Source organism: Sorghum bicolor, chromosome 9, assembly GCF_000003195.3.
Source record: "Sorghum bicolor cultivar BTx623 chromosome 9, Sorghum_bicolor_NCBIv3, whole genome shotgun sequence".
Lineage (NCBI taxonomy): Eukaryota > Viridiplantae > Streptophyta > Magnoliopsida > Poales > Poaceae > Sorghum > Sorghum bicolor.
Genome location: NC_012878.2, coordinates 50,153,515 through 50,292,948, shown reverse-complemented (window position 1 = coordinate 50,292,948; position 139,434 = coordinate 50,153,515). Strand labels below are relative to the sequence as shown.

General features: G+C 45.1%; 12 protein-coding genes, 2 long non-coding RNA genes, 1 other non-coding gene and 1 pseudogene across 33 annotated transcripts; 7 read left to right on the top strand and 9 right to left on the bottom strand.

Annotated features, from left to right (window-relative positions):
* LOC8077141 lies at positions 4,270 to 5,340 on the bottom strand. Its single transcript, XM_002439796.2, has one exon. The coding sequence runs from the start codon at positions 5,005 to 5,007 to the stop codon at positions 4,411 to 4,413; it is 597 nt and encodes a 198-aa protein (XP_002439841.1). The 5' UTR covers positions 5,008 to 5,340; the 3' UTR covers positions 4,270 to 4,410.
* LOC110430591 lies at positions 12,187 to 14,639 on the top strand. Of its 3 annotated transcripts, none has more exons than XR_002447953.1 (5): positions 12,187 to 12,221; positions 12,468 to 12,624; positions 12,843 to 13,001; positions 13,468 to 13,511; positions 14,058 to 14,639. It is a non-coding gene; the product is annotated as an uncharacterized LOC110430591 (long non-coding RNA). The 3 variants fall into 3 exon arrangements; XR_002447955.1 differs by having other exon boundaries at positions 12,191 to 12,204; XR_002447954.1 differs by having other exon boundaries at positions 12,192 to 12,357.
* On the bottom strand, positions 16,921 to 18,565 carry LOC8058486 (peroxidase 2). Its single transcript, XM_002439795.2, has 4 exons — positions 18,180 to 18,565; positions 17,879 to 18,073; positions 17,605 to 17,767; positions 16,921 to 17,480 (listed from the first exon to the last, which is right to left on the bottom strand). The coding sequence occupies exons 1-4, from the start codon at positions 18,426 to 18,428 to the stop codon at positions 17,125 to 17,127; spliced, it is 963 nt and encodes a 320-aa protein (XP_002439840.1). The 5' UTR covers positions 18,429 to 18,565; the 3' UTR covers positions 16,921 to 17,124.
* Positions 37,601 to 39,444, top strand: LOC8058485 (peroxidase 2). The gene is made up of 4 exons (XM_002441089.2): positions 37,601 to 38,011; positions 38,116 to 38,310; positions 38,423 to 38,585; positions 38,710 to 39,444. The coding sequence occupies exons 1-4, from the start codon at positions 37,754 to 37,756 to the stop codon at positions 39,063 to 39,065; spliced, it is 972 nt and encodes a 323-aa protein (XP_002441134.1). The 5' UTR covers positions 37,601 to 37,753; the 3' UTR covers positions 39,066 to 39,444.
* On the top strand, positions 42,610 to 44,255 carry LOC8058484 (peroxidase 2). The gene is made up of 4 exons (XM_002441088.2): positions 42,610 to 43,003; positions 43,110 to 43,304; positions 43,411 to 43,573; positions 43,691 to 44,255. Exons 1-4 carry the CDS (start codon positions 42,755 to 42,757, stop codon positions 44,041 to 44,043), a joined length of 960 nt encoding a protein of 319 aa, XP_002441133.1. The 5' UTR covers positions 42,610 to 42,754; the 3' UTR covers positions 44,044 to 44,255.
* LOC8058483 lies at positions 45,438 to 51,102 on the top strand (annotated as a pseudogene).
* LOC110430299 lies at positions 53,003 to 59,359 on the bottom strand. 15 transcript variants are annotated; one of them, XR_002447641.1, is made up of 8 exons: positions 59,149 to 59,359; positions 58,943 to 59,057; positions 57,516 to 57,739; positions 56,652 to 56,781; positions 55,803 to 55,888; positions 55,521 to 55,661; positions 55,278 to 55,385; positions 53,005 to 53,616 (listed from the first exon to the last, which is right to left on the bottom strand). XR_002447641.1 is itself a non-coding variant. In XM_021447757.1 (7 exons), the coding sequence occupies exons 4-7, from the start codon at positions 55,840 to 55,842 to the stop codon at positions 53,067 to 53,069; spliced, it is 516 nt and encodes a 171-aa protein (XP_021303432.1). In that variant the 5' UTR covers positions 55,843 to 55,888; positions 56,652 to 56,781; positions 57,516 to 57,752; positions 58,943 to 59,059; the 3' UTR covers positions 53,003 to 53,066. The 15 variants fall into 15 exon arrangements, 8 of the variants coding, with proteins under 8 accessions (XP_021303432.1, XP_021303433.1, XP_021303431.1 ...); XM_021447757.1 differs by lacking the exons at positions 55,278 to 55,385; positions 59,149 to 59,359 and having other exon boundaries at positions 53,003 to 53,146; positions 53,362 to 53,616; positions 57,516 to 57,752; positions 58,943 to 59,059; XM_021447758.1 differs by lacking the exons at positions 55,278 to 55,385; positions 59,149 to 59,359 and having other exon boundaries at positions 53,003 to 53,146; positions 53,362 to 53,616; positions 57,516 to 57,733.
* LOC8077140 (CSC1-like protein At4g02900) lies at positions 64,925 to 71,297 on the top strand. The gene is made up of 12 exons (XM_002441085.2): positions 64,925 to 65,570; positions 66,254 to 66,637; positions 66,853 to 67,002; positions 67,470 to 67,605; positions 67,774 to 67,875; positions 68,140 to 68,259; positions 68,377 to 68,457; positions 68,643 to 68,983; positions 69,619 to 69,864; positions 69,979 to 70,303; positions 70,487 to 70,720; positions 70,850 to 71,297. The coding sequence occupies exons 2-12, from the start codon at positions 66,324 to 66,326 to the stop codon at positions 71,105 to 71,107; spliced, it is 2,307 nt and encodes a 768-aa protein (XP_002441130.1). The 5' UTR covers positions 64,925 to 65,570; positions 66,254 to 66,323; the 3' UTR covers positions 71,108 to 71,297.
* Positions 73,905 to 75,645, bottom strand: LOC8058481 (peroxidase 2). Its single transcript, XM_002439794.2, has 4 exons — positions 75,218 to 75,645; positions 74,912 to 75,106; positions 74,588 to 74,750; positions 73,905 to 74,478 (listed from the first exon to the last, which is right to left on the bottom strand). The coding sequence occupies exons 1-4, from the start codon at positions 75,485 to 75,487 to the stop codon at positions 74,126 to 74,128; spliced, it is 981 nt and encodes a 326-aa protein (XP_002439839.1). The 5' UTR covers positions 75,488 to 75,645; the 3' UTR covers positions 73,905 to 74,125.
* LOC8077138 (peroxidase 2) lies at positions 85,410 to 87,114 on the bottom strand. Its single transcript, XM_002439793.2, has 4 exons — positions 86,691 to 87,114; positions 86,351 to 86,545; positions 86,033 to 86,195; positions 85,410 to 85,933 (listed from the first exon to the last, which is right to left on the bottom strand). Exons 1-4 carry the CDS (start codon positions 86,955 to 86,957, stop codon positions 85,578 to 85,580), a joined length of 981 nt encoding a protein of 326 aa, XP_002439838.1. The 5' UTR covers positions 86,958 to 87,114; the 3' UTR covers positions 85,410 to 85,577.
* LOC8077137 (peroxidase 2) lies at positions 90,337 to 91,887 on the bottom strand. Its single transcript, XM_002439792.2, has 4 exons — positions 91,539 to 91,887; positions 91,242 to 91,436; positions 90,962 to 91,124; positions 90,337 to 90,846 (listed from the first exon to the last, which is right to left on the bottom strand). Exons 1-4 carry the CDS (start codon positions 91,794 to 91,796, stop codon positions 90,494 to 90,496), a joined length of 969 nt encoding a protein of 322 aa, XP_002439837.1. The 5' UTR covers positions 91,797 to 91,887; the 3' UTR covers positions 90,337 to 90,493.
* On the bottom strand, positions 95,258 to 96,862 carry LOC8077136 (peroxidase 2). Its single transcript, XM_002439791.2, has 4 exons — positions 96,480 to 96,862; positions 96,183 to 96,377; positions 95,902 to 96,064; positions 95,258 to 95,777 (listed from the first exon to the last, which is right to left on the bottom strand). The coding sequence occupies exons 1-4, from the start codon at positions 96,735 to 96,737 to the stop codon at positions 95,425 to 95,427; spliced, it is 969 nt and encodes a 322-aa protein (XP_002439836.1). The 5' UTR covers positions 96,738 to 96,862; the 3' UTR covers positions 95,258 to 95,424.
* On the top strand, positions 101,094 to 101,507 carry LOC110430068. The gene is made up of 3 exons (XR_002447273.1): positions 101,094 to 101,135; positions 101,209 to 101,282; positions 101,360 to 101,507. It is a non-coding gene; the product is annotated as an uncharacterized LOC110430068 (long non-coding RNA).
* Positions 111,902 to 114,073, bottom strand: LOC8077135. 3 transcript variants are annotated; one of them, XM_021447318.1, is made up of 3 exons: positions 113,622 to 114,073; positions 112,607 to 113,497; positions 111,902 to 112,372 (listed from the first exon to the last, which is right to left on the bottom strand). In XM_021447318.1, the coding sequence occupies exons 2-3, from the start codon at positions 112,991 to 112,993 to the stop codon at positions 112,211 to 112,213; spliced, it is 549 nt and encodes a 182-aa protein (XP_021302993.1). In that variant the 5' UTR covers positions 112,994 to 113,497; positions 113,622 to 114,073; the 3' UTR covers positions 111,902 to 112,210. The 3 variants fall into 3 exon arrangements, with proteins under 3 accessions (XP_021302993.1, XP_021302994.1, XP_002439835.2); XM_021447319.1 differs by having other exon boundaries at positions 112,607 to 113,068; positions 113,622 to 114,072; XM_002439790.2 differs by having other exon boundaries at positions 112,607 to 113,064; positions 113,622 to 114,070.
* TRNAS-CGA lies at positions 116,889 to 116,970 on the top strand. The gene has a single exon. It is a non-coding gene; the product is annotated as a tRNA-Ser (tRNA).
* On the bottom strand, positions 118,067 to 120,149 carry LOC8077134 (40S ribosomal protein S12). Its single transcript, XM_002439789.2, has 5 exons — positions 120,041 to 120,149; positions 119,897 to 119,941; positions 118,917 to 119,208; positions 118,554 to 118,619; positions 118,067 to 118,454 (listed from the first exon to the last, which is right to left on the bottom strand). The coding sequence occupies exons 2-5, from the start codon at positions 119,899 to 119,901 to the stop codon at positions 118,395 to 118,397; spliced, it is 423 nt and encodes a 140-aa protein (XP_002439834.1). The 5' UTR covers positions 119,902 to 119,941; positions 120,041 to 120,149; the 3' UTR covers positions 118,067 to 118,394.

Sequence of the window (139,434 nt, the reverse complement as noted above, 5' to 3'; positions counted from 1 at the left end):
ATCTATTATTTTATTATACACTCCCTCCATTCTAAGTAAATCGTTTTTTTCATGTGTGTAGAGACAAGATTCGATGCTTCATGGTTACATTTTTATTATGTATAGAGACATAGCCTCTATATAGATATATATAGAAAAATAATATACCTGGAAAAACTAAAACGATATAAACAGTGTTAAAAGAAATGGTCAGAATCGCCAAAAGCCGAAAGGTCTAGAAGTTATGAAATTAATAAAAAAAAGAATGTGCACTGTTTGTTTTAGTGATCATCTAATGGTCTAGATTTAACTAAATAGTCCACATTAGAAGTAATTCACTCATAAGAAAATTTAGAATTTCAAAATTAGATTTTGTAATTTGATTTTCATACTAATTGAAAAAATGTAAATAAAGAGTCCATATCAAGCGTCAATGATAAATAACTAACTTACAAAATAATGAAATACTAATGGGTTTGGTGAGCTTTTGGATAGGTTTTCATTACACTAAACTCATGAAAAGACAAGCATATTGATAAATATGTGTTTTGTTTGCTTATTCCTATGTTTTTTTGACCAAATTGACTTTTGGAGATTTGCTGCCCCGATCTACTTGTTCTTGTTTGTGGTTGTAGATTTTGGACGAATCAACTTAGGTTTTATTTGGTTCAGTTGTGAAAAAAATGTTTGTGAGCTATGTGTTTTGAAAACGATTTTGTGATTTCTACTAGGATTTAAATTAAAAACATCTATAAACAACAAATTGAAAATTTAACTAATTAATAGATAAGATTTGGAATTTGAATTAGGAAAAATAGTACTTAACAGTGATAGATCTTAGTTTCTCATTTGAACCCCTCTAGGTTGATCAGACCAAAATAATATACACTTGTTTTATTGATTATAAAATGATTTAGATATAATCAAAGAGTCTTTCCAAAAAAAGAGATATAATCAAACTATCAAAGAGTCTATGCCAAATATGATTAATATAGAGATTAATTGAGAATTAAAATGTTAAAAATAGTAAATTTTATATACATACAAATTAAGAAGCAAGGTACAGCAATGAAGAGTTCATGTCAAGCTTAATAAATAGCTAAATCTGTAACAAAAAATAATAAAATACTTTCCATGTTTCCATTTAGATTGGAAAGGAAAATATACATCTAAATATCATCCTTGTAAATAATTTAATTTGTGGATCTGACATCCATCCATCCATGCAAGTTGGCAGGTGGAGCTCAATTCTAAACAAATTCGAGGTGATTTATTTGATGCAAGTTAGCTATAGCAATAGGAGAGACATAGAAGTAGATTAGATGGAGGCTACAAGCCATCTGTGATGCGCTTATTTAGTCGATGTCATGGAAATGCATGGTATATTGCATCAACAAGAACTCTTCATTGAGCAATAAGGGCTGATAGTGAAGTAGCAACCAGCGTTATCAAGAAGCTACCATATTATGTCATGGATCAAAATATGGTAATTCATGTCTTGTTTGGATCCATTAGATGCCAATAGTTAGCTACACCCTCAGTCCTACGACACATTTACCCATAGATTATTCTAATTATAGAGTTTCACCTTAAATCATGGCTTCCTTTTTAACAAACCTTGTCAAATCAAAACATAGTCATTATGTAAAATACATTGTATTTTAACATAAATTTTAGAAGTCACAGTACACTCTATTTCAGGACGGAGGGAGTAGCTAATAATTCATAGCTACTTGGTCCAACTAGCAGTAAATTAATATTAACTACTAGTCCCTGTGTCCTCCAATACAATATGTTCTACAAATTTTGAGACAACTTAAGAGAACATTTACATGACTCATGTGCCCATAGATCATTTCAATTATAGAGTTTCTCGTCAAATCATGGTTTCCCTTTTAACAAATCTTGCTAAATCAAAATATAGTCATTATGTAGAACGTATTGTATTTCAACACAAATTTTAGAAGTCGCAATACACTCTATTTCATGACGGAGGGAGTATTAGCTAATTACTGCTTATTTAGTAATACTAACTAATAACTATTTTACTGTTATGCAGTAATATTTTACTGCTTATTTAGTAATATTTTAGTTATATTAACTAGTATTAGTTAATTTTGTATTCAACTAACAATTAGCTAAACTGTTAGCTAGATCTGTTTAGATCTTAAAGAGGTAATCATCAGCTAACTACTATCTTTAGGATCCAAACAGAACCTTAAACACGCCTATATATATATGGCCGTTGATTAATTGTGTTCAATATATGATTGCACAATACCGACAAGGTTAACAAGGAGAGCATGGACACCGTTGTACAAGCTGAGTTTGCATTGCTCAATGTCTCTAAGTTTCGTATGAACAAGGCAAGAGGCAACGCGTAGGGCTATCTATTGTGAACTGTGAAGTAGCAACATACGCCTCATTGATAAATAAATTAAAATAATGGACAAACAGTGAGACGTTGACATAAGGCATCAACATATTAAAGGCTAAGTCTGGGTATTCGGGTTACCCGATTTTTTTGGGTCGGGTAATTCGGGTAATAAAAATTGTTACTCGATATTAGTCCCGAAAAAACACTACCCGTAATTTTGGGTACCCAATAATTCGGGTTTCGGGTTCGGGTATTCCCGATTTATCTGAATTTTCAAAAAACAACACACTATACAAATTTTCAATAGCAATTTATATATAATTTCAGCAGGAATTTGTATAGAATTTCAATAGCATTTTGTAGAGAATAATATATTACTATCACTTGTTCAAACAAAGAGAATTATGTTCTAATAAATTGATAAGTTCTAATATTTAACTAACAACACATGATAAATACAAAGATATAGATAAATATTTGGGTAATTCGGGTAGTTCGGGTACCGGGGAATATTATCCGAATTACCCAAACTAATTTCGGATAATCACAATCGCTATCCAAATTTAGGATTGGGTACCTCGGGTTCGGGTAATTCGGGTCCGGGTTCAGGTAATTCGGGTACGGTTAATGGGTACCGTGTAATTTGCCCAGGCTTGTTAAAGGCATTGTTAAGAGTCTGTTTGGATAAGTTAAGGTCAGCTATTAATTGAGCTAAAATTTAGCTAAGGTTGGCTAATAACTAGTTAAGAGACTCGTCTAAAAAAGTTTCCACCAAAATGTAGTAGAGCTATTTCGTCTAATTTTTATCTATCTAATGATCAGCCCTTATATCCCAATAGGAGTAAGTCTAGCGGCCACACTATTTACCTGAGCCACCTTGCTAGTTGGCATTCCAGAAAAGGGTTAGTCATGATCTCAAAAGAGATACCTTTGAAAGTGCTACTATTATTAAATTTTTATTTTAAGATTCAGAAAGGCTAAAAACCCACAAACAGCTAAACAGGCCTTCTATTCAGCCTTTCCGTTACATTTAGGCCTTGTTTAGTTCCAAAAAATTTTGCAAAATTTTTCAGATTCCCCGTCACATCGAATCTTTAGACGCATGCATGGAGTATTAAATATAGACGAAAATAAAAACTAATTGCATAGTTTGGTCGAAATTGATGAGACGAATCTTTTGAGCCTAGTTAGTCCATAATTGGACAATATTTGTCACAAACAAACGCTACAGTATCTGTTTTGCAAAAAATTTTGGAACTAAACAAGGCCTTAGCTGGGCTTTGGTCTATCTATGCATAGCCCAGCACAGAGAACCGGCCCGGCGTCGAAGGGATTGCACTTGGGCTGCGAGTCCGATGGAATGGAAGGAGCATTCGGCCTTCAGGGATGCATTTTTACTTTTTTTAGACTATCTCCAACAATCGTCACCCAAAATACAAGACTCATTTGTCTTTTGGGTAGCGCTACAGGTAAAAGGTTCCATACCTATTTTTAGTCTTCTCCAACAACAAGACCTAAAAGACAACACTCTCTGCAAATGGGTCTCGAGGAGAGAGGATACCCAAATTTGGGTTATGCCTCTCCTGATACCCAAAATAGGTCTTTTGTATGGGTACTCTGTTGGAGGCTATAGGTATTGTGTTGGAGACCCATTTTAGATTTGGGTCGTCTCCCTGTTGGAGATAGCTTTAGCTTGCTATGCGAGGGCGACTGGCGAGGATCGCGATTCACGAACGACAACACCCCAACAAGCGTCAAAGCGTGGACCGTCGTGCCCGCCCCGACAGTAAGATTGCGCACGAACTCCCAGGACCTCGTTTGACCCCCCGTGTCGTGATGGCATCTTCTTGTCAAGATCTGACCTAACTCACCCAAGCTTCAGTCGCACAGGCGTACAGCAATGGCGTACTATGTATGTATATGATCATCTCGTTCGTTTTCATCTTTCCAATACATAATTAATCAAAGAAGAAAAATAAGGATCCGTAGCAGTAACACCCCGACATTTCGTTACAGCAGCAGCTGATGCGTGATGCCATTATTATTACACTATTTTACAACCGGAAAAGCTTCTTGCACGCCTTCAAGATGCCACCCCGCTGCTTCTTCTGCTTGTTCCTGCACTCGGCGGCTCCCTCCTTCTCCTTCCCTGCCGCCGCAGCGTTTCCAGCAGCGGCATCTTCGTCTCGCTGCTCCGTCGTCTTCTTGTTCTCCACCGCCTCCTCGGCGGCAGCTGCGGCTTCCTCCTCCTCGCCGCGCTCCTCGACCGTGCCATCATCGCCGCGGTCGTCGCTGTCCCCATCCATGTCGTGGATCCTCCAGTACCCGTCCCCGGCGCCGCCGAGGCGGCCCGCGGCGTGGCGCCGCATGGAGAAGGCCCGCCTCAGCGCGCCCGGCAGGCCGCTCCGGCTCCCGCTCCGGCTCCGGCTCCTCCTCATGCTGCTCGTCCTCTCGCTGCCGGACCTGCAGAACCTGTGTGAGCCCGTGGAGAAGGTCCGGGCCAGCGTGACCGCGCCGATGGCCAGGCCCTCCCACGCCTTGGTCTCCTTCGTGTTGGTCAGCTCCATCGACGGCCTCGCCGCCCTGGCGGAACCGCCGCTCGCCGTCGCCGTCGGAGGGGAGAACGCGAGGTTGCTGTAGCCACCATCCATCTCGCACGCAGCGCTCTCTCTCCACCTCTGTTGTTGGTCGGATGGATCTGGTTATAGAAGGAAGGAAGGCCTGGTATGGCTAATCTGGGAGTTGTTCGGGGTTTGTAGGTTCGCAAATGGAGCCGGTGCGAGCGAAACTCAAGTGCTCCGCATGCAGGACACCGCCATGGACAATGGAGTAGGTGGACGCTGTGGAAGCATCCAAGATTTGGCCAGAAATATGTTTATTCTGCTCGTGTCCTCTGATGGCCTGATGCACATATATATACATATATATAATATATAATATATGTCTGCTGGTGATCCGATTTGTTGCGTAATTACATACGATACCATGGTTATGTAACTTGTCTTAGCTTAAATATGGAGGCAATGAGTGGACGGTGGAGGGGGTTAGGTTAATTTAGGGTGGCTTCTACGACTACGAGAGAAGTGACCTCTGCTCTGCTCTCCGTTTGTTATTTCTGGAACGCAGAGATGTCTGTTGGATGGTGGAACGGATTAGTGCGATCGTACTGTGCTCGTCAATCCTCGCTATTTTCTAGTTGCAAAGCACATGGTGCTAGAGGATTTCAATAATTTCCTGCTCATAGTGTCTTTGACTCCAGGCAGTGGTGCAGCCAGTACTCCCATGTGTAGGGAAGTGGTGGTGGGGGGTGACATGTACTACTCATGTCAGAGAGAGAGAGAAAGCAGATGCAATGAACAAAGGCATGCGGAAACACTTGAAGGCAGATTACGGCCGTGGATGAAAAATTTTGAATACAACGACGTTACAACCTTACTGCCTGTTTATTTAGTTTGAAGCGATAAAGTTTACCGTCATGTTTGAATACATGCATAAAATACTAAATATAGATTATTTACGAAACTAAAAACATGACTAGAAAGTAATTTGCGAGACGAATCTTTTGTGACTAATTAATCTATGAATACTAATTGCCAAATAAAACAAAAATGCTACACTCTTAAACTTTAATAACACTAACCAAACACCCTTTACAGGACAGAATTCAAACAATTACTGATACAGTGACTTCTCTGACGTTTCGTAGAAATTTGACTTACATTGATGCTTATGCTATTTTTTTGCAAGACGAAGCAATATTTATTTACTGAAAAGTATTGTTAAAGTTTTATCTATGATATTCATGAAACAACTGATCATATTCTTTTCCAATGCTCTTTGGCTATTTATCTATAGTCATTCCTTCGGGATTTGTCTAGGCTGGCCACGGTCGCCAACTAGCTGCTCATCCATCTCTACTGGAGAACTATGAGGTAAGAAACAAATGGTAACCTTATTTATCTGTGCAGGAGTTTTGTGGTCGATCTCGAATTCTAAGGCCTTGTTTAAGTTCCAAAAGTTTTTAATTTTGGGTACTGTAGCACTTTCGTTTTTATTTTGGTAATTATTGTCCAATCATAGACTAGCTGTGCAAACTGTGCAATTAATTTTTATTTTTGTCTATATTTAGTGCTTCATGCATTTGTCGCAAGATTCGTTGTGACAGAGAATTTTAAAAAGTTTTTAATTTTTGGGTGAACTAAACAAGGCCTAGAAACAAGATGGCGTTCAACAAGAAGGTCTTATCATCGCCGGTGACGCTTGTCTACAAGACTCATGATGATCAATATTTGGCGCCCAATCATAAAACCAAAACTGTACCCTATGGCGGAAGCATAGAAGGCCAAACGGGCCGCCCGGGCACGACACGACACTGGCACGCCGTGGCACGGCACGCCGCGGCATGGCACTACTAGGCACGGCGGCACTGCTGTGCCGTGCCATATCGTGTCACCGTACTGCGGTCGCAGCCCAGGCATGGCACTACAAGCCATTAGCCGTGTCGTGCCGTGCCGCCGAGCACGCGGGTCGTCGTGCCGCCGTGCTTCTTTGTCGTCGCCAGCCGCTCGTTGCCGCCATGGTTCGCCACCGCAAGGAAAAGCTCCAGCTGTGCGGTTGCGCCTACGCCACCGACGCCGCCGCAGGACGCGACGTTGCCTCAAGGACGCGTCGTAGACACGCCGCTGCTGCGGGACGCGGTGTCGCCTCGAGGACGTGCCGTAGACACGATGCCGCAGCAGGGACACGACCTGGGCCGCACCTCGTCGCCCGTGCACTAGCACCTGCGTGAGGACATGCCCATGAACTCGCCTCGTGGCCGCCGAGAGGAAGCACACTAGCCATGCACACCGTCACAACCACAGTCAAGTGCTCCTACTCTACTCTGCTGTTCGTATGGTGTTGAGGGAGTGAAAAAAATGACGGCTGAGAGGGAGGAGAACGAGAGAGAATGAGGTGGGAAGTTGCTTATATATATGTAGGTTTTCAAGATCTAACGGTGAAAAATCCTCTAAATGAATCAAATGGCTGAGAACAACCGAGTCGCTATCGTGCCAGCCCAATTTCTGTGCCGTGCCGGCACTACAGGCCAGACGGCCCAGGCATGGCCCTACACCGTGCCCGTGCCGGCACTGGCACTATAGATCCCGTGCTCGTGCCGTGCTAGTGCCGTGTTTTTTTGGACCGGGCTTGTGTCGGCCCAGCGGGCCTGGCCTATTTGGAAAACTATAGACGGAAGACATGATATGTCTGATGATTTCGGCTTAGGCTGCAGCAGCGCCGTAGTCAACCTCTGTGGTTTACTCTTGGAGGGTTTATGTGTCCGAAAGTTTGTACTTTGCCCCTTAGAAATCTTCTGCCTAAGTTTCTTTGAGTTCTTCTGAGTTGTTAGTTTAGAGCTAAACTCTGTTCAGTTGAGAGTAAAGTGACGAATTAAGGCACTGTATATGCAAGAGGAATGGACTAAACATTATGATATGGTCAAATGGCAGAAGGGTATGGTATCGCTTAACAAAAATGCTTGTAGTGGATTCTAAATAAGTCACACGCCATGCATAGAGCACACATGACAACATGCAGCGAAGGTAGATTGAAGCGGCAAGATCGACCAAGGGGTCAGCGAGGTCGGCTTGATGCTAGTTCTTCGCTCAAAAAATCCTCGAACACCTCCCGGAAAGATCTATTGAGGAGACGTAAGTTAGAGTACTCTAGGGTCGACAAGGTAATCTAGGATGTTTATAAATCCCATAGAGAGATACAAAATAGCAAGGGATTGGAAGAAATTGAGGTAGAGACAGTACACACCTCCTGGCTGTTTCGACAAAATCGAGCCCTCCTCTCTGTGATGCAAAAAAAAAATCCCCATCTTCCGCGTCGCGTCGGTACTCATACCTGTTTGGTTTCCCTTGCTAAACTTTAGCTAGATAAAATTATTTTAGCTACTTTTGGGTGACTAATGAAACTAAACTATTTTAGCTCATTTTAGTCAAGTTTGGAACTTTAGCTACTAAAATGACTAAAATTTAGCTAACTAAAATTTAGCAAGGACAACCAAACAGAGCCTCATACTGGGTGCTTTCCAATTTGGCAACCTGAGCACGCGCGGTGTCATAGTGCTCATTTGTCGCCTTCGTGCTTCGTTGCCGATGGTGGTGACTCATCTGGCCATGCCCCAGTGAACGTGCATAAGCTAAATTTGATTCAGTTATGTGAGTGTTCTTTCCCTGCGACACTGGTGATGGAGGTGTTATGGTGTTGTGCTGCTGCTGGTTCTGACCAGCATCGTTGTGTGGGTTAGGGGTGGAAATTTTTACTGGATACAAATATGGATTCGAATATTCTCGAATACAAATACAAACGAATAAGTCAGATTTAGATTGTCATTTTGATATCTAGTCAATTTAATTAACATCAAGTATTTTTTATCAATAGGTTTTGAAGCACGTAAGATTAAAGTAAAAGTTTACAACACATGTAACACAAGCTATTCATCACCTAATATTTTAGTTATTAAATATATAAAAATGAAAATCTATAAATAAATAGTTTTTAAAATTATATATAAAAAATATATAAGGAAATTAACTAAAGTATAAAAAACATTACTCCTCTGTGCTTGAAAGCTTCAATTCCTAGAATCTATGCCAGTCAAACTTTTTAAACTTTAACCAACTTTATAGAAAAGAGCTTCAATAACTATGACATAAAAAGAGTATCTTATAAAAATATATTCTATGATAATCTAATGGTACTAATTTGGTATTATAAATCTTAGCAATTTTTCTAGAAATTCAGTCAAAGTTTAAAAGGTTTCACTTAACTCTAGGAATTGAATCTTTCAGAACATAGGGAGTATTCGACAATAATAAATAAAATAACACATTAAAATACAACTTATAGCAACAAATGTATAAAACTAAAATCAAATTAGACAATATTAAATTAAAATTAATAACTACATTTAATTATCATATTTTATATCATGTTCATAATCGATTTTTACGAAAAATATATGGAATCGGTTAGAAAAAAGTTACAAGAGTGGATTCAAATACATTCATTTTAGCATCCATATCAAACACATGTGAATATGGATATAGATATTTATGTTTTATTGGATACACATTCGAATAAAACGGTTACTACACTAAGGCATACTGTTCTCTGATTTATTGTGAGACAAAAATATTGTTGGCTAGTATAAAAAGTATGGTTTATAAGACAAGTGAACGGATCTCCCATTTCACACTACGTGGGGCTCTGATTTGTATGAACAAGGCCAAGAAATCCATCTTGCTGATTTTTGTTGTCACCAGCACTAGCACCTTCCTGTTCCTTATGCTTTTTCATAGGAGGTTTTGCTTGGTTCCCACCCCACCAGCCTATAAGACTTGATAGTGATCTTGATGTCCTCCTGAACATCAGTGGACCTCTTGAGCACAACTTCGTGGCCTGAAATCTTCTTATTCTTTCAATCTTCCCTGGGATAACCAATTATCACAGTTTTTCTAGTACTAGATTCAGCTTGATCAGTCTGAACTAAGACAACGGGATTGGTCAACATCAGGGTATTAATCAGGAACGACATCCTGTGAACCTACATCCTAGATAGACTCAATTGATCCTCACTAATGGTCGACCGGACTTATCTACGGAAGACATTGCAATCATTAATTGCATGGAAAACAAAATTATGAAACTTACAATGTGCATGATGTTTCAACTCAGCGAGTGGCATCAAAAATATGATTGCACTTGGATACATCAAAAGTAAACTTCTTCTATATTTCCTAATTGTTGTGAATTGGCTTGACGGAAAAGCAAAAAACCGATTTAGCTTGTGCTAGCCATACCAATTGAGCAACAAAATAATCTTTACTTGTATGGTTCGACCTATCTAAATAATATTCAATAGCATGCATGTTTGGATGATATGAGTTATGAGATTCTCAGTATCTCGACTTCTGTTTCAACTGTCATTTTTTTGCATCAATTGATCAAAGGTGAGAAACTCGAAGTGTTCCAAGCATTTCTTTAATACGAGAGTATAGGCCAACAAAAATCAAATCAACAAAATCTATTTTCTACAGAATTGCTATATTGTGCCCGTGTGTTTTATTGTTTTACAACACAGGGATTTTTTGACCATCGGATCTGGCCCCTTCTTTTTTTACACTGTGTTTCCGTTTGTCGTTTGCTCTCTGCCCAGCTTGACCCACATGTCAGCTCATTTTGGGGAAACGCACACATTTATCTCTTTTGAACTGTTCACCATATTTCCTATCCCAATCGTCTTTCTCGTTCGGTGCCGATAGCTGAGGCGGAGCCCTATGCGGAGGGACGCGGCAGTAACGTTCCTCAACGAAGTCACGACGTAACTTTCGCTTGTAAATCCACCATTCAAGAGAGATCCAATGGCTCACAATGCTTGCAAGCAATCCAGGCATATAATCTCTATTTCTTTTGTGAAGGGCAGCGAAGGGAAGAGTCGTCCATGGAGGCACACCAGTCCGAGGAGTTCTCCTAACCGCCCCAACTGTTGCTGCTGGAGAAGCGCCAGTCGGCTCCGGGACAAGATCTCCGCTCCCCATCCTCTTCCTTGCACTCTGCATCGGCTCCGCCATGCTGCTGCACGCGGAGCAGCTTGTTGCCGTCGCCGCTCAACATCTCTGTCCGGTCGTTGTCGCCGTCTCCATCGTCTTCTCAGTCACGGTGTTCTTCAAGCTGGCCATCTTCTCGCTAAACTTTCTTCTCGCTCAACTTTCTGGTCGCACGTGGGCAAGCTGCTTCAACCTGGCCATCTTCGCGCTCAACTTTCTGGGTCGCATGCGGGCGAGCTGCCGGTGGAGCAAGGCTGCTGCTCCTCCCAACCGCGGGAGCCGGAGCAGCGCTTGCTGTCTCTGCATCGAAATCTCTCCATCGAGTCAGGACATCTCTGTTTGGACCGTGCTGGCTCTCGCCATGTCATTCAATATCGCACACTGATGGGCGGTGGCGGCGTGCGCGGTTGAGTCTGTATCCTACGCGCTCACGGCTCATCGAGATCGTGTTGGCCGCCTCTCGTCACGCCGCCCTACGCCCCGGCCGCACACACTCGCGGTGCTGGCCGTGAGCTCGCTGCGCCGCCCTCTGTCCCGACCGCGCTCTGCGCATGCCGGTCGCAAGCTCGCCGCGTCAGTATCCTTGTCGACCGCTCTCTTGTCGCGCCGCCCTCCACCTCGGCCTTGCACGCTCCCCGCGCTGGGAGCGAGGGCAGCGAGCTCGCCTCGTCACTCTCCGCGCTGGTCTCCGCACAGTCTGCGCTCGCTCGCAGCACTCATCGATCGTCGCACCGCCCTCCACGGCGCTCCGCCCTGGTTTTGCACACACTCGTGGCGCTGGCCGAGAGCACATCGCGCCACCCTCTGTGCCAGCAGCTCTCAGCGCACACTCGGCCACGCTGACCCCAAGCTCTCTGCGTCGGCCGCTTGTTTGTCATGCCGCCTTCTACATGGGTCGTGCTGGATGCGAGCTCGCCGACGGCCCTATGCTCTTGCCTGCGTCCTCTCATGGCTGTTGTTTCTCGCGTGTTGTGCCGAGCAGCAGCGGCAGCCCGCTGCACAGAGGAGTTGAGGCGTCCTGCCCTGTCGTCCTGCGCCGTCCCAGTGCTCCTGTGCCTTGCCGTGCGGCGGCGAATGCTTCTGCTCCCTTCTCTGCTCCTGCTTAACTCCCGCACGTGATGTTGTTTTTGCTTTGTATGGATAAGAGCCCTTGGATCGGTGTTGGACGCACATGATGAAACGAAAGTTACGTCGTGACTTGACGAAAGAAAGTCACTCAATCCGCGCTGTATGCGGAGGGGCTCTTCACCGGTGATTTATCATGTTTTGTGAGTTTTGGTTGTAGTTTTTGATCTGAGGTTGTAGATCTCCGTGTTCTCTACCTGTTTTTGACTAGATTTTATCGGTGTTTCAGCGATTCGCCCTCTCTTTGAATAATCGCATCAGATTTGTTTGCCATCGTTGGTGACTACTTTTTGCGATTTGTTAATGATTTAGATGTTGGCCTGCTCAATTAGTTTCCCCCTGTTATTTGTTCTTACTTTTTTGGATTTTTTTCTATTATATGCATATAGGCAGAGGCGCTGGCTGAAATCGAAGTGTAGCCAGGAGGTCGACCCCATGGCAGATCCTGAGTTACTCATGCCTGATTCAGAGGCGGAGGCAGGCGGAGGCTGAGTTTGGGCCTGAGTTGGAGTCGTATTTCTTCTGCATTACTCATTAGTTTGTGTGGTGAGTTGTTTATTCAGTATTTTTTCAATTTTTTGCAGATCTAGTTTAAGTTTAGCCATTCATTGCTCTCGTCTGCCATTGTTGGATTTCTGCCATTGTTTTGTTGGTTTGGAGACTCGAGCTCCCGGCTGAGCAGGCCAAGCGCCGTGGATTTGTTCATGGATCTATGGATTTTGCGTTAATGGCCCTTTGTTTAGATGTGGATTTGGTTCTGGCAGGGGTTGGGGATATGGATTTGGTTCTGGCAGGGGTGGCTGCTGGGGTTGCGTGGCGTATCAGCTCCCTAATTTGGAGTGCATCAATGGCTAGAGTGGGTGCATCAAGCATTGTTTTTGCCCAGCTGCTCCCTAATTCGTAGACATATATTGCAAAACAAGGTATGTGCACTAATTTTTCTTCTGACCGGTGTCTGGTGGTACAGCTCGATTTCATCAGATCTGTTGACAGGCAGGCACAGGTTCCTCTGTGGTCGTGCTTGTTGGCACATTAAGTTCATATGTGTCTCAACTAATAGTAGTTGTTTGCTCTTTGAATATTTAGGTCTAGAAATGTGTGTCTATTTTCTGACCATTTTGTTGCATGAAATATCATAGCATTGCTTTGTTGAGGAAGCTAATTGTAAGTTAAACTTGGAAGGGAAAGACCTATGGAGCAGAAGTATTTAGGAGGTCTTGCATTTTCTGCATTAAAGATTGAATTGCTGATAGAGTGATAGGACATCAGGTTGCTCACGGATGCGTGTTTGTTCATGGCCTACTGCATGTGAAGTAATTATCTAAAGAAGATTGTGTGCTTGTTTATGGTTAGTTGACATCCTGATTTTTTAACTAAATTCACGTGTAGAGATGAGGCTTGGAGGAGGGTACCCACTGAAGGCTGTCAGCAAGGTAACAATATTGTTAAGCCTACGTACATGTTGTGTGCTTGAGTGAGCAAGTTGAGGTCTGTACTACATGACTTGAACATAATTATCTTTTGAAACTGGAAAAGGAAAGACATAATCGTTTTTCTATTTTCTTCGTTTATAGGGAATTTTTTAGATTATGTTATTGTTTGGCTGATCATGATTTCAGAAATGGAATGGCAAAAATATAGTTGGTAGCTATATTTTTTGGTTGCTACTTTCTAGCAAGATTCATTTACTTAGGATTAGGAGAAATGTCATGAACTGGACTGCATCAGTTTGTTTTGCTTGTAGATTGCATAGAGTTCATTCCAACAGGTCACACTTCAAGTTCTCTGTATGTGGTTTCATTTGTTAGTGGTCATTGGTGGTTACTGCATAGTATTTTTATCTATGTGTATATGTTGGTCAAACCTTCGCAATCAAAGTGTAGCACTGAACTCCCCCTTGTAGTATCTGGGTATTTTTTTCTTATTGCCATAATTGTCTTTGAGTTGTGCTAATTTCCTTTTTTTGTTGGCTTTTGCAGTGCCTTAAGATTTTGACAGACATGCACCACGAAATGGAGGTTCGCCTTGGTTTGTCCAAAGGACCTATCTGCGCTAGCTTCAATTGAGGCAGTGAATGTAGTTCTGTTGCACGTTCAGCTTTCAGTCTAGTTACTTCGGTCAATAGACCATATATTAAGATGGTGAAATATGAAAACAGGTAGCTTGCATCTGTTCAGTGTCTGATCAACACCATTCTTCTTCTTTTCTTTTGTTTTTTTTCTGTTGTGTCAAGCAGATTTTGCTCCATAAACACAAAATCATTTCTTTGTGAATATGATGTTATTGTGTAGTATAGTTGTATTATTTTTTAACCTAATAATCTTTTGTGTTCATGAACACAAGATTTAGGATAATATGCTTCCTTTATTTATAATTATATTGTGAAGCAGAGGGGCTCTTGTGTTTTTACTTTTCTGTCACATGACCTCTCCTGTTTTATTTTATGCGAAATTAGTTTAGGTACCTCCTCTCATGTAAGCAGCAGGCATTAGTTTTGAAGATATCATCCTGCATACATGAAGAATCATGGAATGATTCATGTACAACCTCATTGATTAATGCCACCCTTCTTCAAGCTTGTACTCAGATGCTTTTTTTCGTTTGTCCCCTATCATATTAGGCTTTATCTTCTAATCTTCTTGTGGCCTCGTAGGTTGTTTGGATCTTCACTATTGTTTTGAACATCCAAGGGAGCATGTAATTTATAGATTTTAGTTGTTTGATTGACTGATCTATAGGTTTGTCTAGTTAAGTATCGAGCATCTGCATATTGTTTTATCATGTTGTCCATCCGCATATTGTTACACAATTGCAATCACTAAAAATATAAATTACAACTACTAGGAACCGCAATTTTAGTTCTCAACATAGGCAATTTTTGTTAAAAGTTTTTAACTCCGCCTACGGTGGGCTGTCTATGGTGCCCCATCGTAGCAGGTCCCAAGCCCTGGTAAAGGAGGAGGGTTGAAACTGTTCTTGTTTAAACTATTCTTTTTGTTCTTCTGTTTCTGTTTTGCTATGCAGGCTTGATGACCAAATAAAAGGAATAGCAATGGGGGAAGCTGATAGAGACCATGTCCTGAGTCACCTCCACATTGTTAGTTAGTGCATTGGTAATTTAGTTTTTGTCGACCCTAATAGGTATTTTTGTTCTTACTCTACACTTGACCAGGATTTCTGATGCTCATGACCATAGTAAGTTTACAATATTATCTTATAGAGAAACTTTCATCCATCAACATTATCATATTTGAGAGGTCAACATTATCTGTTTATTTGCGATAACATGTCAATGAAGAACTCTGCTTCAAGCATGCTTAGTGGAAAGAAGCCTGTACATGCAGCTGTTTATTTGGTTGGATGCATATTTAACAATTAAGTTTCTAGTATTTGAATTTGTTTATCAGGATCACAACATTTCTTTATTCTGATGAGGCAGTTGTGTGTATATCACATGCGTGTCATATATACACAACTTATTCAACTTATTCTCTTTATAGTACTATACTTGGGAAGTCTATTATTGTGTTAGGATGAAGAAAAAATGTGTAAATTGTCCTTCTTTAGAAAAAAATTATCCCTTGTCTTTTATTGTGCTAGTCCTCTCCCCCTCTCTCTGTGATTGTGTTATGATGAACAAACTTTTTTTTTGTAAATTGTCTTTAGAAAAAAGTTGTCCCTTGTCTTTTGTGATTGTGCTGGTCGTCCCCCCTCTTTCAGTGATTGTGTTAGGATGAACAAACAAAATTTGTAAATTGTCCTTCCATAGAAAAAATATTTCTCTTGTATTTTGTGTTTGTGCCGGTCCTTCCCCCTCTCTATGTGATTATTTTAGGATGAAAAAAAAATATGATTTGTCCTTCCTTAGTAAAAAATTGTCCTTGTCTTTTGTGATTTTGTTAGTCCTCAAGCATGAAGAAATTGTTTTTTTTGTAAATTGTTCTTCCATAGAAAAAATTGTCTCTTGTAATCTTGTTTTTGTGCTTATGTTGTGCTAAGACATATCCTTAAATTTGTTAACTATGATTTGTACCGGTTAGTATCTATTTTTAGATTGCACATTTATTAGTAGACAATTGCACATTTGAATTAGTGCAATTATGGTATTTACCATGTGCAATATCTATTCTTGTGACCTATAAGTTTCAATTTTGTTTTACTATTTCCCATTTGACGGTGTTAAGGATTCGTCCCTTTTGTTCCTGTAGTGGTAGAGGAAGATAGGGTACAACAAAATTGAAACTTTAGGAAAAAACAGAAGATAATTACAACAGATTGCAGATACAGCAGAATCTGTGTGCTACTTTAGAAAAAACACATGATTTTTCCTTTCTCTGGTGGGAATCTTATGTTGCCTAGGCTGTACAAAATCGTGTGTTAGGTTTTAAAAAAACACATGATTTTTGAGTTCCTAAAATTCATGTGTTTTATTGGCACAAAACACCCATGTGCTGGTTGCCTTCAAAACACATGAGTATCAACTAGACAGACTCTTCTTTTTCTAATATTATAAAATGGAAAAAAATTATGCTGTTCATGTCAGCAAGATTCACAATCATTATGTTGTCCACATCAACACACTAGCATTAGTTTATAATAGTTTATTCCTTATATATTATCTAATTTCATTTTGAATCATCTGAAATTTCTGCAGCAATGCGCAGGTTATGCTTCTAGTATAATATATGTGTGTGAGATCCAAATATATAGATCAAGTTGTATGATTTAATTGCTACCTTTCATCAAATCGACAGAATTTCCTGCTGTAGAAATTGGATTTATCAGTAGCTGAACAGAGACCATTAAATAAAAGTTGAGAGAAACTCTTGGTCACACCTGACATTATTTACAACATACAAAAAATATATTTTTTTAGAGATGCATTTACAAGTGGTGTAAAAACACTTTTCACATTTGCTTTCCAACAATGGGAAAAAGAGTCGATACATTCTCACAATTTCAAAGAATGACACAAGAATGATTTGCGTGAACATCATAATAACAGGTTAAGAAAAGAAAATCAATCAAACTGGATGAGAGTCTTCATCAATTGCCTTTTCTATTGACCCTCCGGCAGTTCTTTCTGATCTCTCCATCCTTCCCTGTCAGCGGGCTGATGTTCCCCATCTTAATCATGGATGTCACAAAGTTCGTGAAAAAATCCTTTTGGTTGCTCGCGAACCGGTGAACAACAGGTGCAGTGGTTCTCGGTGCCGTAGGGTCGGATAGCATAACCTGGTCGGACGGCAACTGCGCTTGGCCGTGCAAGAGGTTGCCATAATACTTGTTGTCAAACACGGTGGGTGTAACTTGGTCTAGGTCCTCTAGTGCGCCCTGTGGTTGCCCCGCCGAGCAGTTGTGACGCGTGAACTGGCACTGGACTTTGCCGAATGTGTGCGCTCCTGTAGTAGAAATTTGTTGTTGATATCATCAGTGTGCACCCGTATAAAAACTTCGCAAGTTTCAACTGTTCGTACTATAAATTTATATTGCTACTATCAATTATTCAGTATTACGTGCAATTACCTTGGAGGGCAACGAGATCAGTGTCGTCCAGGTTGACGTTTCTGAACTTCTCCTGGAGCTTGGCAAGGGAGTCGAAAGGGCTGGGAAGGTTCTTGGCGCTCTGGACGTTGGTCGTGGTGCCGTCTCGCCGGCCAAGAAGCACCCTCCACCGTGGTCCTCCAGCCTACAGTTACGTGCACGATTCTTTTCCGTCAGTGTCGTCCCCTCTCTTCAGGCGAGAAGCTATAGGCAGAGTTTGAATGCAACAGGATATATATATACAGGAGACGCTTACGAGTTCAACTGAGATCTCTGCTGCGAGGGCAAGGATATCAGCGCAGGAGACGATGCCCGGGCACGCTTCCTCCAGCGCGCGCTTGATGCCGTCGACTACCGGGAAACCGCGCGCCGAGTTGTTGTTGGCTGGCACGTTCTTCTCGGTCTGGATCGCCGGGAGATCGTCATCCAGAAGAAGAGAGCCATCGCAGCCCTGAAACATTATTCAACGTTCGTTCATGTCAGATGATGAAAGGCATGCACTGCCGCGTACATGCATGCTACACGAGCACAATTGCATTGATCAGCAGCTCACGTACGTTGACGAAGCAGTCATGGAAGTGGAGGCGGATGAGACTGGCCGGGATGCGCGGGTCGGAGACGCGCGCGCTCTGGATGACGCGACGGACGACGTTGTAGGCGCCGGGGCACGACTGGTCATAGAACGCGGAGCTCAGCGCCGCGCCGGCGTGGCCACGGGCGGCTCCAGCCAGCAGGAGGGCGAGCAGGAGAGCGCAGTGCGCGGCTAACAGCCACCCAGGAGACGAGACGCGAGAGGAAGCCGCCATGCCCGCGCACTAGCTTGCACGACGCTGATTGAGCTTCTACGATGTCACTGGAGAGGGGCTAGCAGGTCGCTACTGACAGCGTCGTGGACTGGTTGGATGGATGGATGTGAGAGGACTGGTTGGATGTGCAGAATATAATGGAGTAAGTACGTATTTATAGAGTGTCTCGACAGATAAGCTCGCGGACGTCTCTGGCATGGGCTGGGATTTGGGTGCTCTGGTTTGACCGGAGCATGTCAATTTGAATGGTTTTAGTTTAGCACTGGTGCCTGGGCCACACTGTCTATGGCTGCTGCCGCCTGCGTGCACCCTCCATTCGGCACGCGGTTGCGATGCTAAAATACTGTTACATGATTTTGATACATGCCTGATGGAGGCACTAGAAAAGCGATCATGTTGAGTTGAATGATGATTGCGTGCTTGCGTCGGGTTGCAATTGTGTCGGGTTCACGGGTGCTTTTGCCATCCCTGCCGGCTGCTGGCGACGAACCATGGGCCGTTGGTTTGCAGCTGCCAGGAAACAGCCGATCGTATGGAGTTGCCCGCATTCAGCCCGTGCTTATTTAGGGAGAATAAGTATATAATATCTTGTTAATCAGTGGTCGTAGGTTGCTGCAAATACAGTTTTCAATCTTTCTTTATTATACTTAAGTAAAATGAACAGTATATATGGGTCATGCTAAGGTACACCTTTTACCTTATGAGGAAATAATATCTCAAACTAATCTGAACCATTAATTTTTACAATTTAATAAACTACTAAATAAATTAATAAATTCCGAAAAAACAAAAATAAAACCCCTACAACCCACTAATGATGGGAAGGGAAATCTCGCATGCGGATTCCCCTAATAAAATAACGTGGAGATGTGTTTTAAATTTAAATATACACAATTATTTATTCTAATAAAATAAAACAACAATTATTTATTCTAATAAAATAAAACAAAATATCACTAAATTAATATATAAAATAGAAATTTTTATCAAATCATAAAGTTACAAAGATATTTTTTTCAAACTATAAAGTTACAAATAAAATTACATTACATGCACTAACATGTTACCCACTCTCTAACACTATGCATGCATGTCACGTATCAACTCATTTAAAATGCATACACAAGCACGCGCATGCAAACCACATAAAACTTTAATCTGTCGTGCTATAAAATTTGCACGTATAAAATCATGTCATGCATGAGTTACCCATGCATATATGTCAGTTACCCAAGTCATGCATCATGTCACGCTATACATTTTAATCATATTGCACACAATCAGGTATAAAATAAAAGATTTACCCATGCATGCATCAATTAATTAGAGATCACGTATAAAATAAAAAATTTAATATGTCCAAAGTCATAAAATAAAAAGATTTATCATATCACTTAGAGATCACGCATGCATCAATCAAATCTAGAATAAGGATTTTTATATCTAAAACTTTCCTTATTTAACCTATTTTATAAAATAAAATATTATACTGAATATACATTTCATCTATTACCTTCTAGGAGGTAATAGTTCATCGTAAACGTCCGATCTTGAATGACTCACGGTCATTTAAGAGTACCGCAACAAAGCTCAGTATATATTGTTAATCAGTGGTAGGTTATATCAAACGCATCACACAGAAGCTTTCAGATTCGAGAATTTCTAGGTGCGCCTACCACGCTTCCAAGAGGGACCCGGATAATGTCTTCCTCCTTCATGCGACCTCCCCTCTAATCTTATTCTTCCTCCTCACAGATGCCAGTGGCTCCCGCCGCCTCGTCGTGCCACCCGCCTCCCGCCCATCAACCCCGCCCACTCCTAAACACAAGGCACTGATGAAGCTCCACCACAACATCCTTGACTCTAGCCATGCCCAGCCGTCGTCTTTGGCAGCCCCACCCCACCGTCATCTCGCCCGCCACCACTGTCGTGTCACGGCCATCGTCCGCCAAACCATTCTAAGACTGCTAGGGAATAGATCTCTTTACCTTGAAACCCTAACACCGACGAGCTCTTCATCTCCGACGCTAGTGAGCTCCTCGCCACAGCCCTAGCCGCCACCATCTTCTTCTTTTGTCGATGCGGGTGCGGGCGCGTGGGCTGGTCCACATAGCGCGCTTGTCCACGGGTGTGAGCGATCGTATGTTAGATTTTGTGTTCCAAGGGTTGGTTAAGGAGGCTTAGAATAAGCCAACGCGCCACACATAAGCTTTCCACAGGCTTGGGCATAATCGCTACCATTCTCCGAGCTAGGAGCGAATTCATCATTTTGCACGCTAGAATGAAATTCCATATGGCCCAGAAAATTACACTCGAGCTTGACTCCACTAAGAAAAAAATATAGAGTGCTTTCAAACGAGGAGTTCCATAAGTAAAAAGCTTACAAGCGCCTCATGTTTTATTTATTAAGCCTAAGTATCTATGGGCATTGAAAGGATCAAGATGCCCAAGAGGGGGGGGGGGGTGAATTGGGCTTCTCTAAAAATTTAAGCAACCTATAAGCTCCAATTCAACCCCTTGTGCCTAGTGTGACTTAGAGAGCTACCGGATAAAAGTTTTGCAGCCTAGTTCCAATCCAATTCTAGCATGGCAATTCTAAGAATGTAAAAACACAAAGTAAATGCTAGAAAGTAAAGGAGTAGTGGAAGAAAATGCTCGGCGATGTTTTGCCGAGGTATCGGAGAGTCGCCACTCTCCACTAGTCCTCGTTGGAGCACCCGCGCAAGGGTCTTGCTCCCCCTTGGTCCGCGCAAGGACCAAGTGCTCTCTACGGGCTGATTCTTCGACACTCCGTCGCGGTGAATCGCCAAAAACCGCTCACAAGCTTGACACGAGCCACCCACAAGAACTCCGGGTGATCTTCGTGCCTCCAATCACCACCGAACCGTCTAGGTGATGGCGATCACCAAGAGTAACAAGCAAAGAACTCTCACTTGACCCAAACAAGGCACTAGAGAGTGGTGGATGCACACTTGACTCTTGGAACTCACTAGAGGAGGATTCTCTCAAGAATTCACTCAAAACTCAATCCTCTCTAAGCTCTTTGCAACTCTCTTGCTCCACAACAAGTTTCTCTGATGTTCAAATGGGCAAGAGAGGTCTCATGGACGAGGTGGAGAAGTATAAATACTATCCACGAAGTCCAAAGGTCGGCCAACCGTTTTCCACTGAAAACGGGGTCACCGGACGCACATAATGTTGCACCGGACGCACTGCACCGAGCGTCCGGTGCTTCATAACAGCTACCTGCTCTTTTCTCTGACAGGTCACCGGACGCTAACTTTCAGCGTCCGGTGCACCGTCTGGTGCTCGGGGAAACTTTACATGCTCCCTGCGCATGGGACCGGACGCTACCCGGTGCGTCCGGTGCTAGCGTCCGGTGCTCAGGGGAACTTTGCAAGCTCCCTGGGTAAGGGACCGGACGCTGCCCGGTGCGTCCGGTGTCAGCGTCCGGTGCCTAACCCTAAGCACTGGCCTGTTCTAACGGCTAAGGACCTCACCGGACGCACTCACAGAGCGTCCGGTGCAGCGTCCGGTGCCCCTTTGGGCACCCAAACTTCGTCAAAATGCGAACGCTCCAAAACGAAGTTGGTTCCTCTCGATCTAAGGACTATCTCTGAGCTGCCTAGTGCTAGGTTTACCAAGTGTGCACCACACCTAAACCTAAAGCCTTTGTTAAGTCAAGCTACTAGATCAAAGCCCCTCTTAATAGTACGGTCAAAGGAAAACAAAGTCCTAAAATACTCTAAGTGCCCTTCTTCACCATATGGCACTTAGACCTAGTCTAGTCTTGACGATGTCCATCCATCCTTTGAAAACCGAAACGATTTCCACTATTAAGTAGGCATGTACGTCCCTGTCCATCGAGTACCTATATACCATGACCTTACCTATGACTTTGCCTCTGCAAAACACACGTTAGTCATAGTAATCAATAATGTCATTAATCACCGAAATCACTAGGGGCCTAGATGCTCTTTCAATCTCCCCCGTTTTGGTGATTGATGACAACCTCGAGTATGAAAAGAGTTGAGGTTTTCAAAGTGACTTGGTTTCAATAAGCATATTACAATAAGAATAAAAGGATTAGTAATGCTTATATCAACCAAGTCCAATACCCTGCATCCAAATATGTGAGTGGTATACGACAGGATATTAACATAGGGCTCATAGTTACATCGGAGTAGAAACGCGGAAGCAAAGAGGAATATGAGCCAAAACACATGACATTAAGATATCACAAAAAACACAAATCATGTCTCACAACCATAGTATCTCACACAAGTGCAATGCATAAAAGTAAACGTGATGCATGATGAAGTAGCACACATAAAGAGTATCTCAAAAGAATAAACTCCCTCTCTAGCTCCCCCTAAGAATAAGCTCCCCCTAAGAATAAGCTCCCCCTAACTCCCTAACTCTCTCATACGCACTCTCTCTCCCCCTTTGGCATCAAGCGCCAAAAAACCTAAGAAGACGGTGGAGGAGGCGGAGCAGTAGAGTCCCTCGGCGCGGCCACGAAGCGAGCTGCATCATCTGAAGTGTCGGCCGTCGAGGCAGAGGAAGTGGAGTGACCCTCTGAAGCTGCAGGTGCTGGAGAAGCGGTCCGGATCTGCTCTGGCGCTGTCACAGGCTGTGCTGGCTGCTCAAGTCCGGCTGACGAAGCTGGCACGGACTCGGTCGCTGTAGCTGTCGTCTCTAGAACGGTAGTAGATGGTGCAAGCTGCTCGGACGACGCTACGGACGACGACAGAAGCTCTGTAGTGGTAACTGGCGCCGTAAAGACTGCAGGAGCCTGCAGAGGAGGAGGCGTAGGGTCACCAGTCAGAGCACTGTAGGTGAAGCTGAGGTGCGGATCTGTCTGCGAGTCCCACACAAGCTGTGACGCTGAAGCTGACTGAGGGGTGAAGCCTGAGCGGAGAGGGGTAAACTGCGGTACCTGCTCAAAGCCTGAAGAGATAGCACCCTGAGAGACCTGGTGCTGTGGCGTCGAGAACGGCTGACTCTGAGCTGGTAGCTGGAGCGGCTGCTGTGACGGGCTCTGAGTCTGGGGCGCAGGAGTAGGGGGCCTGACGGACGACGTGCCTAGGAGCTGTATCTGCGGTAGCTGAATCCCAGAGGCGGCCATGAGAGCGGCCATCATCGCTGTCTGCTGGGCCTGGAAAGCAAGCTGCTGCTCCTGAAAGGTAAGAAGCTGACGCTGGAGCTCATCCTGCCTGGCCTGCATGGCTGCATTGATGGCAGCCTGATCCCTGTCTCGCCTTGCCTGCTCCTCAGCTGCACGTCGCTGGTCTGCCCTCATACCCTCTAGTATAGCAAGCAGAGCGGGGTCTGAAGCACTCGAAGAACCGCCTGCCTCGTGGTCGTGAGCTCTAGGAGGAAGATCAGTCACTGGCGGCTGATAGTCGTCATCTGAGCTGTCTGAGGCGAAGTCAAACTCTCCCTCAGCCTCTGCATCGGCGAAAGCCCCAATGGCTATGTCCTGCTGCTCCTCTGTCTCTGCAACAGCTGCTGTACTGCGGGTGCCCCTAGGAGAAGGCGGGGGCACCGGTCCACGTGGAGCACGAGGAGGAGGGGCACCGCGAAGGTCGTGGTGCGCTCTCAACATATGCCGGGGGTCGTAGTGGGGGAAGACGGTGTCGCTCTCTGTCAACTCCCTCTGCAAGTGAGCTGGCAGGGGCAGTGGCCTAGCACGAAGTATAAGTAGAGTGATCCAATGTGCATACGGCAACTGACGCCGTCCCCTGAAGCTCTCTGAAATGGTGTCCTCAATCTCGGAGACGATCAGATCCCACAAATCAAACTGCGTCTGGGAGATAAGGTGAGCGACGAGCCACTGCTGCATACGAGTGAATCCGTCTCTGTAGCCTGTCCTGGGAAGAAGAGCCTTCCTCAACACAAAGTCGAGGATCCTGGCTGGGCGTGTCAAGTCTGCCACTGTCCTGCTGGAGCCCTCCCCAAAAGGTGCACGGAAACAGGGAGCCACGAAGTTAACTGGTGGGATCTCACCACCGTGAGGACAACGAGGGGGATCCACGTTCCCGTAGCACAGCTGGTGAATCCTGGTGGGAGAGGCTCGCAGTCCAAGCACCTCTCTGGCCCTCTGAGCTGTCACTCTGTAGTCTGTCCCTGCGAGTGCGTAGTGGATATAGCTGTGATCTGGAGAAATCCACACTGACGCGTAGAACTCTCTGACCCACTGCTCACAGTAAGTGCCGGGGAGTGCTAGTAACTCTGGAAGTCCGTGGAGGTAGGTAAAGTATTGACGAATATTAGCTCCAACCACGTTCCCGAGTATCTCCAGGTCTATCACTCTGTGCTCCCTGAACTGAGCCTGAGAGCGAACCAGTGCCTCGTAGATGTCCTCCTAGACGACTGTGTAGAACTTGGCACCGGCTCTGGGATCCCTGGCAGCTGGAAACCAGGTGGGAAACGGAACGAACCTCAGCTGCTGGATCTCTCTGGCTGACACAAGAGAGAGATCCCTGTGGATCCTGACTGGCCTCTGGCGGGAAGCTGGAGTGCCTCTAGCCGGAGTGGCACGAGCTGTGGAGGTGGACTGACCCTGCGTACCAGTCCGGGGAGTAGCCTGAGTACGAGCACGAGTCGACCTCCGCAGTGTCTGCTCCTGCTCCTGTCCCTCTGCTGGACCCTCTGCCTAGGTCTCTGTCTCAGTGTCCGGACCCTCCTGAGCCGGATCCCTAACCACTAGCCTGACCCTCTGTCCTCCAATCGTCACGGTGCCTGGAGGGGATCCATGAAATGCCTCTGCCTCAAGCACTGCACGCCTCTGACGTGGCGTAAGATCATCCCCAATCCTCAAGGCACCTGCTCGACCACCTCTCTCTGCGGCCTCTGCTGCTGCTGCTGCCACTGCCTCTGCGACCTCTGCATCTCTGTCACTGGCCTTGCGCTTCTTGGTGGCCAGCTTCTTTCCCTTGCCTTTCTCTGCCGCTGATAGGCGATGAGGAGGATCACCTCCACCATCGCCTCCTGGGGAACCTCCTGAGCTAGCTGTCGGACCACTGACGTTCTTGGTACGAGCCATTGCCAAACAAGCGTCCGACAGACAACCGACTGACAATGGAGATTAGCGCGCTGCAGAGAATCGACAAGATAGGATATATAAGGAATCATATCGACTAGAGATGAGATAAACCTATGGATCGCAAGAAAAGATAAGAGACGGGCGCGAACGGCTTACGATCCAAGACGGGACGCGTTCCGGAGGAGATATCTCGATCGGGAACTGCCGGAGAGCGCGAAACTTCTCTTTAAGGTGCTGCACAGGGTTAACGAAGAAGATCGGAGTCAAAAACCCTTTTCTAATCCGTTGAGACAAAAACTCAAACACATTAAGGGCAGGGAATAGAAACTCACCCAAACCCTAACCCTTGGCAGGTAAGAGAGCTCAGCACGAGGAGAAGGAAGAAGAGGTCTCGAGAGCGGATCTGAGCGCCGGGAGGAAACCAATGATGCCGGGATCTTGCCCTTTGGCGGCGGCGGCGGCTCGATGAAATAGGGCAAGGCGCGGGCGCGGCTCGGTGAGATCGAAGAAAGAAAAGAGAGAAACCGGCCGCGCGAAGGCCCTGGGCGCGGGCTTTATGCGCCCGCCGCGGGGTCACCGGACGCACTTTATGTGGCACCGGACGCGTCCGGTGACCACCGGACTCATGCGCAGAGAGGTTTGCATTTTGGTTTTGCACCGGACGATGGGCACCGGACGCTGGCTTTAGCGTCCGGTGCTTTGAGTTACGCCTGGTGAGCACCGGACGCATCACACCGGACGCTGCAGGAATACTGTTCCTGCGTCCGGTGCGTGCAATCTGGCACACTTACCGCACCGGACGCTCAGAGGCAGCGTCCGGTGCTCCTCTGAGCACTTTTCCAACTAAGCACCACGTCCGACTTTGACCCAACCAAGTTCCATCTTCAAAAGCACACAAATAAACACCAAATGGAACTGGTATGAGTGACATCTCTCAAACCCTCAAATTTTCACAAATATTTAGCCATAGGCTTAGTAGTTTTTATGAAGGTAGTTCGAGAAAATCACCAAGGAGCATCGTATGGCCATAAAGCTAGGGGTTTAAATCATAATGAGCTTTGAATGCGCCCCCTATCTATGGACGAACACAGCGGATGCTCAACGAATAATCGAAAAGAAACGATCAACTAACAAGCATGCACATGATATGAGTTGTAATGCAATACTTGAAAGAAAACTAATGCTTGTCAAGTTTGATCCAAGGTTAAGCTTTTTCACACACACAAGGGGGTTATCTTAACCATGTTAGACAAGCCCTACATGCAAGTTATATTTTTAGTTTTAATATGCATGATGTGCAAAGCAACAGTTATTTACAAGATTCAACACACAACTTTTATCTTTTAGTGAAGTTGGACATGTCAAGCACATTAAGTTCATTTCTCAACATACAAAACCTAGCTTCATCTAGGGGTTTTGTGAAGATATCCGCCAATTGATTTTCCGTTCCCACATTCTCTAGGGATATGTCACCTTTAGCAACGTGATCCCTAAGGAAGTGGTGACGGATGTCAATATGTTTTGTGCGGGTGTGTTGAACCGGGTTGTTTGCAAGTTTTACGGCACTTTCGTTGTCACACAACAAAGGTACTTTGTCTAGTACTACTCCATAGTCTAGCAAAGTTTGTTTCATGTAGAGTATTTGTGCACAACAAGCACCGGCGGCTATGTATTCCGCCTCGGCCGTTGACAAGGCAACACTATTTTGTTTCTTTGACATCCAAGAGACAAGTGATCTACCTAGGAAATGGCACCCTCCGGATGTGCTTTTTCTATCAATCCGGCACCCGGCATAATCCGAATCAGAATAGCCTACAAGTTGGAATCTTGCACCTTTGGGATACCACAAGCCTAGGCAAGGTGTGTATTTTAGATACCTAAGAATTCTCTTGACCGCAATCAAGTGAGATTCCATAGGCATTGCTTGATATCTTGCACACATACACACACTAAACATTATATCGGGCCTAGATGCGGTGAGGTAGAGTAGACTTCCTATCATGGAGCGATAAAGAGTTTTGTCAATAGGGTTACCTCCCTCATCCAAGTCGAGATGCCCATTTGATGCCATGGGAGTCTTGATTGGCTTGCAATCCATCATCTTGAACCTCTTGAGAAGATCTTGAGTGTACTTCTCTTGAGAGATGAAGACCCCTTCCTTCATTTGCTTGACTTGAAATCCAAGGAAGAAGGACAGCTCGCCAATCATGGACATCTCAAACTCCTTGGACATCAAATCACCAAATTCCTTGCAAAAATCTTCATTAGTAGAGCCAAAAATAATATCATCAACATAAACTTGGCAAATGAAGATTTCCCCATTCATTTTCTTGGTGAAGAGTGTTGTGTCAACTTTCCCAATCTTGAAGCCCTTCTCAATGAGGAAGTCCCTAAGCCTCTCATACCAAGCTCTAGGAGCTTGCTTGAGACCATAGAGAGCCTTGGACAACCGGTAGACATGCTTGGGGTACCTAGGGTCTTCAAAACCGGGGGGTTGCTCAACATAGACAAGCTCATTAATATAACCATTTAAAAAGGCACTTTTCACATCCATTTGAAATAACTTGATGTTATGACTAGATGCATATGCAAGTAGGATACGGATTGCTTCAAGTCTTTCTACCGGTGCAAAGGTTTCACCGAAGTCAAGACCTTCCACTTGTGAAAAGCCTTTTGCCACAAGTCTTGCCTTGTTGCGCACCACTTTGCCTTGATCATCCTTCTTGTTCCGGAAAACCCACTTTGTTCCAATCACTCTTGCATCTTTGGGTCGCTCTTCAAGTGTCCATACTTGGTTGCGAGTGAAGTTATTCAACTCCTCTTGCATGGCCATGATCCAATCCACATCACGAAGAGCTTCCTCTATAGTCTTTGGTTCATCTTCAAGAGACACAAAAGCGTGATGTTCAATAAATAAAGCATGTCTAGAACGAGTAGTTACACCACGTGATGGACTCCCGATGATGAGATCTTGAGAGTGATCTTGGAGGAGATGTGATGTTCTTCTTGGTGCCACTTGAGGGGTTGGTTGGGGAGCATCAACATCTTGTGCTTGTGCCACCGCTTGCTCATGAGTGACTTGGGTGTCTTCATGAGCATCTCTCACATCCTTGTCTTCATCTTGTGGACCTTGTGAGGTGGATGGTGGCTCAATGACTTGCACATCATCATCATCTTCTTTAGGCTTGATGTCTCCCACGGGCATGTTCTTTATGGCATCCCTCAATGGTTCACCACCTACATCATCAAGATTATCACTTGCTCCTTGGGAGCCATTAGTTTCATCAAATTCAACATCAAATGTTTCTTCGACCATGTTTGTGGCATGGTTAAAGACCCTATATGCTTTGGACTTTGATGAGTAGCCAACCAAGTAGCCAATGTCACATCTTCTTTGGAACTTTCCCAAGTGTTGGCGCTTCTTGTAGATGTAGCACTTGCACCCAAACACTCTAAAGAATGAGACATCGGGCTTCTTCCCATTGAGCAACTCATATGGTGTCTTCTCTAGGAACTTGTGTGGAAAGAGCCGGTTTGAAGCATAGCATGCCGTATTGATTGCCTCGGCCCACATCTTCTCCGAAGTGTTGTACTCATCTAGCATTGTTCTTGCCAAGGTGATCAATGTCCGGTTCTTTCTTTCTACAACCCCATTTTGATGTGGTGTGTATGTTGAGGAGAACTCATGCTTGATTCCCACTTCATCACAATATTCTTCAATGTTGGTGTTGTCAAACTCTTTGCCATTATCACTTCTAATTTTCTTGATCTTCACATCAAATTGATTTTGGGCATTCTTTGCAAACTTCTTGAATATTGATGCAACTTCGGCCTTGTCTTGCAAGAAGAATGTCCAAGTGTACCGGGAGAAATCATCAACTATGACCAAACAATATTTGTTGCCTCCAAGACTAGCGTATGTGGTTGGTCCAAACAAATCCATGTGAAGTAGCTCAAGCACTCTTGAAGTAGAGAGATAGGCTTTGGTTGGATGAGTGTTTGCAACTTGTTTGCCCGCTTGACATGCACTACAAAGCTTGTCCTTTTCAAATGTCACATCCTTCAAGCCTCTAATCAATTCTTTCTTCATCAACTTCTTGAGTGTGCCCATTCCAACATGTGCTAACCTTCTATGCCACAACCACCCAAGAGAAGTCTTGGTGAATAAGCAAGTCTTGACATTAACTTCATTGGATGAGAAGTCAACCACATATAAGTTGTTGTGCCAGAAGCCTTTGAATATCACTTCATTGTCAACTTCCTTGGTCACAATTACTTCCTTCTTCTTGAATAGGCATTCAAATCCAAGGTCACATAATTGTCCAACCGAGAGCAAATTGAAACTCAAAGATTGCACATAGAGCACATTGGTGATGGAGTTGTCATTTGCTATAGCAACCTTTCCTAGTCCCTTGACTTTCCCTTTTGAATTGTCACCAAATGTGATCTTCTCTTGGTTGTCAACATCTTCATCAAGAGAGGTGAACATCCGGGGATCTCCGGTCATATGTTGAGTGCAACCACTATCAATTACCCAATGTGATCCACCGGTCTTGTAGTTCACCTACACACAAGAGATCAAGCTTGAGATTTAGGGACCCACATTTGCTTAGGGCCCTTGACCTTCTCTACTAGTTGCTTTGGCACCCAAATCTTCTTTGGCCATTGCTTGTTTGGTGGCCCCATGAAGCTAACCTTGACCTTGCCACACTTGTCTTTCCTTACAATGTAATGAGCATTGAAGGCAAATGGTCTTGCATGCTTGGGCAAGGGTGGTGGTAGTGGTGCCTTACACTCATGAGCAAAGTGTCCTTCTTGACCACACTCAAAACATCTTTTTGGCTTTGGCTTGCTTGCTTGATCATGAGTGGCTAGAGACTTGATGAGCTTTGTTTGATGAGCCTTATAGCCAATCCCACTCTTGTCCATCTTCATGACGGTGTTCATGAAAAGCTCACTTTGAAGGTCCTTCCCCTTTGTGAACTTTGCTAACCCCATGGTTAGATGTTCCTTCTCTTTCTTGAGCTTGTTGTTCTCTTGAGTTAGCTTCTTGATGATTAGGTCATTGTTGCTAGCTAACTCATCCAAGATGAATGTCTCATCTTCTTCTTGCTTGTCATACATCAAACCAAGCTTGAGATATTGATTTTCTTCCTTGAGCAACTTGTTCTCATATGCAAGCTTCTTGTCTTGATCAATTGACTCAATCACATTGGTCTTGTGCTTGACTTGTTCTTGCAACTCTTTCTTGAGCATGACAATTTCATTCTTGAGCTTGATAGTGTCCTCATAACTCTCGGCCACTACCACTTTCTTGCCCTTGCAATCAACACATTTGCTTGTGCTCTCCACAAGTAAGTCATCACAAGATGTGGCTACATCAAGCTTAGCAACATTGTTAGTAGCAACATGTGTTTCATCAATTGCAAGTTCATAAGCAATCTCAAGGTTGTCATAGTTTGCTTTTAGAGTTGTTAGTTCTTCTTTCATTGCTCTATATCTAGTGATAAGCTCATCATGAACACTCTCAAGTTTATCATGTTTTTCTTTGAGCTCTTTTAGAGAGAGTTTGAGCTCCTTGAGCTTAGTGGTCATGATCTCATTTTGTTCTCTAAGCTCATCACTAGAGTTAAGCTTTGCTAGAAGTGTATCATTTTCAAGTTCAAGCTTTTCATTTTCACTTCTAGTCTTTCTTATGACTTTTGTGTATTTGTTTAGCAATTTTACAAGTTCATCATAAGAGGGTGATTCATATTCACTATCACCTTCACTACTCTCATCCTCACTTTGTACCTTCCGGTCACCTTTGGCCATAAGGCATAGGTGTGTAAAGGATGTAGATGGTGGTGAAGATGATGGTGATGGAGCATCGATGGCGATAGCGGCAACCTTCTCATCATCACTTTCATTGCCGGAGGAGTCACCACTTGAGCTTTCAATGTCGGTGAGCCAATCACCAACAATATAAGCCTTGCCATTTTTCTTCTTGTAGTGCTCCTTCTTCTTGCCACATTTCTTCTTGTATTGCTTCTTGTCATTTTTCTCATCATCACTTGAGTCATCTTGCTCTTTGTTCTTCTTCTTGTACTTGTCCTTCTTGGGCTTTGGACATTGATGAGCAAGATAACCAAGCTCACCACAATTGTAGCAATCCATCTCGGAGATGGGCTTCCTCTTGCTACTTGTGAAGAACTTCTTCTTCTTGGAGTCAAAGTTGACTCCATTCTTGTTGAGCTTCTTCAACATCTTGGTGGTTCTTCTCACTAAGAGGGCAATAGATGCATCATCATCACTTGAAGTTGATGACTCAACTTCAATCTTCTTGGCTTTGCCCTTGTGAGAAGCTTTGAGAGCCAAGTCCTTCTTTTCTTTCTTGGCCGATGAGGAGCCATCTTGAGGGTTCATGTGCATGTACATCTCATGAGCATTGATCTTCCCCAATATGGTGGTTGGTGTAGCGGTGGAAAGATCGCCTTGATGAAGCACGGTTACTATGTGCCCATATTTCTCAATAGGGAGCACACATAGTATCTTCCTTGCTACATCCGCCGTACTCATTTGTGTAAGCCCAAGTCCATTTAGCTCCTCTACAATGACATTCAAGCGAGAATACATTTCATTAGCATTTTCTTTAGGAAGCATTTCAAATGTATTAAGCTTGTTCATCACTAGGTGATAGCGTTCCTCGCGTTCACTCTTAGTTCCCTCATGGAGCGCACAAAGTTCCTTCCAAAGTTCATTGGCAGTTTTGTGGCTCCGAACACGGTTGAACACCTCTTTGCAAAGACCTCTAAAGATGTGGTTTTTGGCCTTTGCATTCCACTTCTCGTTTTCTTGCCCTTGTGGAGTAAGAGCGGTGGCTCTTTCCGGAGGGGCAAACCCTTCGGTCGCAGCTTTTAGGCACTTTACATCGCATGCCTCAAGGTATGACTCCATCCGTATTTTCCAATACGGGAAGTCTTCCCCATCGAACATGGGTGGTGGTCCATCCCCGTTAGACATCTTTCTCTAGGCGGTGAAGCCTAAATAATGAGCACTAGGCTCCGATACCAATTGAAAGGATCAAGATGCCCAAGAGGGGGGGGGGTGAATTGGGCTTCTCTAAAAATTTAAGCAACCTATAAGCTCCAATTCAACCCCTTGTGCCTAGTGTGACTTAGAGAGCTACCGGATAAAAGTTTTGCAGCCTAGTTCCAATCCTATTCTAGCATGGCAATTCTAAGAATGTAAAAACACAAAGTAAATGCGAGAAAGTAAAGGAGTAGTGGAAGAAAATGCTCGGCGATGTTTTGCCGAGGTATCGGAGAGTCGCCACTCTCCACTAGTCCTCGTTGGAGCACCCGCGCAAGGGTCTTGCTCCCCCTTGGTCCGCGCAAGGACCAAGTGCTCTCTACGGGCTGATTCTTCGACACTCCGTCGCGGTGAATCGCCAAAAACCGCTCACAAGCTTGACACGAGCCACCCACAAGAACTCCGGGTGATCTTCGTGCCTCCAATCACCACCGAACCGTCTAGGTGATGGCGATCACCAAGAGTAACAAGCAAAGAACTCTCACTTGACCCAAACAAGGCACTAGAGAGTGGTGGATGCACACTTGACTCTTGGAACTCACTAGAGGAGGATTCTCTCAAGAATTCACTCAAAACTCAATCCTCTCTAAGCTCTTTGCAACTCTCTTGCTCCACAACAAGTTTCTCTGATGTTCAAATGGGCAAGAGAGGTCTCATGGACGAGGTGGAGAAGTATAAATACTATCCACGAAGTCCAAAGGTCGGCCAACCGTTTTCCACTGAAAACGGGGTCACCGAACGCACATTATGTTGCACCGGACGCACTGCACCGAGCGTCCGGTGCTTCATAACGGCTACGTGCTCTTTTCTCTGACAGGTCACCGGACGCTAACTTTCAGCGTCTGGTGCACCGTCCGGTGCTCGGAGAAACTTTACATGCTCCCTGCGCATGGGACCGGACGCTACCCGGTGCGTCCGGTGCTAGCGTCCGGTGCTCAGGGGAACTTTGCAAGCTCCCTGGGTAAGGGACCGGACGCTGCCCGGTGCGTCCGGTGTCAGCTTTCGGTGCCTAACCCTAAGCACTGGCCTGTTCTAACGGCTAAGGACCTCACCGGACGCACTCACAGAGCGTCCGGTGCAGCGTCCGGTGCCCCTTTGGGCACCCAAACTTCGTCGAAACGCGAACGCTCAAAAACGAAGTTGGTTCCTCTCGATCTAAGGACTATCTCTGAGCTGCCTAGTGCTAGGTTTACCAAGTGTGCACCACACCTAAACCTAAAGCCTTGTCTAAGTCAAGCTACTAGATCAAAGCCCCTCTTAATAGTACGGTCAAAGGAAAACAAAGTCCTAAAATACTCTAAGTGCCCTTCTTCACCATATGGCACTTAGACCTAGTCTAGTCTTGACGATGTCCATCCATCCTTTGATAACCGAAACGATTTCCACTATTAAGTAGGCATGTACGTCCCTATCCATCGAGTACCTATATACCATGACCTTACCTATGACTTTGCCTCTGCAAAACACACGTTAGTCATAGTAATCAATAATGTCATTAATCACCGAAATCACTAGGGGCCTAGATGCTCTTTCAGGTATGCTTAGCACCACCAAAGTGATTAGAAATAATCAACATCAAGATTATACATAATCCAAACCATCCATTGAACCAATTATAAAAAAAGGATCCAAGCCACTCGTGACTAGAAGCACGATTGATGTATCCGTTTTATTTGACTTTGCAAAGTTTATACAATATTGTCCATAAGTCATGATACCCATCTGTCAAGGATCTTTCAATCGATCTAACACTTCTGAGGCGAGGAGGCAAGGAATCACTACAAAGCTTTTCTCAAGTTGTTCTAATAAGTTGCAAATGCTAAGGTTTCAATAATATGTGGAACCCTCCTTCATGATTGGCACACATGGTCACGTTAGAGCATACACCTTCGTAGATCGACAAGACCCATCGTGAGTAGTATCCCTCTCTTGCCCTTTTGGTGAGATGCGAACAAACTAGAACAGAGCAAGGTGTACCAGGCTAACTGGCTAAGACTAGAGCCATGTAGTTCTCATGGTTATACAACAAATTCTGGGGTGATTGTTTTAAGATTTAGTCCATAGGGAGGGTAGACTAGAGCACTAAAAAAGGCCCAATACTCTAGCCCCTTAGCAATGTTTTTGAAAGGCATCATTTTAATATTGATTTCCATGAGTCATGAATCAAGTTAAACATGTAATAAACTAGGAAAGCATCTGTTAACCGATCGAATCTATTGTAACCCTATCCCCAAGCTATATAAGGAGAGGTAGGGACCACCATCGACAGTCTATTCCTTTACTTCTAGCGCATAGCTTACATCAAAGTCTCTATAACCAAGCATATGGATACAAAGAGATCCGCTTCAAACTAGACGTAGGATACCACATACCGGAATCAGTAGAATCCATGTGTCTTGTGTGCTACTCATCTAATTCTCTGTATGCAAATACATTGATTGATATTGTCAGAACTCAGAATAAACACTTTTGGCAGATGTATTCATTATTAAATTTGGCGAGAAATATGCTGACACTAATGTGGAAAGTAAATTCAGCAACAACTTGTACTTAAATGTGATAATAGCACCTTGTTTAGATCCGAATTTTTTTTAGATTTCGCTACTATAGTACTTTCATTTGTATTTGGTGTTTAATGTTAAATCATAGACTAACTAGGCTCAGAAGATTTGTCTCGCGATTTACAGGCAAACTGTGTAATTAGTTATTTTTCATTAATATTTAATGCTCCATGCATGTGCCGTAAGATTTGATGTGATAGAGAATCTTAAAAAAAATTTGGGGTGAACTAAACAAGGCCTAAAGCATATAAAAAGGTCATTGACAGTTGAAGCCACTAGAATCAGTACTGACGCCCACGATATCACTATTGCCGTCTGTCTATCAGGAAGTGATTAGCTTTGAGCTAGCAGTGATAGGAGCCCTATCACTGCTGTCCTGCTGATTATCCTTTAGGCCTGGTTTAGTTCGCGAAATTTTTTTAGCTACTATAGCATTTTCGTTTATATTTGGTAATTATTGTCCAACTATGGATAACTGGGTTTAAAAGATTCGTCTCATAAATTATAGATAAACTATGTAATTAGTTATTTTATTTATTTATATTTAATACTCTATGTATATGCTGCGAGATTTGATATAACGGAGAATCTTGAAAATTTTTAGAAACTAAACCAGACCTTACTAGACCCAACTGTTATGCTGGATTTAGATCAAACGATGATTGCTAGATATGGACTAGATAGATGTGTGGAGGCGTCGAGCCAAGAGTACATAACTGTATATACATGCATTTCTAAAAAAAGTGTATATACATGCGTTTCATCAATCCTTAAAAAGCCAATAATCTACAAATACATATATTTGAAAGTTGATTTTTATACATCAACCCACCAATTCTAGCTTTTCAAAAGCAAAATAAAGCCCAAACAAAATTTATATACATGGACGTAGCAAAGAGTTGAGCTACTGCATTTTATAGAGGCGTAACAAAGAAAAGTTTGAGGATTATGGGGCTGTTTGGATGCTCACTATAACTTGCCATAACTAAAGTTGGGTTGCCACAGATAAAAGGCTAATGTTTGGTTCCTCGTCTCGTCATGCGGTCGCCACTGCTTTTGCCTGTACTGTGCTGTGGCGAGTGTGGCGGCCGAAACGATCGCCACAAAAGTGTGGCGCAGGCTTCATGGCGGTGGCAGCCTTTGGCTGCCAACCAAACAGGCCCTATATTCGCAACAAGCCAACTACTAACCAGATATATATGGGGGTGTTTAGTCCCCTACTATTCCAAAAAATTCTAGATTTTGGTCCATCATTTTGCATAATGGAACTAAACATCATACAAAATTTTGACAAAAAGATGGTTTTCTTCATTTTGAATTTTGGCCCAAGAGTTTAAAAAAACCAAAAGAGCTTCAAGAGGCTCTTATGAGAACAATAAATTCTGTATTTTAAATAAAGCTAAACAGTCAGATCTTCAACTGACCCGCAACCACCAAGCAATGGTCATCATCGAAGGGAGCAGCACCAAGCAGTTGGAGCTTAGCAAGCCAGTTGTGCCACACCTCACGGCTATAACATCAAAAGAGCAGAATGTACCGCTAATTACCCTTTATTGGACCCAATAGTGATGCCGGATTTAGATTTGACGATGATTGCTGGATCTGAACACTAGTGAGAGATGTGTGGAGTCAAGAGTATATAACAATATAGGTAGTATTACATGTATACATGCATTTCATCCATTAAATAGCCAATAGTATACAAATACATATTTTTGAAAGTTGATTTATGTACATCAACCCACCAATTCTAGCTTTTCAAAAGCAAAATAAAGCCCAAACAAAATATTATATATATGGACGTAGCAAAGAGTTGAACTAGCTAAAGCTAGGTACAATAAAGGAAGATCGAGAACTACTATATTCGCAACAAGCCAACTACAAACAAGATATATTTATTCTCCATACATAAGCACGGGCTGATTGCGGCCAACAGGCAACTCCAACTGCAGCGTAAAGATACCGATGGTTCTGGGGCCTGGGCGTCTATACCTTCTCATCTGAGAGACTCTCTTTGACCCGGGCACATGACCGCCGGCCATTTCCTCGCAGCTGCAGCCATGGTTGGTCGCCAGCAGCCGGCGCAGGGATGGCAAAGCAGCCGTGGTCCGTGGACCCTATACAATTGCACCCTACAGTAGTCCGTCGCCTTTTGCTACTTCTCGCATGAAATGGAACAGGCCCCACATTCCGGCGAGCATACGCAAGCACGCAGCCATCATCCAACTCAACGCGGTCACTTTTCTCATGCTGCCATCAAGCATGCATGCATGCATGGATCAATCCTTGAAATATTTTAGTCTCGCAGCCACGTGCCGAATGCATGGATGGTGCACGCAACAGCAGCCATAGCCGGCACTAGTGGCCAAGAGCTAACCATTCAAATGGACATGCTTGCTACGGTCAGCCGGTCAAACTAACCCAAAGAAAAGTCCGCGAGCTTCTCAGTCGAGAATCGAGACTCTATAAATACTCCCTTTTCCGCATATATATCCAACCAGTCCCCTTCACATCCGTCCCACAGCAATCTCATCAAGAGCACCCACTGCACAGTACTCAGTAGCGAGTAGCGACCAGCTAGCCCTCTCCAGTGACATCGTATAGCACGCAGCAGCTCGATCGGCGTCGTGCAAGTGCCCGCGCGCATGGCGGCTTCCTCTCGCATCTCGTCCCCTCCGGCGTGGCTGTTGGCCGCGCACTGCGCTCTCATGCTCGGCGCCCTGGCTGGAGCCGCCCGTGGCCACTCTCCGACCGCCGGCGCGGCGCTTAGCTCCGCGTTCTACGACCAGTCGTGCCCCGGCGCCTACGGCATCGTCCGTCGCGTCATCCAGGCCGCGCGCGTCTCCGACCCGCGCATCCCGGCCAGTCTCATCCGCCTCCACTTCCATGACTGCTTCGTCAACGTACGTGACCTGATCGATAGTGCTCCTGTAGCATGTACGCAGCTACATAAGCCTGCTTGCATCATCTGACACACGAATGAGCGTCAAATATTGTTGGTTTTCAGGGTTGCGACGGCTCCCTTCTTCTGGACGACGATCTCCCGGCGATCCAGACCGAGAAGAACGTGCCAGCCAACAACAACTCGGCGCGCGGCTTCCCGGTGGTCGACGGCATCAAGCGGGCGCTGGAGGAAGCGTGCCCGGGCATCGTCTCCTGCGCTGATATCCTTGCCCTCGCAGCCGAGATCTCCGTTGAACTCGTAAGCATCTCCGATCCTCTATATCCTCTTGCATTGAAACTATATCTCTAGCTTCTCGCCTGAACTCAACTGATGGGAAAGAATCGTGCACGGACGAACTGGGCGCGCGCAGGCTGGAGGACCACGGTGGAGGGTGCTTCTTGGCCGCCGAGACGGCACGACGACCAACGTCCAGAGTGCTAACAACCTTCCCAGCCCTTTCGACACCCTTGCCAAGCTCCAGGAGAAGTTCAGAAATGTCAACCTCGACGACACTGACCTCGTCGCCCTCCAAGGTAACGTACACAGGCTGAGCAAATAATACTATTTTTGCACGTACAGTTCAAACTTGCGAAGTTACTTTTTATATACGGCGTGCACACACTGATGATATCAACAAACAATAAATTTGTACTCCAGGAGCGCACACATTTGGCAAAGTCCAGTGCCAGTTCACGCGTCACAACTGCTCGGCGGGGCAACCACAGGGTGCACTAGAGAACCTGGATCAGGTTACACCCACTGTGTTTGACAACAAGTATTATGGCAACCTCTTGCACGGCCAAGCGCAGCTATCGTCCGACCAGGTCATGCTATCCGACCCTGCGGCACCGACAACCACTGCACCTGTTGTTCACCGGTTCGCGAGTAACCAAAAGGATTTCTTTGCGAACTTCGTGACATCCATGATTAAGATGGGCAACATCAGCCCGCTGACAGGAAAGGATGGAGAGATCAGAAAGAACTGCCGGAGGGTCAATAGCAAAGGCCATTGAGGAAGACTCTCATTCAATTTAATTTGTTTGATTTCCTTTTTTTCACCTGTTATGATGATGTTCACGCAGATCATTCTTGTGTCATTGTTTGAAACTGTGAGTGAGAATGTATGCACCCTCTGTTGGGAAGCAAATGTGAAAATTATTTTTACACCATTTGTTTATGCATATATCTAAAAAAATATATAATTTCTATATATAGAAATATATGCATTTCCTAGGGAAACCATGTTTCCTACGGTTTCTTAGAAAAATGTAGGGCACAAACTTGTTTCATGTCAAAACATTTCTAGGAAATGTTCCCTACGAAACACCATAAGGACCTAGTTTCTCTACAACTTTTGGTCTTTTCCTTCGGAATTTGAACTCTATGAAGAAACATGAGGATTGCAGTAGTATAGGTTGTTAATATTGTCATATGTGTAACCATGATTTTATCTCAACTTAATTGTCGCTCTTCAGTCAATGATAAATCCATTTTCTCCAGCAAGAAATTATGTTGATCACAAGATGAAAGCCAACAATTAGACAACTACATATTTGGATCTTATAGGAATATGTAGGAACACGGTGGGTAAAGTAAATTTTGCTCCTAAATACATGCTCTCACAATGTGGATCACAAGATTCGCACTGAGATTCATACCCAGCACTCTCCTGTTGGTCAAGGATCTCAGCAAATCCTGTGGTCCATATTGCGAGGGCATGTGCCATTAGGGCAAAAGAACTGCGTTCGAACATGGTGTGAGAGTTTCAAGAACTCTTCAAGTACAATGACTCATTTGTTTGTCCATCTTCACTCTTCAAGGTCCATTTGAGATAGGACCCCTATATATATCCCTTGTTAACCTCTCCCACAGATAGTTCGTGGTAGATATCAAGTGGTGACATCCTTGCCTATTCTGTATATTCCGCCGTGTTCAGACAAGTTATTAAATCATAGAGTTCTTTGTCGGAACTGTTTGATACCTTTCTCACCCCATTCTATTGTCTGATGGGTCTATCCTCCCATGTTTGTTGTGTGATTATTACTAGTATTTAGATGTGCATAATTATCTATAACTAGTCTATGCTTGTTTAGACTAAAGTAGTAGAGAACTATTTCTGGCTCTACTTATAATGTTATCCTCCCAAGCAACTAGCCATTCTACCTACTTGTACCTTTTTGAGACTTTGTTGTTCTTATCTGTTTCATTATTCTCCTTTACCAACTTACCCCCAATAGGCTTTGGTGCATTACTTATAATATAGCCAAGCCGCATATTCATTAATACTCTCTTAGCCATGCTTCCTTATGGATGAAACTAGCTAATATGGTACCTTTGGAATTCTTCTAGGTAAAGTGCTACAATAGTATTATATGCGGTTGCGTAATTATCTCTTGAGCATAAGAAATATCAACAGCAACCAACTTCCATGATGGAGAGTCATATATGTGTCATTGATTTCATCATTGGTGCTAGAGAGGGTAGAAAAACTTTTATAATGGGAAGGAGTCCATCCTATCAAATAACTGCTGAGAAAAATATTGTGAAAGCATGTATGAAGGCGCCTGCAACCAATAGATATTATATTCTAGATTTCTCATTTGTTCGACAACAAGCTTTACATGAAGACAATCTAGATGCGACAACAGTTAGTGAAAAGATTTCTCAGCAACACATAAAAAATGATATGATATAGTCAAAATGGTGCTCAACAACACATAAAAAATGATGTGGTTCTCATATTCTATTTGTTGACACCACTTATAGGTTCCATCTTTCATATCAGGATTTGACCTACATTGTGCAGCTTTCAAGCCATCCTAAGTCAAGCAGTGAAGCAACTTGGTTACCGCTGGTATTATGTAGGTTTAAGGACTACCTCACATGTGGATTCCATGGGCATTCGTATTTTCGCTTTGGGTCCTAGCTCAATTGCAATGCTTCTAGTTTGTACAATCTTTGGTAGACTATGTATATGCTCAAAGTTGTGAAGTGAAAGAGAGTGCATTGATTCATGTGTTGGTGTACTTACACGGTGTGATAAAAAAGTCATCCAACCCTAGTGCTTTGTCCCTTTGTATTTGAGAAATTGCCCTCTAAATTTGCTCCTTCGAGATTGGCGCCTCAAGGGTCGATGGATTAATTGTTGCAAGATCTAAGATGCTCTAGTTGAGGTCTTTCTGGCACAGCCGATGCTTGCTCATTGTGGTTGAGAAGTGCTCATAAATTATTTATTCATTTTCCAGGTGTGAGAGCTCTATCATTGGGGTAAATTGTGGAATTTAATTTCTCCACAGTCTTGCATTAACCTTGAGGTGAAAATGTTTGGTATTTGCGTCTCCTTCTCCTATGTTTGAGATTCCCGAGCATTGGTGTTTTCCCTTGCTTTCTCAATGACAGCCTAGCCCATGAGGCGCTTTTAAGCCTTTTGTGAATTCAGAACTCCTGTTGAAAGTGTATTTTTGAGTGGAGTCAAGCAGGAGTATAATTTTCTGCACCATATGGAATTTCATTCTAGCTTCTGAAATGATGGATTAATTCACTCCTGGCTCGGAGAACGGTTGCGGTTGTGTGTACCTTATGCCTAAGCCTATGGAATGCTTATGTGTGATGCGTTGGCTTATCCCAAGCCTCCTAAACCACCGTTTGGAAGTGTGGCAGGCACACTCAGAAATTTTTGAATCTGAAAGCTTCTGTGTGATGCGTTGGCGACACGACCATTGATTAACAATAACAACATGTATAATAAGAACTAGTATATTTGAGGTATAATAAAGAAAGATTAGGAACTATATTGGCAACAGCCTACCACTGATTAATAAAATATATATATATATATATATATATATATATATATATATATAGAGAGAGAGAGAGAGAGAGAGAGAGAGAGAGAGAGACACACTTATTCTCGCTGCGTAAGCACGGGCTGAATGCGGGCAACTCCAACGGCAACATTAAATTAATAAAGACACTGATGGTGCTGGGTTGGGCGTCTACTTGCTCGTGTGAGAGGCTCTCTCACTGACCCGGCCACACGATCGGCTGTTTCCTGGCAGCTGCAAACTCATGGCCCATGGTTGGTCGCCAGCAGTCGGCAGGGATGGCAAGCACCCGTGAACCCGGCACACTTGCACCCTACGGTTCGTCCCTTTTTGCTCCTTCTCAGAAGCAAATGGAACATGCCACAGAGTTTTGGGCACCTTCCCCGGCCGGCAGCTGCCAAGCCCTGCCGCTTGCGGCGAATTTCGGCGAGCACACGCAAGCACGCAATCATCATTCAACAACTCAACGTGATCCATTTTCTCGTGCCGCTACCATGCATGCACGGATCAATCCTGAAAAGAATATTTTAGCATCGCAACCGCATGCCGAAAGGAAGGTGCACGCAGCTGCAGCCACAGTGCTAAACTAAACCATTCAAATGGTCATGCTCTGGTCAAACCAGAGCACCCAACAATCCCAGCCCATGTGTACCAGAGAAACGTCCGCGAGCTTATTATAATATTATCAGTCGAGATCGAGACTATAAATACGTACTCGATCCTTCATTCGCACATCCAACCAGTCCTCTCACATCCATCCATCCATCCAAACCAGTCCGGGAGACCGCGACGCTGTCATTAGCGAGCCGCTACCCCTCTCCACTGACATCCGTTAGCAGCTCGCATCTCGTCTCCTGCAACTGTGCAAGTGCGCGGGCATGGCGGCTTCCTCTCGCATCTCGTCTCCTGCGTGGCTGTTAGCCGCGCACTGGCACTGCGCTCTCCTGCTCGCTCTGGCTGGAGTCGCCCGTGGCCACGCCGGCGCGGCGCTGAGCTCCGCGTTCTACGACCTGTCGTGCCCCGGCGCCTACAACGTCGTCCGTCGCGTCATCCAGAGCGCGCGCGTCTCCGACCCGCGCATCCCGGCCAGTCTCATCCGCCTCCACTTCCATGACTGCTTCGTCAACGTACGTGAGCTGCTGATCAATGCAATTGTGCTCGTGTAGCATGCATGTACGCGGCAGTGCATGCCTTTCATCATCTGACATGAACGAACGCCGAATAATGTTTCAGGGTTGCGACGGCTCCCTTCTTCTGGACGACGATCTCCCGGCGATCCGGACCGAGAAGAACGTGCCAGCCAACAACAACTCGGCGCGCGGCTTCCCGGTGGTCGACGGCATCAAGCGCGCGCTGGAGGAAGCGTGCCCGGGCATCGTCTCCTGCGCTGATATCCTTGCCCTCGCAGCAGAGATCTCAGTTGAACTCGTAAGCGTCTCCTGTATATTTCCTGTTGCATTCAAACTCTGCCTATATAGCTTCTCGCCTGAAGAGGGACGACACTGACGGAAAAGAATCGTGCACGTAACTGCAGGCTGGAGGACCACGCTGGAGGGTGCTTCTTGGCCGCCGAGACGGCACGACGACCAACGTCCAGAGTGCCAAGAACCTTCCCAGCCTTTTCGACTCCCTTGCCAAGCTCCAGGAGAAGTTCAGAAACGTCAACCTGGACGACACTGATCTCGTTGCCCTCCAAGGTAAATACTGAATAATTGATAGTAGCAATATAAATTTATAGCACGTATACAGTTGAAACTTGCGAAGTTTTTATACGGGTGCACACTGATGATATCAACAACAAATTTCTACTACAGGAGCGCACACATTCGGCAAAGTCCAGTGCCAGTTCACGCGTCACAACTGCTCGGCGGGGCAACCACAGGGCGCACTAGAGGACCTAGACCAAGTTACACCCACCGTGTTTGACAACAAGTATTATGGCAACCTCTTGCACGGCCAAGCGCAGTTGCCGTCCGACCAGGTTATGCTATCCGACCCTACGGCACCGAGAACCACTGCACCTGTTGTTCACCGGTTCGCGAGCAACCAAAAGGATTTTTTCACGAACTTTGTGACATCCATGATTAAGATGGGGAACATCAGCCCGCTGACAGGGAAGGATGGAGAGATCAGAAAGAACTGCCGGAGGGTCAATACTCATCAATAGGAAAGGCTATTGACGAAGACTCTCATTCAATTGGTTTATTTTCTTTTTTAACCTGTTATTGTTGTGAAGTTCGTGCAAATCATTCTTGTGTCATTCTTTGAAAATGTGTCAATGTATGTACCCTTTTCCCGTTGTTGGAAAGCAAATGTGAAAAGTGTTTTTACACCACTTGTATATGCATTCCTCGTAAAATATAATCTCTATGTTGTTAATAATGTCATGTGTGACCAAGAGCCTCTCTCAACTTTAATTTAATGGTCTCTCTTCAGCTAGTGATAGATCCAATTTCTCCAGCAGGAAATTATGTCAATCACATGATGAAAGGTGGCAATTAACCATACAACTATATCTATATATTTGGATTCGGAAGTGCAAATCATTCTTTGAAGTTGTGAGAATGTATGTATTTCATTGGAAGCTCTAAGTTTGGTCATTGCAAAAAAAACGCTAAGGGCCGACCGGCTGGGCCGGGGCAGCGCTACCATGGCAGCAGTTTTGTGCCCACTAGCCCAGTAGGCGCTGGGCCGCTAGCCCTGCCACGCGTCCACGCCTGCCCCTCCAAATCGCACCATCAACGGATATTTAGGCCTTGTTCAGTTCCTGGCGTCAAATTTTTATTATACGGTAATTTTTTTCGTTTGTATTTGATAATTATTATTTAACTATAGACTAATTAAACTTAAAAAATTCGTCTCGCAAATTACAGACAAACTGTATAATTAGTTATATTTTATCTATACTTAATATTTTATGTATATATAACAAAATTTGATGTGACGGAAAATCTTAAAAGGTTTTGGATTTTTTTGAACTAAACAAGCTAACCCTTCACCTGCACTTCAAATCGCGTGTACTCCCTCCGTCCACACATGTATGTCTCAGCTTCTCAACAAGTCAAACTTTTTAAGTTTGACAAATAATATCAATATTTGTATTTGTCTCTTCATTCCAAATTATATGTCATTCTAACAATCTTAGAGAGTCAAAGCATTTTCAAGTTTGACCAAAATTATAAAAGAAAATACTAAGATTTGTAACATAAATGAGTATACTATGAAAATATAAAGGATGAATAGTTGGTATCATAATGATTATTATTTTATCATATAAATTTGGTCAAACTTAGGATAGTGGACTCTCCAAGATTTTTGGAATGACTTCTAATTTGGGATGAAGAGAGTATATTATGAAAGTATATTTCATACTCAATCTAATGATACATATTACATACGATAAATATTAATATATTTTGTATATATTTAGTCAAATTTTAAAAGATTTGACCCCTCGAAAAGCTTGATGTGTATTTATTCGTAGACAGATAGAGTAAATAAAATAATAAAATTTTTTGGACTAAACCCCAGCTGAGCACCGCAGAGGAAGACGTTTTCGTACTCGCCTCTCTCTGTGACCCAAAGCTTTTTTCCCCTCCTCCCTCCAATTTCCGCCGCCGCTCCACCATTCTGACGGTACCATGAGGGAGTGCATCTTGATCCACATCGACCAAGCCGGTATCCAGGTTGGAAATGCGTGTTGGGAGCTTTACTGCCTTGAGCATGGCATTCAGATAACGATCCATTCATTTCCCCTTCCGTTCTGGCGTTGTAGCTGTGGATATGTGTTGGATCTATGTGTTCCTGGGGTTGATGTGCTCCAGGCTTGATGGATCTAAGTGGTGGGGGGAAATTATATTTAAAATGAGTTGCTCTATGTGCGGATCTGATAACCACAAATGTTTTATTCGTGTAATTGTTGTTCATCTTGGTTGGTTTATCCTATCCTTGCGTTAGATCTGAACAATGTAGCTCTATATTTTAAAGGCACAGTTCCTTTGGTTCGGTTTATTTATATTGTATTATATAGATCTAGTTTGGATCAGTTAATTTTAGTTATGTTGGCCAGGTGTTTGTTCGTAACTGCTCTATTCACATTTCTAGGTTGATTTACCTTAGATCTATTAATACCACAACAGAAATTTGAAATGTATGGAACGAGTCTGTTAAGTTGTCGTAATTTAAGATTTGCCTCAGATCTATTTCAATTGGGTTGGATCTAGTTGTTTATAGGAATTTGTAGGCAGTCATGGTTTCAAGTATGCGTCTAAAATGTTGGCGATATATGATTTTTAACATAAGATAGGACACTTGAAGCTAATGTGATATGATAATTTTGTCTACCTGTTGGCTAACCTTGTCATTCAGTTCTGCCAGTTGTCCATTTTTGGTTGCACATCATGCATGGATAGATCTAATAGCAGCAGATTGTATACTTTTGAGTGTGCCCTATCTGGATGTTGTTCATGATTGTCCACATAATGATTTGTTTCGTAATGTGTTAGTTGTGACATTAGCTTGTTTCTGTTCTGTTGATAATTTGCTGTAAGTTTCTACTTCTACATTCCTGCAGTTGAATTGTTCTTGTGATTTGCATCCCTAACTCTGTTCTGTATGTTCAAATCAGGTTGATGGTCAGATGCCCAGTGATAAGACTGTTGGAGGGGTGATGATGCTTTCAACACCTTCTTCAGTGAGGCTGGTGCTGGGAAGCATGTCCCCCGTGCCGTGTTTGTTGATCTTGAGCCCACTATGATTGATGAGGTGAGGACTAGCACTTACCGCCAGCTCTTCCACCATGAGCAACTCATCAGTGGCATGGAGGATGCCGCCAACAACTTTGCTCATGGTCACTACACCAGTAAGTAATCCGATCTTCAAAGGCATTTTTTCCATTTGTGCATTTTGTAATGAACACTTGACTTAACTTTGATGGTTGCTTGTCTTGCAGTTGGTAAGGAGATTGTTGACCTGCGCCTTGACCGCATCAAGAAGCTTGCTAACAACTGCATTGGTCTCAGGATTTCCTTGTCTTCAATGTAGTTGGAGGAACTGGCTTAGGCCTAGGTTCTCTCCTCCTTGAGCGCTTGTCTGTTGACTGTGGCAAGAAGTCCAAGCTTGGGTTCACTGTGTACCCGTCTCCTCAGCTGGCTACCTCGGTGGTTGAGCCATACAACAGTGTAAAATTTGATCCTTTTTAAATAGAGGAAAATAATGATTTAATTTCATATTTTCGGTGCTCATAAATACCTAGGAAAACAATATTTTTTGTTAAATTAAAATTCACCATAGGAGTTAGCAACATGTTTAAGCATGCATGCCTTTGCATTTGATTTATTGTGATGAGTGGTTTTGACCAAAATTTAAAAGGAATTCAAATTTGCTTTTGAAAAGGTTTTAAAATAGGTTTTGATTTTTTTTTAAAAAAAAGAAAACTTTCTCCTATCCTGTTTTGGCCGAGGGCCCAATTCCTTTTCTCTCGGCCTGCTTCCCTTTCCCCTCTTCCTTCTTGGGCCGGAGCCCATTCTTTCCCACGTGCAGGCCGGCCCAGGGAGTCGCCAGCAGGCCCTAGAGGATGCGGCATCCTCCTCTCTTTCCTGCGATTGACGAGCCGGCCCCACCTTCTTCTTTCACAGAGGCAGTAACTCCACTTGTCAACGATACTTTCCTTCTTCCTTGTGTCGTCTTTGAGCCGAACTCGACCTAGCGCCAACCGATCATGATTTCCTACGATTTCCTACCCATCTCGTCAATCAAACTCCTATAAAGCCTCGTGCATCTCCTCCGCACTTCGTTTTCTCCCATCTATCGTTTGTTGAAGCCCTAGCCACCTCTATCACCATTTTCTAGATCTCGCTGAGCTCAACTCGCCCGCCGCTGTGGCCCTCATCCACTGCTGAACCAACGTCGTCAACAACCGTGTGTCGAGCTTCGCATCGCTCCTACAAAGATGTCGAGCCCTTTGCCTTGCTCTCTATCGGTTTTTTGGAGTCCTAGTCGCCGCCAAAGATGGAGCAAGACACCCGAGCCGCCATCCCGCGCTGCCCACCTCCTCCAAGTCTTCTCCGATCTCGAAAAGTCCCTAGGTAAGTTCGCACGAAGCTCCTCTTGCTTCCCACGCTCTTGGTTCAACAAATAACATCCTAAATCGCCTAATTGATGAACTCTGGCGAGGTTTTTGTAAATTCAACCATGGCACCGCCGTCTGGAACCACCGCTAGCCGCACCTGCCCTCCCGATCAAATCCATGCTGTCCAATCTAGATCTCACGGCTGAAATCATAAGATACCCCTTCGCCTAGAACTTTTGTTAAAGAGCCCCTGATCTTTTTAAGAATAAACCCGCAGTCCCCTTATGCCTTTCTAAAATACGCTTTCTTATTCTAGAAACGTATTTTCAATTAACTAGATCCAAATTACGCTTTTGGTAATTACAGAATTACCACTAATCTTATTTTGTTCATAAAATGTTCGTTTTAACTTCGATTTGACCCATTCAAATTGCGTTAGATTCATAATCACGAGATCTACATATTAGTACCCTTGTTTTACCAGTTTGCAACTTTTTATTTCATGACTCTATTTAATTAATTACTTTTCTAAAGAAAACATTAGAAAAATTCATATCTTCTCTGTTTTAGCTCCGATTTTCATGATCTTTACGTCCGTGTGATCATAGCGATGCGTAGAATCATTTTATAAACTATTCTTATTGATTTTCTATTGTTGTTTACTGTTCTAATACTAGCATTGTTTGCTTCGTGTATGTTTGGTCCTGATTGCTTGTGTATTGCTATTTGGTGATCGAGTATAGACGGTGAGCAGTACTTCGGTGATCAAGATCAGAGCCTTGACAACAAGCAGGACTAGCAGAATCAGTAGGAGCAGCAAGAAGCTTTGGTTAAGGCAAGTATGCCATTGACTTTTCTTTCTGTGACCATGATCTTGTGACTTGATTAATGTTAACGCAACAAACGATAAAAATGACTTTTTAGCAACTCGACGATTTGTCTATAAGTGATCACCGGAATTGATAGTGCAACCATGAGGGCTACAATAGCTCTAGCTTTAGCTCAGTATGAGGACATCTTCTAGCTTATTAGTGGTTCCCTTAAATGGTGTAAGAATGGCTAGACACGTTGGGTATAGTGCGGCCTCTGTCCGTGTGTATAGACTGTGTGTTATGTGCCATGAAAGGAAGGCTCTATATATGCCTGCCGAGTGAATCTAGTGGCTCTAACGTGTTAGGCAAACCTTTGAAAGGCTTCATAGTGAACCCTGCCGACCTTCCTTGAAAGGGGGTTAAGAGATTAGTTACCTCAGACGAAAGGGCAAATCATGACTGATGGGTAAAGATGTACAACCTCTGCAGAGTGTTTAAAACTGGTATACTAGATGTGCTCACAATCAAGAGCAGCCTTGGGGATTCTTACATTAAGGGTGATGATTCTTATTGTGTTAAGATACTCATTGTTTATTGTTTTATGCTCTACATTATTTATGTCACATTGATCATGAGATTGTGGGACCTATACAATCTAGTTGCTATAATTGCGGAGTTTGACATGGACTCACTCTTGCTATTTCCCACATACTTTAGGAGGAGTGTTAGGTTTGTGATCAACTAGTCAGTTTGGATCCTGTAGAGTGGTGTTAATACCCGAAGTTGGAGTTGTCTATCCGCTATTTGCTATCAAAGGTTATCTCTTTTATACTATGTACGTTATGTAGTAAGCATTTTGATTTGATACTACCACTTATTTGTAGCTATATGTGAGATTTGGCTTCTAAGACTCACATATGGTGTATATCTGGTTTTATCCTTAAAATCGGGTATCTATACAATCTAGTTGCTGTAGTTGCGAAGTTCAATATGGGCTCACTCTTGCTATTTCCCCCATACTTCAGGAGGAGTGTTAAGGCTTGTGATCAACCATTCAGTTTGGATCCTGTAGAGTGGAGTTAATATCCAAAATTGGAGTTGTCTATCCGCTATTTGCTGTCAAAGGTTATCTCTTTTATACTATGTATGTTCTGTAATAAGCATTTTGATTTGATACTACCCCTCATTTGTAGCTATATGTGAGATTTGGCTTCTAAGACTCACATATGATGTATATCTGGTTTTGTCCTAAATCGGGTATTACATGTCCTATCTACCACTCGCTCCTTGAGCACACTGATGTGGCTATCCTGCTTGACAATGAAGCCATCTATGAGATCTGCCACCGCTCCCTTGACATGGAGCGGCCAACCTACACCAACCTCAACAGGCTTGTGTCTTAGGTACATATATTTTTGGGGGTGTTTTGATCCTATGGGCTAACAATTAACCATGGGTTTTGGATGCCAAACAGAAGGGATAATTATGGGCTAATAAAAGCTAATGGGTGGTTAGAGCTCATTAGTTATCAGCCATGTTTATCCCTAGGATCTAAACACTTCCTTAATCCATTATCATTGTATTGTCTTGAGACCAGAGGATCTGAGCCTGTTGCCAAAACTAACTATGTTACTGTTACACTATTTTGCTTTACTGTTACACTATTCTGCTGCAGGTCATCTCATCTTTGACTACCTCCTGAGGTTTGATGATGCTCTGAATGTTGATGTGAATGAGTTCCAGACCACAACCTGGTGCCCTACCCAAGGATCCACTTCATGCTTTCATCATACGCCCTAGTGATCTCTGCTGAGAAGGCCTACCACGAGCTTCCATGATGGCCAAGTGCGACCCCCGTCATGGAAAGTACATAGCCTACTGCCTCATGTACCATGGAGATGTGGTGCCCAAGAATGTGAATGTTGTTGTGGCCACCATCAAGACAAAGCACACAATCCAGTTTGTGGACTGGTGCCCAACTGGGTTCAAGTGTGGCATCAACAACTAGCCCCTAGTGTGGTGCCTGGTGGTGACCTAGCCAAGGTGCAGCGTGTTGTGTGCATGATCTCCAACTCCACCAGCGTGGTGGAGGTGTTCTCATGCATTGATCACAAGTTTGACCTCATGTACGCCAAGCGTGCCTTTGTGCAGTGGTACGTGGGTGAGGGCATGGAGGAGGGTGAGTTCTCTGAGGCCCGTGAGGACCTTGTAGCGCTTGAGAAGGACTATGAGGAGGTTGGTGCTGAGTTTGATGAGGTGAGGAAGGGGACGAGGGAGATGAGTACTATACTACGGAGCTGCTACTTTTGACCCATGTGATGCTATTATCCTGTGAGCTATGTGATCTACCATGCTATGTGTTGGTTTGAACAATCTGTCGATTGTGTGTGATCTACAACACCTAATGTTGTAAGACTTGAATGTTAAATTCCCTGCTTTGCTACTGGGTTATTATGAACAATGTTATGGTCTAAAAAATGTTAGCTTGTGGTACCTCAGTTTTGTGTGTGTGGTATTTCTTGTCTTCAGTTTGATCACATAGGTGAATGTTTATGGTCTAAAAAGTGTTAGCCTGTGGTACCTCAGTTTTTTTACTGTGGTATTTCTTGTCTTCAGTTTGGTCACATAGGTGAATGTTTGTCTCCTATCGCATTTCTTGGGGATGCTTATGCAGTTAAGCTAGTGTGGAATAGGTGCTAGCTGCTGCTGCTTCCGGTCTAGAAGCTTATTCATTGATTTTCACTACTCTTTACATGAATTATTTTGGTCAATATGGCGTTTGAAAGGTGTGCATTATGGATAGAGTTTACTCCTAAATTACCTTGGGCGAAAAGATCAGTGTCGTTCTGGTTGACATTTCTGAACTTCTTAGAACTTGTCTAGAGAATCAAAAGGGCATAAGGTGGTTGGTGCTCTCAACATTGGTCATCATGCCATCTCAACTGCAAGGATAAGGATATCGACACAAAAGATGCTAGGGCATGCATTCTTCAACATAGAGTTGACGATCACAAGAAAACAAAAATTGCAGTTGAAGGACCCTAATCATTCGGGGCCTAGAGCGGCCACACCATTGGAACCCCTAATGTAGATTCATGTAGAGTGTCGTGGTACATCTTGTTACCATGATAAGCAATTAGAATGTCAGTATATGGGTTTCGTTGGCCTAACACTTAAGAAACAAGAGATTTATTTTTGTTCGGGCTCGCCCCCTTTGTCTAGCAGAGAACGTGTTGGCCTAACACTTCATTCTGGTTCGGGCTTGCCCCCTACTGTCTAGAAGATAACTCATGTTTGAGTTTTCAGAAGAAGGGGTTATAATTGAGCAGGGTAAAAGGGATGTGTGAGTACAGGTGTGAGCAAGTTAACAGATCGGGCGATCTTAGCTAACTTACTCTCTGTTTTTTTTTATGTTTCTTGTCTTGCTCTAGGCACTCTACCTTGCCTTACGGACGCAGGGGAACAAAGTGGTTTTATAGGAGTAGGGTAATTGAGAAGGAGAATGCAACACGAGATTACCCGGATGCGTTATAGATCATGAGCCAAATCATGTCATCTTGATGCCTATATGAGTTATTGAAAGAGTTGTCTGCGCTGTGTTTTCTACCCCTCTGCATGCCCTCAGCCCCTAACTAATTAGGAAAATCAATGAAGAAGTTAATATATAGTCGTGGTGAGAATGAAAATATCCACGCAAATTAGAAATATGAGGCCGCGCCGCCAAGGCGGCCTCACAGAGTGTCCACGTATGTTCCATTTAGTCTCAGATGAGAGTGTACCTCCATGCCCCACATAGAGTGCTGCCTCCATAAATGCCATGGCAGGCAGTTCCATGCAGGGTTGAGCATATGCATTACATAGTACATAAATGAATATGCATGCATGCTCAGGGCCTGTTTAGTTCCCCACCAAAATTTTTTTCATCCATCCCATCGAATCTTTGAACACATGCATGACACATTAAATGTAGACAAAAAATTAAGCTAATTACACAGTTTGGTTGAAAATCGCGAGACGAATCTTTTAAGCCTAGTTAGTCTATGATTAGCCTTAAGTGCTACAGTAACCTACATGTGCTAATGACAGATTAATTATGCTTAATAGATTTGTCTTGCGGTTTCCTGACGAGCTATGTAATTTGTTTTTTTATTAGTTTCCAAAAACCCCTCCCGACATCCTTCCGACATATTCGATGTGACACCTAAAAATTTTTCATCTCCAATCTAAACAGGCCCTCATTACATAGTACACACAAGTGCATGCAGCAGTGTAGCATTAAATGAATCTGCATGCATGTAGTTGTCCTTTTCATGCATGCCACCGTCCAAACTGATTCATGCACGCACTGTACAGGAACTTGTCCTTTGTATTTACAGCTTTACCAAGGCCTACTTCCTTGTTTGGGTTGAGCATATGCATTACACAGTACATAAATGAATATGCATGCATGCTCATTACATAGTACACACAAGTGCATGCATCAGTGTAGCGTTAAATGAATATGCATGCATGTAGTTGTCCTTTTCATGCATGCCACCGTCCAAACTGATTCATGCACGCACTGTACAGGAACTTGTCCTTTGCATCTACAACTGATTCATGCCTACTTCCTTGTTTATCTTTCTACGCACATTAAATGCCCATGCATGCATGGCACCGTACAGAGCTTTAGCTCTCCTTTGCATGCGGTGCGCATGCACCCCCGTCCAAGCACCGTCCAACGCTATATGCTTGTCCTTTGCATGCAAACAGTTACCATTGACCCTCCTGCTCCTTTTCCTTTTACATAGAGGTTGTTTTACCGCCGCCGATGTTTTGCATGCAACGCAGCAGTCCCACTTGAGGCCATAGCAACGACCTGTTTATTGGCAGTGAAAGAGGTTAGCGATAGCGGAATTCATATTTTAGACATTGTGGTAAATTTGCATGCATGTGAGCGCCCTCTCTGGGGCCAATGTGGTAGATTCGCATGCATGCACGTGTCCTCTCTTGGCTGTGTGCAAATTACATGACCTTTGTGTCTAGCAGCAATGTAAAAATATGGCTACAGCCTCTACCTCTTGCCTATATAAGCGCCTGCTCTGCTGCTTGGTACATCATCGCCTCCTTCCGTTCCTTGCAGCTATGTACTATTAAGTCAGCAAGAAAAGTTCCCCTCTTGGTCTTCCTGACTTTGTTAGGCTAGATCTGTAGCGAACCGTCCCATTCTGTAGGCATTCATAGTGTTGTGGGCATAGCAGGGTATATGCAAAGTGTTGCGTGGTAGGTGTGTGCTGCGAAACAGTAGTGGCGCAGGCTTATGGCACATGGAAGGCCCTTCTTGTAGTGGGACAAGGAAGAGGCGGCGTGGGAATAGTGCAGCTTCAGTTCCAGGTGCCTAATTGTTCTCCTTTCCCTTTCGTTCACTCTGTTCCTAGCCCTAATTAGGCACTCCTCTCTTTGGCTCGCCTCTCTGTCCTCCATCTCTAGCTATAGTTGAAGGGACAATACGTGAGAGGCAGCAACGTCGGAGGTCTAAAAGGCAACTAAAGAACGGTTTGATGTGTACCTTATCCATTGTATAGGGGTTGGGCCATTTCCTGGCTTTAGTCTTATGTTAATGTGGGAGGTCTTATATTGTGTATGCAGGAGATTGTGGTGGGGCTCAAGGAGAAACAGGTGCCATATATGTCCTGCAAGTTTGTGATCGCCCTTCTGTGACCAACGAAAGGTTCTAGGCTGGGTAGGCGTGCGAAAGCGGAGTTGGGGCGGGTGGGCTATGGAGATCCGCGTCCCCCACACTCGATTGAGGCTATGGATCGGCAAATTTCGACATTGCCTTGAGGCGGCCCTGGCCTATGATGCCGCCATGTTCTGCTTCTATGGTGAGCACCTCCCGAGGCCGCGCAGGTTCAACTTCCCAGGCATGTGGCATCCTACTATCCCTGAACACCTTCGCATCCACCTCACCATACCCACCATTAGAGCGATCGCTGCAGACCACGGGCGAAGTTGTGCTGCCTTCCTTGCACCGCTCCTGTGCCGCGTAGCACCAAGAGAACTGTCGACACAACCTCTGATGGCGATGGTGCCACGTACTGATGATCCTGATACCACCGCCGGTGCTGATGAAGCTGCCCTCGCTGATGGCCATCATGGGGACAATGAAAACATGTTTCTTAGCTGCCTCTGTGATGAGTGACTATTGTGTAGAGGACCAGCCCTTGGACTTGTAATTTCCTGTTTCATGATGGCTGCCTCCTCATATGTTACACCCACTACCCATTCTTGTGTTCAGGGTCCAGCGAGAATTGCGTGTGTGAGCGTGTGTGGTGTTCGGCCCAATTGATCTGTTTGTATTAGGGCGAACCAACCTATCTACTTCCCTTAGACCCTGGTTGGGGCCATAACCCCATAAGTGGCTAGGTAAGGAAGCATGTAGTTGTTCAGAAGTATCTGATGATATAGTTATTTCAGCAATGAATAACCAGCGCTAGCAGTTTATTGCAAAACTAGTGATATGAAAAGCTACCAGCTCACCCAGACTTTGTAATGCACTAGTGCTTGCCATCTAGCGATTAACGTCCATGCATTTGGAAGCCATTCAAGTGTGCGTCCATGGTATTAGTCCGTGGTTCGTACTAATCACTAAGGAAAAGAAACAAGGTAATCTTAACATGCATGCACCCAGACTACATTTGTTGATAAATGCGCCTACAAAGTGTGGCCGAGGTGCATATTTGTAGATACTTGAGATAAAAACTTATGCGGAACCACACTTACCCATCACATTTGTAGTTATTATCCCCATGAAGCCACTCGATAGCAGGGGACTAATCCAATCATTTTCCAAAGGCTCAGCATCGCCTTGGTTTCCAGCAGTTACAGCGATCATATTATCATACTGGTTTGGGACCATTCCACCTGCAGTGCATTGAACTGTATCAGTTACCTAGCGGATTGCAGCTAAATTTAAGGTTGCTTAAAGCACAGGGCAAAGAAAGGAAGCATAGATGTACAATTATTGATGCCGAAGTGTAAGAAACTGTGACTGCAGCAACTCACCAAATATGTTGTCAGTAATGGTTGTCTTGGGTGCTAGCATCTACAGCTTTGTCACCTCCATATTCATCTAGGCAGGTACCCATCTCCTGAAAGTTTCATCTAGGCAGTCACATGGGAAATTCTATACATGGAAAAAAAGTCTTATCCAGTCATCTTAATCTTGTGAAATAAACAAACCATTCTTGTTATTTCAAGATCCTACATTTCTATGTGTTTTTGTTGACATTAAAATTGGTTAGTGCCCTCTCCTCTCACGGTTCTAAGATAAATACCAACTACAAGATAACTGGAAAATTCGACCCATCTGAAAAATGACAAAATATCTGAATAGAAGCACTAATGTGATGGAGCATCGAATTGTCAACTAGGAGGTGAAAAATAGAAACCCTGTCAGTTAGATTTTTCATTGCCCTTTCCCTCTGATGTAGCAGATGCTCACTATATTACAAAAGGAATAATTTCATGGGGACTAATATATCATGTAACAATATAGTCCTCACGATTCTAAGGTAAATACCAACTACAAGGTAACTGGAAAATTTGACCCATCTGAAAAATGCAAAATATCTGAATAGAAGCACTAACGCGATGGAGCATCGAATTGTCAATTAGGAGGTGAAAAATAGAAACTAGGAACTGTCAGTTAGATTTGTCATTGTCCTTTCCCTCTGAGGTATAGCAGATGCTCACTATATTACAAAACGAAAAATTTTATGGGGAGTAACATATCATGTAACAATATAGTCACTAAGTAAATATCATAGGAGATTGGATTTTCCGAAATTAGCAACCTGTTTATTACGCAATGTCAAGAATGCTTACTGGTGAGACAAGAAGGAAGCTATGAACCTGTAAACGAAGCACCCTGTTCTTCTTATATTTGTTTAAAGCCACATCTCTAGCGCAGAGCCCTCCACTTTCAACTGAACATTTTTGGAGAAAAATATATATTCAAGTTTGGACTTCAGCTTCTAAATTCCTGCCTTGGTAGACGACATAAGCAAAGGCAAAACATTGATGTCACTATAGTCTGATAGCACAAACAAACATCAAATTCCATGATGCTGAAACTTATTGCCACTACCACAATCCTGAATTGCCTTGCGTGCCAAAAACCGCCAAAGAAAGAGGTAAAACCGCCAAGGAAATAATCCTTGACCACAAACCGTCAAGCAAACACACTCAAGGATAGAAGCTAAGGGAAATTAGTTTTCTTGACTGTTTTAACACTCAAGGATGACTTCCTTGGAGGCTGGCCGCCAAGAAAACAACGACCAGACTTCATTTGCCAGAGGGTCAAGGAAATATTACAACCGTCAAGGAAATAAATTTTCTTGAGGGTCAATAGCCGCCAAGTAAATTAATTTTCTTGAGAGTTGACAACCTCCAAGGAAACACTCTAAACCTTGGCTACCATCGACCTCCAAGGTAATTTTGATTTCCTTGAGCACCAGCCCCCAAGGAAATCCATACTAACAATAAAAAAAATTCAGTAATCAATACATTCTAGTATTATAGTCACTATATATGCTCAATTGACACATGATGACATACATATAGACATTTTGTTATTGAGCGCAACCATTATATTTACATTAAGATATCCATAAAATATTACAAGTGCATTTATCATTCATCCTTACATGAAGTTCATATACATTATAACACACAAGTCATTAATAGTTTCCAAAGTGGGAAGTGTATTACTAACACCTGCATCAAACTTTTTCTCAGCACATGTCTTTTGGCCTAACTCGTACATTTGCTGGTTGCATACCTACATGAGAAAATAGAACAAAGAATTGATTACTAAGCATGTATGAAATCAGTGTGATGGAAGTGCAGCGAGAAGGTACAACCCGCTATCTGGAAGACGATCTCCTTGGCAATATTGAAGTTAATATACATGTCCTCGTAGTATACTGCAGAGTCTGAACCTACAGAATGCCACTGCGATGAGCAAACTAATAAGCATACCCCACACCCCTACACCCGCTAATTTTCTAAAATTATACAAAACGTGGACAATAGACAACAACATATGCAACTGAAATTCTTAATAGTACGGTAGAGTCATCTGAAGACTCTGCACCCTTCATGGGAATTCAGATACTGCAGACGCGAACAGCCCACACCCCTACACCCGCGAATAAAAACTGCAGGACACCCAAACCAAATCTTTGCTATGCTTCCGTTCCACGAACAGCCCACCAAGGGCAAGCACTGCTGTGCTTGTTTGCTCGACGCTGGCCCTGCAGAAACGGCAATGCAGACGAATACAGACGCACAGAATCGATGACCTGTTTGGGGACTCGATGAGCGGAGAAACTGGAGCTCCTGAACGTGACTGCTGGGGATAGGCAGGGTTTGCACTGCCTGAAACTGCACTACCAGAAACCTGAAGCGATAGGAATCAAACACTTGCGGGAGTGGCCAGCTACAGAGAACTTCGGCAAGCACTAGCTGGCTGGGAGGCGCTCAGCGCTGCAGCGTTGCTGCTGTTTCTCCAGTACCAGCACTCACCGAACAAAGGAACCAAGATCGAGCAGAAGAGAAAAAGCAGTGGACTGCAGAGTTGCTGGCTAAAGACTCGAAGGTCCTGGGTACTCACGTACAAAGCCCAGCTCCCATTGGTTCAAGTGACTTGCAGCCTGATTGGTTGGACGGATGAACAGGAGACCGAGCTCCAAGAATAGAAAAAGGTGCGGCTAAAACAAACAACGAAATTCGACTCAAATCCTCACAAATCGCTCCCAAATTTTGGTCAGATAAAATTCACCTAGGCACAAAACTATTCCCCAAAAATCATTGCTTGAGATTGGCTCAAACTCCGAAAAAACTGGATCACAGCTAAGCACAAAAATAAAGAAAAATGAAGAACACAGTGAAGACAAAACGCCTGCAGGACGGAAGGGGCTGGCTGCTCCTTCGTGCGGCCTGCCGCTGGCCGGCCAGGACTGGAAGGCCGAGCCGCCACACCCGAGGGCCAGGCCGCCGCAAGGCTAAGGGGCGCCTGTGCCTGTACCGTGCCTCCTCTAGGGTAATCTTTTCTTTCTATTTGTAACCATAATCGTAATGCAAGAAAGAAAAACAAAGAAAGCAGCGCACTGAGAAAAGAAATCAGGGAACACAGTACGAACCTTTGCTGAGCTCCGAGTTCTCCTTCTGCAGCTTCTCGTTCTCGGCCTGCAGGAGCTTCACCGCCTCCCGCAGCGCCGTCCGGCTCGTCTCCAATTTCTGGTACTTCTTCCACAGCTGCGGAACCCAAACCCCAAAAAAGAAGACACGTCAAGAACCCAACAAGACCCGATGCGGCGTGATGGTGGGAATAGGGAGGGTCAATTACCTTTGCGCAGCACGGGTTGGGGTCGCCAACGCCGTCTACAGCGGCGGAGGAGGAGGCCGCGAGCTGGGCATCCTGCGAGGATGCGGGCTCTGGCGGTTCCGCCGCCATGGCGCGGCGGCGAGACTCCGATGGAGAGGAGAGGTTTAGGGTTTGAGCGGCGCGGTACGGGGCCGGATCGGAGAACCTGGATGCGGAGGCGGTGGAGCCCGAAGTCGTACCCGTTGGGCCGACTGAGTGAGCCGACCAAAACCAAAACTCGCAGATACCCGAAACCCGAACCCCGAACGGATACCCAAAACTCGAATGGTTATTCGAAACCCGCGTATATATATATATATATACATATTCACGTGTATAGACAAGATGCAATAAACAATAGATATTTTCATGAGTTAACTTCGAATAGATTTAATAGTCTAAGTAAATAAATTATTATTATCATATCGTATTATAAAGTATAAATTTCAATTCCAAATGATTTCGGATATCCATGGGTGGAAAACCAAACCCGATCGGTTTCGGGGCCTTCGACCCGAAAACCATGGTCGAAAAACTACCACCAAAAACAAAACCGCTGGACTAAAACCCGCGGATATCCAAACCAAAACCGACCCGTTGCCATCCTTACCCGTTTGTGACTTCCACTTTAGATAGACAATGGACATGGATTTACACCGACATAATAGTCACACTGTGGTCCCATAACGGTTTAGGGCATGTGGACTTCCTAAGTGTAATAGCCAAACGCAATATAGTTACAAGGTACGTGCCAGTTAGATAAACTTAGTTTTTTTTAAAATCTATACCCCAGGTGCTATTAATTTGTATGCCTCCAAATAGATTTGCTACCAGATACACTCTGGTGGTCAAGAAAAAAATGTGGCTCACACTTCGGATATATGGTGGACATGAATTTGGATCGGTATAATAGCCAAACTGTGGGCTCACAAAAGGTTTACACCATGTGGACTTTCTCCATATAGTAGCCACACAGAATATAATTATACACATATATTCAGCTACATGGCGGAATAAAAATAACAGTAGATATTACAGCCCCTCTGGAGTCTCCCTATTTCATCAACTATCCCATGGCCTATTGTAGGGTACCGGGCGCCCCACAAGGATATACAATATAATTACTGCCAGTAAAGTAGGGACTAGGGCAGCAAAGATGGCCTTGGCGAGCTCTTCTTCATCTAAGCACATCTTGAGGGTGTCAACTTCTTCCCTCTGATTGATGTTTGAGCAGAGGTCGTATGTGGATGATGAGTATTGTCGTGGAGTGTCCTATTGTGAGGGGGAGCTGGGGGCCGTTTTATAGGCGATCGGTGACAAGGTTTACGAGGTGGGTACGTGTTATTGTTGACAGCACTGAGTACCATCCAAAGCTTGGGACAACCAGGTTTGTGGGTGACAACAGCGACACAATTGGGCCAATAGAGGTGATAGCGCAGACACCCTCGTGGGCTGGTGGTGTAGCGTGTCGTCGGTGGCGAGAATAGTTCAGTGTGATACTGAGAGGATACCACTGACGTGCAGGAAAAGGAGCCCATGCCCCTCCTCCAGAGTGGCCAGCATACCGTCGCCACCATGTTGTCACCTCAGTGTCGCGCATGGCGCTAAAGGTGCGACCATGGACCACCTGTCACGGGCACGCCTTTATAGTCGTGCCCGTGAAACATCTACATCTACATAGTGTTGTCCACTACATGCTTCAAAGATAAGTATAGCACGTACACATGTATCACCATAGCAGGAGGCCAGTAGATGGTGTATGAACATCTACAAGGCCACCGTCACCATGTTGTCGCCTCAGTGCCACGCATCCCACTAAAGATGCGACCATAGACCACGTGTCATCATATCGAGCATGGCTCGACGTCCTACATGTTTTGTTGTCGCGCCTTTATAGGCGTGCTCGTGAAACATTGAGGACGCCTAGGCACGCTACCTGGTTCACTGTCGTGTTTTTACTGCTCTGAGTGATAGCGATGTGAACCCATGACGGTCTACAGAGGCTGGCCTTACCTCTTCTGCATTGAAAGCCGAGAAATGAATAGCCCCTTAAATGCCCGGGCCAGAGCCCCCGTATGCCTGTGATACTGAGAGGATACCACTGACGTGCAGGAAAAGGAGCCCATGCCCCTCCTCCAGAGTGGCCAGCATACCGTCGCCACCATGTTGTCACCTCAGTGTCGCGCATGGCGCTAAAGGTGCGACCATGGACCACCTGTCACGGGCACGCCTTTATAGTCGTGCCCGTGAAACATCTACATAGTGTTGTCCACTACATGCTTCAAAGATAAGTATAGCACGTACACATGTACCACCATAGCAAGAGGCCAGTAGATGGTGTATGAACATCTACAAGGCCACCGTCACCATGTTGTCGCCTCAGTGCCACGCATCCCGCTAAAGATGCGACCATAGACCACGTGTCATCATATCGAGCATGGCTCGACGTCCTACATGTTTTGTTGTCGCGCCTTTATAGGCGTGCTCGTGAAACATTGAGGACGCCTAGGCACGCTACCTGGTTCACTGTCGCGTTTTTACTGCTCTGAGTGATAGCGATGTGAACCCATGGCGGTCTACAGAGGCTGGCCTTACCTCTTCTGCATTGAAAGCCGAGAAATGAATAGCCCCTTAAATGCCCGGGCCAGAGCACCCGTATGCCCGTGCCTAACAGCCATAACCATAGCAATAAGTGCAATAGCCTCTCACATTAGATAAAGTCCTTGAGTTACAAGGTAGAGTGCCATCTAGGTAGCTAGAAAATGCGGTGGATTCTTCGAACATAGAAGAGTAACCTAAACGAGTATGCCCCTTATGTGCCTAACAACCCCATCCTTAGATATATATAGTGTTGTCCACTACATGCTTCAGAGCTGAGTATAGCACCTACACATGTAACAACATAGCAGGAGGCCAGTACATGGTGTATGGACATCTACAAGACCACCACCACCATGTTGTCACCTTAGTGTCGCGCATCCCACTAAAGGTGCAACCATAGACCACATTTCATCCTATCACCTCCCAGCCGGCAAAGCACCAGAAGGCACGCCACTGAAACATCAAGCACGCCTCGGCGTGCTACCTGTTTTGTTGTCGCGCCTTTACAGGCATGCCCATGAAAACATCAAGGACACCTAGGCGTGCTACCTGGTTCACCGTCGCACCTTTACTGCTCTGAGCGATAGCGATGTGAACGCATGACGGTCTATAGAGGCTGGCCTTACCTCTTCTGCAACGAAAAGCGAGAAATGAATAGCCCCTTAGATGCCCGGCCCAAAGCCCACGCAAGCCCTTGCCTAAAAAAGAGGGGTGTGTCCATGAAACATGGACCGCGCCTAGACATGGTGCATAGTCGTGTTCACGCTTTTAGTGTTTCAAGCGACAATAGTGGCATCGTACACCAGTGCTACACCCACATAAGAGTAGTGTACAATAGCTGGCCTTACCTCCCCTACATGGGAACCCAAAAATGAATAGGCCCTAAGATGCCTAGCCTTAGTCCATAATTGAACAATATTTGTCAAATACAAACGAAAGTGCTACTATTTATATTTTGCAAAAAAAATAGAAGTAAACAAGGCCTAAGCTAAAAGACAGGGTGCCATATGCACAGGCCAACCATAAAATGCTGTGGAAATACATGGATTTCCTTGAGCTCGGGAGAGTGAACTAATTGAGCTACTTTTACATCGAGCACACCCATCCCCGTGACTAAAGGAGCCTAGCCCTTAGGTGCCTGACAACCACTGCCACAGATGTCACGTCACCACCGCCCATCCCACTCCACCATGCTACCCACATCTATGCACTATCCCCCCACTAAATAGGGTCACTAGGTTAGAGGAGAGGGCGCCATCCGAGCAACTATATAATGGGGTTGCGAGCAATGGATTCCTTAGGTCTCAAGCGTGAACCAATTGAGCTACCTTTTACATAGACCTTCCTCGCGTGTCCACCTTTGGTTGTGCCCATAAAGAAGTCCACTCACTACAACCACCCTCGTCTTCATTGTTGGACTTCTCCAGTTAGCTAAGGTATAAACATCCTAACATAGATCTTATGTTGTCATATATGTTTGAGGTTTGACGTCCCCTGCTTTTACTCACAGATGGCAGATGAGGCCTGGACCAGCAGCTATTGCCTAACCACTCCTGGTTTCCCAAAACTTCTTTATGCAACCATGACTAGGCTAGGTATTTTAGACCACCCAGAATATGTTGGCAGGGAATATGAAGAGTATGGCACAGAGCGGTGTGATGTGGTCATTTTTGTTGGACCAAGTAAGGAATTTCCTGACACAATACCATGGGTGGTATCCACCACGGGTTTTCGCTTCGAGGACACTTACCAGGTCGCGGCTCGCAAGGCTTTGAGGTACCTATGCCAAATTTATGAAGAGCATGTAGGTCGTATACCCATGAGATTCTTTCCCCCTTTGGAAAGGAACAGTCCTGTATGGGTAGATAGGATGAGGACCCTCAAAGGGACTAGGTTACGCGAAGATGACCCAACAATAGTGTTCATGTCTGAATACTTGCTTTCCCTAGACGAGCAATATGATAGGCAGGCCAACAGTCTAAGGGAGTGCATTTGTAGAGCTGAGGAGGCCGAGAAGCAGATTAGAAGCCTTGAAGTGCAACTTGCCAAATCCAAGGCACAAACAGCTCTAGCAGAGAGTCGTGAAGCTGCAGCAATTGAAGCTTCCAAGCAAGCCGAGGATCGGCATGCTCAGAAGCTTAAGGACTTCTACCTTGCCACTAGGCCCAAGAGAAGGGCCGACACTTTGGAACAAAGAGAGTGCGACCTGCCCCTCGCACCTCCCCCAAATAACGCCTCATATGTAATTTCTGAGACAAGGTCGTCAGTTGATGGAAAAGAAATCCTCTCACTCACTCAAGCATGGACAGATAATGGTGTCTCCTCTCGTGCCATCCTCTCGAAGGACTGCTCGAGCCCCGAAGCATGTGATCAATAGACACATCGTCCCCTCATGGAATGAAGCTAATACGGTCCGAAGCCACACCTATGTACCCGTATTATAGTGCTTGCATTTCTCGCCTACTATGTAATCCCAAGTAATGTAATGCATCGGCTCTAGTGGAGTTAGCAGCTTTCGCCCCCCGCTTTAGTAGTTTTATGTAAACATCCTTTCGTCTAAGGGGGAGTGGACCCTAATCCACTCTTTTGGAAACCCTCACGCCAGGATATGTACTTTCACTTGTGGCTTTTGTTCTTTCTGCTTATAATGTAGTCCTGCTCAATATTACGCTTTAAATCTAAATGAGTTCGTTGCTTGAGCCTGAATCCATCAAGTACTTTGTTGCACTAACTTGCCATTGATTTGCTGTCCTAGCATAAACATCATGCCAGTTCGTATACTAAGCACATCACCCGCAGCGAAGCGCGGGCAGCAGTGGCTAGTGATAATGTAAGGCATGCATTCTTCAAACACTATATCTTTATGTCGTCGATCATAAATAAAAATAAAAAATAATCAGTACATTCTATTATTAGATACTTCACATACATGATACATTTGGTCAAAAAGACAGCCACACACTTGGCAGCAGGTGTGGTGCTCACGAGCCGTGAAAGTGCAGACGACTTGCCTCCAACGGCATGACTTCGGTGGTCTGCCGGACACAAGAAAGTGGGACCCGACTCATCATCTCTGTATATAATACAGTACTTCTTATGTATATTGCATATATATATATATATATACATACGCAGAATCATGCGGAACTGATCACGGATCTTTAAATTTGCTGGCCGGGGACGGCACGCACCGCCGGCTTACGATTTGTCCAATTCTCGTGTGTGCTTCGCCTTCGTAACCGCCGTCCCTCTGGCCTCCACCTTTCGCCACGGCCACTTGATCAGCCAATCGCTAGTGCGGAGAACGCGAGGAGGGGAGATTGTCGATCGAGGCCATCACCTTGCTGCATTCGGAGACGCAGGTCGAAGGATTCACGGGCTGACGGCCCACGGTTTCTCTCTCCTCTCGCCTTGACTGCATGCGTAGATACGCGCGCGGTGATCGTGATCCCTCCGCGGCTCCGCCCCTCCGTCACACCTGTGTCTCGTCTTGGCCTCTCCTCTCTCGGCTCTCACGTGCAAACCTAGGCGCGCCGGCGCCGGCGTGCTCCTAGCGCTAGCGTGAGTGCACGGCCAAAGCGAGGGACCCGGCGCGCGGGCGGTGGCGCGGACGAATCGGGCCGGCAGGCGGGCAGCGGAAGGCGGCGCCGTCGTCCTTGTGTGGGGGCAGGACAGCACACGGTGCCCGTGCTTGACGTACGGGGCAACAGAGGCAGCAGGAGGAGGGATAACGGGAGCGCGGCAGGCCGGCAGTGGCCGCATCACGCGGCATGCCGGGCGCCGGCAAGGCAGCAACCCAGCAGGTTAGTTGCAAAATCCCCACGGCATTTCCCCATTACACGCCCCAAATCGATTCAATTGTTGTAGAATTGTATGATATAAGGATGACCTAGATTGCATCCTTAGTTTTTTGTATTTGCATATTGCATCCCCCTAACTTTTGTTAAGTGTCCAACAACTTGTAGTGTAGGTTGACATTCACATGCTAGCTAGCATCGGTGAACTCATATATAGATACGAGAGGTGAGGTTAAACCGAAGGGTCATTAGTTAGGTATTTTGATTTTCACTTGCGTTATGGTTGTTGTTCAAAAAACCGTGGAATTGAAATATTGTTCATATCATTCGTTTTATCATTTACTTTTGTCATCTGTCAAAACATGACTCACTGTGGGTGATTTAGGGGCTTAAATGTTGGCCCTTGCTAGGCATGATAATTTACTAGTTGCGCCACTGGTTCTATGGCCTCTATATATGTATGACAATTGACACCTAGGTTCTGCCGTGCCTTTTATATATTCTTCTTCCATTTTGGATCATCATCTTCAGAGCATTGATCAAGGGGCTTGACACTAACTATTGTTGTGTTAACAAGAATTTACCAAATCTATTACCTAGATTCATTTGATGGACCAACCAGCGGACATATTTATTATTTCAAATGTCAATGTCCTACTTCTCTTGACTGTTTGTTTGTTTATATGCAGCATTTTGCTTCAACAGCTTGCTAATACTACTATATGATGCTTATTAAGGAGTGAATCCCATAATAGAGATATGGGTTCCCTCACTGACATTGGAGTTTCTGCGGGACTAAACATACTATCTGCAGTGGGTTTCCTTCTTGCATTTGCTGTTCTCAGGATACAGCCTATTAACGATCGGGTATACTTTCCAAAATGGTACCTTAAAGGGACAAGAAGCAGCCCAAGGCAATTGGGAACTGCTTTCTCGAAGTTTGTGAATGCAGATTTGTCAACATATATCAGGTTTCTAAACTGGATGCCTGCAGCACTGAAAATGCCAGAACCTGAACTTATTGAGCATGCGGGACTTGACTCTGCTGTATATGTCCGCATTTATCTTCTTGGGTGAGCATGATATTCGTCTTTCTCAATTTTAACATTGCACGATTGTTTTTAGTTTTATTTCTTTAAAGTTAAAAAATAATTAGTTAGACTGCCAGCTTGATGTTAGAACATGATCATTTGACTTGTTGGAACATATATATACACTGTAAAATCAATATATTTATAGCATTAGTACATTATATTTTCTAATGCTGAATTATGTTCTTCATTTGCAGTTTGAAAATATTTGTGCCAATTGCGCTGCTAGCATTTTCTGTTCTAGTTCCTGTCAATTGGACTAGTGGAACATTGGAAAATGAAAAGGGACTAAGCTATGACGAAATTGACAAGCTTTCAATATCAAATCTAGGAAAAGGTTCAAAAAGGTGTGATCTAATTCTACTACTTGCTTATGATATGTGATGTTTAGTGCATCTTGCATTGCTACAATTGAGTGTGCCCCCCTTTTTATCGAGACAGTTTTGTGCTACATGATACACTGCATTTCCAGCCTGTTCGCTTGAGCTTATCAACCATTCAGTAGTGTTTTTCTGCCATGGCTTATTAGCCGATATCTAATATCCATTTTCTTAGTCTTATTGGAGATTAGCATAGAGTCTTAATTAGAAGACAAAAAATATTGACTGCAATTGTAAGATTATGATCAAAAGAAACACAATCATTTCATTTCTGATATGTTCAATTTTTTTACAAGCATCTGTGCATTTATGTAGTTGAGGATTGGCATATCTTTCATTTCTCCTATTACTTCACATAGTCCGATAAATTTTCTATTTTTTTGTCTTTTTGAGGAAAGAGATATATCTACTGAATTCTTGAACTATTTTCATAGGTTTTGGGCACACATAGCAATGTCCTATGTGTTTACATTTTGGACGTTCTTTGTGTTGTATCACGAGTATAAGGTTGTGACAACGATGAGATTGCGCTTCCTTGCTAATCAAAATCGTCGACCTGATCAATACACAGTAAATGTTCTATCCTTACAATTTCAGTAAACGTGTTAGTTTTACTATATTTATTTGTTAAGTCCGCGTCCTATTCAATGAAAACATTATGTATTTTAGGAAACTTGTTGAACTGTAAAGTTTCCTAATTGCCATTCCTAAGTCCTAACCCTTTTCCTATTTATTTAGGTTCTTGTGCGAAATGTACCTCCAGACCCAGATGAATCAGTTAGTGAGCACGTTGAGCATTTCTTTGCTGTGAATCACCGTGATCATTACCTTAGTCACCAGGTTCTAACTTTCATTTGATTATGTATACTGTACTGTACTACTGTCATGATGATTTATATGATCAGGCAATTAGAAAATAAATAAATAAATAAATAAATAAATAATTGTTTATATTTCATTTTTTTTCTTTGATTGTACTTAACTCTTCAACTCATGTAGAAAAAGTTGCTTCTTTTCCCGTCTTGTTCTTTTCTGAAAAAGAGATCACATGTCCATTCAAGTTCAAATTTTGCTTCCAAGTAACTTTATAAATCTGGTCAACAGATTGTATACAATGCAAATCACCTTTCTGGCTTGGTTGAGACGAAAAAGGGCCTGCAAAACTGGTTAATCTACTACGAAAACAAGCATGCTAAAAACCCTGCAAAAAGGCCAAAAATAAAGGTACAACTTCTCTATTTCAGACATTCTCTTGCACTGAACGACTTTTGTCATCTAAAATGCTATTTCAATGGATTCATAAAAGATTGCAAGTGGTATGACTCAGTAAATTTCTTACAGACAGGACTGTGGGGTCTTTGGGGACAAAGAGTGGATGCTATAGAATACTACCAAAAAGAAATTGAGAATTTATGTAAACAGGTATACTAAAGCAACAATCACCTCTTCATCAGTTGATACTATCGTCAGACTGTCAGGAACCCTCCTTGCGTCCTTCAATTCTACAACCAATTTACTTGATACCACTTATAGTACTCGTTGCTTCCTTCAATTCTATAACCAATTTACTTGATACCATTTATACAACATTTTCACATGCATCGCAGGAGGACGAGGAGAGGCAAAAGGTGATCACTGATCCAAACTATATCATGCCAGCAGCATTTGTGTCTTTCAAAACACAGTGGGGGGCTGCGGTTTGTGCTCAAACACAGCAGACAAGTAACCCGACTGTGTGGTTAACTGACTGGGCTCCAGAACCTCGTGATGTTTTCTGGGCTAATCTTGCAATCCCTTTTGTTGAGCTCTCGGTTAGGAGGCTTACTGTAGCTGTTGCCTTCTTCTTTCTGACCTTTTTCTTCATGATTCCAATTGCTATTGTCCAATCCTTGGCAAACGTAGATGATCTCGAGAAGGTGCTTCCTTTCTTGAAACCTATAATAGAAAGGTGAGTGTTAGTATTTGTTAGTTTACAGTTTAGTATCATGAACATGCATTTTTGGCATGCTATTTTACAAGTAGGTTTCAGTTAATCCTACCATCTTGCAACTTAACTATTGTCACACTGACTTCCAGCGACTCATCAATATGGTGTCCTGTTTTTGCCACAACAGTGGGCATATTTTAAAATAAGATGGTCAAAGTTTGAAATTTATTATTAGGCATCAGTTTAAAGAGCTTTTGAGCTTTAGCAGAGCCTCTTATGCAGATTTTGTGATTTTTTGCTAAATCATTTGACTCAATGCTTGTTTGGGTAGCTTTTGCTTCTACATAGTTAGCTTTGGCTACCACTTCTAGGAAGCAGATTGGACCTAACCTTATTAGTATTAATAAATTATTAAGTTATAATCACATTCTACCTTTAGTTGCAAATATGGTATCTTGAATTATTGAATGATGCAATTATGTTCGCTTGAAGAAAATATTGTTTGTCGATTTACAAAAGTGCATTACTGGTTGCAGTTACCAAGATTTTCCTTGAAATGCATAATACATAAAATCCGACACCTTTTTGTATGGTAAATTGTTTGCAAGATAATTGTTGTCTAATGGATCTAAATTCTATCGTGCAATGTCATGCAGAAATTCCCTTCAGGCAGTTATCCAAGGCTTCTTGCCAGGAATCGTATTGAAAATCTTTCTTATACTTCTCCCAACAATTCTAATGGCCATGAGCAAGATTGAAGGACACACGTCGCTCTCTGGATTGGACAGGAGAACAGCAATGAAGTACTACATTTTCCTTTTCGTAAATGTGTTCTTGGGGAGTGTAATAACTGGAACAGCATTCCAACAACTAGACAACTTCATCCATCAGTCCGCTAATAAGTACGCTGAATTAAAAAATCATTTCTTGCATTATGATAGTTTTGGTCCAATTTGCTATTTACCTAACAAATGCATTATCTAATTATATGTCATTTTCACTTGTGTCACCTCAAGAATTCCAGAGGTTATTGGAGAGTCCATTCCTATGAAGGCAACATTTTTCATGACATACATAATGGTTGATGGCTGGTCTGGTATAGCTGCTGAAGTTCTTCGGTTGAAGCCATTAGTCATATTCCATATAAAGAATGCTTTCTTGGTCAGAACAGAGCATGACCGCGAGCAGGCCATGGATCCTGGAAGCCTGGATTTTTACAACTCAGAACCACGATTACAGCTGTATTTTCTGCTTGGGCTTGTATATGCAGTTGTCACACCAATGCTTCTTCCCTTCATCATAGTGTTTTTCAGCCTTGCATATCTTGTTTTCAGACACCAGGTACAACTATGTTTCAGTTTAAATCACCATTATGTTTGTTGGAATCTTATTCACATCCCGTAGAGAATACCGACTTTTGATTACAACTTTGCCAATATTTTGATTTGATACTCCAAAGTACCATGCTCTATTATCGATCTTCTCTTACATGGGTCCCTAACATAAATTTCCCTTTTTTGCAAGATAATTAATGTATATAGTCAGCGCTACGAAAGTGGTGCACAATTCTGGCCTGATGTGCACATGCGACTAATCATAGCACTGATAGTATCACAAATCCTCCTACTGGGACTCCTGAGTACACAGGAAGCAGAGAAGTCCACTGTTGCCCTTCTCCCACTTCCTGTCCTCTCCATTTGGTTCCACCATGTTTGCAAGGGCCGGTTTGAGCCAGCGTTTGTGAAGTTCCCCTTGCAGGTAAGACCAAAATATTAGCTCACAAATATATCCGAATAGTGTCATAATAAATCAATTTAAGCTATAGTAGTACGGGAAGCATTTGAAAAATGGGACCCATTCTGACATAAGTTGCCATATATTTGGCAGGATGCTATGGTAAAGGACACATTGGAACTGGCGCGTGATCCGACTTTAAATTTGAGAGAGTATCTAAAGGGTGCTTATGTGCATCCAGTCTTCCAGAAAAATGATATATATAAGGTTGTGGCCATGGACGAGGAAGAGAAGAACCCCATCGTTGTGACAAAGCGGCAGTCTCGCATGAACACACCAGGGGGAAGCAAACTCAATTCCAGTTCTGGTGGTACCAACGAAGGGGAATTCAGTCGGATGCTTCCTACCTAAAGCCTGATTCTTTCATGAGCAAATATAATTTTTTGGCCCAGTAATCTTGTAAATGTTTGGAGAAAATGGAAATACAAAAAGAGGCAGGCTGTATTATATATAATCTACAATTTGTCAATTTCATTAGTATATCAGGACAATTTGAGCAATTAAGAACCGGAACTTCATCCAAAGTTGACGTAACTCTTCCCCTGACTTTAGCTAAACAATTCTGATGCTGGAATAACACTGAAAATATTCTTGGAATATTCGGATACTTTCTAAACTTGAGCAAACATGACCTTGGCCATCAGAATACGTCATTTTTGTTGGATCCAATTAATCAGAAAAACAAATTTACATTTAATTTTTGTTTCTTTGTAAATTTAATACTCCTATATTCCTTAAAGAAACGGTGCAAAAGGCAGAAACAAAAGCCGACGAAAGGATTAGTAATTCTGTAATAGATTATACTGCGGGTCCCGTGCAAAGTTAAAAAAACTGAAACTTGTGTATGTTTAGACAAATATGAATTATTTCCAATATAATACACTTTGTACATTTCAATACCTCGATAATATCCTTTCTTACAAAAAAACAAATGATCAATTCCTCGTACATACACACACGCTTGCAATTAATGAAGCTATCTTACCGGTTACAACCAGCGATGAGACTTCGTAATTTACTCGATACTGCAGATTTAGAGAGACTACCTTCCAGGCATCGTTTCAAACAGCTAACTGCAACCAAAGACTTTTTTCCTCTTTACAGAGACAATCAATCAAACAACTGTCGGCGATGTCATTGGGAGCAATACCTTTCTCAATCATCTCATGAAGCAGGATTGATAGGTGCAACCGTACAAGCTCGTGCCCGTTCTTAAAAAAACCAAAAAAAAACATGCAAGCTTCTAGTTAGACTGACCATTTTTTTGTGACTTTAGTTAGACTGACCATTGTGTTGGCTTCCTTAGACCATTGCCCCCTTCGTGATGAAACATTTCCCTTGCTCCACTTCTGTAAAAACCAACAGAAACGCGTCCACCATGAGAACCCAACGAGGCTGCAAAAACCAAGCAGCCGCCACCAAACAGAAGAGACAATGTCACATTGTCACCTTCTTCTTCTGCTTGACACCGCCAGACTTGGCCAGCTTTGACGGCGGCGGCGAGGCCTTGTCCTTGTTCGGAGCTGCCGATAAGGCCTTGTTTAGTTCCAAAATTTTTGACAAAATGAGCACTGTAGCAATTTCGTTTGTATTTGACAAATATTGTCCAATCATGGACTAACTAGGCTCAAAAAATTTATCTCGTCAATTTCGACCAAACTGTGCAATTAGTTTTTATTTTTATCTATATTTAATACTTCATGCATACATCTAAAGATTCGATGTGACGGGGAATCTGAAAAATTTTACAAAATTTTTGGGGAACTAAACAAGGCCTAAATAAGAAATTTTAAGAAATTTGGATGAAATTTAAATAAATTCAAATTTATTTTTTAAAAAATTTGGCATCATTTTACTAGAAAAACTTTCTAATCTATCACTCATCACAAATTTATATAATATCAATGAAATAACACAATATATCATTGCGGTAGTAGCAGCGGGCTGACGGTGGGCGAGCTGCATATGCTAGTGTCACGGAATATATGTGAGTGAAAAAATTAAATAATTTTGAAGAAATTTAGGGCTTAGATAAGACTAGAAGATATGATGGGTCCTTTTATTGTTGTTTGGAGTAATTTTGAAGCGAAACATGAATTTAACCAAAAAATTTGACAAATATAAAAGAATTTTCGGACCTCACCGAAAAATATGAAATTTCGGAAATTTCGGCGAAATTTCGCCGAAAAAGAAAACCCTGGCGCCAAGCAGTTGCGTTCATTGGAGGCAAGTGTGAGAACGACTAAACGAGGGACCGCACCATCTTGGTTGCTATTGTGGCGATGGCGGCGAGGGAAGGGAGCGAAGGGGATCGATGGAGCCTTTAGGATGGACTTGACATGGGGTTGGAACTCTTTCGCTGTTGTGAAGATCTAAACCATAGAAAATTGGTAGATAACAGCACAAGAAATCTTCTGGCAGATATATAGAAACTACGATATTCTATTGTGGTAACTAAGAGCTTAGTCTAGGAGTTAGAACCTTTTTTAAAAAATACAAATGAATTAGTAAAATATAAAATAAAAAATTTGAGTAAAACATACAATAACCATTAAAGTTTCGTTTTTTTGTTTCGTAGAAACCTCAATTCTCCCCTTTCTCTCTTCTCTCTTTTTTTCTTTCCTTCTTTGTTATCTTCTATGTGTTTGGACTCGTTTTTTTAATAAATTCAAAGTAGGGGCGCAAGCCCCTCCTGTTCTTTCAAAAAAAAAAGTTTCAAGTGGATAAAAAGATAATAAAAACAAATAAGATCAAAATTGAAAACCAAAATATAGATTCATCGGGTGTTATAAAAAAAGATGTAATAAGAGCCCATATAACTTGAACTTATGTTTGAATTAAGTATGGCAACATGTATCTTAACATTACTAACTGCCGGCTCTCATAGAACTTTCACGTTAATCCTCACGAGATACTTTAGAAAAAATAATAATTTCTAAAAATTATCTTGATAGTTTTAAAGATTTGGTCACTAATAGAGTAATTGATAAATTATCACAACCAAATAGAGATTATAAGTATCTAAATAGGCATTGTGATAGAAAATGAATAGAGAGAGGAAAAGTAATCACACTAAATTAACTCATAAAACTTTTAATATTTACATAAGTTACAATTATATGCGTGCTGGAGCGATGGGCCAGTTTGGTAAAAAAAGAATTTTATGAATTCAATGTTCATGAAATGGACATACGACCAACGTGATAACGCTTTTACATTTGCTTTACAGAAAGTAGAAAAATATAAGATAAACACCTTATGGTTACAAAGATTGTGAAATGGAAACAGAAGAATCATTTACACAAATAAAGCCTCTCAATTTGGTTAAGAGAAAATGGAATCAATCAAATTGAATCAATGTATTCAGAGTTAGTAGCGTTTGTTAACCCTTCGGCAGTTGTTCCTTATCTCCCCATCCTTTCCTGTTAGTGGGCTAATGTTTCCCATCTTGATCATTGATGCTGCGAAGTTTCTGAAAAAATCCTGTTGGTTGCCTGCGAACCGATGAACAATGGGAGCAGTGGTCACCACCGCGGAAGGGTCCGATAGCATAACTTGGTCGGACCGGAGTTGAGCGCGGCCCTCTAAGAGGTTGCTGTAATACTTATTGTCGAACACCTTGGGCGTGACCTGGTCCAGGTTCTCCAGTGAGCCGCCGGACTGGCCGGCCGTGCAATTCTGCTGCGTGAACTGGCACTGTACTTTACCAAATGTGTGCGCTCCTGAATTAGAAATAGCAAATATATATGTTGAGATTTGTGACAAGGCACGCGCTGTCTTGAGCTTCCTCAGTTTGAACTGTTTGTGTTGCTACATCGGTAAGTAGATTACCTTGGAGGGCGACGAGGTCAGTGTCGTCGAGGTTGAAGTTTCTGAACTTCTCCTGGAGCTTGTTCAGGGGGTCGAAAGGGCTCGGTAGGTTGTTGGCGCCCTCAATGTTAGTCGTCGTGCCGTCTCGCCGGCCGAGCAACACCCTCCATCGCGGCCCACCAGCCTGCAAGCAGCAAGCACGTAGTTCATGATTCCGTCAGTTCTCGGTTGAGATGGAAAAATGAACGTGTGGAGCAAGATTGGGAAGCTAGAGCTATCAGCTATCTAGTACGAAACTGTAGTTGTTCAATGGTAGAAACCTTGCTAGGTATATGGGGTTCTTACGAGTTCGACGGAGATCTCGGCTGCCAGGGCGAGGATGTCGGCGCAGGAGACGACGCCAGGGCACGCTTTCTCCAGCGCGCTCTTGATGTCATCGACAACCTCGAAGCCACGCGCGGATTTGTCGTTGCCGGGCGCGTGTTTCTCGGACTGGATCGCCGGGAGATCGTCGTCCAGCAGGAGTGAGCCGTCGCAACCCTGAAACATTTGGACGTTCATTCATGTCAGATGATGCAACGAACGCGCTGAGCTGCCCGCGTAGCGCCGCGTACATCTCATCCACGGGCAGAAGCAAGCGTTGGCACTCACATTGACGAAGCAGTCGTGGAAGTGGAGGCGGATGAGGCTTGCCGGGAGGCGCGGGTCCGAGACGCGCGCGTCCTGGATGACGCGCCGGACGACGTCGTAGGCGCTGGGGCACGACTCGTCGTAGAACGCGGAGCTCAGCGCCACGCCGCCGCCGCCGCCGCTAGGAGCGTAACTGTGAGCGTGAGCAGCTCCAGCCAAAGCGAGCAAGAGTGCGCAGTGCGCGGCTAGCAGCAACCCGAGAGACGAGACGCGAGAGGAAGCGGCCGCCATGGAGGTCTGAGTTGCTACACCTGCAGTGCAGGAGATCGAAGCTAGTTGATGGCTACTACTACTACTAACAGTGCAGACAGCAGCGTCTATAGTGCCGATGATGCTTGCTTGCAGTTGCAGAGAGAAGAGAGCCGGATGCGAGAGGGATGGGTGGATGCGGCAGCTTTTATAGTCTCGAGAGCTAGCGAGATGGGCAAGCGGACTGTTTCGCTGGAGTCGATCGGAGGATTGTCTTTTGGAGTGCATGCGTTTGACATTTTCCATGTGCCGGAGCATGTCAATTTGAGTAGTAGTTAGTACCGGCAGCGATGTCGCTGCGCACGGTTGCATCTAAATCTAAATATATTATTGTTACGGTGTTGTCGTGTTGACCGATGAGGCGATGATGTACACACATATGATTGCGGGCCGAGCAGAAGCGGTCGTGACGAGCACGAGCTAGTGACCAAGCAGGCGAAGACTTTATGTTAGCCGGCCATTTTTTTTCTCGCAGTAGCGCACGCACACGGCCATTGCAGAGCCGTCTAGGACCTGTTTTGGAACAAAGAAAATCAAAATAGAGGAATAGGAAAAAAACACAGGAATAAGATAGGATGAAAAGTAAAAAACTACAGGATTTCAAAACATAAGATTAGAAAGTTTAGGCTGTTTGGAAACGCAGGAATCCATAACACGGGAATCATGAGATTTGGCAACGATCATAGTATTTTAGTAACGTCAAATTAAGATGAGCAACAGTTAAAGGTGAGATAATTATTGCCATACTATTCCTCATGCGTGTATTAACTAGTACTATAGTCCTAACAGGCACACAAGCTGTGGGTCCCATAATTATGGCAATACCTCTATCTAGTTCTTCTCTCATTACACGCAATCAATATCTCTTATTCTTATCTGCTCATCCTCGTCTCTGTCATATCCTCGTTATGCTCGTAAGTCGAAGTGAATTTGAGCATCGAGAGGTAAGCAGCGTTGGTCAAAGGTCTTCTCGCCTTTGGTAAATCGTTTTTTCTCCTCTTCTCACAGGCGTTGCCTCAAGCTTCCGCAAAGGAAGACGAAATAACGGATCAGATTGGATTTTTTTTCTTTCCTGTGAAGTTGCTTGCCGGCTACAGTATTCCAGAGGAAAGGGTTTGCGCGAATCCTTCATTCTAAGTGCTCGAATGAGTTTCCTTTCCTCCGTTTCTGATTCCTTCAATTTTCCTATGAAATTTCTTTAATCCAAACAATAAGCCCTAGTGTCTAAATGAACTAGGAGGATTCCTCCACACGTTGCCGCAGGTATGGAGAAGAAATATAAATATATTAGAATGTTAATTGCTAAGAATCTATATGTATAGTGTTGATAATACAACAATATATGTTAATAAATGATGTGGTTTACTAAATAGCTTGAACTAAAATATAATGGCATGTGTTAATTGGATGTATTAATCGATGTTGATGTGGACACTTTGCATGGCGAGATAGTTGAATGTGCTGCTAGTGAAATGTTCTAGTAGATGTTGATGTGGATACTTTGTATGGCAAGAGAAATAGCTAATGAGGTTTATGTTTATAAAAGATATAGATTTCAAAACATGGGAACTTCAAACAGAATTTTGAGAGACTATACGAATTCAAATAAAAAAGTCGTTAGCAATAAGTTATAGAACTCACCATTCGACTTTGTTTAAACAATTCAAAGTTTGAATTTTAAAATACAAGAACTTCGAACATAATTTTAGGATATTAAATGATTTTAAATGAAAAAGTCATCAATAAGAAAGTTATAGAACTCATGGACATCTATAACTTTTAGTTTGGTCAATTCTCCATCGAATTTGTTTATACAAATAAAAATTTGAATTTTAAAATATGAGAACTTCGAACAAAATTTGAGATCAAGCATGTATAGTAGAAGCAGTTTGTGACGACTTTGAGCTGACATTTATGATCAAAACATGACTCTGTCACAAACATCTGTCATCTCCACGAACAAAATGGTTATCAACAAGATTTGTTTGTGACAGATAACTGCTCTATCATCTAACAATTGTCATAGAAGCCTTAGATTTCTTGTAGCGTCTCCACGCGTGTGCCATGTCTTCTCCCATCCTGCACCTAGGTCTCCTCTCTGGCAGCAAGTTCACCCACCAGGTCTCTGACAACCTCCTCTAGTATGGCCATGCCCATGACCCACCGTGCATGCGTGAAGCTCGCACCCATTCCCCCACCGCGCTCATGCCCCCACCATTAGGGTTCTGATGGTGGTTCCTCCTCCACCTCCTACTCCTCCACACTCGCGCTCGCTCCCACTGTACCCTCTCCTTCCCTAACTCTGGTGGGCATAGAAAGAAAGGGGTTTTGGGGAGGAAGGCCAGCTAGGCATGGGAACGGTTGGAGAGCAATTTAGGGGCTCTGGTGGCGGCGAAGGCGGTCGATCTAAGTGTGGGCGAGGAGCCCCGTGGCCATGGTGGAGCTCTCATAGAGAGAGTAACGCGTAAATGGCCCCGTGGCCAGATACGACTTTTGGTGGTATTCACAATCACCTCTATCAAATGTCTCTAAAAAGTAAAAGCTAAACAAGTTTTTTTAAATAACGGAACAAAGGTCCCCACAGAAACTAAACAAGTTTAGGAGTGAATATGCAATCTAGGGAGAGAAACCATCCTTGAAAAAGTTTTAAAACTTGCAAAATAGAAAACAATAGAAATGTGACCTCTTGTATTGCGTGAACCATCTTATTACCACAACACTCGATCACTTGTGGCCATTTACACGTTACTCTCTCTATTCTAATCTATAAGACAGGGAGCAGGTGCTGCGATCGCGGCCTGGGGGGCACCTCCTGCCTCTCATTTGGAAGCCGTGGAGAAGGACTTCTATGGCCAGCGCGGATTCCTTCCGTTTCAGGGTTCTGCTAGCTCTGAGGAGAGTCCCGTTGCATGTCCGCAGCGCAGCCACAGCGCAGATCATCCTCGGCTCATGTTGCTCTGACGTCCAGCTCACCGACCTCAGAGATACCCCTGAGGACGACAACACTGAATTCTTCGTGGTTGCCTAGTGTTGGCACCCGGGCTTCATTGACAAGGCGCACATCATCTTCGTCCCCGAGCCACGAATCTTTGAGGACAGAGACTCGGCCCCGGGGCTCCGGTACATGGTCAGGGTCAGGGTGGTGGCTGTGCAGGACACGAGCGAAGCACCACGTCCACCGTCGCCTGGCAGCCCATCAGAAGGAGGTGACGGAGGCGACGTTGATCAGGATGACCAGGATGACCGTGGCGACGATGCCGAATTCGACCATTGGCCATCGCCTAAGAGAAATGACTCTGACCGTGACTCCTGGGATAGTAACTACAATGGAGTGCACCTCGGAATGGATTGTGCGGCGGTTATGGTAGGGGGCGTTTCATGCCCTCTTGGAGTCTCGACGACTGCTGGGGAGCCTGAAGGTTCTGCGGCGGTGCTGTTTGGAGATGCCCCGTGTCCGATTCGGGCCTTGCCGCCTAACGAGGGATATATTGGAGGGATCTGCGCCCGAGACGATACCGCCAACCCCGGCGCAATCTGTGAGGAGGGCTCACGCCGCGTCCCCCAGGGGCTTTGTTGGGAGCTTTCTGGAGGTGGCGCCACACTTGCTTCATTTCATGATGGTAGAGGAAGCACCGAGCTCCTGCCTGCTGATGGTGATGAGTCCAGTGCCTCTGATGACTGGTGGTCTGAGCTGGTGCACGTTGAGCTGGCTAGTTCCGGTGCGCTCCGCTCGCAGGCGTCACTCCCTTTGGGCCCGGAGGGGGGCTCGCCCTACACCCTAGGAGGGATGCCGGTGCTGTCGGAGGTTGAGAGGCTTGCAGATGTTCCAGCCCAGATCAACCAGCACGTTCCGATCGCAGACAAGCTGCAGGCGGAGGTCTGTCTCCCCCTGCAAATGCCCATCATCAAGGACACCCCACGACGGAGGCGGGCTCGCACGCCGCCGTCGGTTTCCATCAGGCGGAGTCGCAGGATTGCAGCCCGGCCCAGAGCACCAAATGCTACGATGCAGGCACAGAAAGTCCTTCTAAGAAAGATGGGCGCTCAAGTGGTGGACGGGGTACCTGAATCGGAGGTGAAGAGGAAGTTTCTCCAGGCTTTCCATGGCAACATCTCCGACAGCAAGCGCCTGGCGCTGCAAACTTTGTTGACCGGCGGCGTTCAATTCTCTTCTTTGGACCTCGACCTCCATGGTCTTGAGGAGGAGGCGGCTTGAGCTTTTCTGGCCCGGCCGGCTGTTGTGCACCTGGTTTCCCAATGTCAGAAGCCTTTTCTTGCTTGGTGTGGAATGTGCGCGGGTTGAATGATCGGGCGCGTCGCACTGTGGTTAGGTCTCTGGTGGCTGCCCATAGGCCCAGCTTTGTTTGTTTGCAGGAGACCAAAATCTCCGACCGTGTTGCTGACTTCGCTATTGAAATCCTGGGGACTACTTTCCAGTATGATTTTGTGCCTTCGGTAGGGGCTTCGGGCGGGATTCTTTTGGCTTGGTCCTCGCCAGCGTGGGAAGTCTCAAACGTTTGGAAGGGGCATTTTTCCTTGAGCGTCCAGTTGACCAGGCCAGGGTCGGCAGACTTCACCTGGTGGTTGACAACGGTGTATGGACCTCAGCCAGACATTGACAAGGCACAGTTCCTCGACGAGCTTCGCGAGTTCAGAGCTGTGGCAGGGGGACCGTGGTTGTTATGTGGAGACTTCAACATGATATATCGTGCCCAGGACAAGAACAATGACCGTCTTGACCGTAGATGCATGCGACGTTTCCGCCGTTTTCTCTCTGAGCTTCTGCTGGAGGAAATCGAGATTTAGGGAAGGAGGTTTACTTGGTCAAGTGAGACGACAGAACCTACTCTGGTGCTTCTAGATAGGTTCTTTGCCTCAGATGGTTGGTTTGCCTTGTTCCAGAATCACGTCGTAGCCCCCTTGTCCACGGACTGCTCTGACCACTGCCCCCTTCTGCTCCAAGTTGTTGCCCCTTCCATCTTCAAACGACGCTTTCGTTTTGAGCGTTTCTGGACAAAGGTGCCAGGGTTCCTTGAGGCTGTTGACACAGCTTGGAACTCAGTCGACGGTTTTGGGTTGGACCCTTTCCGGGTGCTCGACCAGAAATTCCGGGCTATGGCCAAAGAGCTAAAGAGGTGGGCTGCCGCGAGAGTCGAAAGCATTAGACTGCAGCTAGCTATGGCTAGGGAGGTTATCCTGAGATTTGATTGTGAGCAGGAAGTGCGGCCTTTGGAGTCCTGGGAGACTGAACTTAGGCGCTCCCTAAAGCTGCGGGTGCTGGGCCTCGCGTCTTTGATGCGGACGATCGCGAGGCAGCGTTCTCGGGCTCTCTTCCTCAAGGAAGGGGACGCGAACACACGCTTCTTCCATCTCCAGGCCTGTCACCGTCGTAGGCAAAATTTGATCCGGTCGCTGGCGGTTGGTGAGCAGCAGGTCACTGATCCTAGCCTGATAGCATCGGCGGCGTTCGAGTACTATGATGGTATTTTCGGCATCGGCTTCTCACGAACCAGACGTTTTGATATCTCGCGCCTTGGATTGCCACAGCTGCAGCTACAGGATCTAGAGACTCTATTCACCGAAGATGAGGTTTGGGCTGTCATTCGCGAATTGCCGTGCGACAAAGCACCTGGGCCGGATGGGCTGACAGGGGCCTTTTACAAGAAGGCCTGGCCAATTATCAAAGGTGACCTGCTGAATGCGTTTAACGCTTTTTGGGCTCAGGATGCGAGAAGCTTCCATCTGATTAATGATGCATACCTGGTGCTTCTAGCTAAGAAAGAGCAACATGAAGGGATTGGTGATTACCGCCCGATCAGTCTCATCCATAGCTTTGGGAAGTTGATTACCAAGTGTTTGGCCAACCGCTTAGCACCAGTCTTGGGCCGCCTTGTCCTTCCAAACCAGAGCGCCTTCATCAAGGGAAGATGTGTGCATGACAATGTGAGGGATGTTCAGCTAGCGTGCAGGGCCATTCATAAAAGGAAAACTCCCTGTGTCCTGCTCAAGATAGATATCGCTAAGGCGTTTGACTCCGTGTCTTGGCCATTTTTGTTGGAGGTGCTCCAGCATCTCGGCTTCGGACGCCGGTGGAGGAATTGGATCTCCATCGTTCTCTCCTCGGCAAGCACCAGGATTTTGTTCAATGGACAGCCAGGAAAGAGGATCTGTCATGCACGCGGGCCGAGACAGGGCGACCCGCTCTCGCCGATGCTGTTCGTGCTGGTGATGGAGGTGCTTAACCACCTGGTGGCTTGGCTGTCTGACCAAAGCCGGCTCTCGGAGGTGCACGGACTACCCGGCCCGCGGGTAAGCCTGTACGCGGATGACTTGGTCATCTTTGTGGTGCCCTCTTGTGACGACCTGGAACTGATCAAGGCGGCGTTGGACTTGTTTGGCCTCGCTTCTGGCCTCTTCTCTAACTTGACAAAAAGCGTCGCCTTCCCGTTACACTGTACAGATGACCAAATTGCGGCAGTCCACCTAATCCTGGCATGTCGGATAGACACCTTCCCTTGCCGCTACCTGGGCGTCCCACTGTCTGTCCGCAAGCTAAAGAGGGTGGACGAACAGCCGCTGATCGACAAGATCGCTGCCCGCATCCCAGGCTGGAAGGGCAGGCTGTTGAACGAGGCGGGGCGCACGGTACTGGTGCGTGCGACGCTGTCCGCGATACCCATCCACACATCCATTGCCCTTTGCCTATCCCCGTGGGCGTTGCAGCAGATCGACAAGTTGAGGAGGGCTTTCGTCTGGGCGGGGGATGTTAATGTGGCTGGGGGCCGCTACCGGGTCGCCTGGACGATCGCGTGCCGCCCAAAGGAGCTCGGAGGGCTGGGCATCTCTGACCTACGGAGAACCGGAATAGCTCTTAGAGCGCAATGGCTTTGGCGTGATAGGCGCAGGGGGATGCTAGTTCCGCCTGCCGAGCCGTCGGTGCTCGCTCTATTTCATGCGGCAACTCTGGTCAGGGTAGGCAATGGAGAATCTGTGCTCTTCTGGACGGACAGATGGATACGGGGAAACTCTATCCAATTCTTGGCCCCGTTGGTCTTTGTGGCGGTGAGGCCAAGGAGGAGAAGAGCAACGGTGGCCGAGGCGTTGCCATCTAATGCATGGCTCAGCCACTTGACTGCGGCCGCCTCGCTTCGGATGATGGTGGAGGTAGCGGCTCTTTGCGATCTGCTTGATCAGGTGGTTCTATCGGCGGAGCCGGACACGTTCTCCTGGTCACTCGACGAGAGTGGTGAGTATTCAGCTGCCTCGGCTTATGGGGCCATGTTCTTTGGCTCCGTGGCGTTGCCTGGGGCGAAGTTGGTTTGGAAGACCGCGGCGCCGCCGAGAGTACGCTACTTCTTCTGGCTCACGCTGCATGGAAGATGCTGGACTGGGCATCGGAGGTTCAGGCATGGGCTGCAGGACTCCGATGTCTGCATCGTTTGTGATCAGCACTCGGAGACTATGGACCACATTCTTTCGGACTGTCCTTTCAGTCGAGAGGTCTGGCATCGGTGCCTCGACAGGCTGCACCTCGCGTACCCGCTTCAGCTGCCGCATGGCTGCGCCCTGGATTGGTGGACGAGTTCCAGGAAGCTCGTGCCGAGGGCTCTGCGCAAGGGTTTCGACTCCTTTGTTCTCCTCGTCGGCTGGTCTCTTTGGAAGGAACGGAATGCGCGCACGTTTCGGGGGGAGTCATCCGCGGCTCCAGTGGGACGAAGCCTCTTTCTGGTCGGCGTCCGGTTATAGAGGTTTAGGCGCCCTGCTTGCAGCTGCTGGCTGAGGCTTTTGTGGTCACTGTGTTCGCTCCGGTCTCGCTCCGGTCTGTTCTCGGCTTTGCCTGCCGAGTTTTTTCTTTGGGGACCTTATGCTGTTTCAAACTCTTTCTGCTTAATGAAATACACGCTAAGCGTGATCTAAAAAAAAGATATTTTTGCTTGTTTAGATGTATTATTTATTTCATTATTTATCTAGATATAGTGTATATCTAAGTGCATAACAAAATCTGTGTATCTAACAAACTGAAACATTTTATAGTTTGTGCTCTTGTCCTAGTTTCTTAATAAAAGCCCAGGGAAGAAAGTTCCACAGTTTTTGGTAAAAAAACAAAATGTCTTATAGTTTGGAATGGACGCGTATTATTTTCTCTTAATAACTTCTACAAATACTTTATTGAATTTCTTGACCTAAACTAATTGTTCAAATAAAAATTCATCTAAACCTCTTAGATCTCATAAAGCTCTATAACTTAGCAAAGTGCATGTATCCAGGTTGTTTCAACTATTCAAAAAATAAAATGTAGAAAACTAATAACACAACAAACATTTGGCACAAATTTTGAATGAAATTATCAACTATTAAGTTTTATATGAGCTCTAAATTTTGATCTAAAGTTTATCTTTATGTGACTTTATTTTAAAAGATATGAACTTACTTCCACCAAAACTATTTTCAAAGACGGACCATCTTACTTCCTACCTCCAAAAAATTGAGCTCTATGGGGCGGTTGGTGTTACCAACAGTCTATAACATCAATCACCTCTATAAGAAGTTTTTCTAGGGCGGTCTATTAGTCAGACCCTAGAATGACATTTCTAGTGTTGTCGAGAAGACAACTGTCTATAGGTGTTCTAAAAATCACTTTTGTAGTAGTGGATTGAGCTAAGCCCGGGCAAACAAAGTTGACAAGCCCTTGGTTTGCCCATCTAAACATGTCGTCCCCAAATGCGACATGCATATTCCACCGTTCACAATGCACTTTCTCCACCTTTTTTTTCCTATGAACATATTCCTACATGACCATAGCATAGGTAAGGGATTTGATTAATGGCCAATACAATAGCTATTATATGTCAGTGTTTTGTCAGTAGCAATGAGTATTGGATTACGTATTCCCAATGATGATGGTAGAGCTATGGTCTGTAGATTTGAATAAGTTCAGACCCTCATCGTAAGGTAATATCCTAGTTCTTTGGTGATTGATATGTGGATGTATGGTGTCCCTGTAGGATATCCATACATATGGATATTGCTTGGTGTGGTATGGTGTGGTGTGGGACACCAAGGGATGTTGTCTGATGAGGCTCATATAAGGTTTTGTTGTTTCTTTGGATAAGATGTCTATTGGATGTCGTATAGAGACTCCATAGAGAATTTAAATTATATTATTGCCACATCACTTTATATAAATTTACATTTTAACTAGAATATTATGATATTAATACATGTAATTGAATATTCTAGCACTCTAAGTTTTTAGAAAATACCACTTTACACATAACTATTTTATAATATTCAACATCATCTTAAGTGTTATGGTATAGACTAAAATGACCATATATTCTATTCTGGTAACTAAGAGCTTAGTCTAGGAGTAAAACCTTTATTAAAAGAAATTAAAAATGAATTAGTAAAATAAAAAATAAAAAAATTGAATAAAAGGTACAATGACCATTAAAGTTTCAAGTGGATAAAAATAATAATAGAAACAAATATAGATTCGTCGGGTGTTATAGAAATGGGATGTAATAAAAGCTCATATAACTTAAACTTATGTTTGAACTAAATATGGCAACGTGTATCTTAACATTATTAACTGTCGGCTCCCTTAGAACATTCACATTAATCCTCATGAGATGCTTTAGAAAAATAATAAATTCTAAAAATTATCTTGATAGTTTTAAATATATGAATAGGCATTGTGATAGAAAATGAAAAGAGATTATAAGTATCTAAATAGGCATTGTGATAGAAAATGAATAGAGAAAGTAAAAGTAATCACACTAAATTAACTCATAAAGCTTTTAATATTTAGTTAAAATTATATGCCGTGCTAGAGCTATGGGCCAGTTAGATAAAAAATGAATTTTATGCACTGAGTGTTCATGAAACGGACATACGACCAACGTGAAAACGATTTTACATTTGCTTTACAGAAGGGAGAAAAATGTAAGATAAACACCTTGCGGTTACAAGATAGTGAAATGAAACAGAAGAATCATTTACACAAAGCCTCACATTTTGGTTAAGAGAAAAACTGAATCAATCGAATTGAATCAATGCATGCATTCAGAGTCTAGCGTTTGTTGACCCTCCGGCAGTTGTTCCTGATCTCCCCATCCTTTCCTGTCAGCGGGCTAATGTTTCCCATCTTAATCATGGATGCCGCAAAGTTTCTGAAAAAATCCCGTTGGTTCCTTGCGAACCGATGAACAATGGGAGCAGTAGTCGCCGCAGCAGAAGGTTCCGATAGCATAACCTGGTCGGACCGGAGCTGAGCACGGCCCTTTAAGAGGTTATTGTAGTACTTGTTGTCAAACACCTTGGGTGTGACCTGATCCAGGTTCTCCAGTGCGCCGCGGCCACGGGACTGGCCGGCCGTGCAATTCTGTTGCGTGAACTGGCAATGGACTTTACCGAATGTGTGCGCTCCTGATGTAGAAATAGGAAATATGTTGAGATTTGTGTCAAGGCTATCTTGAGCTTCGACAATTTGAACTATTTGTGTTGCTACAACGGTAAGTAGATTACCTTGGAGGGCGACGAGGTCAGTGTCGTCGAGGTTGAAGTTTCTGAACTTCTCCTGGAGCTTGTCCAGGGTGTCGAAAGGGCTCGGTAGGTTACTGGCGCTCTCGATGTTAGTCGTCGTGCCGTCTCGCCGGCCGAGCAGCACCTTCCATCGTGGCCCTCCAGCCTGCAAGCACGCAGTTGATGCATGATTCCGTCAGTTCTCAGTGGAGATCGCAAGATTAACGTGGAGCAGATTGGGAAGCTAGAGCTAGCTATAGTACAAGTACGAAACACGCTAGTTGTTCAATTGAAGAAGCTAGCTAGGTATGGGGTTCTTACGAGTTCGACGGAGATCTCGGCTGCCAGGGCGAGGATGTCGGCGCAGGAGACGATGCCAGGGCACGCTTTCTCCAGCGCGCTCTTGATGTCATCGACAACCTCGAAGCCACGCGCGGATTTGTCGTTGCCGGGCACGTGTTTCTCGGACTGGATCGCCGGGTTATCGTCGTCCAGCAGAAGGGAGCCATCGCAACCCTGAAACATTTGGACGTTCGTTCATTTCATGCCAGTAGTTGTCATATGCTGCAACGAACGCACTTAGCTGCCGCGTACATCCTACATCCTACACCAGCAATACGGATCAGCCACGGGCCGGGCAAGAAGAAGCACTGGTGCTCACGTTGGCGAAGCAGTCGTGGAAGTGGAGGCGGACGAGGCTGGCCGGGAGGCGCGGGTCGGAGACGCGCGCGTCCTGGATGACGCGCCGGGCGACGTCGTGGGCGCTGGGGCACGACTCGTCGTAGAACGCGGAGCTCAGCGCCACGCCGCCGCCGCTGGGAGCGTGACCGCGACCGTGAGCAGCAGCTCCAGCCAAAGCGAGCAAGAGCGCGCAGTGCGCGGCTATCAGCAACCCCAGAGACGAGATGCGCGAGGAAGCTGCCGCCATTGCAGGTCACAGTTGCTACACGAGTACACAAGTGCAGTGCAGGAGATCGAAGCTATAGCTAGTTGATGGCTACTACTAATAACAGTGCAGTGCAGACAGCAGTCTAGTGCCGGTGATGCTTGGTGCAGACGGAGCTTGCAGCTGCAGAGAAGAGAGCCGGCGGAGGGGTGCGAGAGGGATGGGTGGATGCGGCAGGTTTTATAGTCAAGAGAGCTAGCGAGATGGGAACGTCGGACTGTTTGTCTGGAGTCGATCGGAGGCTATCGTAGCCTTGTGAGTGCGTTTGACATTTTCCAAGGGCCGGCGCCCGGCGATATGCAGTGCAGCTGCACGCGGTTGCATCTCAATATAATATTGTTGCGATGTTGACCGATGATGAGCATGAGGCGATGTACACATATGATTGCGGCCTGACCAGAAGCGGTCGTACGTAACGAGCACGAGCTAGTGACCAAAACTGCACCATCTTATATCCAAATATCCAAAAAAAAATATAGTAAAGAAAAAATGAAGGTGCGGTGATGCTCAGCTCCAGCTTGTGTTGGTATGGAGAGTAAAGAAAAAAAAATGAAGGTGCGGTGATGCTCAGCTCCAGCTTGTATTGGTATGGAGTATATGTGACCAACTCATCAAAAGTTAGAAGCCAAATGCTCAGCTCCATGAAGCCAAATGGATCAAAAGTTAGAAGCAAAATGCTCAGCTCCAGCTTGTATTGGTATAGAAGTGATTATGAACATCACCGATAAATTCTGAAAATCATTTTTGACCATTTTTTTTAACATCACTTCTATCAGACGTCTCTAGGGTGGAGGGTGTTAGCAACCATCCTTCAAACTGTTTTTAAACTAAACTTGTAAAAGTAGAAAACAGTAGAAATGTGACGTCTTGTCTTGCGTGAGCCCTCTTACCACACCACTCAATCACTTGTTTTATTATATATCTAAATATAGTGTATATCTAAGTGTATAGCAAAAGCTATGCGTCTAAAAAACCAAAACATCTTTATAGTTTGGAATCAAAGGAGTATTATTTTGTCTTAATAACTTCTACAAATATTTTACTGAATCTTTTGACCTAAACTAATTGTGCAATTAAATATTCATCTAATTTCTTACATCTCATAAAGCTTTGTAACTTTGCATATAGTATGTATCGATCTAAGAATTCAACAAACATATCTGGCACAAACTGTGAATAAAAAAACTATCAATTATTAAGTTTTACATGAACGTTAAAATTTTGATGTAAAGTTTGTCTTTATCTAGCTTTAGTTTAAACGTTATGAATTTACTTCAGCCGAAACTATTTTTAAAGAGGAGCCATCTTACCAACTACCTCAAAAATTGAGCTTTGTGGGGCGGTTCGTGTTATCAACAGTAAATAATATCAATCACCTGTAGAAAATGTTTTCCAGGGGTGGTCTGTCAACTGAATCCCTCAAATGACTTCAAATAAACAGAGTCACGAAGCCCTTGGTCTGCCCAAGTAAACCTATCATCCAGAAATGTGACATGTTCCACCCTCATAATGCACTTCCTCCCTCACTTTTTTCCCATGAACACATTGCTACACGACCATGGCATAGGGTAAATGGTTTGGTTAATGGCCAATACATTGCTAGCCACTATGTTGGTGCTTTGTCACTAGCAATGAGTATTGGGTTGTGTATTTCTAATGACGATAATAGGGTTATGGGCCGAATCAAGAACTCATCGGAAGACACAAATTTATATAGGTTTAGGCCCTCATTGTGAGGTAATACCCTAATCAAGTGTTGGTGGATGTATAGCGTCTCTGTGGGATGTCCATGCATCCATGGATATATTGATCGGTGAGGTGTGTCAAGGGACATCAAGGGGATGTTGCATGATGAAGCTCTAGGATGTTTGTTGTTTGTTGGGATGAGATGTCTATTGGATATCCTAGTGTAGGAACTTCTGCTGGCCTTATATAGTTCGGAGGAAAGATTACAAGTTGATTTTCTTTACTACTATGATAATTTAAAATAATCTCATCCGATCCTAATTTTGTAGAATCTAATCATCATCGTCAATAATAAGTTAATAACCATCGGATCGAAAGGTTTACCAAAAAAATTACCCATGTATACTATTATAAAAATATGTATAAAGTAATCTATAAATTTGCATATAATTGTCAAGTCTCCATTATGAAAGATAATTTAAAATAACCCTTAATTTTGCATCAAAATTACTCAGCGTGCCACTACGTAAGATAAAGCAAAGTAATCACCTAAATTAGCTTTAAAATTATTGATATTTGCCAAATATATAGAGTAACTGTTTGATATATATCTAAAGTACCCACATATGCTGATATAAAAACAAACTATCATATACCTAGAATCTACTTCTAAATACAAATATAAACTATTATAGAAAATATTTCAATAACCACAAAATGTGATATCAAATTAAAGGTAAACATAAATGATATGTGTCACTACGTTGATCAAGTAACAGATATTTATTTTAAAAGTTTATAAATCATGAAAAAAAAATTCCTTAACAAATTACAAACAAATGACACTGATAATTCACTTTAAGTTATATTAATACCGCATCATAATAATTTTGTACAGTATGTATGTGTGTGTGTGTGTGTGTGTATATATATATATATATTCAGTTTAAAATTTAGCACTCAAAGTTTTTATAAAACAATACTACTTTACATGTAATTCTTTGATATGGAAATTTTACAACATCTTGAGTGTTGTGCTGACTAAAATGACTATTTATTCTACTGCAGTAACTAAGAGTTTAGTATAAGACTTTGAACCTTTTTTTAAAATAAAATAAAAATGAATTAGTAAAACATAAAACAAAATTTTTGAATAAAAGGTACAATAGCCATTGCAGTTTCAAGTGGATTAAAATAATTGCAACAAATATAAGATCAAAATTGAAAACCAAAATACTGATTCATGATGTTACAAAAAAAAAGAGATGCAATAAGAGCTCATATAACATAAACTTATATTCTAACTAAGTATGACATTTAGCATTACTAACCGGAGGCCATAAATAGAACTTTCACATTGATCCTCACTAGATACTTTAGAAAAATAATAAATTCTAAAAACTATCATAATAATTTTAAAGATCTGGTCATTATTAGAGAAATTGATAAATTATCACAACCAATAGAGATTATAAGTATCTAAATAGGCATTGTGTTAGGAAATGAATAAAATAGAGTAAAGGTAATCAATTTTGACTAATTATACATACTAAATTAATTCACAAAGCTTTTAATATTGATGTAAGTTAAAATTGTAAGCCATGCATGCTGGAGCGATGAGCTAGTTTGATATTAAAAAAAAAAGAATTCTAAGGACAAACGACGATCAGCGTGAGAACGTTTTTTACATTTGCTTTCCAGGGGAAAAAATATGTGAGATGAACATCTTATAGTTACAAAGATTGAAAAATGGAAACAGAAGAATCATTTACACAAGCCTTGCATTTGGTTAAAAAAATGGAGTCGATCAAATTGAATTGATGTATTTAGATTCAGTAGTGTTTGTTAACCCTCCGGCAATTGTTCCTGATCTCCCCATCCTTTCCTGTCAGCGGGCTAATGTTTCCCATCTTAATCATGGATGCCGCGAAGTTTCTGAAGAAGTCCTGTTGGTTGCTTGCGAACCGATGAACAATGGGAGCAGTGGTTGTCGCTGCAGAAGGGTCCGATAGCATAACCTGGTCGGACGGGAGCTGAGCGCGGCCTTGTAAAAGGTTGCTGTAATATTTGTTGTCGAACACCTTGGGTGTGACCTGGTCCAAGTTCTCCAGTGCGCCGCGGGACTGGCCAGCAGTGCAATTCTGCTGCGTGAACTGGCACTGTACTTTGCCAAATGTGTGCGCTCCTGAATGGAGTAGAAATAACAAATATGTTCAGATTTGTGACAAGGCACATGCTGAGCTTTCTAAGGCTTGAACTGTTTGTGTTGCTACATCGATAAGTAGATGTAGATTGATTACCTTGGAGGGCGACGAGGTCAGTGTCGTCGAGGTTAAGGTTTCTAAACTTCTCCTGGAGGACGCTTAGGGGGTCGAAGAAGTTGGGTAGGTTCCTGGCGCTCTGGACGTTGGTCGTCGTGGCGTCTCGCCGGCCAAGAAGCACCCTCCACCGTGGTCCTCCAGCCTGCACACCGATCCATGCATGGTTCGTTCCGTCAGTTCACAGCATCAGAGTGGGTGTGATACATAGAGGTAGCCGCGCCGGTTGATGAAAGAGTGAGTTCTCTTCTCGAGTGCTTACGAGTTCGACGGAGATCTCGGCTGCCAGGGCGAGGATGTCGGCGCAGGAGACGATGCCGGGGCACGCTTCCTCCAGCGCGCTCTTGATGTCGTCGACCACCGGAAAGCCACGCGCCGAGTTGTTGTTGGCGGGCACACGCTTCTCGGTCTGGATCGCCTGGAGGTCGTCGTCCAGCAGGAGCGAGCCGTCGCAACCCTGAAACAGATCAGCGTAGTACGGACGGACGTTCGTGTCAGATGATGCAATATATGTCAGAATTCAGAGGAGATACAAATCAGCGCAGCTGTTCGCGCGTACGTTAACGAAGCAGTCGTGGAAATGGAGGCGGATGAGGCTGGCCGGGATGCGAGCGTCGGAGACGCGAGCGTCCTGGATGACGCGCCGGACGACGTCGTAGGCGCTGGGGCACGACGCGTCGTAGAACGCGGAGCTCAGCGCCGAGCCGCCGCTGGGACGGTGACCGACCGCGGCTCCAGCTAGGGCGAGCAAGAGCACGCAGACCGCCGCTAACGCCGAGGCCGGAGACGAGAAGCAGGAGGAAGCGGCCATGGCCATGGAGTCCCGAGTTGCAGACTTGCAGTAGGTGTAACTTGCTAGCTATCTGACCTCTGAAGAGAGCTGGGGACTGCTGCTTGCTGCAGACGAAGCTTGCAGAGCTGAGAGAGAGCTGGATGCGACGGGAAAGGGTGCGCGCGGCAGGTTTTATAGTGTCGAGCGGTAGGCGCCGAGACTATTTGCTGGGACGGAACTGGTATTTGTTCATTTGTTGCGCGTTTGAGCATGTCAATTTGGAGCTATAGTAATAGTACTCCGTGTTAGTTTCCGTACAGGGGAGGGTACAAGTGGATGACGGCTGCCGCACCTTTGCCTTCGCACACGGTTGCTGCGGATATACTCTTCGGTTCGGTAGCTGGAGCCTCGAGACTGGAGAGCGGAGGTGGACGATGGCGGCTCGAGGAGGAGACGAGGTCTCATGGCGAGGTGATTGCTGATGGATGGGGAGCGTGTTCGTTGCGCCAGCGCGCGGTGGGAAAGCGATAGGTGCTCGATCAAATCCTTCTCCGTTTCTCCTGAAATATATGTAATCGAAAGAAACAGCACTGGGGTAGGATACTAGGGTGGGGTGTCCTGTCCTGCCATCATATCGCACACCGGCGACCAACCATGCCTGCAGCTGCGAGGAAATGGGCAAACGGCAATGGAGTGGCCGGGCGGGTCAGCGAGCGAGAGGCATGCTCCGAGCTGAGGAAGAAGCATGCCAGTGTAGTTGATGTTCACGAGAGAGTGCCCGTAACCAGTTTGGACATGGAAAAGTCAATCTTGTTCGCTGTTCCGCAGGCGGCAGCCATGCTTGCGAAGCAGGACGTCGACGCTTTCGTTCCCAGAGCGTAGCTTCAAAAGCGCAAATGAACCACCCCAACTGATGGGCCGCCGCCCTCATGATGGACCAAACTTATTCACAACACTTTCAGGCCCAATCACTAATTCCCTGAGACTAAGTACGCATTGCCATGCGCTGCAGCATCTCTTTTCCTATCTACAGGACGGTGACTTGAGTCATCCACGGGCTTTGTTGTGCAACTCTTAAATGTTTCCATCGGACGGTTATAGTCACATATTACCTTCAATGAGGTAATAATTGAAATATATATATGTTTATTATATAAAGAATGATAAATTAGGAAATTTTGAGATTTAAATAATCTTTTTTTAGATTTGATTGATGCATGCATGTATGGTCAGGGGAAATCATAAGTCTTTTTTTTTGTTTTTTGAACTTGATATATCTAGATTTAGATCACTTTTTGTATGTAATGTGACTTAATACATTTGAATTTGCATGTGTATCAACGTGTCGGATTTGTAGATCGCAAAAAAAAACATGTCGGATTTGCATGTGACGTGACATGATGTGTTCATTATCACATTATATGATTTGTTTAATGGGTTTTATTAGTTAACATGACATGTTTCTCATTAGACTTTTGTGTACTATTTAACAACTTTAATACAACCGTATATTTTTTTGACGGAAAATACAATCATACAATTGTATGTCTACAAGTTTAAATAATGAGTGTAAAAGGTCTAGAATATATTTATCAACAAATATTTTCTTGACACAATATATGTGGGGGTATGTGGGGCTGCATGTTTCTTATTTTTACGATTATCCACTAACCATTGAAAAGGAAGGGCCACACGGCTTGTGGAAGGGAGGAGGGCACCTATGGCTTTTGTCTCCATGATTTGAGGATTCAACAATATTTTTTTCTCCTATATTAATTAATTATTTGATTAATTAATTTTAATGTTTAAAAAAATCAAAGGCTTAGATTCATTTGAGGTATTACCTCCCTTTCGACACCGTAGTAGTTGAATAACCACGGCCTCTTTGAAAGCCGTAGGAGGTGGATAATCATTGCATATAGTTAACAGTTTTGCCAAGAGGTTCACGGCGCAATGGCAAAGGCCATTGGTTGGGAGGCTCCCACCCAAGGTTCAAATCCTGGGTGCGGCACTTAATTCTGGATTTATTCCAGAATTTACCGGCGCTATGCATTAAGTGGTAGGCGACGTGCCCGTCGACAACGAGGCGCCTGTGGTGACTTCGTGAACTTCAAGATTTGCCGGCTCAGTCCTTCGTAGGTGCTCATAGGGGTATGGTTTGCGTACGTGTGTTCATAGGGGTGAGTGTGCGTGCGTGTTGAGTGTCTGCGTTGTACTCTGTTATCTCAAAAAATTGTCTGCGTTGTACTCTGTTATCTCAAAAAATATATAGTTAACAGTTTTGGTTAGGGTTTATTTTTAGATCTTGGTGGTGCAGGTGTGCCCACTGCCAACTTTTTGTCCTTCTAGGCCAACTCTGGTAGCCATAGAGCGTCTCCAAGAGACTCAAGTTTTGCATGCAGTCCAATTTTGAGTTTGTGGACAAAATAAATGTCTCCAACAGTATCGTTATGTCGATTTCCAAAATGCTAGGTCGGTAGAATTGGTGAGGGGTGTCACTCGCTATCCGTCTCGACCTAGCGATTCTTGTCTACATACAGTCCAATTTTTGACGGGAAAAAATCTTACCTATTGATGTGATCCAATCAAATATATATTGATAATGGCCGAACTTTTAAAGAGACTGTTACGGTGCTTCAATTATTTGGAAGGCTATCTATTTTACATATCCTCTAAATCCTAATTTTTAAAGATCAACTTTACACAGTCTTTTGGAGATGCTCTGACAATGGAGATGCGTGTTTTTCTAATTTTCTTTACCTAGGCTCATAGTTTTGGTTGGAGGTTTTTAAACCTCTTGATGGATTCTTTTCCATCCATCAATTGTTGTCTGCCATAAAGGAGAGAAGCATCAGATTGTTTTCCTCATGATGAAGAAACAGCTGACGGCTTTCTATCGTCGGGACATTTCAATGTTTCAAGAACATGTTGATTTGTTCGACATGCTAACATGCCAATTATTAATTGCGATGCTTCTTCATCTGTTGGAGAATGGTTTCGAGCTTCTACTCGCCATCCTTTTCTACTTCTACCAAGGAAGAGAGGAGAGCGACTCGTGGCATATGTCCTAGCTGGAGGCGATGAAAATGGTACGGTGTAGACCTAAGAAGAACTTCAATATAGTTTCTTTTTTCCTACAAAGGTCCCCTTGAATGGGGCTAGATGTAATTTTACCTTTGTATAATTAATAATATAGTTAATAAAATGTCCAACTCGTTTTCTAAAAAATTTAGGCATTACATTGAGCCATATATAAGAGCATCTCCATTAGAGATACCCTAAACATGATCCTGCTCTAAATGGAGATGCTCTTATATGGTCTTGCAAGGGCCTTCTTACACACCACTCAATCACTTGGGGCCATTTACATGCTACTACTCTCTTTGTTCCAAATTACATGACGTTTAAAAATTCTCTTAATATTTATGTAAGTTTAAAAATTTATGCCGTGCTAGAGCCATAAATAATTGCATGAACTCAATTTTGGTGAAATGGACAAACGACCAGCATGAGAACGTTTTTACATTTGCTTTACAGAAGGGGAAAATGTAAGAGAAACACCTTACGGTTACAAAGATTGAGAAATGGAAACAGAAGAATCATTTACACAAAAGCCTCACATTTTGGTTAAGAGAAAAATGGAATCAATCGAATTGGACCAATATATTCAGATTCAGTAGCGTTTGTTAACCCTCCGGCAGTTGTTCCTGATCTCCCCATCCTTCCCTGTCAGTGGGCTAATGTTTCCCATCTTAATCATGGATGCTGCGAAGTTTCTGAAAAACTCCTGTTGGTTGCCTGCGAACCGATGAACAATGGGAGCCGTGGTCGCAGCCGCAGAAGGGTCCGACAGCATAACCTGGTCGGACGGGAGCTGAGCGTGGCCCTGTAAGAGGTTGCTGTAATACTTGTTGTCGAACACCTTGGGTGTGACCTGGTCCAAGTTCTCCAATGCGCCTCTAGACTGCCCGGCCGTGCAATTCTGCTGCGTGAATTGGCACTGCACTTTGCCGAATGTGTGCGCTCCTGAAGTAGAAATAGCAAATATGTTGAGATTTGTGACAAGGCACACGCTGAGCTTTCTAAGCTTGAACTGTTTGTTTTGCTACTCCTACGTCGCTAAGTTACTAAGTAGATGTAGATTGATTACCTTGGAGGGCGACGAGGTCAGTGTCGTCGAGGTTGACGTTTCTAAACTTCTCCTGGAGGACGCTCAGGGGGTCGAAGAAGTTGGGCAGGTTCCTGGCGCTCTGGACGTTGGTCGTCGTGCCGTCTCGCCGGCCAAGAAGCACGCTCCACCGTGGTCCTCCAGCCTGCATATATAGCGATCCATGCATGGTTCCTTCCGTCAGTTCACATCATCAGGCGTGAGCGTGATAGGTAGAGTCGGCGCGGGTTGATGAAAGATCTAGTGAGGTCTCGAGTGCATACGAGTTCGACGGAGATCTCAGCTGCAAGGGCGAGGATGTCGGCGCAGGAGACGATGCCGGGGCACGCTTCCTCCAGCGCGCTCTTGATGTCGTCGACCACCGGAAAGCCACGCGCCGAGTTGTTGTTGGCGGGCACACGCTTCTCGGTCTGGATCGCCGGGAGGTCGTCGTCCAGCAGGAGCGAGCCGTCGCAACCCTGAAATGAAAGAAATAATTAAGCGTGTATTGTCAGATGGAAGCAATGCGTGTAGTACGTGGAAGAGTCATGGACAATGACTAATATAACGCCGGTGCTCACGGTGACGAAACAGTCGTGGAAATGGAGGCGGATGAGGCTGGCCGGGATGCGAGCGTCGGAGACGCGCGCGTCCTGGATGACGCGCCGGACGACGTCGTAGGCGCTGGGGCAGGTCGCGTCGTAGAACGTGGAGCTCAGCGCCGAGCCGCCGCCGCCGCTGGGACGGTGACCGAGCGCGGCTCCAGATAGGGCGAGCAAGAGCATGCAGCACGCCGCAAACGCCGTGGCGGGGGACGAGAAGCAGGAGGAAGCGGCCATGGGCTCCTGAGTTGCAGACTTGCAGTAGGTGTAGCTTGCTAGCTATCTGACCTCTGCGTGCTGACTGGTCGTGCTTGCTGCAGGCGAAGCTTGCAGAGCTGAGACTGAGAGAGAGAGAGATGGATGCGATGCGATGCGATGCTAAGGGAATGGGGGCGCGCGGCAGGTTTTATAGTCTGGAGCGGTAGGCGTGGAGACGGAACTGGTATTGGTTGCGCGTTTGACAGGTTCCTCGTGCCGGAGCCTGTCAATTTGGATTGGAGCTAGTATATTGAGTTTCCGTACAGGGGAGGCGGGGGACAAGTGGTCGACGACGGCTGCCGCGCCTGCTTCGTCGATCTTCGCACACGGTTGGAGCCTGGAGAGCGGCGGTGGACGATGGCAGCTCGAGGAGGAGACGAGGTCGCGGCCAGGTGATTGCTGTGGAGCGCGTTCGTTGCGCCAGCGTGCGGTGGGAAAGCGAGGGGAAAGGTGCTCAATCCTTTTCCGTTTCTCCCGAAAACCATGAAAAAAAATTTGTGTAGCATTTTTTTTTGTATTTGGTAATTATTGTTCAACTATAAATTGAATAGGCTCAAAAGATTTGTCTCTTAAATTATAGATAAATTATGTAATTAGTTACTACTCTCTCCATTCTAAATTGTAAGTTATTCCAAAAACATTGGAGAGTCAAAACATTTCAAATTTGACCAAAATTATAGAGAGAATTACAAAGATTATAACATCAAATAGGTAACGAACAACTTAATGATACTAAGTTGACATTATAATTCCAACCAGACCCTTTCATTTAAGACTTGGATTTTTTTATTTTCTTTAATTCCTTTTTTATTTCTTCAATGATTAATTGGAATTCCAATTAATCATTTTGACTGGCTGTTTTTACATTAAATATTACGTATTATTTTATCATATAAATTTGATCAAAATTAAAATAATTTGACTCTCCAAGATTCTTTGAGTGACTCATAATTTGGAAAGGATGATTTTTTTTATTTATATTTAATGCTTCATGTATGTGTTGTAAGATTCAATAGGATGACAAAATCTTAAAAAGTTTTTTTAAATTTCGGGTGTAATTAAATGTTGGGGAGATGCTCTCCGCACTCCCCAGCAGTACGATGAATAGAGAACCTTCTCACTCGGTGCCGTGAGAGGTCTGAGCTCCGACGAGCAGCGGGCTCAACAGTAGGTGAACACAGTGAATGCTCTCCCTTATTAATGGCGGCATCACGCCCCTTATATAGGGCCCGGAAACCGACCCAATGACATTTACATAAATGCCCCGTGACGGTGGGGGAATATTCCAGCATATTCTTTCATCGCAGTCTACTGACCCTAATACACCCGCGTAATTTCACATTGCAAACCCTTCGTTCATCCTTTGACTGGGGCCCCAGCAGGTCGGAGGCTTGGATCCTCCGCCCAGTTGCGGATCCTCCGACGCTTTGGTGTCGGAGGTTCCGCAGCCCGGCTGGTCGGAGGTTGCTCGACCCGGCCTCCCCGGGAGTTCCTCCTTAGCCTGGTCCAGTCGGAGGTTCCTTGGCCTGGCTGCGTTCTCCCGCCATCCTCGGACCCGGGAGGGTCGGAGGTTCCAACCTTTCCTCGCTCCTGGACCTCCGCCGGTGTCTCAGTCCCTGCACACACTTTGCACGACCAGACGAGTCGTCAACATTAGCATTTCCCGTCGAAGGATATCCTCCGACGTTTCAGGCGTCGAAGGTTCCTCAGGTGAAGGAGAACCTCCGACGCTACCAGGGGGAAGGATGCAGCTTTTCCCCAACAGTTCCCCCCTTTTTGGGCTAATGGCACTCCTGCGGTCCATGTGCTCAAAAACATGCTACGCTGCGGAGACTATGAGCATGGTTGCTCCCTTCCCCCCTGGTGCGCAGGATGTGTTTGTTAGCAAATGTTGGATAACTGTTTCTTTTACTTAGTCATAAATTTTCTTGGTTTCTTTATTTTGCCGGGATCCTCCGATCATTGCTGCTATGTTAGTATGATATCCTACGCGCGTTAGATTGCGGAGGATTGCGGAGGATGTTATTGCCGTTGGAGTTAGCCGTTGGCATTGACGAAGCGCAACGGTCTGGCCGATTCCTCCGCTTATAGCCGTTGGGCGCGGGGAATCGCAACGGCCGCGCGGTCGCAGGCCCCCCCCTATAAAAGGGGATGCTGGGGAGCTTTGAGCTCTCACCCCTGCTGCTCATTGCCTGCACACCTTCCTTCGCTACATCTTTCTCTCTGAGCTGCTCGCGTGCGTTTTTGTTTAGTTCTAAAGTATTGTCGGAGGTTTTACGGTGGCTCAGCTTCCTTCACCGCGTCCTTCGAGGTCAGATTTTTCTGGTCCTTTGCGCAACTTCCTTAGTGTGAGGTCTGGAGGTTGGCTGCGGAGGTTTGAGGAGTGGATGCTTGAGGTGGCCGCAGCTCGAGATCTGGAGGAGACGTTATCTGACGTCGAAGCTTCTGTTGGTGACTTGATCAGTGCGAAGGAGTTTGAGGAGATGGCGGCGATTACTTTTGAGTTCGGGCAGTCGACTGTGAGGACGGAGGATATCGCTGACATGGTTGAGGCTAGGTTTTTCAAGGATGGTCGGGCGGAGGCTCCTCCTGCGGGTCAAACGGTGCCTGCGCCTGGTGAAGGTTATGCTGTTGTTTTTAGGGATTTCTTCACCTGCGGGCTTCGGATGCCTCCATATCATTTCCTTCGCGAAGTGATGGAGAGTTTCAACGTGGAGCTACAGCATTTCAGTCCCAATGGGATACTGACACTTAGCAAATTCGCCTGGGCGTGTGAATCCTACGGAGCAATGCCCCACATTGATACTTTCTGCTCGTATTTTGAACTTCAGCGTCAACCTAAGAAGGTGAAGGATGCCGAAGGTGTTGAGTGCATTGCGCAGTTTGGAAGCTGCGCGTTCATGCCGCGCCGCACAATGCCTGGGCCAAGGTGCGAGATCTCCTACTGCCAAAAGGGTAAGTGGGAGAAGGATTGGATGAGAGCCTGGTTCTACGTGAGGACCCCCGCTGCGTCGAAGACTTTAGATGACGGCAGCGTTGATAAAGTTTATCCTTACGCGTCGTTGATGAAGGAGCTGAAGCCTTTCTCGAAGGTTGATCCTTCGCAGGAGATGTCGGAGGAGCGACTGGCTTGTGATAAGGCATTTGCGCTGGCATGCCGATATTCCGGAGGCCGGGATTTGGTTGAGGAGATGGTCGCTGCTGACTACTGGCCCCTTGGCCGCAGGACCGATGAGTTCACCATTGAGATGGTGCAAGTCCCTGTGTTTGGTCCTCCGGAAGGTTTGCCGTTTCCCCGGTTTGGCGCGGGTATTCCGGAGGATGAGACCAAGGAGTCCTTCCTTGATCGAGTGGAGGTTTCCACTCGGAGGATCGTCGGGAAGATTTCGGAGAAGGAGTATCTCCAGCGGAGGTCTGCACTGGGCACGATGCCCCGCTTTAACCGAGTGTTTGAGGAATTGGGGATTGAATATGAGGATTACGTTGTTCCTCCGGATGTTTTGTTGGGGTTGGAGAAGAAGAAGGATTCCTCCAAGGCCGTTGCTGCGGCGGAGGCTAGGAAGAGGAAGGGTGGCGGCGCTGTGAAGCAACTTGCTAAGAAGCGCAAGGCGGAGGTTGTGTTGGAGACTCCTGTGGAGTCTTCCTCCGCTCGCTCTTCTGCTGCCGAGTCCAACTCGGTGGCTTCTGTTCCTGCGGAGGCTGCTCCTGCTGGTGGAGTTCCTGAGGTTGAGGCCTCACGCGCGGTCTCTTCTATACGCGCGCCTTTTGCGTCCCTTCTTGGGGAGGAGTCTTCCGATGCGGAGGCTCCTGAGGCGAGTCCTGCGCGGGAGGCGAATCCTGTGGTGGCCAAGAGTCCTGCGCGGGAGGCTTTGGGTGGAGGAGGATCTCCGCCTAAGGAGGTTCAGGTGGAGTCCAGCGATGAAGCTGAGTCCGCCTCTGTTCGGAGGATCAGGAGGGCGGAGGCTCCCCTTCGTCCGGCTGGTGACGGTATTAATTCGTTGTACATGGGTAATGATTTTTTGTTGATTATTTGTTTTTCTGCAAGTTTTGATTGACTTGGTCTCATGTTTTTGGTTTATCTTTCAGCGGATGTTTTTGCTGGGCTGGCTACCGCGGAGGAGATGGCTAAAGGCGCCAGCGTTGCGCAGGAAGGACTTGCCGTTCCTCCGCCGCGTGAGCCTGCGCCTTCTGCGTTGGCCAACAGGCCTTCGCCTGCTGATGTTCTTGGTCCCGGTGAGTTTCTTCTTTTTGGTTCAACAGTTTGGTTTGTTTTTGGCTTTTTATTCTAAGGTTTGTTTTTGTTATGCGCAGGTGCTTCTGATCCTTCGATCATAGGTTGGACTGATGCCTTGCGCGAGGTTCATTCCTTGGTCGGAGGTTCGTGTTCTGGCCTCCGCCAAAGGTTTTTTGTTTCTTACGATGTTTTTTCTTACTTGTTTTTGCTTTACAGATCGTTTTCGTCAGAAGCTCCGCGGCATGGACTTTGACACGCTCCTTCGCGTGCAATATGAGCACCATAGCCTTGTATGTTTGTGATTTGTTATATCTTCCTTCGCGGTTTTTCACTCGGAGGTTTGTTGTAACTATTTATTTTTGATCAGGGTCATCACATGGCTGCCGCCTTGGAGGAGCGTTGCTCCCGGGAGGTTATCTGCCGTGATGAGGCGATTGGTGCTCTGAAGAAGGAGAACGAGACCTTGGAGGCTGAGAAGGCTCGTCTGTCGGAGGAGGTTAAGGAGTTTTCCTCCGTCAGGAAGGAGATTGATTCCCTGAGAAAGGAGAGGGATGACTATAAGGTTGGATCGGAGGTTCTGAAGAAAGAGAAAGAAGATGCCGAAGCTTCGGCGGCGGTCCTCCGCACAAGTGTCGCTGAGGCGGGGAGAGTTAGGGACTTAGCCCTGCAGCGAGCCGAGAAGGCGGAGGACATTGCTGAACGCCTTCGCAAAGAGCTTGATGCTGAGCGGACGTCTGCGGTTGAGCTGCAGACTCGCATACAGAAGGCGGAAGCGGAGGCTGCAGCTATTGTTGGGCTCTATGCCGACTCGCTTGCGAAGTTTGGGGGAAGCACCTCTGCTCCTCCGCCCGGCGGCGATGTTGGGGCTGCCCTCGCATGGCTGAAGTCTCATATCCGCATGCTCCCCGACTTTGTCGGAGGTGCTGTTGATTTTGGGGCTTTGGCCGCGGTTAGCTCCTTCGCCAGGCTTTTACGCCGCGGAGGTTGCTCTCACGCGGAGGGAGTCGCCAAGGAGGAATTTGCTGCGGCGGAGGACGTTGGCGAAGGCACCCCTAGCCTGCGCAAATCTGTCCGGAACTTTATCAGTTCGTTCTGGATTAGGTTTGGGCGGGCTGAGGCGAAGAAGATGGCGGAGGCTCGTCGCGCTGAGGTATTGTTGATTTGTTTTTTTTTCTTTTTGTATTTCGCTTTGCTGCTTTGCAATGTTACTTAAGATGGATATTTGTAGGAGATTGCGAAGAAGGAGGCTAAGGTTGACAAGGCCGGTCCTTCGCGTCCACCGAGGGAGGCGCGTCCTCCGACCCAGACTGAAGCGGAGGCTCGTGATGCTGGTGCCAAGGCTCCGGAGGGATCTGGTGCCAAGGTTTCAGAGCTGCCCGAGACTTCTGCTCCTCCTCCGCCTCAGGTGTGAGGCTTGTTAGTTTTTAGGTTTATCTTAGTCTTTTTTGCGTCCAAGCATGTGACGCTTTTTTGTAATTAAGGCCGGAGGTTTTGCTTAAGTTGTAAAGACTGTTGAAAATGTAATATATTAAGTTGTTTTCAGATAAGCCTTTGTTTTACACTTTGATCCTGCGCAGGTCTCTGGCGGAGGACCTGCGCAGGATCATTTCATTACTCCCCTTTCGATTTTTTACAAAGGGATTTATGTTTCTGGCGAATTGTGGGAGTACTGGCGAGTTGCCTTCCCTAACATGAGATTGGTGGATATGTTCGAGTTTGTTGGATATGATATTGATGGCGAAGGATCTGGATTTATCCAGTCGTTTGCGCGCCGAGGTTCATGGCCTCCGGCTTAGGTGGAGGTTTTTGTTTTTCTTTTCGTTTATCGTAGGTTTTGCTTGTATTTTTTGACATGATTTGATGTGTTTATGTAGTTGCCATATCCCATCCTTCGCATCTTTGGTGAGAGGGATAGGGTACGCTGGGTGGCGGAGGCTTCTGAGGATGTTGCCGAGCCTTTTCTTCAAGGTTTTCCGGAGGTTCGAAAGCTTCGTTTGGCTTTTTGGTTTTATCCTTCGTTTGTGTTGTCTTTGAAGTTGTTATTTTCTGCGCAGGTTGTGAGTTCTGCTCCGTTGGAAGATCTTCCTTCGAACTTTGTCGAAGGAAGTTACGTTACCCCGGTGACGTTCAAGCGTGGAGATTTGTACGCGAGGGGTTATCTAATTGACTGGTGGCGCCATAAGTATCCTACGCGTAGTATAGATGACTTAGTTGATTTCCTTGTTCGTGATTACTGTGATGATCTTAGGCTTTTTCCAGATTCGTATGTTAGAATTGTGCGAGGGTCTTAGAACCTTCGACGTTTTACGGTCGGAGGATGTTTCTCGTTTTTTGTTGTAAGCTTCTGTTATGTACATTGTATATGGTTAATAAAGATCAGACATTTTTACCACATGGTCTCCGCACCTTTTAATTTTGACAACGTTCGCGCTATAATTTGTACGTGACTCTACGTGACTCATAGATCCTTCGGTTGTTTAGTCGAAGGAGGATTTGTAAGTTTGACTTGTACAAGCTACCTATAACCTTCGACTTTTTATGTGTCGAAGGATGATTTTTTTCTTTTCTTGTAAACGAACTTTTTGTAATGATTTATTCATCAATAATATAGTTTTTAAGTTTGCTACAACCTTCGATCTCATTTTTATTACAACCTTCGCACTACAGCATTTATATATTGCAACGTCACGGTGGTGTTGATCCTAAGGATCTTTGTGTTGCTGTGGATTGCTTGTTCTTGATGCTTGATGTTGCGAAGGTGTTGTTGATTTTTTCTTGCGCGGAGGGTCGCCGTTTCTTGGCCTTAGAACCTTCGACTTTTTTGATGCGAAGGATCGTTCGCTGAATTGTGCTATTTTTTTCCTTTGCTCGACTCCCGTGGAGTGTTGTCGAGGAGAACCTTCGGCTATCTGAGTCGGAGGTTCTGAAGGGACGTTACGAGACTTCGTGCGATACCCTTCAGAGACCTCTGAGTCTGACTTCCATTGTTTCTGTTGTGGCTGTACACGACTTTGTGGTCGATGTTCATCACAACGCCGCAGTTCTAGTATTACGAAGCTTCGTGCGATACAAACTTTTGTTGCTGTTGTGAGGCTAACTCCTGCTTCCATGGTGGCCTAGGATTTTTGCTTTTTGACTGCTAGGTTTGCACTTGATGATCGGGTCTTTGTATACTGATCCTGATTGAGGGTGGGGGGCAGGTTTAGTCTTGTTTTATAGGCTTTCGTGCATTTATTTTATGTACTTAGTTAGGTTAAAAATTATTGTCGGGTTATTGATGGTTGTTGTGGTAGTTGGTTTTGCTGTACCTGACTGAGGGTTATTGTAGTTTCGTTTTAATTTCACACTTTGTTTGTTGGGGGTCTGCTTAGAGTAGCAGAATACCTTCGACCTTATTTTGGTGAAGGTTATGTGAATTTTGTTGAGGTCTGTCTTGTGAATGTTAAACCTCCGCTGCCTTTTGGCAAAAATAATATAGTTCCTGATGCCTGATTTTCCTCAGGTCTTTGTCAGGTTTGAAGGTTTTGTTCCTTCTGGCCATGTTGTGATGCCTGAGGAGGACAGGACTTTTTCACTTTTTGGCCATGCTATCCTTGCTGCCCGGCTCTTGGCTAGGTCTTTTGCTAAGGATTTGGTGTTTTTTCACCTTTGAGGACGTTCCGAGCTTTCTTATCTTTTGGATGAAAGCTGCGGAGGGTCCTTGTGATCACGTGATGTTTTGTCGAATGCTACAGCCTCGTTGCTGGCTGTTTTTTGACTTTTTGGGCTTTGGTTCTGGGGTGGATTCCTCTTTATATTTCAGAGGTTTTTACATAGGTTCTGCCTCGTTAAAAACCCCACCTCCTGGTAGGAGTACCCCTGTGAGGAAAAGAGTGCAGACCTTGGAATGCGAAAGAGTAGAGAAAAAGAAAACAAGCGTATTTAGGGATGTGGATGCCGCCGCTTATTTTGCAGGGGTCATCCTTACACTCAAATGTAAAATCTACGTAGATTGTCGATGTTCCACGTGTGGGTGGAGGTTCTACCTTCGAGGTCTTTCAGGTAGAAGGATCCCGACCTGCCCGCTTGTATTGCTGTGTAAGGTCCTTCCCACTTGGGTTGCAATTTACCAGCGTTTGGGTGATCTCCTATTTTCCTGAGCACCAGGTCTCCATTTTGTATGTCTTTTCGTACTACCTTGCGGTCTCTCCAATTCTTGGTTTCTTGTTGATACCTGGTAATGTTCTCCACTGCCTCAAGTCTTATTGATTCTAAGGTTTCCTTGCAGTACTCTTCATCTTCAGCCAACTGCTGCTTCATGGAACGCAGGCTTTGATGCTTGATTTCTTCGGGCAACATTGTCTCTTCCCCATACAAGAGCTTGAATGGAGTGAATCCAGTTGTTCTTGAAACTGTTGTGTTATGTGACCATACAACTCTTGGTAGTTCTTCAACCCATTTCCCCTTGCGTAGGTTGAGTAAGGTCTTGGAGATTGCGGAGAATATTGTTCTGTTTGCTCTCTCCACGGCCCCGTTTGACTCTGGGTGATAAACAGATGCGAAAGCAATTTTGGTTCCTATGTGATGGTAGAATTCCTTAAAACTGTCTGAATCAAACTGCTTCCCGTTGTCAACTGTGAGCAAGCGTGGAACTCCGAATCTGCAGACTATGTTCTGCCAGAAAAATTTCCTGATTGTTTCAGAGGTTATGGTTGCCAGTGGCTTAGCTTCGATCCATCTTGTGAAGTATTCGATGGCCACGACGGCGAATTTGTTTCCCCCCTGGGCAGTTGGCATTGGTCCTACCAGGTCCATTCCCCATCTCTGCAACGGCCATGATGCTGGTATGAGCTGAGTTAGTGCTGAAGGTCCTGACTGAATTGGTGAGAAGGTTTGGCAGGCTTTGCATGTCTTCACTATTTCTTCAGCATCTTTAATGTGAGTTGGCCAGTAGAAGCCTTGTATTAATGCTTTAGCAGACAATGCGCGAGGTCCAATGTGAGACCCGCACATCCCGGAGTGTATCTCTTGTAGGAGTTCTCTGCCCTCGTTTTGTGATATGCACCTCAGCAAAGGTTGGACTACGCCTTTCTTGTACAGGGTCCCGTCGATGAAGGTGTAATTCCTTGCTCTTGCCTCCATCCTCTTGGCTGTTGCTTCGTCATCTACAGCTGTCTCGCCTTTGAGGCAATCAGCTATTGCCTGCCTCCAATCTTCGCTTTCTGTCAGCAGGACTGAGCGAAAGGCTTTTGGCAACGATTCGGTTGCGGGTGTTGCAACAATCTGGTAGAAGGTTCCTTCTGGCAAGGGGGTGTTGTTGGCTGCTGCTTTGGCAAGCTCGTCTGCCTCGTAGTTTTCGGCTCTTGGAATGTAATGCAGAGTGAATCCCTTGAACCTTCTCTCCAGGCCTCTTACGACGGCTAGGTATCTTGCCAGCTCCGGGTTGTGTGCTAGGTATTCCTTCTCCACTTGCCCTACCACCACTTGGGAGTCTGTTTTGATGAGTAGTGTCTTTGCTCCCGAAGCCTTAGCTTTGTTCAGCCCGAGGATGAGACCTTCATACTCAGCTATGTTGTTTGTTGCTTTGAATTCGAGTCGTATAGCAAACTTTAGTTTGAGTCCAGATGGTGCGATTAGAACGGCTGCCGCTCCTGCTCCCGCTTGACCCCAGGCGCCATCTGTATACAGCGTCCACGGCTGATCGATTACCTTCTCGTCGTTTTTGTTCGAAGGTGTCCAATCTGCCATGAAGTCAGCCAGGGCTTGAGATTTGATGGAGGTTCTGGGGACATAGGTGATATCAAACTGTGATAGTTCGGCTGCCCATTTTCCTATACGTCCGGAAGCCTCTTTGTTCCTAAGGATATCACCCAATGGCTGTGAAGTGGGCACTTTAATTTCATGGCTTTGGAAGTAATGCTTGAGCTTCCTTGATGCACACAGAACCGCGTATGCGATTTTTTCTATCTCCGTGTAGTTCAGCTTTGCTCCTGACAAAGCTTCGGATACGTAGTAAACGGGTCTTTGCACCGTTCCTTTAGTGTCGCTTGTCTCGTGCACTAGAACACCACTGACAGCGTGCTCGGAGGCAGCCACATACAATAGTAGTGGAGTGTTTGGTTCGGGCACTGTTACCACCAGGTTGGTTGCAATGTAATTCTTGAGCTGCCTGAAGGCCTCTGATTGCTCTGGACCCCATTTTGTTTTACCTTCTCCTCTCAGCACCTTGAAGAATGGGAGGCTCCGTTCTGCCGATCTTGAAATGAATCTGTTGAGGGCTGCTATTCGGCCGGTCAGTCTTTGCACTTCTTTCTTGTTTGAAGGTTCTGCCATTGACATGATTGCTTTTGTCTTGTCTGGGTTAGCTCTAATTCCTTCGGAGCTGATGATATACCCCAGCATTTTTCCCTTGCTGACCCCGAACACACACTTCTCCGGGTTAAGTTTCAGCCCGGCAGATCTAAGGTTGACGAAGGTTTCCTGCAGGTCCTTGATATGATCTTCCTTGCGCTTGCTCATGACGACAACATCGTCGACGTAGGCTATGATGTTTCTCTGTAACTGACTTCCTAGAACCTTCCCCATCATTCTGGAGAAGGTTGCTCCAGCGTTTTTGAGACCTTCTGGCATTCTGGTGTAGCAATACGTGCCGAATGGGGTTGTGAAGCTTGCCTTTCCTTCGTCTTCTTTTTTGAGCCAAATTTGGTGGTAACCGGAGAAACAGTCCAGCAGTGAGAATCTCTGACAACCAGCTGCTTTGTCCACAGAGGTATCTATCCTTGGCAAGGGGAAGGAGTCTTTGACACAAGCCTTGTTGAGGTCCGTAAAATCTATGCACATTCTCGTTTTGCCATTTTTCTTGGGGACCAGGACCACATTTGCCAACCATTCCGGGTATATGACCTCTCTGATGACCTTTGCGTCCAGGAGTCTTTGTACCTCTGCCTTCGCGGCTAAGGTTCTTTCTTCAGACATTTTTCTCTGTCTCTGCTTCTTCGGCCTCATCCTCGGATCAATGTCCAGCGAATGCTCTATTATGTCTCTGCTGACTCCTTGTAGGTCAGCGGCACTCCAAGCGAAGATATCTTGGTTCTTTTGCAACATGTCTAGCAATTCGAGTTCCTCCTCTCTACCAAGGGTGGCGGAGATGGTGACCTTCTTATCTGGAACAGCTTCCTGTAGAGGGACACATTTCGTTTCCTCCTGATCAGCCAGGTCTGTTTTCCCCCTTGGCATGTCTGGTGGCTGGGAAGCTTCATGCTGCGTAGAGTCTACGGAGTTTATGTTCCGGAAGGACTTGTAGATTGCTTTCTCTATGTTTCTTGCCTCCTTTTGACTTCCGTGAACCGTTATCACTCCGTGCAGAGCCGGGATTTTCATGCACAGGTATCCCATATGAGCGGCTGCATTGAACTTGTTCAAGAATCCTCGCCCGAATATGGCATTATATGGGTAGTGCAAGTCTACCACATCGAAGGTGACGTACTCTGTTCTTGCGTTTTCCGTTGTGCCGAAGGATACGGGCAAGGCGACCTTCCCCAGAGCATGTATCTGCTTTCCTCCGAACCCGATCAGAGGTGACTCCGAAGGTTGGAGTTGGGTTCTACTGAGCTTCATTTGGTCAAAGGTTCCAGCAAATATTATGTCTGCGGAACTTCCTGAATCCACTAAGATCCTGCTTACTCCCCAACCCGCAACATTTGTTGTTATGACCAAGGCGTCTGTGTGAGGGTAGCTTTCCAATCTTAGATCTTCCTCGGTGAAGGTTATTGGGGTTCTGGACCAATCAGTGCATCTCACTGGCCCTTGAACTGCAATGTTGTTGACAAGCCGGAGGTGATCCTTCTTCTGCTTCTTTGTCTGGAACTCCATTGAGGACCCTCCAGCTATTGGTAAGATCATTCCAATCGTGGGCAGGGGTGTATGAGGGCCGATCTGATTATCAGGGTGGGGTTCGGTTTTTGGTGGTGGTGGGGCTTGGAGTAGCTGTAGATGGTTTGGGGGAGGAGGTAGTGACTGCTGGTGGGGTTGCGGGGTTTCGATGTACGTGATATGTGGAGGTCGTGGAGGAACATAGTTTGGTGGAAGGTTGTGGTCCGCGGTTTGCTGGGCTGGGCGCCAAGCTGGCAGGAAGCTGGGATAGTAAGCGGAGGCTAGCGCGCTGGGCTGAAGTGGAGCTGGGTGCTGCTGGCTTGAACCTCCGACATACGAATGGTAGAAGGTTTGAGGGAATGTGTGATTTACTTCCCGAGGTTGAGCAACTGGTATCGGAGGTTGCGGAGCCGACCTGCTCTTGATCCTCTTCTGAGTTTCTTTTGCATCTGGGCAATCTCTGGTGGAGTGACCCTTCTCCTCTCCATGGAAGAAACAATACTGTTTCCGCGGTCGCTGACTTTGATTTTTTCGCCATCCCGCATTTTGACCCCCTCTTCCAGCTTGATAGGGTATGCGTTCCGAGTTTCGCGCTTCCGTTGGTGGATGGTTATTTTCCGGCCTGTCATTTTTCGGTTGCTCGATATTCATCATCTGTCCACCAGCCTCTCGCTGTGGCCGGGGTTCATCCTGGCTGAGGTTCTTCTTCTGTGAGTTTCTATCATTGCTCTGCCTCTTCTGAGAGTTTTGGTCTTCCAACCTTTTGCGGTAGTCGTTGTCTGACCTGCAATACTTCTCAAACTCGTGGTACAGCTCATGCATGGATGCTGGCTTTTCTCTGGCCAAATGAGCCGCGAAGGGCCCTATGCGAAGACCCTTGATGGCCGCTTCAATGGCAACCTCCTCCGGCACGCCGGGTGCTCTCGCCTTAGTCTGCACGAACCTTTGGAAGTACTCCCGCAGTGCCTCTCCCTGATTCTGGCGACACTGGAACAGGTCCGTGGAGGTTAGTGATTCAACCGCGAATCCCTGGAAATTCGCTAAAATCTTGTCTCGAAGGTTCTCCCATGAATAGATCGACCCGGGTCTGAGCATCGAGTACCACGCCAAGGCATCCCCCTCGGCTGCGATCACGAAGGATTTTGCCATCACAGTTTCATTCCCTCCAGCTGAGGCCACGGCTGCTTCGAAACTCATCAGGAACTGGCGCGGATCGGCCTTTCCGCTGAATTTAGGGAGCGTGATAGGTTTGTAGGTTGTTGGCCAAGGCGAGGTCTGCAATCCTTCAGACAAAGGGGAGCGAAGGTCCAACATGCCCCGCAGCATGCCACCGTAGTTTGCCGGTTGCGCGTCTAATGTTGGGCCGGCGCTGGTCAGAACAGCGGGCTGGATTGTCGGCTGAGGTGGAGGTTGCATGCTAAGGATTTCTGCCTGCAGGAGTGAAAGCTGCTGCCTGATCTCGGCCGCTTGCGTCGCGGCTGCCGCTGCCTCTTGGCTAGCGGTGTAGGCGGCAGCGATCCGGTCTCGCTCTTGCTGAAGGTTCTGCAATTGTGTTTGCAGCTGCTGGAGCTCTTGCGTGGCCGTGGGTTGCGCCGGGCCTGCGGCGGGAGGAGGTTCCTGGCGTGTTTCCGGCTGCTCGTTCTCTGGCTGCTCGCCCTCAGAACCTTCTCCCTCCACGGTCGCGTACGTGCTCCGCACGGCCCTCCTCGGCCTTCCTCTCCTGGAGGGCTCTCCCCGAGGTCTTGTGGTGCTTGTTCTCTTTCCAGCCATCGCAGGTTATACTTCGGGCCCCACGGTGGGCGCCAATGTTGGGGAGATGCTCTCCGCACTCCCCAGCAGTACGATGAATAGAGAACCTTCTCACTCGGTGCCGTGAGAGGTCTGAGCTCCGACGAGCAGCGGGCTCAACAGTAGGTGAACACAGTGAATGCTCTCCCTTATTAATGGCGGCATCACGCCCCTTATATAGGGCCCGGAAACCGACCCAATGACATTTACATAAATGCCCCGTGACGGTGGGGGAATATTCCAGCATATTCTTTCATCGCAGTCTACTGACCCTAATACACCCGCGTAATTTCACATTGCAAACCCTTCGTTCATCCTTTGACTGGGGCCCCAGCAGGTCGGAGGCTTGGATCCTCCGCCCAGTTGCGGATCCTCCGACGCTTTGGTGTCGGAGGTTCCGCAGCCCGGCTGGTCGGAGGTTGCTCGACCCGGCCTCCCCGGGAGTTCCTCCTTAGCCTGGTCCAGTCGGAGGTTCCTTGGCCTGGCTGCGTTCTCCCGCCATCCTCGGACCCGGGAGGGTCGGAGGTTCCAACCTTTCCTCGCTCCTGGACCTCCGCCGGTGTCTCAGTCCCTGCACACACTTTGCACGACCAGACGAGTCGTCAACATTAGCATTTCCCGTCGAAGGATATCCTCCGACGTTTCAGGCGTCGAAGGTTCCTCAGGTGAAGGAAAACTTCCGACGCTACCAGGAGGAAGGATGCAGCTTTTCCCCAACATTAAACAAGATCCGAGTTGAAAGAAACAGCAGCGTATTGGGGGCAGTGGGGTGGGGTGTCGTGTCCTGCCATCGTACACTGCACCGGCGACCAACCATGCATGCCTGCAGCTGCGAGGAAACTAATGGCAATGGAGTGGCCGGGTCAGCGAGAGAAAGGCTCCAACCTGAGGAAGCAGCAAGCTAAGGCCTTGTTTAGTTCCAAAAATTTTTGAAAAATTGACACTGTAGCACTTTCGTTTGTATTTAACAAAAATTGTCTAATCATAGACTAACTAGGCTCAAAAGATTCGTCTCGTCAATTTCGACCAAACTGTGCAATTAATTTTTATTTTCATCTATATTTAATACTCCATGTATGCGTCTAAAGATTCGATGTGACGGAGAATCTGAAAAATTTTGCAAAATTTTTTAAGAAACTAAACAAGGCCTAATCTAGACGTGCAGTTTTTTTTCAAAAAAGAACAAAGAAAAAAGCAGTGTAGACGTGTAGTTGATGTTGCCATTTGCGAAAGGGTGCCTCAAACCAGCTTGGAGGACATGGTCACATAGAAAGGTCAACCTTGTCCGCTGTTCCGCAGCCATGCCGCCATGCTTGCAAAGCAGGACGTCGGCGCTTTCGCTCGCAGCGGTAGCTGCAAAAGCTCTCAAATGACCCGCCCCAACTGATGGGCTACCTTCACGACGGGCCAAACTTATCCAGACCATTTTTCCGGCCCAATTACTAATTCCCTGAAACTACATACGCATCGGCATTGGGCCATATAATAATAAGCCTTGAACAATGCTAGGCCCCCTGCATTTTACATGACCCTCTGTACATCCTTCCCGGACTTACAAAAAGAGAAAGAAGGTAAAAAATCACGGTGGCAGAAACGAGCTGCGACGGTCGTGGTGGGAAGGCCATAGCACGCCTTCCCTGGGGCAAGGCGCGAGCGGCGCCGGCTGCGCCAGGAACGTCGGGTACCGGTGCCCCGGCATCAGCACCGTCAGGTCCACCACGGCCGCCACGGGCTCCTCCACCTGCGAATCAGGAAATCAAATCAGGGAAACCCACGAGCCTGGCTTTCCGAGGTTGTTTCGCACGCCACGCATTGGCTTGCCTCGTTGTCGGCGCTCGCCACATTGCCTGTGGCACGGCACACACGTGAACCGAGCGCAGTCGTCACGCACGACGCGAACAGTGGCAATGCAATGCAAGGCGGGCACGACGACAGAACAGTGCCATTGCGGTAATGAGAGAATTCAGAACAGTACCTTGGGCGAGTGACTGAGCTTGTCCGGCGGCGACGCGTCGCGCTCGTGCAGTCGAGCGGGGGGCAATCCCAGGCGGCGGCCGTGGCCGCGGCCTTCGCCGTCGTCGTCGTCGTCATGGGAGCCCGAGCCCCGGGAACGGGAGGAGGAAGCGAGGCCGGGCTTGATGAGGTGCTCGAAGATGGCCATGAGGAGGAACATGGAGACGAGGACGGCCGTGGCCGCGAACCCGAAGGAGATGGCGCTGGCGTTGGTGGCGGAGTCGGCGCCCCTCATGGACGAGGCCGCCGCCGCGGCGGCGACGTCGGCGGTGGGCGGCTCGGACGCCGTGCCGGAGCCCGCCGCCATCCCCACCCATGGCCTGGACATCTGCCCCGCGAACCTGCTCATATACACCTGCCTAGCTGCCGCCGCCTGCGACGGCGCGCTGTTCTTGGCGAGAGCACCTCCGGTCTCTGGTCCTGGCTAGGCAGAAGAAATGCAGGCGTCAGAGGCAGTTGAGGGTACTCTGAGGCCGGCCGTCTTATCTCCTGGCCGTGGCCGTGAGCATGTGACGCTTGTGAAGACGTATCACGTTCTACATGTGAACACTGAAGAGGTAAAAAAAAACCGAAAGGAAAAGGGAAATGCGGCATGGTTTGTTGCTCCTGCGTCCCCTTCCTGCGATGCCATTGCCAAATTGCCTTTGCCAATGCGTCACACACATGACACACCACCACGCACGCACGGCTCTGTTGGAACTTGGAAGGATCGCCCTTCCAGGCGCCGCGCACTTGCTCAATCAGCGGTGGAAGTTTCAGAAATGTAGCCAAAACAGGAAAACTCCACAATGAACCCACTATGGATAGCATTTCCATCATTTTTTTTCGGCTGAGTGTAAAGCTGAAAAGCACGCTGAAAAGGAAATGGCAGAGAATAGTGGTAGCAGATAAACAGAGCAGCCTGAAATCTGAAGTACACACTACTCATTCTTCAACCTGGACTTGCGTAAATTGCAGGCACCGGAAAGGGAACTCACCTTTAGCACTAGTACTTGCTGCAGCGAAGAAGCAGCGAACGGCCAGTTTGCCGTTGCCTCATCATCTACTGGCCTTGTGAGTTGTGACCCCTGCAGAGGTTTAGGTTGAGCAATGGCTTTGGCTTGGTGGTTGTCCACTCTCCTTAAATGGAGGGGTCAAACAACGCCAGATAGATCTCTCTCACTCACTTGAGGCCATGCACGCCATGGTGAAGGTCATGAGGACTGCAGCAAAAGGGAAAGGTGGGGAGAACAAAAAGAGCGCAGGGATGAGCTGCCACCTTGCTCATGCACAGAAAACATGTGAGGTCCCAACAGCTGATGGGATGGCAGTGTCAGGGCTGCAAAACAGGATGGTTTACGCTGATTAATCGTGCAATGGATGGGGGAAATCTAAATGCACGTACTGAACTGCTGAAGTTTGTAGGGGGAGGGGAGGAGGGAGGAAATAATGATTCCAGAGGGTGGAAGGAAAAGGCAAAGAAGAGCCAAACAAAGGAAAAGGGGGGAAAGCTATAGGCCTATAGCAGCAGCAGCGCATCAAAAGAAGTGAAGTCTGGCCTTGTCCAGGATCTGATCAGATTTTGAGAGTCAGTGTCCGAAATTATATGCGGGTCAGGTCATTCAGGTACTGCCAGCGGCCGCTGCTGTAAATTCAAGAGCCCTCTCGTGTCTCGTCGCCTCTCCCTCCCGCGCGGAATCATGGCCACATCTTGTCATCTTCACATTGGAAATGATGTGCTGCCATTCTGCAACGTGATTGCGAACTGTGTTGGCTGTGACGGAAAAAACAATGGAAAAGCAGAACCTATATGTGTTCTATGTACCGTACTCTAGTAGTTTGATGGAGATTTGGAGACGCAAGTGCCTATAACTGCAAGGGAGCGCGGCGCCGTTTGGATCAGGAGTTCAGGACTAAATTTCATCTAAAGTTCCGTCACAGGACTAAAATTCATCTAAAATTCAGTCTTAGACCATCCAAACAGATGAATTAAAGGTGGGGCTAAACTTTTATCTAAGATTTAGTTCAGGTAAGGACTTGAGTCATAGATCAAGGTCTTGGACGCTCGACAGGGAGGTATGGCGTTCTGTGGCTCCAAGGCAGCCGTCCGGGGCCCTACCTCCGGACAGCCCCGTGGATGATCCGGGAGACCACATGGAAACAAAGGACAACAATTTGGACGTCTCTGTGATCTAGCAGCATTGTTGGCACATCTGTTCTACAATGATGTCTTAAGTATGTGTGGCAGTCTTAGGCTGTCCTAGCTGGAGGCTGGGACTTGCTGCCGCGATAGACGATGGAGCCGCCATGGGAGGGATCAGTCCCAACATGCCACTAGCTGTGTCTGAGATAGTAATGCATGTGTACCCCAGGTCCCCAACTCCTAACCAACATTGAACTGAAAATTTTTAATAATATAGAACAGACCTGTTCAGCTTCGTACCCGTACGTATATGATTTCCTCAGGTACAGACAGGCCACGCCCTTTGGTCTTGCTTTGCATGGGGGTTCCAAAGCTAAAGGGTACAGTAAGATACTCCTACCTCTGGCGAGAATGAACAGTAGGGTATCCGGACTTCAAGCAATCAAGGTGCAGGAATCCCAGGCATGCATGTGTGAAAACCTCGCTAGCTTAGGATCCTCTTAGGGAACAGCAGATCCGGCGAAAAAGCTGTATGTCAACCGTCAACCGTGAGTGTAGGACCTCGTAGTTTTTTGAGCAGCTTAGGTGATGGTTCTTCTAGATAGAGGAAAATGATATTGGCATCTACATTCACGTATGAATGTATATATCCCAAGACACAACCATACTAATAAAAGCTCGATCTGAGACGACTACAGAAAACAAAAATTCAGAAGAGTGTGACGCGGGAAAGAAAACTAAAAGCTAGTTTAATCTCCAATCCTGTTGCTAAACCTCCAACCAAAATAACTAAAAATATCCATAACAGTGATTTCCAAATTCATGTATATATCCCATCTTCAAAATATCTCTCTCTCTTCCTCTTTAAAGCGACCAACTTCTGATTCAATACTACCACAGAGGACAGACCTGATGATATTGTTAGGCGTCCAGTTTATGTTATCCTAGTTCCTAGCAAGTGGCTATATATATAACTCCGTTCTACAGACAGATCCTGCCTCAGCAAGAACATGATCTTGCAAGGCTCCTATTTTGAACTGAACAAGGAAGCCTATATCTGGCATATCTTCATGATCTTGCCTCCAAAGCAGTGATTGGAGAATGGAGAGAAGTCTAAAGGTACGGCTTCCACTATATATCAACCTGGCACGCCATGTCGCCATGGCAAGCTTTAGTGTCCACACTCCGGAGACCAGAGGACCGCTGGCTTTAGGACCCCCGCACCGCTGCAGCAGCATGAATGGGTGCCGTAATTCTTGCACAATTAATTTATGAACCGTGCATGCTGTCCTTCAAAAAACAATTAGTGTCCATGCACCACTGCGCCCCTGGCAACTGGCATCGCCACCTCTCTTCCATTCCAGGGAGTGCCCATGAGGCCATGAGTCTAGACCCAGATTTTCAGCAAATTCAGTCCCCCTCCGCAGTCCGTAGACTGGCCTCTTCTGTACTGGTGGAATGTGCACCAATAATACAATGCAGCTTCTTCAGTCCCGAAAAAGGCTCGCTTGTTCTTTTTTTTTAAGTTGTTGCTAAATCCTCTAGGTTGTTGCTGTTATGCTGTATATTATCCACATCAGTATCTAAAGAGATTACAATAGTTATTAGCAATGACAGTCGGGCATACACGAAGTGACGGGGAAAAGCCTATTAGACACAGATGGAGCCAAAGGAATCATATATAGATTGCAGTCAGGTTTTGATATAACCCCATTTCTGTATGGAGATCAAGCTGAAGATGATGATTGTACCAGTGAGTACGCATCTACCGTGAGAGTGGAAAAAACTATAGGGCGTTGAAAAGGAGAGGGGACGTGGGGTCGTTGCTGTTGCGTTCTCTTTTCCTCGGAGTTGCTGCCGGCGTCGACGACCGCACATGCATGGCGGGCCTTGCTTGTCCCGGGCCCCGGCGTCGCCGCCAGCCCCCCTATCGCCACCCACCGAGGAGATAAAGAGGGATGGGACAAAAAGAAGGCGTGCATGGGAACAGTTTCCACTCAAACATGCCGGTGTGGATTGATGAATTGATCCCACGGGCCAACAGCGTCCGGGCAGGAGATGTTGGTTTCCATCAGATATTATTCTCTATAATTAGCAAACTCAGTGAACCATACTCAGTGTGGTCGATATGTCCGAGTGGTTAAGGAGACAGACTCGAAATCTGTTGGGCTTTGCCTGCGCAGGTTCGAATCCTGCTGTCGACGCAACAATTTTTGCCTTTTTTTTTTTTGGTACCGTAGCACCAGTACACCAGAGTGGCGCTGGCGCAGCACATTTCTGGAAGCCCAAGCGCAAATAATTCCAGTTCCTCCAGCCTCTAGCCCTGATCCGTGTATGTGCGCCTAAATAGTGGCTTGGGCCCATTTTATCAGTCCTACACGCCCGTCGGCCCAGTTTTGCACGCTACTTACCGAAGCTCAATTCCATGGTCTCGGCAAGTATTATTTTGGCCTCAGCTATATCATACTTTGGTCCAATAAAAAAAAAAAAGCTGTATCATACTTTGGCTGCCTTTTTCTTTGTACAAAATGCCTCAAGGTACAATTGCTTTCTTACACAAATGCTGGCAGTTGCTCCGGACTTGCTGTTTAAAACAATTTTGTTTCTGTTTTTGTTGGAATTCTTGGCATTTTTGTTTCCCTTGGCTGCCATTTAATGTTTGATGCAGCTTCATGATTTTCCTTCCACTTTTTCCTTCTGATTTTGCTTTCATTTTTTTTCTCCTCAGCATCGTCCGTGTGCCTACCAAGGTATCCAAGGTCTGTTTTGTGTCAGTCACCAGCAAAGGGAAGTCAGACTTGGTGCTTGCATGGCTCAGGAATTGTCTATTAGAACATGAACCAAACAGTTATGCAATTCTGATTGGCATCGACGGGTGAGACCTAGTAGCACGAACTAGGTCAATTGACTCCAATCAAACAGATCGTTCTGGCTGTTGCTTATAAGATACTCCATTCCAAATTATGAGTCATTTTGACTTTTTTTTTATACATCCATATTATTATATATGCCTAGATATATAGAAAAACGAATATACCAAAAAGTTGTTGAAAAGTAAAATTTGGAACGGAAATATAACCAACAGATTTTCTGTAGCAGAGATACCACATTAAAATGCTAAACAAACAATGCTGCTGCCTCTTGGGCATATTTCATGACTTTACAGACGATTAGTCTATTAATGTCACTATGTGATATAACAGTCATAATTATTTTTCAATACAAATCTAATGACATCAATTTTATATTTTAGAAAAATAAGCATTAAATAAATAAATAAAGGCAGATCACTTGTTCCAATGAAACAAAATACTCCTAATTTCAATCAGACTGAGTACATCACAATTCACAAACACCCTAAACAGGCAAACCACAAACGACTGGGCAGCAGTTGACATGGAATGATAACCAAGAACAGGAGCAGAATACGAGCCCTTGAGATTTGTATTAACACCAGATGACAACACTTCAAACAAGAATTGAGATATCCAAATCGTTCACATCACTCCTTGGCTCACACTTGAAAATTGTTCTAATCTCCTAGCAAGGCCCAAGAACCAAGCACAAAATTAAACTCAGGTCTTAAAGGTAGTGTAGAACACAAGTTCCCGATACTGATGCACTGTATCTAGTGCGATTTGACGTACTCCTGCACTATGTTAAGGCCCTCAGATTCTTCGCCATAGTCCTGATGATCCAAATGAAGCAGCCAAAAATCAAATTTTGCCTAGTCCAAAGTACTAGTTGCTTCTTGCTTGCAGTAGTACAGTAGGAAACCAATAGTTACCTTGACGACAACACAGGAGCAGCCTACGACCTTCCTCGCCTTGCCCTCAGAATCAATCTTGCAAAGCTACACAAGACCAAAGATGAAGATTGTTAAGATTAAGACTCACTTTACATACAAATAAATGACAAATACTGAGCAGTACAACGCAAAGTGGAGAATGGCGTGCTCAGACTAGAATTTTAACTCATAGCACAACTAAAACAGAATATAATCGCATATGAACACACCAAAACCATATCATATTCTCTTCTCTAACAATTAGGCAGAACAATGCAAACCATATTAATTTTGCTGGGACCATCTAGAGACTGACACAAAGTTAAACAAGGTACATTTCTAAGGAAGCATTCTTTAACTCACCCCAGCCCATTCGCCAAGAGTTTTGGCGCTAGGCACCGTAACCAGGTGAACATTGTGCTCAGAGCAGAGAGCCTTCACCAGCTTGACATAATCAGGCTGGTCACAGTCCTCGGCAAGCACACAAAGCTGAGCAGCATGCTTCTCAATGGCTTTGGCAGCCTCGCGAAGACCCTTAACAAGGCCATCATGAGCACCTGACTTCTTCATGACAAGCTGCAGAGCAGTCATCAAGTCGATCGGCTCCCCAAGGACCGGGGTAGGTGCCTCGACTGCAACTGGGGTCTCCTGATCCCTGCAAAGTCATGGTGAATTGATGAGCTTCCAGTATCATGGTAGTCACCAAACAATCCGAGTCACAATTACTAAATCACTAATTCAGTAACCAAATTAAGACCCATCAGAATTTACCATGAGTATGGTCTATATATTATAGAGACTCATCTGGATTTGCCTTCATGTTAGTAGCGGCAATCCACAGATCAAAATCATGGTAAATCCTGTTAGATCGCCTTCCTTTGTTGTAGCAGCAATCCCAATCTATATATGAATATAATTCTCTATACACAGAAAAACGGTAAATGGCTGCTCCATTGCAATTCTCAGATCAGGCAATCTTGCAACTCTGTCAGCCCATCAGCTCACTGTCCACCTGAAGCCCGAACAGCACACTACCCATGCCCAAGCCTCCGGCACCAACCGCTCCACGTAGCAGCCGGCGCTGCCACCGCGTCTCCTCTCCTCTCTTCGGCCACCATACCCATCTACCTACTCTGTTCCTCTGAGCCCGACTACGCCGCCGTCAAAAAAAAAACCTGGCCGGAGTGGAATCGATCCAGATAAAGTAGAATCCAGCGGACGACGGCCGCTACACAACACGATGCGGCATCGAGTTGACAATGTGGCGACCCGGCAAAACACTCAACGTAAACATGTCGCATCAAGAAAGACTACCACAAGATTTGGAAGGGAGGAGAACTTACGCCATCTTCCGCGCTCGAGGGCCCGACCGATAGCGAGAGTAATACCTGCAGAAAGCAAGCAAGCAAAAGGAACGAACGTCAGTGGCAATTTGCGAGGGAGACTAGGAAGAAGAAAGGGGAGGGAGAGGAGCGCGCCGCCGCCACCTCGAGGGAGTCGGGGAGCAGAGGGAGTGCCGAGCTGCTAGGGTTACCGCGTGGGGAGGAGCAGACGGCCGGGAGATTTTGGACTTTTGGTAGACATATTTCCTTTCCAGTCGGGGCCTTCTGGGTCTGGGCCTCGGTGGATATAAGTTAGTAGGCCGAGCCGCTTGCGGACCGCGCTGCAACCAGTAGGAGCAACATTGAGCCCTGTGGGCCTTACAAAGTTGTAGTCACAGAGTCGGGGGCCGTCATAGCAGTCCAAATAAAAAGCAGTCCAACACCCTGTGAAGAAAAAAGTCCGTTTTATATCTCTCGACAGTCGACTATCATTGTGATCTAATTTTTCCTCCTTACACCGGTCTTAGTGGAAGCTTCAAATAAAGCTGCCACATAAACATTTTTTATGTTGTGGAAATAATGTTTTAGAAGAAAGAAAAAGTGAGCTTTATAGGGATGAAACTCTTTTGGTAGGACTCAGTAGGTGGTAGTGGATTTGGATAATTCTAGATCCAATTGGACATTTGTTGCTTTAGGCTAGCCCCAACGCTCCTAGGTGTCTTGTGGCCTCAAACTTACCCACCTAACAAAAGTAGCCAATTGACCTCTAGTAGCTTGCAGAAGTATCATATTCTCTTTTTGCAGAAGATGTTATGGCTTGGCTAATATAAAGCATGGAGCTACTAATTTTGTGACAGAGCAAAGAAGGTAAAAGCGGACATGTAGAGACGAGAGAGAAGGGGGGTAGGGACACTGAAGGCAGCAGCAACGCAGGCTACTATAAGCATTAGCCTTAGAAAAAAGTAATAGGCCACCTAGATAGAGCAGCTATCAATTATCCCAACGCAAATGAATGCTCTCCTCTGACATAGAGCTCGTCTACGACTGCAAGAGTTTTGTCCTTTTGTACTGTGGTCCCTTGAAAAAGAGTGGTGAGGGTGCTGCTCTAGCTCTCCAATGCATGCGAGAACGACTGCTTCCAGTTTTTGTCAGACGAAGCACTCGGCGCTTCTGCAGGCTGTTCTGACAGACTGCGAGGCAGCTGATAGATGTGAGATGGACATCAATTGCATACGTGGAGGTTGAGGCTAACAGCCACCGTGTAGCGTTGGGGAAGCCCTGAACGAAAAAGCAATGTGTGAAGTAGTTTGAGACGTTGCCTCTGCGTTGCTTTTTGGTGAGACTGCTACTGCCATATGCCTGCATTGAGGCTGCCCTTAGATGCTTCAAAAAAGTCCATTTAGATTTGGATATCCATCACCACGAGATCCAGTGTTATGCCAAATCCATTGAAGAACAACTTAAAAACCGCAATGCCCATTGCATATAGTTCGAGAAAGACGACGTCTATGTGTTGTGCCCATCGGTAGGGCGGTGAGCGGTGAGCTGACTTTGAACCCTGTTTTTTAATTAAAATTAAGGTTTAAATTGATATAACTCATTCCTCCAGAAAAGATAGATTAGTATTGTCTCAATTCCAAAAGATGAATCCATGTTAAATATATATTAATGAAATTCTCATGAAATTTATTTTTTATAGTATATATATTTAAAGTTATAAATATCGATATTATTTTTTATTAACCTAGTTTTTTAATTAATATAAACTTAGTTAAAGTTAAGATAGGAGCACTAGCCTCCATTCACCGCAGTTTCTCATTTCTAGGGTTGTTTGGTTGCTAGCCACAGTTCGCCACACTTTATCTTAGGCAAGTTTGATCAAGTTGGCAAGTGTTTGGTTGACAACTAACTTTAGACATGATTCTTTTGAGCTCCACATGTCATAGAGTTAAAAAGTACGACAAGATTCCTTTAGGCATGACAAAGTGTGGCAACCAATTTGCTAACCACACTTTTTGCGGCTTGCCACACTTACCTAAATTTAGTTGTGGTAGACTATGGCTAGCAACCAAACATTCCCGGCGGTCTTTCTGTTGGGCCCAAAAACTAAGCCGGTCTAGATTGGGTAGATGATTGGTACGCAACAGTGCGGCATAGACCATCATCATATGCGATCAATGCTAAAGCGTAGCAAAGCTGCCTCGTGGGTGTTGCGGCCCTGGACCCTGGAGACGTACTAGAGTTCGCCCATTCAGAGAAAACGCTTTGTCCGACAAGTTTTCACTCAAACTGTTTATCTTCCTCCTTCAGCCCTCGCCCACGGCTACGCGCGCACTAGGGATCACCGGAGCTCCGACGTGCTAGAGCCGTGGCGGCCCCCTTCTTCCCCTTCCATGCTCCCCTACTCCTGCCAGCGCCACCATAGCCATGCTCACCGTCAACCTCGACGCCCCCGACCACAACCGCCGCCACCACCTCTAAACCGTCCATCCACCATCCCCACTGACTGTCTTTGCTGCCTCCCCAACTTACTTCTAAGGCCATCAGAGTTCAAGACGAGGAAGGGAATGAGCTGCCGATGGAGACGAGGGCGACGCCGACACGCTCAGGTGGGGTTGTATATTGATGGGCTTATGGGCTGCGTCACTATGGGCCGCGTCATGGGCTACAGGCGCGAGGAAGGCCCTAGCCGATGGCCGTGTCCGGCAGCTCGCGCAGGTCCGAAGCTGACCCGGAACTCGTGTGACATGATCAGGTGAACGTGATCTAGGGTGAGCAGTGCGCGGTGAGCTATGCACATGGGCCAACTCGCCCGTACTGGACCGCGCGCGCTCGTCCACATGCTGGCACCAGCTCCACGCTGTCGACCTGCGAAACACACGGGAATGCGTCGTCCTCGCCCGCCCCAACGATCTGCTCATCTGCAGGGAGCAGGGTGCTCGCCCGGATACTGCTGCGCCGTGGCCTTGCTTGGATTGAGCCGTTGAGGCGTCAGCCGGATCGTGTGATTCCACAGAACGTGCCAAGTTCCACACAGATCGCAATGCAGGCCTTTTATTTTTGGTTGATTAATTAGTTGATTGATTTGGAGAGAGCCCATATATATCGGTGTTGGCCGAGGCCCCGATAGGGCAGGGGTACAACACTAGGACGACCAAATCCATTGGTCTTGCTGCATTTGCGTCTTCGGATACCGGCCTGGTCACTTTCGAGGCAGAAATGATCAGTGCAGCTACAGCAAAGCGAAAACGAAGTCTCTATTAGCGCTACGCGGTACCGTGCGGTGTCGTGATGATGATTTTGTTCATTGGACACACGCATAACCGAACTGCACAATCATACATGCAATCCGAAACATGCCTGTTGGCCCACGCGAAATTAATGTGTCCCCAAATTAGAAAACGCTGACATTTCACCGAATTAGTGATATAAATCAGCTGAAATAATGCGGTGTGCAGATTAGGGGTGTTTGGTTGGGTTAGGTACCGTAGTATTTTCGTCTTATTTAAAAATTATTGTTTAATCATAGACTAATTAGGCTTAAATGATTCGTCTCGAAAATTACTCTCTAATTGTGTTTTTAGTTTCATAAATAATCTATATTTAGTACTCCATACATATGTCCAAACATTTAATCGATGTGACGGACGGTAAAGTTTACCGGAGAAAACCAAACACCCTCTTATATACATACATACTACAGAGGACTGCGAGGGCAGGAAGTCAATCTCGCTAGCCTCGGTCTACGTCTAGCCAAAATAAAAAGAAAAAACTCATTTGGAGGAGGAGAGGCTCTCCACCCTATTTTATTGGCTATGCCAGCAAGAAATTTTTTTTTTACCTCAACTTGAAATTCGCTTTCGCAAAAATTCAAACTCAAAATAAAGGTACATGCCACCGTAAAGCTCTAACCAATTGATTGGCACGTCTAAGCCAGAGCAAGCAAGAACTGGCAAAACTAAGCACAATCAATGCCCCCTCTCACTTGGGCTAGCTACTCACATCACAGTAGCTCAGCGGCTGGATATATATATATATATATATATATATATATATATATATATATATATATATTACAAAGATAAACTCCACTAGCCTAAATCTCCCGCATCTTCTTGAGTCATGTCACCATCCACTTCTCTTGTTCCCGCATGCAAGTGCCTACTCATAAGTGTTTCAATAATGGATGCAGTTACCTACACATAACTAGACACGTATACTGCTAGCATTATTCTCTCACGTGACTTTCTTTTTCTTCATTAAAAACTGACTATTAAATAATCAAGCTATATATATATGTAGATAACTCAATAGACTATAGTAAAGATATATTTATATTCCTTATTGTATCCGTGGCAACGCACAAGAAACCTCCTCGTGTATATATATGGACGTGCGGTTACCTGTCCGTCGAGACAAGATGAGAGATCGATGTCGTTACTTCAAAACAAGTAAACACCTTATTAGTCAACCAAAGGATCTGGGACGGGGAGGTTAGCGACTGTATGCCGTCACGGGGCTGGTTTATTCCGAGCCGTCGACAGTCCGAAAAAAGTGCATCGTGTACGTGATAGGTTGTCCACACATTAAATAGGATGCAGCTAAACAGCCAAAACTTTTAGAGAAATGAGCACTTTTTTAAGAATGGATATAAACAGGGGCTTGTAAAACTTAGCTGTAAAGATTTGGAATTTGGAACCTTGGAGCCCAAAACTGTGTAAACTTGCTTAGAGACCCATGTCATGTGTCTTGCAGACCAAAAGTTTGGCAAACATCTAAACACCTATTTAAGTGTAAAGTTTACAGCTAAAAGTTTTGGGATGTAAAGATTTGGGATCTAAACTATGATCTAGACCGACCTTGTTATGTGCACGTGCGACAGCAGCTGATAGTACAGTTTAGGCTGCTTTATTGATTAATTAATTTTGTCCTATGCTGCACCAGCAGCCGCAACGAGTGAGGTTGGCACTCACAAGACTCTATCATAGGGTCTAAAGTTATTTATTACCTTGAACAATGTAGACTTAGAGTCTAAATAAGACTTGGAGTCTAAATAAGACTTGGAGTCTTATTTTTTCTATCTCTTTCTTCAATAAATATGCTGCCACATCAGCAAAATACTATAAATAATATGTAATTAATTATCTTAAACTCTGTAATAGAGTCTTGCATCGTGAATGCACTAACTGCAGTGATACGGCCGGAACGAGGCCACAAAAGCAGTAGACACTAGACAGTACTAGTAGATGCTACAGCGGTGTGTGTGTGGGATGCATGTCATAATGTGCTAAGAACCGTAGCTTACGGGAACCGAGACTGGAACTGGACGATATACATTGATGAGCACATTAACAGTAACGAGAGCGTTGCACAAGTCATGGCCTACATACTATAGCTACCATGAAAATTCTATGTGTATGTGAGATCAGTCTGATGCTTACTTCTGAGCTACAGCTGATCGAGTAATAATATACATTAGCGCTAGTATATATATCATCAGATCAGAAGTGCAGAGAAGGAAGACGCAGATCGAACTGACTGGTGACAGAGCAACCAAAGCATATATACATATATACTAGTAGGGCCTTGTTTAGTTCCCCAAAAACTAAAAACTTTTTAAAATTTTCCGTTACATCGAATCTTGGGACACATGTATGAAACATTAGATATAGATGAAAACAAAAACTAATACAGTTTAACTGAAAATCATGAGATAAATCTTTTGAGCCTAGTTAGTCCATAATTAGATAATATTTCTCAAATAAAAACAAAAATACTATAATACCGAAATCCGAAATCTTTTCGGAACTAAACAAGCCCTAGGCCTAAATTAAAGAAACCAGGATGATGGATCGATCGGAGCGACTTGTTCGCCGAACGTACGTTTAAAAAAAAAATCATTAGAGCTGGCTAGCTGATCGAGATGGTGCATGACGTAGCATGCAGCAGCATAGAACACGATAGTGCGTTAGGCACATGCATACATGGATTGTTTAATCCAGCCGCCGCTTATTACCTTACACGAATAAGCCCTTGTTTAATCATCCTAAAAAACCAAAAACTTTTTAAGATTCACTGTCACATCAAATCTTACGACATATGCATGAAGTATTAAATATAGTAAAAAATAAAACCTAACTATACAGTTTGATTGTAAATCACGAGATGAATTTTTTGAGCCTAGTTAATACATAATTGGATATATTTGCCACAAACAAACGAAAGTGCTACAATCTCTAAAATTTTTTTATTTTGCCAACTAAACAAGGCCTAACTCTCTCATTTGTTGTTGTTGTTGTTGTTGTTGTTGTGGTTTTTTTTCTCTGCTTGACAGCCAAACTTAATTTGGCGCTGGCGTTTGAATTTTGCGTGCATGAACGTACGTGCTAGACCATCGTCCCATCGAAGAGCGGAGTTCGTCCGTCGTTCCCGGCCGTGCGTTTACCGCGACGGAACATTTTGAACGTGTTTTCAGAACCAAAAATATATAATTTGGTAGGAAGGCGTTGACTATATTTAGACGGTCGTACGTCGCATAGCAAGTCGCAATCGTAACAATTTGGCTAGCTACACGCAGCTTATATATATTATCATATCCATCGATCAAAATTGTACTACTAGTATTTTGGGTACGTTAACTAAATTAGCCTCACGTAATAAACATGATCTTAATATTTTTTGCAGCCAAAAAAAAAAGTCTTACTCTTACGGTCTTACCTATGACGTGTACATGCGACGGTTTTGGCGCGCGCTGAGTCAGCATTGCTTCCTCCATAATCGAACACAAGCGATCCAGGTTCCAGATCGAGTACGTACCTGGGGTTTGGCAGCTGCTCTGTGGCGCATTAGATTGATTGATGTTAATGTTAAGTAGGCAAATACACCATGCATTGCTAATTTGCTACTATCCAGCCGGATCGGACTACTGCGTTGAAAAAACAGCGACCTGGAAACGTGAACGCGTACCAACACGTACGTGCGAGGTGCGACCATTATGGACGTCGACGCCTCGACGGAACGCATACCAAGTTTTCCCGACGAATCAATCAACAACAACTAATAGTTTTTTCTCTTATACAACAAAACAACAAACAATATTTTCACAACAAATCAACAATTCAGTCATGATTTTTAGACGAGCGATTACGCAAAACGTATACACTATTCTCTCAACAATGCTACTGTAGATGACGTGCCACTCATTGCTGGTCGCGTGGCTTCGTCAGTTTTAAAATTAACTTCGTTGCGATGCAGGTACGTACTGTTCTCTACCAAAGTCCCACGCACGTGGACGACAGGAGAGTCTCGTATAGACGCACCGGTGTCTGGAACCAGCACCTGGGCATGCAGCGGCCGGCCTCCAAAGCCCCAGATGTAGGAGGCCGACGGTTCTACTTCTTATCTCATGCACAGAACGTGCCGCCCCCGCCACCACCATGGACTCCAACGCGCACAACCCCTGTGCACGAGCAGCGGCCATGGATCCTGTGCACGAGCGCGGCGGACAGAGACCCTCTCTCAAGTCGGTGTCGTTGATCCTGCTGTTGCCGTTGGTTCTGCTCCGTTGAGACCACCGCCATGGATCATGCCATCATCACTGTCGACGCCGATGTTGTTGGACTCACAGAAAGAAGGTTCCATGCTGCAAGTTCTCCAGTGTCTAATGCGCCGAGCGTGGACTGTACTCTTGGGGCCAGCTTGATAGCCTGAACTTCCGAGCACGCCATGGCCAAAATCTTCTCCAAGTACAGAGAGTTCAGGCTGATAATAATCAATATAAAAAACATAAATCAAATATAGAGCAGTCTTCAATAATAACTTTTTAGTAGCAATATGTACAAATTAGCAGTCGAACACTACAGGACTATAGTGCCAACTACACTAAAATTTGAAAAAGAACCGTACAAAAGCTACGCTAGGTCTACGATGGTTCCTGCGTTCGCGAGCACATTGACATTCATGAAGAAGCGATTCAGCATTGCTAAGAGCATCGTGATGAGCAGGTTGTCGGAGCCGACGCAATACACGAAGTCTTAGGCGCCCACGAATGCGGTCCAGGTGAGCTGCCCGCAGGCGAGGCCACTGCGGTGGAAGCCGACGGCGAAGTCGTCAAGCACGATGCCGAAGTCGTTCATAGTGGTGAGGTCCATCCCCTGCGTGAAAAGTAGGGTGACGAATGCCAGTGCACAGGGTTGAAGCCCCGAAAGGTTGAACTGCCACGCGACGGGGCAGCGGTTGGCGGGGCCCGAGAGCGTGATTCTGAGACATGGAGGAGCCTAAGGTCGCCCATGTTCTTCTTCACCAGCTCGTGGATAGGGGCCACACGCGTCAGAGTCCATGGTGGCGGCGACACATTCTATGCGCTAGAGAAGAAGTTGGTCCGTCGGCCTCCTGCGGGTGGGGGTTTGGAGGGGGGATTTTCAAGCGCCCATCCATTAGATGAGCATCCTATGGCTTTGATTTAAAGTTTCCAAGTTTGCACGGGACGTCCGGTTTCCATCTAATACGGTGCCTTTGCTACTCAAAGTATACTGTTTGCTGATTTGTTGTGAGAAAAAAACATAACTGAGAAGGTGTTTAGGCCTAGTTTAGTTTTTAAAACTTTTCAAGATTCCTTGTCACATCAAATTTTGTGGCACATGCATGGAGTATTAAATATAGATAAAAAAACTAATTACATATAGTTTACCTATAATTTGTGAGACGAATCTTTTGAGTCTAGTTAGTCTATGATTGAATAATAATTATCAAATACCATGAAAATGCTACAATAGCCAAAACTAAAATTTTTAGCGAACTAAACAAGACCTTAGTTCCAAAAAAATGCAAAATGCCAACTACTTTGGAATGATGGAATGCAAAATGCCAAAATTTTCAGGGTCATGTTTAGTTCCATCTAAAATGCAGAATTTATTGCCCTCATGGGGGCCTCATGAGGTTCTTTTGGGTTTTTTTTGCCTCTTGAGGCTAAAATCTAAAATAGAGAATAACTACTTTTTGCCAAAATTTTTGCATGATGTTTAGTTTCATTTTGCAAAATAATAAATCAGAACCCAAAATTTTTTGGAATATGAGGGGAATTAAGCACCCCCTAAATGGCCGTAAAACATGCTCGCTGACTCGTCACGTGTAACACGGGCTAGTTGACTACTCCCTCCATTCTAATTTATAAGTCATTCTAATAATCTGAGAGAGTCAAAATATTTCAAGTTTGATTAACATAAAAAAATAGAAAGATTTATGACATCAAATAGATATTACTATAAAAATATAACTAATGAAGAACCTAATCATCCTTAGATGATGGTATCATAAGTGTTATTATGATATCATATAAATTTAGTTAAACTTAAAATACTTTGATTCTTTAAAATTCTTCGAATAACTTATACTTTGGATTATAATTTGGGATGGAGTACGTACCTACAGGCATGCGGAAAATGCTTGTAAAACTGGTGGGCGCGCGTACGTGGCCTGGTGGGCGTATATATCAGTTCCCTTCAATGACAGACACGTACATGTACGTAACACCACCCCCGCCCCGTTATTAATTGAGCGCATAAAAACAACGTGACACCAAAAAACAAACAAACACACACACACACACACACACACACACACACACACACATATATATATATATATATATATATATATATATATATATATGCGGGCATGCATCATATGTACCACACAATAATTGGAAAGCCTTCTTTTGTATCGGCGAGGACAGCAAAAGCCCAACCGATAAGATACGGTATATGGAGTATGTACGTAATTATATACGTATATGCATATGTGTTGCACGGGGCGCCTGAATTCGGCGCTGTATACAATTAAAGAAGTGTCGGTGCGTGCCATCAGTACCACCATCAGTCCCATCGTGTACACACGACACGAGCAGCGTCCTCTCAGCAGACGGTTTCTGCCGCTACACTTTCTAGCCTCCACAAACTGTAGTGCTTTGCCCCGCGCGGCGCGTAATGCATTTGCATCCAATCCAGCCTGCCGGCCGAGGGTGCGTGGGGCTTCTCTTTATTCATGCACGTTTGGTGGCTGTTAGATTGTGTACTGATACGGTCGTACACGTAATACGTCGTGTATATATCGTGTATTAGCACAACCATCGTGGGGACAACCAATTCTCCACGGATCGGCTACCACCCTTTTCCTGTGTTACCAAGTACAGTACTTCATTTGAGATACACAACCGCAGACCAAGCTTTTTTTGTCATAATGCAAACGAGAAAAGGATTGGGAAGTATAGAATTGTTGGGGGCTGGCCGCATCCTTCTCTCTGGTAGCGTCGGAGGATATCCTTCACCTAGGGAATCTCCGTACGAATACGTGCGGAGGATCCAAAAACTAACGTTGACGACTCGTCTTGTCATACTAAGTGTACGCAAGGATTGAGACGCCGGCGGAGGCCCGCAAGCAAAGAAAGGGGGAACCTCCGATCCTCCCAAGTCCAAGGATGGCGAGGGACGCGGCCAAGCCGAGGAACCTCCGGTCCGGCCAGGCTAAGGAACCTCCAACAGTGAAGCGTCGAAGGATCGGTGACCGAGCAGATTGAGGAACCTCCAGAGTGGCCGGGCCGAGGGACCTCCGGTCCGGCCAGGCTGAGGAACCTTCGACACAGAAGCGTCGAAGGATCGGCGACCGAGCGGAGGATCCAAGCCTCCGACCAGCTGAAGCCCTAGACAGGGGACACACGTAGGGTTTGTAATGTGAAATTACACGGATGTCTTAGGGCCAGTAGACTGTAATATGAGAATATGCTAGGATATTCCCCACCGTCACGGGGCATTTCTGTAATTGTCATTAGGTCGGTTTCCGAGCCCTATATAAAGGGCGTGATACCGTCATTAACAAAGGAGTGCATTCATTGTTTCCACCTACCGTTGAGCTCGCTGTTCACTGTTCCCAAGCCTCTCACTGCGCCGAGTGAGAAGGTTCCCAATCCACTCTGTCGCTAGGGAGTGCAGTACGCATTTTCCCAACAAGAATTTTCTTCTATGTTCGTTGTAATAGGACAAAACACAAGGATTTATAAATATATGGGTATTGCGTTAGAATTAATATGAACAAATTTATGAGAGGCAAACATATGCAAATTTGACTAGGTATATATGTGTTCTAAGTTTACCCATGAATTTATAACATTTATCTCTCTTAACCTAGAGCAAAAAATGCATTCAAGTCAATCTATTATGACCAGCATGGTTAAGTTGTTCGTATTTCATTTTTCTTCTTATATATAAGTTGACACTCTTATAAAAGAAAGCACTAATGAAACTAATCGAATCTTGTCTTTCTCTCAATGCCCGAGAATTTTTTTACATGTTTGGGTTGATAAGAAGTTCATCTTATGGGATTTTAAGGGATTCTACCATTTATCTCATTAGATTGTCGCTTTTCTATTAACTAGATATATGAATGTGGACGTGTAATCTCCAAAGATTTTGTATCGGGTGCGGACAACGTGGATTCGGTTTTCATATCAGAACCAGTAAGACATGGGCATGAGCTCCAAACGAAGGATGATTCGTATCGGACACAGACGCGTGAGCAAGCATCGAGAGTTAGTATCACTAAGTACGTGATAACATTACAATCTTTTTAGGTGTAGAGATAGAGACATAGAACAGGCGAACATGTAAATATTGGGCTGACCATACTGATCGCAGTCTTTGCAAGCTCTAGAAGGAGTTTACCTTAGGAAGTGATTGATCAATGGCTTATAGATCAAAAATAAATTGAGGACATGGGCGATTTCCTCGAGATATCGATTGGCATTCGATCAACGAGTCAACATTCTCATTTGGAAGAAAATGCTAAGGTCTTTGTCATATTCCCAGACACATCATCTATTGCTTAAGAGATATATTCAATAGTTGTGTCATCTAAATCAGACTTCATACCATCGTTGAATGAATCTTAGAATCTAACTCTGCACCGTCTTGAAAATGTGCACGACACACACAATATCTTGGGTCGGTCACCTAGATACGCCTTGAAATCGAACTGCATACTATCCTAGGGCACATCTTAAATTGGACTACTCTGTACCATTGTTGAGCACACATTTTTTAACTCCTATGGATAGAACTACAGGAGGTTTTTGAGTAGGGACGTGAGAGCATTGTGGGAATTAAGAGAAAAAAAACAGTAGAAAGGATCATGTTCCTCTTTAACAGGCTATGCTTTTGTGGTCCCGACGATTCCGTGCAAGGGCGGCTCTCTTGGACGTACACCTATAACAATTACCACGACCCGTTTTTTGGGACGACTAGCGCCCGGACGACCGGCTCCTAGGTGTGTCATTGACACATGTAGCAAATGACAATGCAATATATGAAGTGGAGAGAATGAAACATTGGGAAAAGTACAGTGCAACATATGAATGCACATTGTGCAACATGTCTGGAAACATTTGAAATGAGTGTATCTTGCTTCATTGATGGTCTTTCTCATTGGAACGAAACAATGTATATACACCTCACGTACCAGATCCATCTTGGTCATAGTCCATGTTTCATTTATCTTGGTGTAAATTTTCTTGAGAGTCCCATCATTACAGAAAGAAGCTGGATCCACACTCAAGAATGACTGTGCAGCACACACACAAAAAAAAGGTTGGAAAAATAAGAAATGAAAAAAGCTAAATAAAAGATGAGTTCGAGGAATTCATTTAGAAATAGAAAGTCATAGGTATTGTATCATTACCGTGGCCAACTAGGGGAAAGCAAATTTAATATCTCTTGTTTTATTCTCTTTAAGCATTTGAAGCTGGTCAAGATTGAACTCATAACTCCACAAAGCCATTACATTGTTACCAACCAATCCCCTTGCCTTGAAGGAATCATAGAACTCATCGTACGTAATGTGAAAGTGATCAATCTCAATGAAAGGTGGCCTTGTAGAAAAAGGAAAGGAGATATAATCAAAACTTACTACAAGAAAGATAAGCGAAGTGCTACACCAAAAGAAGCTTGTTTCAACAAGTATGAATGAAGTATAGAAACAAAAAAATAGCTAGTTTCAACACATGCATACTACATTCACAAGAAGTAAACAAGCCTGGTGCAACAAAATATGGGTAGCACATTAAAACAGTGCACAAAGTGTAGGACAATTCAAAGTTGTATCCCTGATCAAAGATAGGAGGAGTGGGGAGTGGGTAAACTCACGGTTGGCATTCACCCTCTAACTTGAATCCCTGATCGAAGGCTCTTTTAGCCAAAAAGTTGTTCCAAATTTCTTTGATATCAGCATCATCACTCTTCGGTCTTGTTTGCTTCGGCCCAAGCCCAACATCAATTCTTTTCCTCTTCTTTCTATTCCTTTTATCAATTGTGCTTGAGCCTGGTTGATTGTCCTTGGAAGCATCAATGGTTGTGTATGCTGGACAAAAAGTATGGGATAAAGTATATGGAAACAAGTGTACTAAAACATATATAGATAGATACTGCAACACATGTGGTAGTACCAGTGAAACCTATATGAATGATTGTTGCAACAAATAATCCAGTACTAATGAAACAATATGAAATCAAGGCTGCAATATTTAGAAACTATAACTACTGCAACACATGTGGTACTACCAGTGAAACCTATATGAATGATTGCTGCAACACATAAGCCAGTACTAATGAAACAATATGAAATCTAGACTGCAGTATTTAGAAAATAATATAACTACTAAAACATATAGACAGATATACTGCAACACATTTGGTAGTATCACTGAAACATATATGAATGGTTGTTGCAACACATAAGCCAGTACTAATGAAACAATATGAAATCAAGGTTGCAGTATTTAGAAAATATAACTACTGAAACATATAGACAGATATACTGCAACACATGAGATGGTATAAATGAAACAGAGTAGGAAAGTTATTGCAATGGGTATAGAAAAAAGGGAAAAAGAAGCCACATTTGAACACATATACAGATTAGGAGTGTTTACCGGTAGGCGTAGGGCTTCTTGATCTTTCTCCACAGACATCTTTTGTACTCTGGGTCCTCAGGTTGGAATAGGTCAAATGAAGGGATATTATCTATATATGGATCTATATATGAAGGGCTTGATGGCTTGCAAGGAACTGAATCTTTTGTGATATCCTTTGGTGGGATTGCTAGAGGGGAAGGAATTGGACCTTTAGTACTCTCATCTGGTAAGATCAGTGGAGGGGAAGGAACTGTATATTTAGTGCTATCTGCTGGTGGGAATGGTGGAGATGAAGGAACTGGACCTTTTCTACTCACATCTGGTGTAATTGATGGAGGGAAAGGAAATGGACCTTTTGTACTATCCTCCGGTGCGATTGGTGCACTAGAAGTACTTGCATGTGTTGTACTCTCTAATGGGTTAGATGGTTTTTTGGGTGACACAGCAGCTGAACCTGTTGGATCTGGTGGAGGATGCATGTTGACATTGTCATTGGTAGGTTTCTTCAGGTGGCTCATCTTATTTGACATATCAGCAACATCATTCAGACGTTTGTTCAAATGAATAAATTTAGAAGCCAACTCAGCACCACGCTTTGCCATAATCGCCTTTCCTTGCTCTTTCATTGTATTTGCAAGCTCATCAAAATCTTTCTCGAACAAAGAATTATGCTCCGCCAATAGAACTTGGTATTCTTCAGGAAGAGACTGCAATAAATAATGCAATATATGAAGTGGAGAGAATGAAACATTGGGAAAAGTACAGTGCAACATATGAATGCACATTGTGCAACATGTCTGCAATTTACAAGTTGGTTTTGACAAAATCACCTCAATAGAAACCGCATGAGTACCATCTGGATGGCGGGAGGAAGTGCCTTGGGAATCCATCCAGTCATTAAGGCTTGGCTGCACTGGATCTTCATATTGTCCAGACAATGGAGACGGAGTGTAACCAGTCATGGGAACTGGGATAGGATAGGGGCTTTTCTTTCGGAACTAACAGTGAATGAAGATATATTATAACAAAGAAATAAATAATGCAATGGCTAAAAGGAATGACTAAAGATGAATGAAGATGAAAAAAAACATCAAACTCACAGGTTGCTGCCCATATGTATTAAGCTGAACCCTACTCCTGTCAACATTTGAAATGAATTCAAAGTCTTTCTTGGTGACATGGCAAATGTGTGGGACAGAATAGTTGATTTTGTGAGTAGCCCGGTCAGCAGGTATGTCAAGATAGTCCATGTATGCAATCTACATTACAAATGGTACAAAAAATCATGAAGGCCCAACATTAGGAAATCGCGGCTGCAGTATGTGGAAACTTATGTAATCAAACATATATAGATAGCTAATGCAACATATAAGGTAGTACCATTGAAACAGATCAGCAAAGTCATTGCAATGGAAATACGGATGGGTACAACATAGAAGGGATAATGAACATACCGCAAAAACCACAAGGCAAGAGCCAAGGTAAGGACATTCGGTAGCACCTTCATCTTGAGAAGAAAAGGATTGGTACTTTCGGACTTCATTCATCAAATTATCAAGAATGTGCCCAGCCCAGTCAAATGATTTGATTAGAGAGACATTCTTTAAGTTGTGCAAGTACCGTGGGGTGATGGCATTGTCTGTGCCTGGGCAGAGTACAGACCCCAAGGCAAGCAACATAAATGCCCTGAGAAAAGTGGTCTTGTCATTAGCTGTTTTCAACACATCAATGCATTGGGACAATTTTCCTCGCACTCCAACCATAAAAGGCTCACGAATCTTCAAGAATGCTTCATATTCATCCGCATTGCAAGTAAGCTTAACAGGCTCATCTCCACTTGGCACACCAAGAATGTTGCAAATAAGCTGCTTGTCAAATACGATAACTTTATCTTTGCGCCTAAACTCTCTCAAATCAGGGTCAATGTGCTTCATGATCCATGCAACAAGGTTCACAGGCACAGAAAAGTCAGACATGCCAAGTAAAGCACCTAAACCAGCCTCATTTATCCAACCTATTTGTTCTTGATTGAACTTGCAGTCACGGATCCTGTGCAATAAAAATCTGGTTTTGAAGGCATCGCCACTGCTTTTGGTTTTGGGAACATTAATTGCTGTGTAAAAAAAGATAGAGAAAACAACATATTAAAATTAAATCCAAAAATTGAGGTATATAGTTTGTAACACTTTAAAAAATACACACAAGGTGATACATGTATCAAACACACAGGTGGACAACATACATGCTCTGTACAAATCGCATTGTAAATTGTAAAAAATAAAACATGCCAATATATAGATGCCATGTTGTTGATTGTTGCAAAATATATATGTACAAAAAGGTATGAAACACTGGTAATGTCATGGTGAAACAAAGAAATACTGGTTAATGAAACATGTTCAAAAGTTGATTATTGTGACAGATACAGAAATTATATAGAGCATGGGCGACTGATCACAAATCCAAACATTACACAATAATCATACCTTGCTGCTTGTTGACATTCTTCATTGGAGATTTTTTCACAGAGAGGTTGGATCGTGGATTGCTCGAAGATGCTTGACCTGCCTTCTTGGCGATGTTGCCCTTGCCTCTGCCCACTACAACAGTCGTTCGAGCCCTGCTCACTGCAACAGCCGCTCGGGCCCTGGTGTTGGAAATCTTCCTCACTGCCTGACGGTGGCAACCACGTCCCCGCCCAGCATCCCGCCCAGCATCTGCCTCATCATCGCTGCTGCTAGGCGAATCAACTCTGCCGGGTGAAGCATTTAGGCCTGATCTGGTATGCATCGCTAAAAAAAACAAACAACGGTTACCGATGAGAAGCCGATGACAAGGAGAAATACATAACAGGTATGGATTATAAGCAGTGGCGGAGGTAGGATTAGGATGAAGAGGGGGCCAATTTCATCATAATCATGAACAACAACTAATTCAAGCGCTATGTAATGTCAGCACAATTTAATTGCATGAAAAATATCTCATAACTAATACAAAAGTCAATCAAATATGTGAAGGTCTCAACAAAAATAAAAAAACAAAAATCTATAATAATTCGGTAATAATTGGTACATGACATGCATACCTAGGAGTCAATATAGCTAACTCAGAAACAAGTGCAACAATATGAGACATGCATACATGCAGTCAAGCGTGAGTAGTAGCTCTAATTTCTCCCCAATTTATCCCGCAGCAAGGGGAGCCATGGCACACTTTCGCCTACATCTAGTTTCAGCCAGTGATTAGAAGGAGCACTGAGTGATACCTGCGCTGCTAGGGTTGGGGGAGACGAGTAACCGTCGCAATCCTTGTGAAGCCCGGGCCGCGCGAATGCGATTCCTCACGGTGGCGAGGATGCGATGGTCGACGCTGAGCGGATCGGAGTGGACCGGCACCTAGACGTCACCGATGGGGGCGTACGGCGACGGGGAAATGGAGGCACCCGAATGGTGAGAAGGACGCCGCGCTTGCGTCGCGCTGGAGGGCGGACGACGCTGTGGAGGTAGGCAAGGTTGAGCCGGGCCCCAGCGCAGATGGCGGATGGCGCTGTGGACGCACGGCACGGCACGCCGCGCTGGTTCCTTCCGCCGTCGCTCCGAGGAAACGCGGCCGCGACCCAGGCCGGAAGAGGAGGCTGCGAGGAGAGCGCGGCCGCGACCGCGGTCTGAAGAGGAGAGCCGAGCCCCTCGCAGCGGCCGGATGGCACAGGTGGTTGCCGAGTCCGGGCGACGCGTGGTGGTTGCCGTTGCTTCGGCCGCCGCTGCGAGTGGAACACCCGGTCTGGAGGGAGCCGGATTTGGAAACTGGCCGAGTGGGGAAAACGGATCTAGGAATCGATGCCGTTCCGTTGCGCGTGCCCCCACCTCCAACTACGCCAGAATCGATTGGGCCGCCCGTTCCAAAGCCCACCAGGGGAGACCGCAGGCCCACCGAAGAGCCGTCCGGATGCGTCGCTCGGCCGGACGTGGTAGCCCAAGAATTCCCGTTTCCATAGCGAATTATGCAAGCACTCAAAAATCCACCAAAGAATCAAACATGCCGTACATGCATACACAGTAGAGTGTGCAATAAGCCGGGGCATGGACAAAATAGCATCACTATAGTGTTCGATCGTTCCAAAAACAAGATCATCACATCACCACCCAAGCTCGCTAGCTGTGGACTGTGACTCAGCTCGATCTGCTGTGCTTTCCTATTTTGCACCAACCGCTAGCCAACCCTGTGAAGCGTCGCACTAACGAGGCCACCAGCAGGGCTGCAGGGCACACTATTGCCCTCGGCTCGCAAGTTTTGTCTCGTCCTAGGCTAGGCCAGCCGCATGCACATCCGCACATGGACATGGCCCCCTGTGCTGTTCCCACAACACGCCCCGGCCGGTGCCTCGCCCATCTGCATCCACCACCAAATCGATCGATCGATCTTTTGGCTGCTCGACCGGGTCGAGATGGTGGAATCTGTTGCTGGTGTGGTGTGTGTGAGTGAGGGCATGGTCACGCACCACCACCCGTCGAGAGATCATCAAGTTGCCATGCATGCCAGTGATCGCCAAGAAGCTGTGCTCTTTTGCTGTTGGAGGACATGCATGGATGAACGGACGCCCGTCGTTCATGGTGGGACGACGGACTATTTGCAATGGACTAACTGTAACTGCTGCAGCTAAATCGATCTAATCTGGTACTGCTAGCTAAACATGAGAAAAGGTGTTATAAAAGATCTACAACTTTCTCCAATATATACATTCATCATCAACAACAACTTTTTAACAAGAAAATCGACCTGCTTGCAATGTTGCTGTCATCGTCGACACACTCCACACTCCAACAGTGAGATGAGGTCGAGATTGTTGGATTGTTTCTGAAAGTTGGCAACGAGGACTGGCCGTCGATCAGAAGGGTGGGTTAAAGTCTTGCATCAGAACCGAACCAAGCTGCCCCCCAGTATCCTCAGCGTAAATGTGAGTGTACTGAGGTCAAGGTCCCCTGCATCTCCTGCGAAGAACAACTACGCCTATCGCATTGCGAGGAAACGCCAACCACAAAGATCCAAGGCATACGCTGCAAGTCTGAAATTTCTGGTTTGCGTGGGGTCGTCAGGCGATGAACTACTGGAGGATTGGAAGGACAAAACAAAGTACGAATCGGTAGTAACCACGCAGCATGCAGTCGGGGCATGAACACACATGCATGACACATATGTAAAAATCTAGAAGAAATGGTCAGTGGCTGGCCAAACAGCAGGTTGTGGCTGGTAAAGACGCCTGGCCTGCCATACCCAGATGAGATGGAGCGTCACCGCCACTGTACGTGGACGCATGGACATGACACAGGACAAGGTGTACGGAGTATAGACTATGCGATCACCAAACTGTAGATGGGAGTTGGAATCTGCTTTTTTATTCCATCTATCGTTGAAAATCTCATTCATGTTCGTGCGATTGATCATTATGTTATCTTCAAGCTAGTCTGCAACTACTGAAAAAAAAAACTTTCGAGCTTGACCGGCTTTGGAGTTAGTAGCTTGACATGTAATCTTTCTATGATATCCTTGCATTCTAGGCTTGTAGCTGTGCCTTGTGCTGCTTTTTAAAAATGGCGATCGAGAT

Excerpts from the sequence above, each read along its gene's own strand:
- LOC8077141 (XM_002439796.2), bottom strand. The coding sequence starts at position 5,007 with ATGGATGGTGGCTACAGCAACCTCGCGTTCTCCCCTCCGACGGCGACG.
- LOC8058486 (XM_002439795.2), bottom strand. The coding sequence starts at position 18,428 with ATGGCGGCTTCCTCTCGCGTCTCGTCTCCTGGGTGGCTGTTAGCCGCG. Across the intron at positions 18,074-18,179 it reads TCCATGACTGCTTCGTCAAC|GGCTGCGATGGCTCTCTTCT; the intron begins GTACGTGAGCTG and ends ATAATGTTTCAG. Across the intron at positions 17,768-17,878 it reads CAGAGATCTCAGTTGAACTC|GCTGGAGGACCACGGTGGAG; the intron begins GTAAGCGTCTCC and ends ACGTAACTGTAG.
- LOC8058485 (XM_002441089.2), top strand. The coding sequence starts at position 37,754 with ATGGCGGCTTCCTCTCGCATCTCGTCCCCTCCGGCGTGGCTGTTGGCC. Across the intron at positions 38,311-38,422 it reads CCGAGATCTCCGTTGAACTC|GCTGGAGGACCACGGTGGAG; the intron begins GTAAGCATCTCC and ends GGGCGCGCGCAG. Across the intron at positions 38,586-38,709 it reads TGACCTCGTCGCCCTCCAAG|GAGCGCACACATTTGGCAAA; the intron begins GTAACGTACACA and ends TTTGTACTCCAG.
- LOC8058484 (XM_002441088.2), top strand. The coding sequence starts at position 42,755 with ATGGCGGCTTCCTCTCGCATCTCGTCTCCTGCGTGGCTGTTAGCCGCG. Across the intron at positions 43,305-43,410 it reads CAGAGATCTCAGTTGAACTC|GCTGGAGGACCACGCTGGAG; the intron begins GTAAGCGTCTCC and ends ACGTAACTGCAG. Across the intron at positions 43,574-43,690 it reads TGATCTCGTTGCCCTCCAAG|GAGCGCACACATTCGGCAAA; the intron begins GTAAATACTGAA and ends TTTCTACTACAG.
- LOC110430299 (XM_021447757.1), bottom strand. The coding sequence starts at position 55,842 with ATGCTAGCACCCAAGACAACCATTACTGACAACATATTTG. Across the intron at positions 55,662-55,802 it reads CATTACTGACAACATATTTG|GTGGAATGGTCCCAAACCAG; the intron begins GTGAGTTGCTGC and ends AATGCACTGCAG. Across the intron at positions 53,147-53,361 it reads AAAGATAAACAAGGAAGTAG|GCCTTGGTAAAGCTGTAAAT; the intron begins GCATGAATCAGT and ends ACAAGGAAGTAG.
- LOC8077140 (XM_002441085.2), top strand. The coding sequence starts at position 66,324 with ATGGGTTCCCTCACTGACATTGGAGTTTCTGCGGGACTAAACATACTA. Across the intron at positions 66,638-66,852 it reads GTCCGCATTTATCTTCTTGG|TTTGAAAATATTTGTGCCAA; the intron begins GTGAGCATGATA and ends CTTCATTTGCAG. Across the intron at positions 68,458-68,642 it reads TTGAGAATTTATGTAAACAG|GAGGACGAGGAGAGGCAAAA; the intron begins GTATACTAAAGC and ends CATGCATCGCAG.
- LOC8058481 (XM_002439794.2), bottom strand. The coding sequence starts at position 75,487 with ATGGCGGCCGCTTCCTCTCGCGTCTCGTCTCTCGGGTTGCTGCTAGCC. Across the intron at positions 74,751-74,911 it reads CCGAGATCTCCGTCGAACTC|GCTGGTGGGCCGCGATGGAG; the intron begins GTAAGAACCCCA and ends TGCTGCTTGCAG. Across the intron at positions 74,479-74,587 it reads TGACCTCGTCGCCCTCCAAG|GAGCGCACACATTTGGTAAA; the intron begins GTAATCTACTTA and ends TTTCTAATTCAG.
- LOC8077138 (XM_002439793.2), bottom strand. The coding sequence starts at position 86,957 with ATGGCGGCAGCTTCCTCGCGCATCTCGTCTCTGGGGTTGCTGATAGCC. Across the intron at positions 86,546-86,690 it reads TCCACGACTGCTTCGCCAAC|GGTTGCGATGGCTCCCTTCT; the intron begins GTGAGCACCAGT and ends CAAATGTTTCAG. Across the intron at positions 86,196-86,350 it reads CCGAGATCTCCGTCGAACTC|GCTGGAGGGCCACGATGGAA; the intron begins GTAAGAACCCCA and ends GCGTGCTTGCAG.
- LOC8077137 (XM_002439792.2), bottom strand. The coding sequence starts at position 91,796 with ATGGCCATGGCCGCTTCCTCCTGCTTCTCGTCTCCGGCCTCGGCGTTA. Across the intron at positions 91,437-91,538 it reads TCCACGACTGCTTCGTTAAC|GGTTGCGACGGCTCGCTCCT; the intron begins GTACGCGCGAAC and ends GATCTGTTTCAG. Across the intron at positions 90,847-90,961 it reads TGACCTCGTCGCCCTCCAAG|GAGCGCACACATTTGGCAAA; the intron begins GTAATCAATCTA and ends TACTCCATTCAG.
- LOC8077136 (XM_002439791.2), bottom strand. The coding sequence starts at position 96,737 with ATGGCCGCTTCCTCCTGCTTCTCGTCCCCCGCCACGGCGTTTGCGGCG. Across the intron at positions 96,378-96,479 it reads TCCACGACTGTTTCGTCACC|GGTTGCGACGGCTCGCTCCT; the intron begins GTGAGCACCGGC and ends CTTTCATTTCAG. Across the intron at positions 95,778-95,901 it reads TGACCTCGTCGCCCTCCAAG|GAGCGCACACATTCGGCAAA; the intron begins GTAATCAATCTA and ends TTTCTACTTCAG.
- LOC8077135 (XM_021447318.1), bottom strand. The coding sequence starts at position 112,993 with ATGAGCAGGTTCGCGGGGCAGATGTCCAGGCCATGGGTGGGGATGGCG. Across the intron at positions 112,373-112,606 it reads AGCTCAGTCACTCGCCCAAG|GTGGAGGAGCCCGTGGCGGC; the intron begins GTACTGTTCTGA and ends CCTGATTCGCAG.
- LOC8077134 (XM_002439789.2), bottom strand. Across the intron at positions 118,620-118,916 it reads CTCTTGGCGAATGGGCTGGG|CTTTGCAAGATTGATTCTGA; the intron begins GTGAGTTAAAGA and ends GGTCTTGTGTAG. Across the intron at positions 118,455-118,553 it reads GCTCCTGTGTTGTCGTCAAG|GACTATGGCGAAGAATCTGA; the intron begins GTAACTATTGGT and ends TTGGATCATCAG.